Source organism: Phacochoerus africanus, chromosome 16 (assembly GCF_016906955.1).
Source record: "Phacochoerus africanus isolate WHEZ1 chromosome 16, ROS_Pafr_v1, whole genome shotgun sequence".
In the NCBI taxonomy this organism is placed as follows: Eukaryota; Metazoa; Chordata; class Mammalia; order Artiodactyla; family Suidae; genus Phacochoerus; species Phacochoerus africanus.
In genome coordinates, this window is record NC_062559.1 from 27,107,444 (window position 1) to 27,251,622 (window position 144,179).

Here is a 144,179-nt window from a genome sequence, read left to right on the forward strand (position 1 = left end):
CATGTTAGAATCCTAGAGAACCACTACCTCTGAGGAAACAACATTTTAAAACAGTAAAATTGAATACTTGAAAACAGCGGTAAAACATTGCCTAAAAAAAAATAAACCCAGGTCAATGACACTGTACTTCCAAAGAAAAACAGTGAAAAAAAAAAAAAAGCTTCATTATTATCAACTAACACGTTCAAGGAAAATAAAATGATAACTGTTATGAATTTACCACTCAATCACATGTATTTTATAACAGACACTTCTTCCCTAAGAGCATACGGATTGTACATAAATAGCCATAGTTAAAATAGTAATTATCATTATTATAATGTAATGAATGATACCCTTTAAAAAGTATTATATATAATACTAAATAACTAAATATCAGAAAATATAACAACTTAATTTTGTATGACATAACCTGTAAGATGAAATTTTATGTATTCAAAGCTTACAATATATAAATTCTAAAATGTGGAATATAATTAATTGACTTTTAAAATAAATTAAACATTTTACTATTTATTTTTTGTCACCAAAGTATCCATTTGGAAATTTAAGAGAAATACTAAAGCATTCTAGAATTCAGATAGTTTTATTTTGTAAATCAAAACCATTATGAATAAAATTTTCAAAATCTAGGTCATATATTTTATGGGTACTCAGAGCATAATTTTATTTTTAAAATACAGTGAATAGAAATGAGATATTCTTCCTACTTATACCATTTCTATGTATATATCATAGAGTTTATTGCATTTGAACATATATTTTAAAGTTTATTTTGAAATTGTTTGCTTATACATGCTAAATTTTTGCATTATCTATTGTATTCTCCCGAAAAATTTACCTAGTGTCAGTTCACTAGTTCTTTCATTTTATTAACCATTACTTATAGATATGAACATCTGATTCTATATTAGATCCCCTGTAAACTAGGAAAAAATATAGGAAACTAGGAAAAAAATATTAAGTACCTTACTGTTTATAGAAGAGAGAAATGAAAAGGAAGCAAGCAAGCTTTTTAAGGAGTGACGGATGTCCAAATTCAAATATTTGAATAATTTATCATACCTAACCCATTCATCTAAAACAAATTAGAATGCCAGGAATGCCCCAGTGTGTCTCCCAGCCTGCACCAGGGTGCTGTTCCAGCCCCTCCTGCTCTGATGCATCTCTCCACTAGGGCAGGGGCTACTGTTGTCATCAAGTACACATACGTAGAGTCTGGGAGGCTGGGATCTGACCCTGCCTCTGATCAGGGCTGAGGCAATAATATATAGTGCCTCATGTCCCTACCAACATTTAGAAGGAGAAAACTGGCCCCAGGGTGGAGAACAACATCTCTGGCAGGAACTAAACCAGATCAGTAGTGTGGCACTAACCTCTTTAGCCCTTACCCAGCCTCTAACCAAGGTGCAAATACCATGGCAAAAAGTGAAATAAGCACAAAAGTGGAACCCCTGAGCCCTCAGGCCTGGACCACACCCCAAACCAAGGTGGAGACTGACACCACACCTGGGAGAAATCCAGCTCCTGCCCCTTTGGTCCCAAATTGCACCCCCAATAGGGTGGTGAAAGTTACTGAGCATAGGAGAAGCCCCTCCTTTGCAACTGATTCTAGCCTCTCAGACTCCAGCCCTATCTCCTACCAGGGAAATGACTGCCAGCACACCCCAAGGGAAGATGTGATCTGTGCTTACTTTGAATCCATCTCTCCCACCAAAGCCACTGGGCACACATAGACTATGTATGAACTTTTTCACAAAAGGTCACATTTTCAAGACAAGGATAAGAGAATGTTTCACTTAATTTCAAAGAGAGAGAAAGTTAAACAGAATAAGATAGAGGAAAATGTTTCAAACAAAGACAAGGAAAAAAATCAGAAAAAAACTTATAATAAATTAGAGGCATATAATTTATTGGATAAAGAATTCAAATAGTAATAAGAATGCTCACTGAACTCAGGAAAAGACTGAACACAGTGAGAATTATAAGAACTAGAAAATACAACAAAGAACCAGTCAGAGCTAAAAAAAAAAAATAACTGAAATGAAAAACACACTAGGAAGAGTTGACAGCAGATTAGGTGATAGAGAATGCATAAGCAATGTGGAATACAAATTAAGGAAAATCACTCAATCAAAACAGCAAAAAGAAAAATGATTTTTTAAAATGAGCATAATTTAAGGAACCTCCAGGACAACATCAAGCATACTAACATTTACATTATATGGGTCCCAGAAGGAGTAGGAAGAGTAGGAGTAGGAAAGATGTTTGAAATTATGGCTGAAAAATTCCCCAATGAAAAGGAAACAGATAACAAGTATAGGGAGCACAGAGAGTTCTAACCAAGATATGCACACCAAGACATAAGTAAAAGGGCAAAAGTCACAGAAAGAATTCTAAATGCAGGGGAAAAAAAAAAAAAAGGTCCATACAAGGGAACCCAATAAGGCTATGAGCTGATTTTTCAGTAGAAATTTTGCAGGCCAGCAGAAAGTGGCATGATATATTTAAAGTGATAAAGGAAAAATATACAGCCTGGAATACTCTATCCAGTAGAGTTATCATTCAGAATTGAAAGAGATATAAAGGGTTTCTTAGACAAGCAAAAACTCAGGGTTCATCAAAAGGATGTTCTTTAGGTGAAAAAGAAAAGGCTACAAAAGAAATAGGAAATTATAGGAAGGAAAATTTTTACTGGTAAAGGCAAATATATAATAAAGGCTATAGATTAACCATTTAAATAAGCTAGTATAAAGGTTAAAAAACAAAATTTGTCAAATAAATTATAACTACAATAAATAGTTAAGAGATAGACTTGACATAAAATATAACATCAAAAACACAAAATATGAGGGAAAAGTAAAAAAAAAAGTAGAGCTTTTAGAATATGTTCGAACTTAAATACCTATAATTTAAAACAAGTAGGTCTAGTGATAGGTCAACATATATGAATTCCATGTAAACCACAAATCAGAAACATACAATAGATATACAAAAATTAGAGAGAAAGGCACACAAACATAAAACTAAAGAAAATTATCAAATCACAAGGGAAAAGACTAAGAGAAAAATAGCAAAGAACTATAAAAACAACCAGAAAACAAATAGCAAGATGACAATAATTACACCTATCATAATCACTTTAAATGTCAATGGACTAAATGCTCTAATCAAAAGACATAGGATGGCTGATTTGATTAAAAAAGAAGACCCATCTATTTGCTGCCTACAAGAGAATAAGTTCAGCACTAAATACATACAGACTAAAGGTGAAAGATGGAAAAAGATATTCCACACGAATGGAATCAAGAAAGCTGGAGTAGGAATACTCACATCAAATAAAGCAGGCTTTAAAACAAAATCTATAATAGAGGTGAAAGTTGAGCATTATATAATGATAAAGGATCAATATTAAAAGGGGATATAATGTTTATAAACATATATATATGTATTTTAGGAGGACTTAAATATATAAAGCAAATATTAACAGACATAAAGGGAGAAATTGATAATATTACCTTCATAGTAGGGAAATTTTAATCCCACTTACATCAAAGGACAGATTAGTCATCCTAATGACACATTAGACCAGTTAGACTTAATAGGTATCTACAGGACATTCCATCTGATATTAGAATACACATTCTTTTCAAGGACACATGGAAAACTTTCCAGGATAGATCACATGCTTGGCCACAAAATAAGTCTCAAAAAATTTAACAGAGTGAAAATCACAGAAAGCATCTTTATCAATTATGATGGTGTAGAAATCAATTACTGGAAGAAAAATGGGAAAAAACTCCACATATACATGGAGACTACACAAAAAGACACTAAACATCAATGGATCAACAAAGAAATCTGAAAGTATCTTGAGACAAATGAAAATAAAAATCCAACTTTCCAAAATTTATGGAAGGCAGTAAAAGTAGTTCTAACACAGAGCATACTTCAGAAACAAGAAAAATCTAAAATACACAATGTAAACTACCTTCTAAAGAAATTAGAAAAAGAACAAACACAGCCCAAAGTCTGCAGAAGGAAGGAAATAATAAAGATCAGAGAAGAAGTAAACAAAATAGAGACCAGAAAAATAATAAGAAAAATCAATTAATCCAAAGCCTGTTTTTTTTTTTTTTTGAAAAGATAAACAAAGTTGATATGATTTTAGCTGGGCTAATTTTAAAAATAAAAAGTAAGAGTGGGCCCAAATAAATAAAATAAGAAACAAAAGAGGAAAAATATAAACTGCCATCACAGAAATACAATCATAAGAAAATACTATGAACATACACATGCAAACAAATTGGACAGACTAAAAATGGATAAATTCTTAGAATTCTTCAAGATTGAATCAAGATGAAATAAATAATCTGAACATATCAATTAATAGCACTTAAACTGAATCAGTAACCAAAATGCTACAAACATATTTCAAGGACTGGATGGCTTCACAGGGGAATTATAATAAGCACATTAAAAAATAATTAAAACCTATGCTTCTCAAACTATTACAAAAAATTGAAGAGGCAGGAACACTGCTATGTTCATTCTATGAGGCCACCCTTACCCTAATACCAAAACCAGACAGACATTGCAAAAAAAAGAAAAAATTATAAGCCAATATCCCAGATGATAATAGATATAAAATACTCAATAAAATATTAGCAAAATGAATACAACAATATATCTTTTTTAGAGCCTAGTAATATTCCATTAGTTTGCTCTCTGTATCTATGAGTCTATTTCTGCTTTGTTATATTGATTCTTTTTTGTAATATTTCAGTTATAAGTGAAAATATACAATATATACAATATTTGTCTTTGTCTGATAAACTTTACTAAGCATAATACCCTTCAGGTTCATCCATGTTGTTGCAAAGGACAAAATTCATTTTTATGACTAATATTCCATTTATATGTATCATATGATAATATGGAATGGAATGTTACTCAGCCATAGGATAAATATATATGTGTGTGTGTGTGCATGTGCACATGTATGAGATTGTATACCCTGATCAAGTGGGATTTATCCCAGGGGTGTACGAATGGTTATATACCTGCAAATAAATGAATGTTATAAACCAAATTAATTAAACAAGGATACAAATCACATAATCATCTCAATAGATGTAACAAGGGCATTTGACAAAATTCAATACCCATTCATGCTAACAATTCTCAACAAAGCTGGTAGAGAGGGAATATTATTAAAGGCCATCTATGACAAACCCACAGATAACATCTTATTCAATGCTGAAAAACTGAAAGCTCTTCCTTTAAAATCAAGAACAAGACAAGGTTGCCCACTTTTACCATTTCTATTTAGGACAATATTGGAAGTTCTAGTCACAGCAATGGACAAGAAAAAGAAATAAAAGACATTCAAATTGGAAAGGTGGAAGTAAAACTAACACTATTTGTATATTACATGATACCATATATACAAGACCCTAAAGTCCCACCAAAAATATACTAGAATCAATGAAAAAGACTGATAAACATTTCATTCTAACTTGTTAGAGATCATTTTTGCATTTTTAAAATTTTAATCTCAATACAAAATCATATTATGATGTGCCTTGATGTATGTAGGTAGCTGTACATTCTGCCTGGTATTCACTGGGCTTTTTAATTTGATAACTTATCTTTCTTCAGAATTAGCAAATGTTATTCTACTAATTTCTGACATTTACCTCCTTTTTCTTTTATGTTCTCTTGTGACTCTTATTTGATGAATAATGGGTTTTTTGATTATCCTCCATTTTTCCTACTTTTTCTCAAATAAATTTTTATATTTGTAATTTTGTACTGAGTTCAGGAAAGATCCTCTGGCTCAATCTTCTGGATCACTATTTTCTCTTCAGCATTTTCCATTCAGCTATTCAGTCCCTTTATTGTTTTTTATTCTTTTTTCTCCTTTCCTACACCTGGACTTTGATTTCTAAGACATCTAATACTTTTCTTATGGATGGACATACCATTAAAAAAAAAAAAAAAACTTTTAGAAATGCTGAATAAGCAGCTTTCTTAAGAAAATATTATGTGGAAAGACAGACTGTGATGATTAAGAATTGAAAAATTATTCCCATGAGTTTGTCTCAGAACATGAATTTTTTTCTTCCTTTTTTTTTTTGCTTTTTAGGGCCACACCTGTGGCATATGGAAGTTCCCAGGCTAGGGGTCAAATTGGAGCTACAGCTGCTGGCCTACACCACAGCCACAGCAACTTGGGATCAGAGCTGCATTTGCAACCTACACCACAGCTTACAGCAACACCAAATCCTTAACGCATTGAGCAAGGCCAGGGATCGAACATGCATCCTCATGGATCCTAGTCGGGTACATTAACCGCTGAGCCACAAAGGGAACTTTCAGAATGTGAAAAATTTTAATCACACCTTAGCCAATTAATTTTACTTATAACTTCCTTTTAGTATATGTAAGCTACAATGCATTTTTAAATTTATAATATATATTTATATAAAATAATTCATATGACTAATTTTTAAAAAATAAAAATTTAAAGTAAAAGAAATAATTGCGTCATTTAAAAAATCGTGTCTTTGCTTTCAGTGGCATGTAAAATAGTGGTGAATCATAGATTCAGTGAAATACCACCTTCAAAGTTAATGTCACAGGAAAGGACAGCCACTTACTTAAAACTAATGATGTAATATTATAAATTTTGCAATTAGCGTATACTTAATTTATTAATAGTAATTGCTTGGTTTCTATGCAAAACTACTGTTGATATGTCTGACCCTATATCCTTTTAGTGCTATATTCAAGCTATGCCAAAATGGCAAATTTATTTCAAGTGTATTTCATAGAGTTAGCATTAAGCTTTATATAATCTGCTTACTTAAGTAAAATCATTAATCTTTTTATATTACTCAGAAGTCTCTTTTACTAGGCCATGGTCTTAAATAGGTGAATAAGTATACAAAATATTTATTTTATATGGGAGTGATACTTTGAGTGTGTGTGAGGGGAGTCTAAAATCTAGAAGTTCCATGTTTTGCTTCTTATCCTGAATTCCATTTGAGCTTGGCCAGATGAAATATCTACTTCAATTAAATTTCAAGCAAACTCTGTTTACCCTGTAAACAGTAAAACATTTGATTCTAAAGAGTTTTATTTTTTCCTATGTTGTTCAATCATTATCCTGGCCCAGTGTCCACAGAAAGTGAAATCATCACTAGGCTACTTCAGCTTCTTGGCAAAAGAATAAGAGGTCTACTGGAGTTATAAATATTGGGGCAGGGGGAAGAGAAAATGAACACAGATAATTAGTCTTAGGTACAAACTGGAGTTGGTACTGTAAGTGGTAAAGCACCAGTTTTGACACAAGGAAGAATCTTAAAAAGGTTCTCCCTTTTCAACTATTTTCAGGTTGTTGTCTAGGAAATCCTGACTGGTTTCAATCTCCCTGTAGGAGCCTAAATCTGACACTAGGAATCAAATCATGGCAGAAACTTGGTCCTGCTTTACAGTCAATTTTAGGAGTCATTAAATATAGTGAAGTTCAAATGTGTCTAGAAGGTGAGAGTTAATTGTTCAAAAATGGAGTGTGATGGTTAATAATTAACCAAGCTGACAAGTTGGTATACTGTGTTGGATAAACATATTAACAGAAGAAGGTGTTAAATCTAAGAGGCAATCTTCAGATGTCATTCACAAGTAGCTCTCTATGAATTAGGGTGTCTTTCTCAAAAGTCTATCTTCGATGTTTCCTATTATAAGTAAATTTTTCTTAAATCATTGGTTATAGTAAGGACAATCATTGCTTTGCCAGCATCCATACATAAGACAAAGTTTGGAATTTGTGTTTGCTCTTATATGACTCCAGATATGCTAATGGCTTCCATTCTTTGCAAACTGTAAAATGTCTCTCTGCCTTATAACTGGATTTCTGGGGAACTTTCCTAGTTGATGACAGAGCCCTGTTTCTGTTCTGCATCAACTTTCTTTTAGGCAAAAATCCTAGGACCCAGGTGTCTATCATTCCCATTAGCTACCCTTTCACTTCAGAAGCGTATGCCTCCTTCTACTAGCATCCAACATCCTTCCCATACCTATTATGTTCTCAATGCTAGCTTAGCATCAAACCAGATTTGACAAATAACATTGAACATGATCTCATCTTTTTGGCTTCTTCTCAGGGATGATATGTTCTGTCATTGTTTGAGCTACCACTTGAATATTTTTTTTTCACTCTGTATTGCTTTTATTTCACAGAAAAGTTAATTTCAAATTGACATTAAACTAAGCTGAATACAAAATCTTAGTAAAGGAGGGCTGGTGGCCTCATTTACAAAAACATGGCCACTGCCCTTTGCCCTTAAAATTTTAGGACAGGAATTTCAAACAGCTTTATGTTTGATGTTTCGGCGCCAGAGCATTGGAAAAGACGCTGGCATCCTCTGTCAGATGTTCTTTAGTCACTATAGCAGTGAGTCTCTTCAGAAGTTAATTCTCTGGCAAGCCAAAAAAAAAAAAATTACTTCCACAAATTCTCCACTCCCCTGGCTTTGGCCTAGGTTTTGCATTTTCTGTATCATCCCCATTAAGAGTTATTGTCACAATGTATGCAGTACTATTGACAAACTTGGATCCATACCTACAGCTGGAAAACGTTCAGTACCATCACCTTTATAGCCAGTTTCCTCCTCAACTCCCAAGGAACAACTGCTTCTGGGCTTTTATTATCAACTGTGAGACCTAGAAATTCTAGACTGTAGCCTGCCATCAGCAGTCAGAACCGTTTCACCAGAATGATATACTCATAATAAAGAGTTCTTTGCAGCACTGGGATAACTGCCACACCATCAGCCAACTATCCTTCTTGATTATGCGTTTCAATGTTTCCCGAGTTCTAGTTTTACCGGTAGGATCCATATACATTGCTTCCTCATGCTTGACCCCTTTTCCTTCTGAAATAAACTCATTGAAATAACAGACTATTATTTTGAAATAAAGTTGTTGGTTCTTCGTTTCTCGTTGTTAATATAATTAGTTTTTACAGTACTCAGGCAAGAAGTTCATGTCCAAGGTGTGGGGTGAGGAGAAAGATATTCCTTTGGGATGCAGTTGATAAAAGAAAGGACCAGTCTGAGGTAGCGCTCAGGAAATGCCAGTGCTACACAGCCCTGCTGAGCCATTTTAGATTTCTCCAGAACTATAAGGTAATTGGTATTATTTTAAGTCACTAAGTTTGTGTGGTAGTTGGTTAGAGTGGCAATGGGAAACTAATACAGATGGGAAAGGACATTCTAAGAAGAATCTCACAGACTTGAGACCTAACCTATTCAGAGAATGAAGGGAGCTTTGGAGTGTTTTGAGTCCACAGTCTGGTAGAAGAAAGGCTGGGGAAGAGAGATCAATCAAGACAGGTAAGGTTACTGAAAGCCAGGCAAAGGTCTTTTGCATTTTTAAAGCAGATTTCTGTTTTATAAAACAACCCTGGAAGTAATGAGCTGGAAACACTGGAGGTATAAGACCAAGAGGATTTTTCTATTCTATGTGATTTTACTATATTCTAGCCATATTAGCTCTTCACAAATGCTTAAATTAAATGAGTAGAAGAGGATAGGTTTAGTTATGTCTAATAATATTCTCTACCACGCTTTTTTCTTTGCTCATAATGATTCTTCATGTCCTTTTCTTTCATATAAGAATGAGCATGAGAAATCCTTATAATAAAAGTAGCAGTGTACAATTTCTCCCAGAGAGCTTACTATACGGTACCTGTCTCTGTTATTTAATTTAACTTGATCTGCTAAAAATCAGGCTTGTAAGGGCTCATATGTCATATTCATTAAAGTGTCATACACTTTAAAGAATTTCATTCCAAAGAGACATAATCCCTTCGATGAGAAGAAACATTTTTATGCTATAAAATTAACAAGTAGAAACTAACAAATGCACAAGGAACAAAATCAAATGCATTTTAAAACAGCATTACAGATCATTTTTGCCTATTCAACTCTTTAATAACGCATTTGGGGAAAAATGAAACTGGTTTTAGTTGAATGTAAATAGGTATTTATTTATTTAAAAAAGTTTTTTTGTCTTTTTGTCTTTTTAATGCTACACCCTTGGCACATGGAGGTCCCAGGCTAGGGGTCCAGTTTGAGCTTAGTTGCTGGCCTACACCACAGCCACAGCAATGTGGGGTCCAAGCTGTTTCTGCGACCTATGTCACAGCTCACAGCAACACCAGATCCTTAACCCATTGAGCTAGGCCAGGGATCGAACCTGCATCCTCATGGATACTAGTCAGGTTCATTAACCACTGAGCTACAACAGGAACTCACATTTTTACATATTTTAAAGAAATAATTCAACAAACATAAAAAGTATGATATCACAAAGATGTCGCCTTATAGTATATATTAAATAAAATTTAAACATTACAAATAATCTAATATCTAACATTATGGTGCACAAACACTATTTAAAATATTATGCATACACTAAACATAACAATTAAGAAGAACATATAGAACAATAAAAGTGGCTGCTGTAGGAAAAGATGAACATATCAAAATATGATGAGCACTATGATAACAAAACTGTGTTTATATGCAGATTCTGGTATGCCAGAATGAAATGGAATCAGTGTGGCAGAATTTTTTTATTTTCTTTTACATTTTTACGGTGAAGGTTTTTTTTTTGAAGTTATGAAATTGTATTTACAATTAAAGCAGTAAGTATCTTTACAGAAAATGGGAAATGCAGATTTATCTAAAAATTTTTGAAAAATGCAGAAAATTGAGACAAAATTTGCATCTTTAAATATACAACTATTTTTAAATGTGTTTTATTTAGATTTAGTTTTAAATATGGGAGTAGCTATATTTGAAACTATATACTGAAATGTTTTTATATAAAACAAATCACTACTCCTGCTTTTAGGCATAGCATTATTCTGGTCCTATAACCTGCTTCATGACATACAGACATTTCTCCTTCTTTCCGTTAATTTTTTGTATTTAACTAATACTCCTGAAGTCTATAAGAAATCCCTTGGAGAGGTTTAAGTATCCCCAGAATAGTCAACATGGTGGCTGGATTCATAGAGAAATTTGTATGATCTAAAAAGGTTTAATCCTGACCTAGCAACTCTGGTTTTCTAAAAATTCACTCTTCATAATTTCTCTTCTTATATGGTATCTAGACTGCTAATTCCATTTTCTGTTCTAATTAAACTGGCTATAAAATTCACAAAATGCTAAAAATATTGTACGGATAAGAGGCACAATTGTCATATTCCTGGTTTTAATATTCATGACTAGTGTCTTCTTAATTTATTTTTATTTTTTATGGCCACACCTGCAGCCTATGGAAATTCCTGGGCCAGGGAGCCAATCCTAGCCACAGCTCAGCCTAAGATGAAGCTGCAGCAATGCTGGATCCATTTAACCCACTGCACTGGGCCAGGGATCCAACCTGCACCTCAGCAGCAACCTGAACTACTGCTCGGGATACTGTCCACAGTGGGAACTTCCTAGTGTTTTACTTTCATTATGATGTGTGCAATTAAATTTTGGTAAAGATCCTTTACTATATCTAGGCAATTTTCTTTTTTCTTTTTTTAGCCGTGCCTATGGCATGTGTAATTTCTCAGGCCAGAGACTGAACCCACACCACAGCAGCAACCCAAGCCACTGCAGTGACCACACTGGCTCCTTAACCAGTGAGCCAGAAGAAAACTCCTGGGCATTTTTCTTATAGTCCAAATTTTATTTGAAATGTTTTTGCAAATTTATCAAATATTTTTTAGGCACTTAACTATATGTTTATAAAATATGATTTTTATTAATTAGATATCTGGAATTGGAATTTAAAAATGTGCATTTTTGTAATAAACCTTAGTTGATCTTGGTGAATTATTTAAATATTAACTGATTTCAATTTGCTATTACTTTAATATTTTTGTATTTAAATTCATAACTAAAATTTCTATGTATACTTCAGGTACTATATTTGTCAACCTGTGACGTTACTCTAATAATGCCTAAATATTTTTTGGGTGAGCTATAAGGATTTCTAGAGCACTGAATATTTCTAGTCTATGATACTTAATTAAAACTCCCCTCAAATCACATGGGTCTCCTACATTATTTATTAATGGGTATTTTTAAAACCCTCTCTTGTAGAGAATATGGTTATTATTGTAAGTTTAGGTGTTCTACATCTTTTTTGCATCAAATTTAGTCATTTATTGAAAATTATCCACTTTCTCTAAATTTCCAAATGTTACTATGGTTCTTTTAGTACTTGTTCTGTTGTGATTATATAGTCTTTCTTCTCTCAGTCTTACTTTGGTATAATTAATTTTTTCTTTACGCAATAGTTATTTGTCTATTTTACTTATCTATAGATAATATTTTAGTTTAGCTTTAAGCCTTTTTTTGTTTAAAGTTCCATTAATTTTATTCTTTAGCTTAACTCGTTGCATCCTCCTAATCTTATATTTCATATTATTGAGCTTACTTTGTCTTCACCTTTTTAATAATGTAAAATTAGATTCACTTATATTCCATGGATTATGTAAGAAACGTCATTCATTCTTTAATTTCCAGAGATTTGCTAGTTTCAAGTTTACTTTCTTCCTTGACCTAGGTCATTTGACTACTATGAATGAAGACTGCTCCTTCTCAGGGTCTGCATACTTACTTCCTTTTCTCCTGCAAGTCTTTTCTCAACTGTCATTTCCCAGTTAAGCTTTCCTTGACCACACTCCTCCTCCACCTTGTACTTTATAATCTTTTCTTCTACTTTTTCTGGTAAGACTTATCATCAGTCAAAATATTATATATTTTAATTATTTTTAATGGTCCATTCTTACTGACAGAAACTGCTTCAAGAGGGCAGACATATTGCCCAAGTTTTTTTTCTTGCTGTACCCCTTGACTGCAAAACACTTCCTTGCTCAAAGTAAACATATACATTTCTGAGTTGAGTGAATGAATTTTCAGATGGAAAAGGGTTTTGTTTATTTGCATGCTGTTGATCTTCTTACCTCCTGACTACTGCTAAATGGAATTCAATATCAGAATTACCAGTGCCAACTTGTGAGAATCTGCAGAAGAAATTATGTAGAACTAAGTTCTCAGGTCTTAGAGAAAAGTTTGCAGCATAGGACACTATTGTTTGTACTGCTTGGAGAAAATGTGGATGAAAGCAGATAAAAACTCAGTGATCTGGAAACAATTTTGACTCTATAATGGAGCCCATGATGGATATCAGCTTTATGTCCCCTGATTTGCCAGGTCAATAACTTAGGAGACAGTCTATTGTTGCCTACTTATTTCACACAATACTAGAATAAACAATTTCTTTCATTGACTCCACCAATAAAGAGGAAGGTTTGGAGTGCTGGGGTAAGGAAGGAACATCCATCTTTGCCTAACCTTGAGAGTAGAGGCCCCCCCTCAGTACTCTTTATAAGAGATGCCCCAACTTGTCAAAGGAATTGTAGCCAACTTCCTATTTTTCACTATGTTGTCTTTCTTTTTCCCTCTGCCAATCAATCTACCTCACTAAATGAACACTCATATACTGACTTTTTGGTGTGTTATGCTATATTATATGCTTTGAAATGAAGTCCATACAAATTCACAGGCTGGTTAAGGGGCCAGAAAGATAGCTAGATGAACATGCAATTATTGTGCTGCTAAAACTAAGAAAATAAACATAAAATAAACTTGTTTGTAGAACTTAATACCAATTTCTTAATTTTAAAAACATACTTCTGTAATATAAGACTTGGAAAGGAAAATAGAGATAATATTCCATATAAATAATAAAACATGCAATAGAATAAAAGTAACTTATAAAATGTTACTAATTTTTAACTAATAAAATAAGACAAAAAAGTTTCTCAAAATTCAAATGTAATAAAAAGAAACAGATGGTACAGAAGAAGGGAGAGAGGGAGAGAATGGAAAAAGAAAGGAAGAGAGAAGAGAGAGAGAAGAGATCGGGGGAGAAGAGGGAGAGAGAGAATGAATTAGGATAAAATCATAGCAGTAAGAAACATGACCCCATTATTTGCAGTATATTTAACTGCTTTCTCAATCTTAGAATACACAAAAAAGTTTCAAAATTACCAACATGAATTCTACCAAAAAATCCAATTAACCATAGTTTTATATTTGCTTAAAGGGTTGTTTGTATTTAACCTGAGGGCACAGAGTCCAAATACAGTTCTGAAGATTTACTTGAACTTGTTCTTTCTCTCACTTCATGGTGAGGGCAGTTATATCATTTATGTAAATTCAGTTTGGTCCATCTGTTTCTGTTTGAATTCCACTTTATTGTACCTCTGCCAGAATTGCTCATTGCTTTTATTCCTCTGTCTCCCTCTGTCTCTCAACCCCCTCTGGCCATCTAAAATGTTAACATAATTCCAATACTAAGAACCATACAGTAATATATACACACAGAACTGACACACCATGACCTCCTTTGATTCCCTCTATTCTTTCACTATGTTCTCATCCACCTCCCTAGAGGTAACCAATCCTCTACAACTCTGGTTTACCACTCCTACTTTTCTTTTTACGGAAGAGACACAAATATTTTCTTCTCCCCCCTTATTTTTTAATAAAACATGAATAATTTTATAGATTTTTTTGATTTTTCAACTTAAAATATGCTCCATATTTATGCTATATTAATTCAGGAGATATTATTTTCACAGTTGCATAATATATCATTGTGTCTGTTGCCTGCTGATCGATCGATTGATCTACCCATTTTATCTACCTATCTATCTGTCTCACTGATTTAGCTAATCTACTATGTTTGGGCATTGCTCTAATTTCCCACAGCTTATAAATTACAAACAATTCTGAAATGTAATGAGGGTATATTTTCTGGTTAAATTTGTGGAAGTGAGATTACTGGGTGAAAATATAATATGTAGATTTGTTGGGTATTACCAGTTTTTTTCCTTAGGCTTGTGCAAATTGGTATCAGTCAGCAATTAATGGGAGTATCTTTTTCTACACAGCCCCACTACAGAATGAGCTATAATCTCTCTCCTTCCCTCTCTCTCCCATATCATCCATTCATCCATGTAACCTAAATTTTGCCAGTCTTCTAAATGAAAAATGTATCTCAATATTTATTTACATTTCCCTTATTAGACTGAAATTAAATGACTTTTCACATATTTAAAGGCCTTTTATATATATATTTTAAAGTCTCTGTTTATGTGTTGCCTATTTTAGAGTTTTTAAAGCAATTTTTGGTGCATACAAAACTTGAGAAAGATAAATTTTGCTCCATTGTAGTTCCTCTGCTCCTTTGTCAAAGATTAATTGGCTGTATTCATAGCAGTATATTTTTAGGCTCTTAAATTTTTCCTCCATCAATATTATACTCTATTGATTACTGTAGCTTTAGTGTAATTCTTAAGTTCAGGTAATGCTATCCCCCATCTTTAGTCTTCTACTTCAATGTTGCGTTGGCTAGTTAAGTTTTTCTACTTCTACATATAAACTTCAGAACCAGTTTGTTGATATGCACAAAATAATTGCTGAAATTGTGATTGTGGTTGAATTAAATCTATAGATCACATTGGGAAGAAATGATATCTTGACAAACATGAGAATTCCTATCAATGAACATGGACTATATCTCTATTTAGTTCTTTGATTTCTTTAATCAGGGATTTTTGGTTTCCTCATATATATCTTAAAATATTTTGTTAGATTTATTCCTAAGTATATCAATTGTATGTATACTAATGCAGATTGTTTTAAATTTCAATTACAGTGTATAGAAAAGTGATTGGCTTTTGTATGTTAACCTAGAATACTGAAACTTTACTGTAATCTCCTAATAGTTCAAGGAATTTTTTGTCAATTCTTTCAGAATTTATGCAAAGAAAATCACATCACCTGCAAAAATAGTTTTATATCTTCCTTTCTAATCAGGATATATATATTTTTCATTTTCTTTTCTTATTGCATTAGCTAGAAGTACCATATGATGTTGAAAAGTAGTGGTAAAGGGGACATATTTGCCTTTTCCCCTGTGTTAGTGGGAAACTTTCAAGTTTCTCATTATTAAATATGATATTAACTATAGGTTTTGTTGCAGTATTTTTTTAAATCAAGTTGATGAAGTTCCTCTTATATTATTTGCTGAGTTTAGATCACGAGTGTTGTTGGATTTTGTCAAATGCTCCTTCTGTGTTTATTGATATGATAGTATGATTTTTTTTCCTTTTAGCCCATTGATATTATGAATTAGTTTAACTGATATTCAAACCAGTCTTATTTACATCTAATATAAATCTCACCTAGTCATGTTGTATAATTGTTTTTGTACATTGTTGGATTCAATTTGCTAGTATTTTATTGAGGATTTTTGCATGTTTGTTCATAAGAGGTATTGGTCTTTTTTTTTTTTTTTTCCTGAAATGTCTTTACCTGCTTTTGGTATTAGTATACACTGGACTCACAGAGTGACTTAGGAGTGTTTCCTTTATTTCTATCTTATAAATAAGATTGTAGAGGATTAGTTGAATTTCTTCCTTGTATGTTTCATAGAAGTCATGAATCAACCCATCTGGAACTAACGTTTGCTCTTTGGGGTTTCTGAATTGTTAACATTCACTAATTTGTTAAAAATTAATGGAGAGAGTAAAATAGATTTTTTGTTTTGTTTTGCTCTGTTTTTTGTTTGTTTGTTTTGCTTTTGAGGGCCGCACCTGTGGCATATGGAAGTTCCCAAGCTAAGGGGTGAATCCGAGCTGCAGCTGCCTGCCTATGCCATAGCCACAGCAACATGGGATCTGAACTGCATTTCTGATCTAACCCACAGCTGGTGGCAACACTGGATCCTTACTCCATTGAGCAAAGCCAGGGGTCATGGATACTAGTAGATACCTCACAGATACAAGTCAGGTTCACAACTCACTGAGCCACAAAAGGAAATCCTGTAAAGTACCTTTTTCTCTTTTTACTTATTGGAAATAACACTCATGTTTATGCATTACACTAGTTCTAGGGTTAATATTACATAGATTGCAAGTGTTGTGTTAAGAAATTAAATATCAATTACTATTTTCTCAAGGTTTTTTTCTCCCCCTGGAATAAGTTATAAATTATGCAAAGGTATTTCCATCATTTGCGAAGACAAATAGATACTTTTCTCCTTAGATATATTAACATAATGTGAAGAAAAGAATTAACATGGCACACTAATTGCTAGTCTTCAAAAGGCTGGCTTATAAATTTGGTCATTGGCTGGTGTCCAGAACCTGGATTTTGGGGGGATTACCAGCATGCTAATGGATAAGAGTGGCTCACTGTTCCTAAACTGTTTGTAAAAACAATGCAGTTTGCATTGAATTCCCTTCTTTTCTTTTAGGTGTCTGGAATTTTGATACATTCTAGGCAGAGGGTGCCTGTGTGACCAGCCTTCATAAAAATCGTGGACTCTGAGTCTCTAATGAGCTTTCCTGGTAGATATTTTACATGTGTTGTCAAAAGTTGTTGAGAGAACAGGCACAGCATGTGTGACACTACTACGAAAGGACTCTTAGAAAGTTGCACTTGGTTTCATCTAATTTCTTCCTTTTTCTAATTTTACTTCTTTTCTTGTTACTATAATAAATTATAACCATGACTATGACTATATGCTGAGTTATGGGAGTGCTCCTAGAGGATCATCCAAATAGGGTTGGTCTCAGAGAGCTCTGGTACATATATCGTATCAAGACTGTATTCCTAGAATAAATTCTACTTGATCGTGACATGCCAGTTTCTTAATGAGGTGTTGTATTCTGTTTGCTAATAACTGTATAACTTTTAAATCAATACTGGTAGGTGATATTTGTCTATAATTTTCATTTTTAACTATCTTTATTAGGTTGTGGAATAACTGCTATATTTACTTCACAAAAAGTATTAAAAGTTTTTCTTTTATTTTCTATGCACTGGAAAGGTTTGAAAAGCATTTGGACTATCTAACCTTTAGTACTTTGGTAGAATTTTCCATTGAAATCATCTGGGCTTGATGGTTTATTGTGAGAAAGTTTCTTGACAAATTTCTCTATTGTTATATGGAAATTAGCCTCATTAGGCTTTTGATCTATACTAAGGTCAATATTTTGGCATATCCTGTTTCCCTAGGAAACCATCATTTTTTAAATATACTGCAGAAAGATCTTAAGATTTTTTTCAAAAACATATTCAATCTTAATGACTACTTCCCCTTTATCCTTTCTTATTTTTATTATTTATGTTTTCTTGATTTCTTTTTTCAAGTTATCTAGTAATTGGTCTTTTTTGTGGATTTTTCCAAAAAGACATCATTTTCAGCTAGTAATTATATATTAGCTATTTCCCAACAACTACTTTGGGGATTTTTGTTTTTATCTTCATTCTTTACTGTCTTCACTCTTTTGTTTCACCTGTTTTTCTTTTTTCCATCATTTATTTGAGCTTGGAATTTCATTAATTTATATTTTAATCTTTTAATGAAAAGGTTTAAGACTATAAAATTTCTTCTGGTCACTTCCTTTATTTTTGTATATTTTGATAAGGAATACCTCCATCATTATTAATTTTTAGAAAAATCATTAATTTTGGATTATGTTTTACCTTTCATCCAAGAGTTCAAAAAGAAATAGAAAAGTTATAGAAATAGTGGAGATGTAATTTACATATAATTATAATACATTATGAATATTAAGTAGCTTACTTATTTAAAATCTCTATAGTAACCATAAATAGCTGCAATAGTTGTACAGTATAAGAGCTGTAAATAGCCTTAACTTTCCACTAGAAAACTTCATAAAACAGAATATGAAACAGCTTGAAACTAATGGGAAAATAATGTGTTGGAAATAAGAAACAAGAGCTTCTTGACTTTCTTATTTCTACCAGACGGAGGCCAAAGAACTTCAATAGTTCAGAGGCTATGTTGAGACAAATTATAAAAGAAACATAAAATAGAGATATTTGTGTAGAGTACATTGCCCAGGGATGCAACAAATTGGTCTTTCTAAAAATGATTCTGCAATGGAGACAACTAAAAGCTTGTTAGCGATTCCTACAGGTCTCAAGGGATTCAAACCAGAAACAGAACAAAACATCTTTCAGCATATTTTCACAGAGATTCAAAAGTTTTCACAAAACTCACTCTGTAAATCCTTAGGGAAGAACATACTTTGCTAGTGTTTTCTGGTAAATTTTTATATTCTCAGAATAATCCTCAAAACCATTCTGAGTTGGCCCTAATGGCCTATGACTCTGGCAACAGTAGTGGGAGTCATGCCACTCAGACAGCTGGATCTGACTGGAGCCATGTTAGTGGACAAGAGTCTATCAGCTTTAACTATGGTAGGTGGGGTTCCCCAAAGTGACATTTGTTGTGAAGTTTGTTCCACATATTTTTACTTCTCCTTTATAGCGAAATATTTCTTAGTATCCCTTGTCTTATTTTTCCTTTATGATACTTATCTATGTGCAACCATCTAGTATTTTAATGACTCCTATCTTTATATCCTCTCTACTTCTCTATTCACTTTCCCTACATTCTCTCCCACATCGGGTACTTACACAGACCATTACAAAACTTTGCCTTATTGAGTCCATGTAGTTTCCCCTCAATAATTGGTTACTTAATATCGTATGTCTTCCTGGTCAAGGCACCACCCTCTCTCACCTGAATTATTGTAACAGTCTCCTAACCAGCCTTTCTGATTTTTATCTTTCATTCCCAACAATCTCTTTGTAACATCGCAGCTAGTGTGACAATAAATAAATTAACAAATAGTGTTTCTCATTTGTGGAAATGTCTCTAATATAATGGCTTTCAGAGTCTCTAAAAAATAAAGACAAATGACTTAAAATGGCTGCCAATGTCCAACATGTTCTGAGCCTTTCTTTCTTATAGCTCCTTGACTTTATCTCCCAACCGTCTCCTCTTTTGTAACATTTCACACTCCCTGGATGTAGTCTGAAATGTTACACTACATAAAATAATTATATTTCCCTGTAGAAAAAAAAATATATGTCCACTTACAACAATAATGCAAACATTTAATCAATTTTATTGGTTCTTTTCCTTTGAATAAATAACAGAAAATGAAAAATATAGTTCAGAAAAATATTTTATTGAGATTAGAAATCTCTGTTTATGGTTATAGACAGTTACTTAAACATTATATTTAAGTTTCTATTCCTGAACTTACACTTTAAAATTATTACCTTGGAGTCAAAAGCTTCTTAATTATAGTAGTCTAGAAGGATAAAGCACAGGCAGATAAAATAAATTTTATCAATAATTACATTCCATTTGAGCAAACTCTGTGCTGCAAGTGGCTTTTTGGCATAAATAATATATGTTAGTCCATATTTTCAGGCCTTTTTTGAAAACATATGCAAAAATTGCCAAAGCTTACAATCTCATGAAATTTTTAAATTTCTTCAGAAAACAATATTAAAGAAAAGGAAGAAAATCATTTTTAGGAAACTTTCTCATTGAGGTTATAGCATGATCTTGTTTAATTATTGTAATAAATGAAGTAGGTTAGTATTTTAACCTCATTACAAAAAGACAGTTTCAGAAAGGCAGCATGGTTCTTTCAATGATATACAGCAAATATGTGTCAGAACTGGATTTCAATTCATTTCTCTCTAACTGTAAATGTTCTATTTCCCACCATGTTACAACATGGTTTCTTAAACAATGGTGACTATCTTTGATGTAATGACAACAAATTTGTATTCATGGTATTAGAAGCTTTACATATCAGGAAAAATGTTTAATATCTGCTGATGCACTAAATAGAGTTTGCTAAAATTGGAAGGCATTTAAATATAGAATTTTATGATGTATCATGTAGATATTTTAAGTGTAGCTTTTTTTTTTCTTTATGGAAAGTTTTAGCAATTGCTGGGATAGTTTTAGAGAAAAATCATTTTTAAGCCTAATTTCCATACAGTAAAACATTGTATTTGATGTACAGTTCTGTGAGTTTTGAAAAATGTACTCAGAAGTATAGGGGTCACCACAGTTAAGATATAGATTTCCACCTGTCCAGAATGTTACATATACTCTGCCTCTTTGTGTTTCAACCCCTATCCCCACTGCTAACTCCAAATAATCACTGTTTTCTTTTCCTACAGTTTTTTTTTTTTTTTCAGGAATGCCATATAATGGAATCCTGTTGGATGTAGCCTATTGAATCTGTTTTTTTTTTTTTTTTCTTCACTTAGCATAATGTATTAGAGATTCACCCATGTTACATGTTTCAGTAGTTTGTTCCGTGTGTGTGTGTGTGTGTGTGTGTGTGTGTGTGTGTGTGTATGTGTATGTCTTTTCTAGGGCCACACCTGTGGTATATGGAGGTTTCTAGGCTAGGAATCTAATTGGAGTTGTAGCCGCCAGCCTATGCCACAGCCCAAGCAATGCAGGATCCAAGTTGGGTCTGCCACCTACACCACAGGTCACGGCAATGCTGGATCTTTAACCCACTAAGCGAGGCCAGGGATCAAACCCGCAACCTCATGGTTCCTAGCTGGATTCATGAACCACTGAGCCACGATGCGAACTCTAGTAGTTTGTTCCTTTTCGTGGCTAAATACAAATTTCTCTGCATGGATGTATCTCAGTTTGTTTATTTACCTATTGAAGAATTTTTCCAGGTTTTGATGACAGTGAGTCAAGCTACTCTGAAATTTGTGAAACAATTTTTGTTTAAGTTTCATTTCTTTTGGGTAAATATCTAAAAATGAGATTGCTGGGTTTTAAAGTGAATGTTTCTCTTTAAAAATCTATCAAATGTCCCCAGAGTAACTATAAAGGTACATTTAATATTGTATTGAGGCTACATCTGTTAAATGATATAATGCCCTAATATTAATATTTCAGTCTACTATGAAGAACTATGATCTAGAAAATTTCAACTGTTCAGTCTAAACATTTTCCATGTTAGTGATGTTGAATTCAGAGTGTTCAAACTTTTAATAATGGAGACAGTGATAATAACAAATTAGTACTAAGCTGGAATAATTTTTAAAATAAATGTGTTCTCAGTACTTCATTCATTTAAATGATTAACATGTACTTCAAAAATTTAAATTAAGGAGTTCCCATAGTGGCTTAGTGGTTACCGAACCCACCTAGCATCCATGCGGACACAGGTTCGATCCCTGGCCTTGCTCAGTGGGTTAAGGATCCTGTGTTGCCAAGAGCTGAGGTGTAGGTCGCAGACGCAGCTCAGGCCCAGCGTTGCTGTGGCTCTGGTGTAGGCCAGAGGCTACAGCTCCAATTTGACCCCTAGCCTGGGAACCTTCATATGCCACAAGTGTGGCCCTAAAAAGACAAAAAGACCAAAAAAAAAAATCTAACATCAAAGTATCAGAAATGAAACCTAACTCTTTCAAATAATTACAATAATTATATTAAAACTGGAATTTAGGAATAATTTTTAACTGGAAATCAAGTAAGTGCAGAGCTTACTGCGCAAAGCAAATTTAGTAACATTGATTTGACAGTCTTTCAAAACTGCCTTTTGTTTTCAGACACCCATTCTAAAAGTATCTTAACATTTACAGCTGATTTTCTTCTAGAAAACCTCAAAATATGGGACACCAATTAAGGGGCTGAAATGGAAATGCCCCCCCACTTCTTCAGGTAGGGTAACCATTCCCCACATGGATCTAAGTTTGGTGTGTGTTTGTGTCTCTGATAAAGAATCTCATGAGGATCCCCCGAGTGTCAGTCCTTCGCTGCTTGATGTCTTCTCCACATGTTGTTCTCAAGAAGCTATTGCTGAAGTAAAATAGAGCATGAATTTAACAGCCACCTCCAATGGCTTGCCTCCTCCACAACCTCCTCACAGTCTTTGTGAAAGCTGACCAACCACTTTGTCTTAATATAAATAAGCATTTAGTTATTTATCGGAGTATTCCTTCTACTTTGATTCATTCTCTTTACTCACTTCCTAAAATTAATGTACTGTTCTGTTTTAGCTTAGATCATCTTCTTTCCTCTATACTCCTATTTAAAATCTTATATTTCCCATTACTTTATCACTCTCTCCTTTTGAATGAGTCCATATTTCTATCTCTACTGATGCTTCGGTGTTCACATTTCCCATGTCCTTCAGTTTTAAGGTATATCTATTGTTTGCTCATAGGCAGCAGAAGATTACAGCCCAAACTAAACACTTTATCTTATCTCAGAAACTAGTCAAAAATCACAAAGTTTCCCAGGCCTGAAACACGGATCCTTAACATTCCCTTCTTGGTTTTATCTACCCAACCATCATTATTTTCCCTCAGTGATGCTAATCACTTTTAGTTCTTTCCCTCTTCTTTTAAAAATCACATTCTAGTTCAAGCTCTCATGCCTATTTCCTTTATTATTCAGGGTTCTAACTGGCCTCATTTTTTCAGCCTATAGCCACTCTTATTCATTTTATAAAATCCTCTAAGGTAAATGCTCACTTTACTGAGTTATATTTTAGCAACCGAAGTGGTTTCATATTTATAACCAAGTGAGGAACAAATTCCATCATCTGTCATCATGATATTATGTCAGCTTTCTTTCCAGTCTTAACTTCTCTAGCTTTTGAAATCTCTGCGCTCAGGGGAAATTACACTGTTTAATGTGCTTTAAATATTTCTTGTTCCTCTGTGCCTTTCTTATGACTATTCTCTGATTCTACTATATTCTCATTATATGTATATATATTAAATGTTATTTACTCTTCAGTTTGGCACTATTTGTAAATCAAAATTTCTATTCTATATATGTACAGTAATTGAAGATTGACAAATAACTGGGTTATTAAACATACTAAAATAATATGTTTATAATAGGTTTATAATATTAAAATGTAGCTACAAGATTGTTCATATCATTAAATAATAATTGTTTATAATTAATATTGCTTATAATATTAAACATTAAAATCATATGTTCACAGTATGATTTTAATGTCTTATACATCCATACACTTGCATCCCTGGTTAAGTCATGCTGGTATTTTTTGTTTCCTTCTATTTATATTCCATATTTTTTAAGCTCTATAAAGTGGATATCATTTGTCATAAGAAATAAATACATGATTCCTATTGATAAGGAAAATAGGATATTCTAAAGTACAAAAAAATCCTTATCCATCTTAAAAATCAATTTGATTACAATGAATCCTCCCCTAAGCCCTTCAACTTGATACTACATCTCTTCCTCTTTGAAATTCCCAAGATTCATCATTAAAGCATTATTAATGCTGACTCACAGATACATTTCTTTGGCAAGGTTACTAGTCATTAATGACTCCTTCCTGTATGCTCACCATAAATAACTGGTCACTCTCCCTTGCTGATTTTATTTTTAAAGATTTTCAAATCTTCTGATTTCAAACTCCATTGTTGATATATACACATTTAATCTTTCTTTGTCTGGGTGACCATACTAATCTTCTAAATGGCTGTGTTTCCTCTGGTTTATTTTCTCTGCAAAAGCATCCTCTGTATAAAACATGATTTTGCATATATTTCTAACTATATACCACACAGGTTGATTGATAAATAATGAATCAAAATGAATGGAAGAAAATAGAAATAATCAATTGAGTTTGCTTATTCATTGGCCAGACGACTAAATACGAATTCATGAGTACTACACATAAGATTCTTCAAAACAAGCCATTACTCTAAATACCTTTATTCATCGGGCTGAAGTTTTATAAATAGATTTGGGTCAGCAACTTTGCTGGACCATACTGAACCTTATTGATCATCTATAACAGTGTTCTACAACATGTTTTTACATACTGGAGAATACATGAAGACTTTCCAAGAGATATAGACATGGTCAGCTTTAACAGAATAATGTCCACCTCTTCATCTTTTATTTGTACTATTTTTCTATTGTTCTGTTTGAGAATAAACCTGATGTCCTATAAGATGTCTGTTTTCAACATTTTTTTTTCGTATTTCCCCTTCACTCACACAATCTAAATCACCAGGGTCATTTTTCATGGGTGTAGAAACCTACAATACTCAGAAACATTAACGGCCAAGTTAATAAATAGATAAAATAGAGCTATTTGCATAAATATGGATAAACTCCAAATCAATGTCAAGTGAAAAGAAGGTCGATGAGAATTTTTGAAGGATGTTACCACTTACAGATGAATTTAAAGTCAGATAGTACCAGAAATGGTTACAGGCACATGCATATGAACTATACGATAAGACTATGTAAGAGATCATTTAAATATATGATCTCTGGAGTCAAAATGCCAGAGTATTCAAATTCAGTAACATAGCTCTTACTGGCTATAAGAACCAGTATGTAAGATGAGATTACTATAGTTGCTAGTTCAAAGAACTGAAATGATGATGTAAAATATAACAATTTCTGGCACATAGTAAAATAATAAATATTGACTTGATTGTTATTTAAAATGAAACTAAATGTTGAATTAGTGACTTTTAAATTGTGGTTATTTTTCAAGAGGAAAAAAGAATCAATGGTGATAAGGTTTCATTTGTATCTGTAATATTTCATTTCTTTAAAAAAAAACAGTAACATCTGAAGCAAATACCCTACTCCTGTATGACCTAATCTTAACTTAGCTAATTACAACTTCAACGGCTCTATTTCAAAATAAGTCTGCTTCCTCAAGTACTATGGGTTAGGACTTAAACACAGGAATTTTGGGGTGACCCAATTGAAGTCATAACAGAAACACACCTGTAAAGAAGTACAAAGACTTCAAATCCATCCAGATAATTTTAGTGGAGGTGTAAGCTCCTTCCTATCTTCATTAAGGAGTTTGGAAACTTCTCAGATCAACTCCTCTGACTGAACTGAGTTCCCACAGGTTTTGCCCCATCACCTGGGGCCAAAAATGAAACCAGAGGGATGGAAAAGACAAGCTCCTCAATGAGTGTTTCTTATGAGAAAAACCTGGAAAGGAGAAAGCTTACATTGTATTTCCCAGAAGGCTTCTTGGGGAGGGCAGTATGTTGTGCTTTAGGAAACAAAGAAGAGAAAAAGTTTAAATAACGGCAGTGTAAAATGAGCTTTGATTTAATTTTTTTCTCTTCCTGCATGAATTGTTTCTCCATCTTTTTTATCTTACCAACAAAACAAATCCAAAAACACACACATGAAAAAACCTGAGTCCTATGACTAATTTATAAACAGAATTAGAGAAACAGTAGAAAGACCTCTGCCTTTGTATTTTTATTAAATAAAACCATCACAACCTGCCACCAGGGTTGTAGGGCATGGTTGGGAGACAAGAAATTACATTAGCTGAACTTGAAGAGTGTTAATATAAATTATGAATAAATAATTCTTGTTGCTGCTTAGAATGATTTGGGCTAAGGATAAAAAAAATTACCATCAGGAACCAAGTCAGCTAATAGTGTACACATCTAAGACATCCAGGAGAACCGATCAGTCAGAATGATGCTGCTACGGCTCTTTTCCTTGACTCAGCTCTCTGGTTAAAACAGTCATGCAAATGGAACACAGGCTCTCAATTTGGTCAGGAGAGCCTGGAGCCAGAGAGTGTTTAAGACAAGAGTACCTAACATGCCTCCAGGGTAAAAGCATGGTCCATAATGGAGAGAGCTTTGGTCTTTAAGACATTATTTCCTTAAATGTCCCAGAGATTATAATGGGGAGGGTAATGATTCATGTCCAGTCAGAGGACAGTACTAAATCCTATTTTGAAATTTACATTTCTTCAGAAAGTGCCCATTTTCTAGACCCAAGTTACAAAGAAAGACATCCTCCACCTAGAAAATGCATCTGAGTAGAAGTGAATTACATTTTCAGCTAAAGAAGAAGAGAAAGGAAGCTTAGAACTGAAAGTGGACTTGAATAAATGAAAGAGAAGGTGAGAACAGGAGACATGAGATGTGGGAACTACCAAGGAACTACCAAGGTTAAGCAGGGGGATTTACAGGGGAAAAAAGGAAAAGAAAAGAAATCATGAGTTTACAGACCTCTATGTAAGCTGAGCTCCTGATGTTTCCAAGTTTGGGAAGTGAGGGTCTCTGGGGGAAGAGGGGATTTGGGTAGGTAGATTGGGAGGAACAATATATGCGTTCATAAAACTTTCTATGTACTACGGATTTCCATTTGATCAAGAAGTGCAAGTAAAATGTCTTATTTGTAGCTAAATTCCTTTTCCTACCATGCTTTCTTAATGACAGAGCCCTCAAACTAAATACCATAGGTTTTTTGGTTCATATATTTTACATAATTTCAATTCAGTTTCTCCTACTAGATTATTTAGTTCTCAATGTTTTATACCACCTAGTACATATTGTTCCCTAACATCAATAAATTCTATATGTCAACAATTTTCAAAAAATTACAAGTCAGAAAAGGTTAGACTAAATGATGCCTACTTCTAAACAACTTCTGCCCCTCAAATGGTTCTTAAGATATTGGGAGTATATGGTAATATATACTTCCAAAAATCCCAATGTTGTTCTGGTAGGCTTTGTTAGGGGGGGCAAGTGCCTCGCCTTCATTCCCTAGAGTATCACTATGGAAAGTAATTACCTTATTAGGAAACCATAACTTTTAAAAGTTAAATTACTTATCTCTTAAAACATTCTAATCCTCTATTGAAGGAAAAGAGAGTTTACATTGTATTTCCAAGAAAGTCTCTCAGGGAAGGAAGTATGATGTACATGACACATGCCAAAGAAGAAAGAAAATATGTAAAAGACAGTAGTGAGAGAATTTTGATTTATTTTTTTTCTGATGCTGCATGAATGGCTTCTATGTTTTTTTTTTGTCTTAAAGAAAACAGTCATCTTACCAATTTATAAACATCAGCAGCTGACACAGTGAAAAGAGGTCTGCATATGCATTTTTGGATATATTTTGGATGAAAGTAACCAAAAGGTACAAGATAAGTTAGTTATAAGATAAATACTAAAAGTATAATGTACAATATGATTAATATAATTAACACAACTGTATTTTATATGTGAAAGTCATTAAGTGAGTAAATCCTAACCAACTTCTTTTGCATCTATATGACATGATGGATGTTCACTAAACCTTTGTGGTAATCACTTTATAATGTATGTAAGTCAAATCAATATGCTGCACATCTTAACCTTATACAGTGCTGTATGCCACTTATATCTCCATAGAACTAGAAGAAAAAGAAAGAAAACAAAGAATCTAATTAGATAGATTTTTAAAAATTCTAATCCTTGACTGTCCAGTGAACTCCAAAGACTTCATATAAAATTATTTCATAAAAACTGTTTTATATTGATTATGTATTGTATGGTACCATCTTGGATATTTTGGCTTAAATTTTTAAAATAATTTCCTTTTTTGATACTTTTAAACTATGGCTGCTAGAAAATTTAAAACGTCATTGTCCATGTTATATTCCTATTTCTTTTGTAGCCTCATAAGACTCTTATGTGAATGACACCTTATCCACAGTCTATTTGTGAGACTGTAATTCAACTCACTTGAATAGAATCTAAGAAAAAAAATCTTTCCACTTTACTTAATATTGATCAATATCACTGCCAAAATTAGTTTCTAGTTCCAAAGCTCTGTGAATATATAAATGTAAGTTTCTTCATTTTTATGCGGTTGGCTTTATATTTGTTTCCAAGATACATAAAGAAAAACTATAAGGAATTGTGGCTTCCCAAATATTATATAAATAAAGTCGCTTATTGAGGCAGAACAAATAATGCATAATGTATTTTTTCAGGAATTATTATTTCAATGATTTATTGTGCCACTTAAAACCTCCTGAGTAAGCTAAATACAAATCATGTGAGAAATTGACAAGATGAAATTTTCCACTCAGAGGTTTGGATTTCAGTCTTAATGAGAACTGTATTTGGGCTTTGAAGCTGCAGAAACACCCTGAGAGATTTACTCATAGGGATAAAAATATCAATATCTTGAACAACATGAAAATAATACAAAACAGCACAAAACCACAGGCATTTTTAGAGTGATTATTATTTTTCCAAGACGGGCTTACTTAAGAAATATATAGCATTTTAAAGTTATATTTAAATAATTTTATGTGTTTTTAATAACAATTTTACCATAAATGTAAATCACATTGTGTTTGCAAATAGCAATGTATACAAATTAATATAACTGAGGAATATCTGAAAAAGACAATTCCATTCAAATACTGGTAAATGGAAGAACTGATTTAAAGAAAATAAGATTAGTTTAACACACTCCTTCTTATCTTAACAATCTAAGTTGGTAACTAAAGTTTTTATAAGTATTGATATCTCACATAGACCTGGGAATAAATTTAAGAGCTAACTATAGACCGAAAGAAAATAATCAAGTTATTGTCATCTTAGGCAGGCTTGTTGCATTCCCTGCTAAGATTAGATCAGATCGATCCCCAGTGTACTGTGTACTTTTTTGGTGATTTGTTCATCAGATATAATTGCCTCTGGGATGACACAGCTACCATTTCTTTCAAAAGATTATTTCACTCTCTATTTGTTCTCATTCCTGCAAACTTTGCCATTCTAAAAATGAGCCAATGTCAGAGCTTAGAAAAAAATAAATAAGTAAAATAGAAAAAGCAAAAACCCTTGCCATTCTATAATGCGAGCATTTCATTTTCCTCAATTACAACCGGTTGTTAACACTAATAACAAGTTCGATGAATAGGCGTTAATAAAAGACAGCCTTATTTATGATTAGTAACTTGAATATCTATGGGAAAGTATGATGATCTTTTTTGTCACATAAATTTTAACACCCAGATGAATCATTCTTTCCTGAACATCAGGGACTCACAAATCCTCAACATTCTAATTTTAATTCATGCTGACTTCAACTCCTATAAATTATACTGGTATTAATAAAAATGGATGAAGTTCCTATAATCAAAGCATTGTGTCAGGAATTATTGAAAGTGTCACTATATTTTCCTTGCATTAAAATAGATGTAGTGTATAACCCCCAAAATTTCATTTGCTCTTTTACCTTGCAGCTTGCCATATATTCTTATTTATTGTATTCATTTGTACATTTTCCCCTTCTTTCATGCTAGGTCTTTCTTCTCTCAGGAAAAGAATACAGCTGGGATGGAGGCATTTACTGAGAGACAAGAAGAAAATACAAACCGACCCAAAAAACAATATCCCTGCCTACTCAGAGAATCCATATGACCCACAAAGGAAAAGAGACAGAAGATAGAAAAGAGTTCTGATTGCTGTGGAGCTACTCTGATTTGAAAATTGTGGCTTATCCAAAGAAACGTACTCCAAGTGAAAATAAATAAGATTTTATTCATAAATTTTCTCATCTGCTACAATCAGAAGGTCAAAGCTAAGAGTGCCTGAGAGACCAATAATCATGGTCTCCTAAACCCAGTGTATTTGCAAAAAGGTTAAGTGAACCTGCCTTCAAAAATCTCTCTAAGAAATGGGAGTTCCCATGGTGGCACAGTGGTTAACGAACCCGACTAGGAACCATGAGGTTGTAGGTTTGATCCCTGGCCTCGCTCAGTGGGTTAAGGATCCGGCATTGCTGTGAGCTGTGGTGTAGGTTGCAGACGTGGCTCGGATCCTGCATTGCGTGGCTCTGGTGTAGGCCAGTGGCTACAAGCTCTGATTAGACCCCTAGCCTGGGAACCTCCACATGCTGCGGGAGTAGCCCTAGAAAAGGCAAAAAGACAAACAAAACAAAACAAAACAAAAAACTCTCTAAGAAATGATAGACATACATTCGCTACACGGAATGTAACTCTACTTAATTTTTACCATTATATATATTTACATTTACTTTATTCTTACCCTAGGTATTACTATTCTATATCTACTGGTGTGTTTACTATGACTACTTATTATCAACTTTATATTTAATTTCTGGGATGCCTATCCTCTCTTCTAGATCATTGGGAAAGATTCTAAGTAAGCATGGTAACAGACTTTATGGTTATCCCCTAAGCACTTCTGACTATTAAGTTTATAGGAATTTAATTTAGTTAAAACCTGAATATCTTAAGCTAGTAATTAGTGTTTGATATTTGCAACCTAAATTTAGTTCACAACTGATAGTGATTTCTAATATTGGAATTATTTTTATAAAGAGAATTAAAGTTATTTTTATCAACAAATAAACTCTCAACACAAACAAACAACAAAATATTTGGTTCTGCAATTTATTAAGGGACTTCTGTGGGTAATGGACTTAGACAAATTAAAGAACACCAAATTAATTTCCTGTTCCCATGTAGGAACAGTAGTAGCAAGAAAAGAAGTAAAACAATGTGACAAGGAAATTGTACACTATTAGACTAAATGTGGACTACTTATAGTATTCAAAAAGTAAATTTTCACAAGAGTACCAAAGTTACTTCCAACAGGAAAAAGAATACGATGAATATATGGACTACTTATCAGCTATAAAATATTTTGATAGGCCTTGCATTTATTTTTTTTAATTTTTAAAAGTAGCTTAACTGTGAGTATAAAGTATATGCTATATAATCCACCCATTTAAAATGTGCAATTCAATGTATTTTAGTATATTTACAGAATTATGCAAGCTTTACCACATTTTACATTTTCATCATCCCAAAAGGAAAAACCCTGTACTCATCAGCAGTCACTCCCCATTACTTTCCATCCTCCCAGCCTGAGCCAACAGGAATCTACTTTCAAACTCTGGCTATTCCTATTTTGAACCTTTCATATACATGGAATCATTCACTATGCAGTCTTTTTTCATTGTTTTCTTTGAGGCATAAAGTTTTCAAAGTGCATCTGGTGCATTGTGTTTCTAACATCAGTAATTCATTCCTTTTTATGCTGAACACATTTCTGATGTCTGGATATAAACTATATCTATTCAGAAATGGATGGAAAGTTGGGTGGTTTTCCCCTTTGGCTGTTAGGGATAATGTTGCTATGACCATTCATGTATGGGTTTTTAGAAGTTTTCATTTCTCTTAGTTTTCATCTTCTCTTACATAAGAAGTTGAATTGTTAGATCATATATGGCAACTCTGTGCGTAACTTGGAAGAACTATCAGACTGCATCATTTTATAATCCCACAATTAATAATCCTAAACATGGATGTATGAGGATCCCGGTTTCTCTACATCCTCAGTAACACTTTTAATTATCTGTTCTAAGTATAGGCATTTTAACAGATGTGAAATAATATCTCATTGTATTTTTTTGTTCAATTAAGACATTTTAGAGCAGTTTTAGATACATAAAAATTTGAAAGGAAAGTACAGGGAATTCTTACTTATCCCCTACCCACACACATGCAGTCTTCCCTATGGTCAATGTACAGAGTAGTACATTTGTTACAACTGGTGAATCTACACTGACACATCACAATCACCCAACTTTCATAGTTTACCTTACTGTTCACTCTTACTGTTCACTCACTGTATGTTGTACATTCTATGGCTTTGGACAAATATATGATAACACATATCCATTGCTACAGTATCATACAGAATATTTTCAAAGCTCTAAAATTTTTCAGTGCTTTATATATATATCCTCCCCAACCCTAATTCCTGGCAACCACTGATTTTTTTAATCTCTCCATAGTTTTTGCTTTTCTAGATTGTCATAGAGTTATAATCATATGTAGTCTTGTTAGACTGGATTCTTTCATTTGGTAATATATGTTTAAGTTTCTTTCATGTCTTTTCATAGTTTGATAGATCATCTCATTTTAGTGTGGAATAACATTCTATTGTCTGGATATACCACAGTTTGCCCAATCACCTTCTGCAGGTGCTTTCAAGTTTGGCAACTGTGAATAAAGTTACCAAAAACATCTGTGTGCAGGATATTTTGGGGACATAATAAGCTCTCAACTTCTTTGAATAAATATCAAGGAATATAATTGCTGGATTATATGACAAGAATATGTTTAGTTTTGTAAGAAACTATATTTCACACTGTCTTCCAAAGTGACTGTGCTGTTTTGTGTTCCCTCCACTAGTGAAAAAGAGTTCCTCTTTACCTCAGGCTTTTTAATACTCAAAACTCCTAGCAAAGGGGATGTCACTACCCCATTGGCTTAAAACACTGAGCTTCCCCAAATCACATGAACAGTTAAATGAAATTATCAGCTTGATTTAAAAAAAATAGTTCTTGATTGGGTTGGTATTGTTTTGGGTTTCCTAGGAATATCAGAATTCCCTAATTTATCACTTCACACAAATGTAGTAGCTTTCCTCCAATCGTGAGAACCATTGTTGGCTAAATGGGGTAATTCTGTCTATGTCAGATGAGTTGACTGATGCTCTGGGAGAGAAATAAGAAAAACAGAGTAGAAAGAAGGCAGTGGGAAGAAAACACAACAACCCCCGCCCCAAACTAAAAAATGCTAAATTCTGGAGGAAGTGCCACTGTTGGATGTAAGAAGAAGAAGAAGAAAAGCAGTTTCTTAAGGAAATAATAGGGGTACTTTAAAAATATGGGAGATTCTTTCAAGTATATATTAGTTGAGCAAAGGACACAAACAGGAGTCTCTTATTGTTCCAAACACCAGGGGGTGAGAATATAGCAGATACTCAAAAGAAGTTTGCCACAATTATCTATGCTCCAAGGAAGGAGGTCTCAAAACTGACAATGAATGGCAATGGACAAAATTTGACATATCTGAAAAAATTGGTATTGGTCCAAAGTACTGACATTATAACATTTTTTTTTCCAAGTGTTACAGAGAACTTCAATGGATAGTCTTGAAAGGGATGTTCAGGAAAGAGAAACCCATTATTAAAAAACTATCTCAGGGAGTTCACATTGTGGCTCAGAGGGTTACAAACACAACTAGTATCCATGAAGAGGCAGGTTCCATCCCTGGCCTCGCTCAGCGGGTTAGGATCCCGTGTTGCCATGAGCTGTGGTGTAGGTTACAGATACGGCTCTGACCCTGCACTGCTGTGGCTGTGGACTAGGCTGGCAGCTCTGATTCATCCCCTAGCCTGGGAACTTCCACATGTCCCAAGTGTGGCCTTAGAGAGCAAAAAAAGAAAAAAAAAAAAGAAAAAAGAAAGAAAAAAAGAAAAAAAAAACCCTCAGGTTCGCATGGATTGAGTCTTCTAGGAAAACTTAACTTTTCTCATACTTTAGAGAAGGTTTAACAAAACAATATCATTTACATTCAGAATCAGGCTAGTCTGTACCCAATTATACCATAAAACTATATACAATCAATATGATAAAGGATTTGGTGTGAATAATTTTATATTGCCTTATAAAAAAGGGTATCAATAGCTTGTCTTCAATAATCTAACATCAGAGCTAAATATATAATCATGATCTAGTACTATATAAAGACATTCATACATTTCAATGATTTTAATTCAATTTGGCAGGTAGATGTGATAAGATACAGAGTTTTTCATCAAGGAGTTCTTAGTATTGCAAGGAAATATAACCAGATAACTAAACATCTTCAAAAAATGTGATGATTACGTCGAAAAAAGGCATACATGAGTTTTACTAGAAACACATTTAAAGTATGTGAGAGCAACCCAGGCTGCTACTGTGACAATGCCAGAGCCATGACCTACTGCAAAGGGATTTAGAGCACAACATATTAAGAAAGCTATTGAGACAGATTTCAGTTCAGAAGAAGGTGACCATGAGGATTAGGGATTGAAAATAAAACTAAATCAAGAAAGTTATAATACATATTTTTTTGTGCATAAAGAAGAGAATACCAAAGGGAAACATAGCCGAGTTTGCATATGTAACAAGCTATTATTTCAATATTAGAAGAAAATTATACTCTTCCAGAGGGCAAACATATGGCTAAATATGATTAGATAAGAGGAGACACAATATTTAAATAGTGAATATTTACTATTTAAATATTTATAGTTTCCCAATAAAATGAAAGGCTGCCTTTTCAAGTACTTACATCTATTAAGTATATTAATGATCAGTGGAAGTCTTAAGCAGCATAGATAACCACATGAGTATGGTTATAGAAAGGATGCTTTCTAATTGGCTAATTAAACTAAATGATCTTCATTATCACCACCAATTCAAAGACATTGTTAAGACAAACTGAGATTCTCTTTCAATTAAAAAAAAATGGTTCTGTCATTTAAACCCCTTGTTGTTTATTTCCTCAACCTGTAAAATGATGTCCATGAGTCCCTTAACCAATGTCAACTACATGATAAATTTATTGATGGAAATCTCTAAGATTTCATTCATAATACAGTGATTTAATAGACACATTGAATGCTTACATGCTAGGTACTGGAAACAGTAAGAGAAACTCTCTCTCTCAGAACACACAGATTAGGACATAATATGGTAAGCTCCATAGAGTGATTCATGGCAAAGCATGGTAATATATTCCAGGGAGTATTTTTTTAAATTATAGAGTTTCTGATTTCCATAATTATTATCAAAAGGATGCTCCTAGAATTTCCTATGCCAGAACCAATGACACTAGATAGTCTATCAAACCAGCATGAATGGTTTCTAATCTAAAAAATTTGAATAACCTCACAAATATTCATGGACATCAAAAACGTGTTGAATTATCTAAACCTAAATCCATATATTTTAACTCAAATGGACTAATTTTAACTCAAATGGACTATATTATTGTGACTGCTACTTCAGTGTACTTTTGAATATACACTCATCTTTAGCTATAGCTTTTTTTTTTTTTTGTCTTTTTGCCTTTTTCTAGGGCCGCTTCCCACGGCATATGGAGGTTCCCAGGCTAGGGGTCGAATCAGAGCTGTAGCCTCCGGCCTACACCAGGGCCACAGCAACAGGGGATCTGAGCCGCATCTGTAACCTACACCACAGCTCATGGCAACGCCGGATCCTTAACCCACTGAGCAAGGCCAGGGATCGAACCCGCAATCTCTTGGTTCCTAGTCGGATTCATTAACCACTGCGCCACGATGGAAACTCCTATCTATAGCATTTTAAATGGTTAACAGTAGAGTCACAATATTTTTTAAACTGTATTTCTCTATAATAGCAATATATATCTTAAAACAAAAATTTTAATTCATAACATAAAAAATAAAACATACTTAGGATTAAATTTAACAAAAGATGTGCAAAACATACACTGAGAAGTACACAATATTGCTGAGAAAAAATTAAATGTATATAATTTATATTATATATGTAATTTATATTATAAATAAATATATATATATAGGCTGGAAGACTTAATATATGCTAGCATATAGATTAATCCTCAAAAAATTATACTATGTGGATAAAACCTGACTCAGAGGACCGCATATTATATGATTCTATTAATATGAAATCCAGAAAAGACAAATCTATTCAGACATTAAGGATGGGAATGGGGACTGACTGCAAATGAACACACAACATCTTTCACTGATGATAATAATGTTCTCATACTGGGTTGTGGTATTGAACTATACACTTAACTCAAATGAGTGAATTTTATAGCATGTGAATAATACTTCAATAAAGCTGCCAAACCAAATACCCAGATACTCACTCACATGAACACAACATCTGTCAAGTTCATATTTTTTAAGTCTTGGTGTGAATGAAATTTTTTAAGCCCAACCACAAGTCCAGACACTGGAAAGGAAGCAATTGATAATTTTTACAGACTAAAATAACAACCAAAGCAAAAACAAATTCTTCTGAATGAAGAACATGCCATATATGAAGTCAAATGGATGTAAAAAATTGGGAAGTAGGTGAAGCACCTATGAGGTAATGAGATAATATTTTTAATTTAACAATATAATCAGTAAGAAATAGAGTAGCAAAAAATCAGTAGGAAAAATTAATCACAAAAGAGGTTTTTATAACAAAACATGCAAATGGTCAGTAAGAAACTTAAACGGTAATTTACTTCATCAATATAAATCAAAATCCTGGTCTTTTTTCCAGAAACCTAATTGTTAAATACAGTTTTTTGAGGCTTGTTAGTACTCAAGTTGGAAAGCCTGTGGTAAGTAGGCTTTTTTCAGATATCTTTGGCCAAATATTTTTGGAATTATTTTGAAGGGCAATTTGTCAATAGCTGTTAAAATTAAATTCACCCATTTCCCAATTGTTCTCCTCCTAGGAATTCACTCTACAGATATTTCTTAAGGGATCTCTTGCTTAATCTGTCAGCATAGCATTTATGGCTTTTACAAAAATTTTAAAATAATAAAAAAATGGGCTATCAACTTAAAAATTCTAAAATAAGTCTCAGTATGCTCATAAGTGGATTACTCAGCTGTCATCAATGGAATGCGTAAAGCATAATTCTATGTACAAATTATTAAAATTTTTATAATGAGGAAAAAGTGCAAAGGACAAAAGAATATTCTAAATGTTTACTTTTTTCCCTAGAAGCATTCTTAAGAAACTCTTAACAGTGATTTCATACAGGGTCAATTGGAATAAGCAAAAGAAAAAAAAATAGTTGTTCTTCCTTATTTAACATTTGGTTTGAGTCATTAACGTCAAAATACATTTTGCTCTAATTATTTAAATTAAAATAAAGAGTGTAAAACAGTATTTTAGAAATTAAAGTGAGATGTTTGTGGAACTTTTGATATTTTAATACAATCCTTACTTAAAAATACTGAGACTTGCAGAAGTAAAGCCCATAAATGAAATTTTGAAAATAAGATGTTTTAGGAATAGATAAATGCCTAAGTACAATTTAAGGCTTTGAATTCTTTATTCCTTATTCAAATTTTAAAATAAATCATTATCTTGTTAGCCAATAAATGTAAATGTATGGTTTTCAAAGCAATTGTAAACTGCACACTTACGTACATAAAGACATTTTAATGACTACTCATTTCTTTGGTTCTCAGTAAAAATGCAAATACTCTCTTTATCCTGAATGTATTTTGTGTGCTGGAAGGCAGTGTGGTCTAAACAAGAGAGCACAGGACTTGAGACCACAAGACCAAGTGTCTTCTGGGTGTGTAGGCAAATTATTTAATATCTCTGAACCTTAGTTTTAGCAGCATTATACTAGTGATAATGATGACTTTACAAATGCTATCATAAGTACTGAAAAGTGGTATAAAAATATTAGCCACTGAGTCCTGTAACAGAAAAAGGATAATAAAGTGGGGAAACCGGTCAAATTTAAATAAATCATGTAATTTAGTTAATGGTAATGTTGATTTCCTAGTTATGGCAAAGGTACTATAGATATGTAGGATATCAATCTGAGGAGGAAGTATATGAAGGGTAAAGTGGAAGAAAGCACATGTATACCAGAACAGAAAAAGGAGGTAATCCTTACCTAATACTCATATTTCCTCTCCCCTTGCTATTTAGCACACAACATTCCTGAGAAGAATGACTGTAATTGTTTATAAATAATTCCTGATGACAAAGGTCCTGGCTGCTGCCTTGAGGCTCAAGGGTTTTGCTGTATGAATAATGAAAGGAAGAAAAAAAAATGAGCCTCTCTGTGTCCAAAGTAATGCAATAATAGCAGTCCTGTGGACCTCCTGGGTTTGAAGTAAATTCCACAGTGAGCCAGATTGGCAGTCAAACTGACAATTGAGGTGCAAATAGCAAAGAGCAACCTCCCCTGTCCACCACCTGACAGTGCTGCAGGGCCAGTGCTGTTTACAATCAGCATTCTGGAGTCAATTCAGGAGGTGACTCTCTCCCAGAGAGAGTATCCAGGCCACGTCAACCTGCAGTGTTTCTCCTTCCATTTATTCATATTCTACTTCCTCTTTTGCTTCTAATCAGAGCTATTTGGTAAGATTCTTTGTTATTTAATAGTATAGAGAAAAGTCAGTGAATGAAGAATTTTAATAAACCATGATTCAGTTAAACTCAGAAAGATTTATATATATATATATATATATATAATATTCACATGTACATATGTAAGTAATAAAAACATATTTACAAAACATAGGAAAATTGACAGGCTTCAAAATGCTTTTATTCCTGTGTAAAGGAAAATGTGTCTTATTCTAACACTCGCTTTATGATATCACAGACTTGTTTTTATCCCAAAGGTTAAAAAATACCCTCAATAATCATAAGATCATTTAAGCTTAAAATTCTAAATCATGCAGAAAATTAGGGTAACAGTACATAGTTAAGATTTCTTAGATGTTTATCACGTGTCAGGCTTTGTTTTAAGGACTTAACATGTATTATCTCTTGTAATCGTCATAAGGGCATTACAAGGTGGGTACTATTATTTCCCTAGTTTATACAGGAAAAAGGGGAAATACTGATGATAACTTGTGAGAGATTACACAGCTGGGAAGGGATGGAGGAGGGATTGAGCTCAAGTAGCCTGACTCCTGAACTATTCTAACCATTGCTCTACACCAACCACTCCATTTGACGTCAGTGAGAACTTGAGCATTCTCAAAGGAAACTTTGTAAAAAACAGCACACTTATGACTTTTGTTATTACAAAAATATGTATAACTTTGTGTCTTCTTGATCTTACAAGTAAATAAACATTGTCTTTAGCTTCTGTATGAGACCAATTATTTTACTGCAGAAAAATTCTAAATGAAAATAGGACTGTTAAGCAAAAAGTTAAGAAATTTGCAGAGAAATATGTACACATATGTGATTATTAAAACACATCTATTGAACTTTTAAGAAAGAACTTAAAAGAAGAATATCTTTAAAATGTAAATTAACATATCATATGAAGTAACAAACATGTGGTTTTATGTAATGCTCTATTGTTCTGAAAAAAGGAATCAAAATTTCTACAATTACATTAGTTGGAAAGAAATATGAAGGAGCCTTCTAGAACTGCTACATAATTACCCATCTGGTAATTGCAGGTTCACTTTTTTACAATTGTTTTGGGACTTTCATTAGTAAAAAGAAATTGAAAAGATGGCCAAATCACTAAGTGAGTATGAGAAAAAAGAGTTTTTCCATTTGAATGAGTTTCTCCCATTGTTTTGCCCAACTATTGGTCCTTCTATCAATCTATTTATAGTCTAATAATATCATGCAAATTAAACCCAGATATACATACCAACACTGTGAGGCAATTTTAGTGGTTATGGGAGAAGCAATAAGGCATGTACTATTTGGATGCTATGTAGGTGCAGTGTAAAGAACTCCAGCCACCATCTTCTGGCCACAAAAGGCCAGAGCTATATTTTTTCTTCATTTGCAAAGCTCATCCTATAGTATATCCAATCGAACCTGTAGAGTTTTTTTTTATAATTAAAAATCAGAATGCATGTAAAATTATTAGAGCTGCTTTAAATACCACACATTGCCATAAATAGAACAATTATTTTAATTGTTATTTTATAATTCTGTTCTGTATTTTTGTTCCAAAGGAATGACTGTGATAAAAATTCAAAGCCAAAGTAGAAAATTAGGGCTGAAAAGACTGCAGGGTAAACAGAGTTTTATAATAGAACTCATATCACAATAACTTTTTTATTCTGTCCAGTCTTCTAAGCTGAGAATAACTTGTCCCATCTAATATCCTGCATAATAGATAGAAGGTATACTAAGAGGGAGGCTGTCTGTATCATGTGCCTGGTTACATGTACTTAGCAGATCTCCAATAACCAAAATACATCTCGTTCTGATTCACTAATTTAGACACAGTAGGTGCTTTTTTCTAAAAAAGACAGGAAATGCATTAGGTATTAATTATAGCAGAAGCATCCCTGACTTATAAGCTAAAACATGCTTAAAGCAGAAAGATAGGTGCAAAATAAAAATATGATCACAAACAGAAGCTATAGAATTGGAGATTTTGTTCAATTCCAGTTTTAGATTAATGATTAAGACAGTCTGTAGGTCTTGAAAGATTTTTAAGTAACTACTGAACCCTGAGAGAAAAAACATGAAACAATGATGATCAGAAAACATTCTTAAGGACTCATTGGAGGAGTCCAGTGAATTTCCCTAGTTAGTACAAATCTGTGTGTCTCTCTGCTCATTTAATGAAGCTATCCCTATCTGAGCAGTGAGGTAGCTAATGAGAGTTCATCAGAATTCACATGACAAGGACCTTTTATTTACGTCTGATTATAAAGGAATCAGAGTTAGATGTTATTCAACTTAATCTTTACAGAATAAAAATGGCAGCTGGCTCCTATATTTCTGAGAATGAACAAGCCAAAATGTCTATTAAAGAGAACATTTGTAAATTGGTTCCCCAAACATATACGCACAGAAGCCAATATAGACATAATCATTGTTAAAAAAATAGTTTTAACAATAAGTAGCCGAGAGAGCATTTGAAATTCTACAAATCCTTGGACATTAGTGTTCACCATTCTAATGTTAGTCTAGTAACTTGAAATTTTATAATTTACACATGTGCACATGTACCACACACACCCTAAATAATAATTTAGGTTAGATAAGTTCTTCAACCTTTCATGTCTAAAATTATTTCAGGAGTTCCTGTCATGCCTCGGCAGAAATGAATCTGACTAGCACCCATGAGGACACAGGTTCGATCTCTGGCCTTGCTCAGTGGGTTAAGGATCTGGTGTTTCTGGGAGCTGTGGTGTAGGCTCAGATGAGGCTCAGATCGCTGTGGCTGTGGTGTAGGCTGGCAGCCACAGCTCTGATTTGACCCCTAGCCTGGGAACCTCCATATGCCATGGATATGGCCCTAAAAAGGCAAAAATAAAAAATAAATTTAAAAAATAAAAATATTTCACAGAAACTTACATTTTAGGTAAGGAAGGAATAATAAAATATTCAAACAGATAAATTACTGTTATCACTATTTTATAATTAGACAATTGAAATCTAGAGAGTAGAAGGAATGTTAGTGAAATCTCCAAAGATCCAATTAGGTTGAGGACTCCAGATTTTCTCTTTATTGAGGTTGTACTTTTTTCTCTATCAGACATAAATTTCTGGTGTTAATAGCAAGGTTGTCTACATGACTTTGATTCTGTAATTTAACCACAAAATGAGTGCTAGCTCATTCTTTTGTTTCTATAATCATTTTGATTAAGGACACTAAAAAACATCATTACTGAGTATCTTCATATCATTTTTTTTTGCACTTTTCTTATAGATAACCCACAGTAGTTTGATGAGTCAAAGAATGGAATCCTTAGAGATAAATCCAGATTGTTTTGAAGTATGCTTAAAATAAGCCATATGAATCACTTGCTTTTTGATAGGTAGAAATCCAAGATATAGTTTTAGATATTATATTCTTTTCAAACAGAGAATATCATGCTGATGAAAATTTTATGCTTTTGAAATAGCAACAATACAACTTAACTACCTTTAAGTCAGGAGGCTTAATGGTTGTAGGTACAAAGTTGTGAATTACCCCTCTCAAGAATCAAGGATATATTTAAGTATTTTGATGCCAAAATACTATATTTCCTGACATGTCAAATTAATCTACATCTGTCTCATATAGTCTTCTCACTGTTACTTCTGTAAAAAGTTACTAATGCTGATAAAATATATTTTGGGCATGAGGAGCTCAAAAGATATTACAACCAATAAAGTGCATGTTCACAAAGATACAAAAAGGTTAATAACTCATATCATGAATCTTTCTGCAGACAGAGGGACAGGCCCCCAAGCAGGTCCAAAAATGACTAGTGAGACTAGGGAAAGGGGACTAGCTTGGCTTTCATTTTGTTTAGAGGTTCAGGTGAAAGGGAGCCAGGACGAGTGTGGGTTGAATGTCCCACCAGTACCAAAAAGGGGAGCACCTAGGCTTTGCCAGCAGCATGGCCAGATGTGGAGCTAAGGGAAGGGTGCGTTGTCGAGTCTGAAACCCCTTAGCAGTCAAACACTGAAACTCAAGTTGAATGTTTTATTATACTTACTAACTAAACAATACCAGATCTATTGCCCTGGTCTATAAGGAATTTAAAAGATACTTCTTTTAACAAATAACTAAAATATTTCTATTTTTCCATTGTTTTAGATATGCCCATTAAAGACAAGCCTGAAGATAAAAACAGAGTCCTGTTCTGAATGCAGGTATCTGGCAGCATAGGAATGTGCAAGCCAAGACAATTTTCTTTTAATAAGTTTTACATCTTATATTTGGGGATAAAAACAAATCTCTTGAGAGAGAAGCTTCTGAGACAAAGCAAAGAGGGCATCACTAAAACATACTTAATATACAAACACATACACATACGAATTTGCACATTTGGAAAGTAAATTCTTTTCAACTATTTGAAATACTTGTTTCTAGAGTATGTCATTAGAAAACATGTTTGAAAGCCAAAGAAATAACTGTTTGGTAATGTTGATTTAATTTACATATAAATAATTTGAATATTTACCTGGGTCTCTTGAATTTTTGAAATATAATAGGTGAAATTTCTTTTTCAATATTTGTCATGTCTTAAGTCAATAAGGCATTTAAAGGCTATACTGAGTTAAAAGAGTTGCCTGAGTGGGGGGATAACAAATAGGATTATCATTTTATTGATAAGTCTTACAAAAACTTTTTTAGTGTAATTCTAAGAAATTAAGATAGTAAATGGCTCACTATTCACTAGGAATGAATGTAACAAGTATTCTGCAAGTTAAGTAATTTTTAATAGAGTTTAATAAAAGAGAATATAGGAAAGCAATGATTGATAGCTTATTAAAATAACTTTTGGCAATATTAACTTGTGAATTTTGTTCTATAACTCAAAAGAAATTTAAAGAATAGAATAGCATTGCAATAATTGAGTTCCCTCTAGGCAGATTTACTTACTTATAGATAAAAGGCTTATTATGGACTATAACTATGAAAGTTAAAAAAAAGAATAAGGCTGAATCCTATTTATTTCTAGCAAGAATATCATATTCAGCCATGATTTATAATATATTGAAAAAACTTCATTTATGAAATTAAGAGACATTTGGCATAAAATTGTATGTTTTTGTTGTTATACTTAATAGATATTTTAAAAGATTAGTCTTTGTAACCCGGCATCAATTATTAATTCTAAAAGCTTACTTTAAAAAGTAAAAATCATATTTTTAAAATATACTTTTAAAAGTATACTTTTATAATCAGAGAAAAAAACTGAATCAGATTTTGTGGATATCAGTGGCTAAATCACACACTGTCAGAGTCTGGCCCTCGGCCCACCCCAGGGTTTTCTGTGCTTTCATGGACATGCCTCACGCAGTGACATCTTCTTGCCTCAAGACTTGCATCTCTCTGACTTAGAGCTTCCTTTGACTCTAGCAGCTTATTTGACTCAAACTGGGGAAGGAAGGCATGGAAGTGCCCTGGAATTACTGTCTCCAGAAGAAACCTTCCAACAATGAGGGGAGTGGATAAATAAGCCATATTTCTTCCGGTTCAGTGAGATCATTATGGTGGATGAACTAGTTAGTCTCTCCAAACTATTTGAGTAGAATCTGAAAGTTACTGCTGCTACCCACAGCAGTAACCCTTCAAAGGAACACCCTGGATTGTTCCCTTTCCTCTCTTGCCTCACTCTCTCGGTCCCTCACCACCATACTTACCTAAAGATCTCCAAAATAAAATACTTGCCACCACATTAATGTCTCAGGGCATATTGATACCATTATCCAATTTTAAAAACAAATGTGGCAGTTTTATATTTATCATCAATTACAATATACTTGAATTAGAACCTTTTAAATGTCAACAGTTAAATTGACATTATAGAAGTCAATTAAAACATAAAACAACATACATTTTCAAAGTTATTTTAAGAAGGTACATGAGTAAGATCACTGTCAAAAAGAAAAAAATATTTTGTCTATTTGCGTGCAAAGCTAAAATGGGATTAGAAACATACAAACAAAGCAGACACAGGGCAAAGACATACAAAAGCAGTTTACATTGTGGAGAAAAAAATGAATATCCTTGGGTTTGGGCTTTCCATTCTCTATTTCATTTTGGGGAAGTTGATCTTGTAGTGAAGGAAGGAAGAGAACATGGATGAGAAGGAGATGAAGTAAATTCCAGCTGTTCAGTCAGTTTCAGTCAGCACATAACCACCAGTAGGTTATGTAACTTCCTTAAATCTAATCAGAATTTTCAATATGAAAATTTCTAATCTTAGCATATTAGACTTTTATTTCAAGTAAATGCTTATGAAATGTCATTTAATAGTAAGAAGGAAAATCACATAGAGGTAACATCTCATATTATGACCTGGCAAAATATGGCTAATTTCATAGGCTTAAGGTGAGGATTAGATGAGTTAATTTATTTAATGTGCTTGGCCCAGTGCCTGGAATAGGGTAAGTGCTAAAAGTATTATATAAACAAATAAACAGAAGATACTCTAGAGAGTATGTTTAAACTTTGTTTAACTTGTGGAGGTAAATTACCTTGTCTCCCACATGGCAGTGATACTATCAGAGACCCAGTATCAGGATGAGTAAGCTTCAGTTACAAAGGTCATTTCTTGGGTTTCTGTGACATTTTCAAAGTAAAGTATTAAGCTGCATCTAATTCTAAACATCAGAAAATCAGGAAGGGAAATAAATTTTTAAGCAAAAGTTTGTTCCCTATTGTATTTAGACACCATATACTAATAAGTGGCTTTTTTTTTTTTTTTTTTTTGTCTTTTGCCATTTCTAGGGCTGCTCCTGCGGCATATGGAGATTCCCAGGCTAGGGGTCTAATCGGAGCTGTAGCTGCCGGCCTGCACCAGAGCCACAGCAACACAGGATCCGAGCTGCGTCTGCAACCTACACCACAGCTCACAGCAACGCCAGGTCCTTAACCCACTGAGCAAGGCCAGGGATCAAACCCGCAACCTCGTGGTTTCTAGTCAGATTCATTAAACACTGTGCCACAACAGGAACTCCAGTGGCTATTTAATTCTCTTTAACATGCAAAATAGAATTGAATAATTCTGATCAGTTCAAAACCCTTATCTTTTTCTGTCATAAGGCAGCATTTCCACTTCTGTTCCTAACAGATGTTTATACCATTGAGACATGTAATAGTACAAAGAACATATATTACCTTTCACCATAGAATATACTCAAAACCATTTATTATTTTAGAAATGGTATAGTGATATTTCTGTATCAAAATATGTGATATAATTTGGTATCAAAAATATCCATAGAGGAATTCCTATTGTGGCTTAATAGAAAAGAATCTCACTAAAATCCATGATGATGCAGGTTCAATCACTGGCTTTGCTCAGTGGGTTAAGGATCAGGCATTGCCATGAGCTGTGGTGTAGGTTGCAGAGGCGATTTGGATCTGGCATTGTTGTGGCTATGGTGTAGGCTGGCAGCTGCAACTCCAATTCGATGCCTAACCTGGGAATTTCTACATGCCATGGGTGCGGCCCTAAAAAAAAAATAGCAAAAAAAAAATTCATAGACAAAAATATTAATGAATGATTCTTCCTAGTTTCAGTATCTAAAAATATAACTCTGTATATATATATGCATGATTTTTATCCTTAGAACTGATTTTATAGCTGGGTGATATAAACCTTATCTATCAGTTTGAGAGTAAGCATTAATATTTATAAATGCCACAATTTTCTACTCATATTTATTACTACAAAGAAATGAGTTTTAGAAATAAGGAATAGATTCCTTCCTGAACTAGAATGCTACATTTAAAAACCAATGTATTTAAAAGTTGCTATTGTAGACAGAATTAAAAGATGGCCTACAAGAGTCTTACAACTTGGCAAATATACCCTATATAATTTACATCTATAAAATGTGATGTATATAATATATGGATATGTAATATATTAACATGAGATATACAAATATATGGACGTAGACAGATTTTCATTCAGGCTAATAGTTATTTAACATCAGATGGTCCAATCCACTTTAAGTATATATTTTCATGTGATCAAACAAACTGGATTATTCACTGCTAAGAAGAGTGAGCCTTGACTGTATGAAGTGTCCTAAACAAAGTCATATATTACTAGAAGGTAGAGCTGAAATTTGAACCAGATCTGTATGCTTTAATGTCCACATAACTGACCAAACTTTGATGCCACAGACCTACACTCACCTCCAAAATAAAAACCAAAATGGATTTAAGAAAAAAAGTATACTTGTTGCTATTGCTATTATTTTCTAGATTTCTATTTTTAAAATTATGTTATATAATATTACATACAAATTTAATAAAAAAGAAACTTTTTGTTTTATAAAACTAATGCTAAAAATGTCACAAGTTCAGATATATCTTTCAGATATTGGTTAATTATCTATAAACCATTCAGAGTAGAATAATGTCTGAATATTACAATTTAATAACAGTTCTTAGAAAATTAGTCTGATATTGTTTCTGGTAAAATGTAATTTAAATGCTTTTTCTCATTATGAGAAACAACAGGTCAATATTCTCTGCTGTAAACTCCCCAAATAGCATATTTCTGTAATTGCCTTCTAAGCTACTACTCTAATGAAAAGCAAATCCTATGATTGTTATGTCTCATTTTGTTTCAGACTACTACTTAAATTTCTTAGACTTCAATACTGTGTAAGCTAACCTATGATAAACTTATGAAATACCTATGAAAATGAAATACTCTCAAAATCCCAAATTTATCCTATCTCTGGCTCACTACCGAAGAATAAATGGGGGAGTTCCCATTGTGGCTCTGTGGTTACAATCCTGACTAGTATCCATGAGGATAGGGGTTCAATCCCTGGCCCTGCTCAGAAGGTTAAGGATCTGGCATGGCTGTGAACTGTGGTGTAGGTCACAGATGTGGCTTGGATCCTGAGTTGCTGTGTAGACTGGCAGCTGCAGCTCCAATTTGACCCTTTGCCTGGGAAACACCATATGCCCCAGGTGTTGCCCTAAGAAGCAAATAATAATAATAATAATAATAATAATAATAATAATAATAATTGGGATACTAGGGTTTTTTCATTTTTTTTAATTTTACAATTTTATATTTTACATTATAACTTTGTCAACAATACCTCAATAAAACTGGAAACAAAACAAAACAGGAACTACATTATAAATTCGACTCCAGGAGTTCCCATCGTGGTGCAGTGGTTAACGAATCGGACTAGGAACCATGAGGTTGCGGGTTGGGTCCCTGCCCTTGCTCAGTGGGTTAACGATCCGGCGTTGCTGTGAGCTGTGGTGTAGGTTGCAGATGCGGCTCGGATCCCGCGTTGCTGTGGCTCTGGCGTAGGCTGGTGGCTGCAGCTCCGATTCGACCCCTAGCCTGGGAACCTCCATATGCCGCAGGAGCAGCCCAAAGAAATAGCAAAAAGACAAAATAAGTAAATAAATAAATTTGACTCCACTAATTTCTACAATTACTCTTAAAAATTCAAATTATATAAATATCTTGACTGAGTAAGGAAAAATTAGCAAAATGATTGTGATTTTCTGTCTCTTCAATGAAACCAAAAAGTCAATGTACATTGTGTTATCTGTTACTTATATCATCACTAACTTTTGAATTTTCATCCCAAATACCTTTTCTTTCTGTACAACGATCATCACAACCAAATTTATAGCATTTCCATCCCAAACCCCCAGGGCATGCCCCACCCCCCAACTTGTCTCATCTGGATATCCTAAGGATTTTAAAGTCCATGAGTCAGTATCTGTTCTGCAAAGAAGTTCATCATGTCCTTTTTTTAGTTTCCACATGTAAATGATAACATTTGATGTTGGTGTCTCGCTGACTGACTTCACTTAACATGATAATTTCTAGGTCCATCCATGTTGCTGCAAATGCAGTTATTTCTTTCCTTTTAATGGCTGAGTAATATTTCATTGTGTGTATGTACTACATCTTCTTTATCCACTCCTCTGTTGATTGACATTTAGTTTGTTTCCATGTCTTGGCTATCGTATAGAGTGCTGCAATGAACATTGGAGTACATGTGTCTTTGCCAGTCATGGTTTTCTCTGGATAGATACCCAGGAGGAGATTGCTGGATCAAATGGTAGTTCTATTTTTAGTTTTCTGAGGAATCTCCATACTGTTTTCCACAGTAGTTGCACCATTTTACATTCCCACCAACAGCGTAATAGAATTCCCTTTTCTCCACACCCTCTCCAGCACTTATTGCTTGTAGATTTTTTGATGATGGCCAGTCTGGATGGTATAAGGTGGTATCTCAGAGTGGTTCTGATTTGCATTTCTCTAATAATTAGTGATGTTGAACATCTTTTCATGTGCTTCTTGGCTATCTGTATGTCTTCTTTGGAGAATTGTCTGTTTAGACCTTTTGCCCATTTTTCGATGGGGTTTGTTTTTTTGGTATTGAGCTGCAGAAGATGTTTATAAATTTTGGAGATTAATCCCCTGTCAGTCAGTTCATTTGCAAATATTTTCTCCCATTCTGTGGGTTGTCTTTTTGCTTTGTTTAGGGTTCCCTTTGCTGTGCAGAAACTTTTAAGTTTGATTAGGTCCCATTTGTTTATTTTTGTTTTTATTGTCATTACTCTAGGAGGTGGATCTGAGAAGATATTGCTGTGGTTTATGTTAGTGAGTGTTTGGCCTATGTTTTCCTCTAAGAGTTTTATAATATCCAGTCTTATATTTAGGTCTTTAATTCATTTTGAGTTTATTTTTGTGTATGGTGTTAGGAAGTGTTCTAATTTCATTCTTTTACATATGGCTGTCCAGTTTTTCCAGCATCACTTATTGAAGGCGCTGTCTTTCCTCCATTGTATATTCTTGCCTCCTTTGTCATAGATTAGTTGACTGTGGGTGTGTGTGATTAATTCTGGGCTTTCTATCCTGTTTCACTTATCTATATTTCTGTCTTTGTGCCAGTATTATATGGTTTTGATGACTTCGGCTTTGTAGTATATGGTCTGAAGTCAGGGAACCTGATTCCTCTAGCTCCATTTTTCTTTCTCAGGTTGGCTTTGGTTATTCTGGGTCTTTTGTGCTTCAGAACAAACTTTAAAATATTTTGTTTGAGTTCTGTGAAAAATGTCCTTGGTAATTTGATAGGGATTGCATTGAATCTATAGATTGCCTTGGCTAGTATAGTCATTTTGATAATATTGATTCTTCCAATCCAAGAGTATGGTATGTCTTTCCATCTGTTTGCATTATCTTTGATTTCTTTCATCAGTGTCTTATAGTTTTCAGAATACAGGTCTTTTGTCTCTTTAGGTAGGTTTATTTCTAAGTATTTTATTCTTTTTGATGTGATGGTAAGTGGGATCATTTCCATAATTTCTCTTTCTGATCTTTCATTATTAGTATATAGAAATGCAGTTGAATTCTGTGTATTAATTTTGTATCCTGTGACCTTGCCAAACTCATTGATGAGCTCTAACAATTTTCTGTTAGTGTCTTTATGATTTTCTAGGTATAGTATCCTGTCATCTGCAAATAGTGATAGTTTTACTTCTTCCTTTCCAATTTGGATTCCTTTTATTTCTTTTTCTTCTCTGATTGCTGTGACTAGGACTTCCAAAAATATGTTGAGTAGAAGTGGTGACAGCAGACATCCTTGTCTTGTTCCTGGCCTCAGTGAGAATTCTTTCAGCTTTTCACCATTGAGAATGATGTTAGCTCTGGGTTTGTCATATATGGTCTTTATTATGTTGAGGTAGGTTCCCTCTACGCTCACTTTCTGAAGGGTTTTTATCAGAAATGGGTATTGGATTTTGTCAAAGGCTTTGTCTGCATCTATTGAGAGGATCATAAGATTTTTATTCTTCAGTTTGTTATTGTGGTGTATCACACTGATTACAGATATTGAAGAATCCTTGCATCCCTGGGATAAATCCCACTTGATCATGATGTACAATCCTTTTGATATATTGTTGGATTCAGTTTGCTAGTATTTTGTTGAGGATTTTTGCATCTATGTTCATCAGTGAAATTTGCCTGTAATTTTCTTATTTCGTGGCTTCCTTGTCTGGTTTTGGTATCAGGGTGATGGTGGCCTCATAGAATGAGTTTGGAAGTGTTACTTCCTCTGCACTTTTTGGAATAGTTTCAGAAAGATAGACATTAGCTCGTCTCTAAATGTTTGATAGAAATCACCTGTGAAGCCATCTGGTCCTGGACATTTTGTTGTTCGAAGTTTTTTAATCACAGTGTCAATTTCAGTTCTTGTGATTGATCTATTTATCTTTTCTATTTCATCTTGGTTTAGTCTTGGAAGATTGTGTTTTTCTAAGAATTTGTCCATTTCTTCTATGTTTTCCATTTTATTGGCATATAGTTGCATTTAGTAGTCTCTTATGATCCTTTGTATTTCTGCGATGTCCATTGTAACTTCTCCTTTTTCATTTCTAATTTTATTGATTTGAGTCCTCTCTCTTTTTTTCTCGATAAGCCTGGTTAAAGTTTATCAATTTTGTTGATCTTTACAAAGAACCGGCTTTTAGTTTCATTGATCTTTTCTATGGTTTTCTTTCTTTCTATTTAGTGTATTTCTGCTCTAATCCTTATGATTTCTTCCCTTCTGCTAACTTTGTCTTGTCTGTTCTTCTCTCTCTAGCTGTTTTAGATGTAGAGTTAGCTTGTTTATTTGACCTTTTTCTTGTTTCCTAAGGTAGACTTGTATTGCTATAAACTTTCCTCTTAGAATGGCTTTTGCTGCATCCTATAGGTTTTGGAGTGTCATATCTTTGTTGTCATTTGCTTCTAGGTATTTTTTTAATTTCCTCTTTGATTTCTTCAGTGATCCATTGGTGTTTAGTCTCCACATGTTTGTGTTTTTGGCAGTTTTTTTTTTTTTTTTCTGTTGTTGCTTTCCAATTGTATAGCATTGTGGTCAGAAAAGATGCTTGATATGATTTAAATTTTCTTAAAGTTACCAAGGCTTGATTTTAGCCCAGGATGTGATCAATCTTAGGGAATGTTCCATGTGCACTTGAGAAGAATGTGTATTCTGTTGCTTTTGGATGGAATGTCCTATAAATATCTATTAAGTCCATCTAGTCCAATGCTTCATTTAGGGCCTGTGCTTCCTTATTGATTTTCTGTCTGGATGATCTGTCCATTGCTGGAACTGGGGTGTTAAAGTCCCCCACTATTATTGTGCTATTGTCGATTTCTCCTTTTAAGGTTGTTAGCAGTTGCCTTATATATTCAGGTGATCCTATGTTGGGTGCATAGATGTTTACAATTGTTATATCTTCTTCTTGGATTGATCCTTTGATCATTCCGCAGTGTGCTTCCTTGTCTCTTAAAATAGTCTTCATTTTAAGGTCTACTTTGTCTGGTATAAGTATTGCTACTCCAGCTTTCTTTTGATTCCCATTTGCATGGAATATTTGCTTCCATCCACTCATTTTAAATTTGTATGTGTCCCTAGAAGTGAAGTAGGTCTCTTGAAGAAAGCATATATATGGGTCTTGTTTTTGTATCCATTCAACCAGTCTGTCTTTTGTTTGGGGCATTTAGACCATTAACATTTAAGGTAATTATTGATATGTGTGTTCCTATTGCCATTTTATGAACTGTTTTGGATTTGATTTTGTAGCTCTTTTTTCTTCTCTTCTTCTCTTGTTCTATCCTCTTGTGGTTTGATGACTACCTTTAGTGTTGCAGTTGAGTTGATTTTTCTTATTTGTATGTGTATCAATTGTAGATTTTTGGTTTGCAGTTGCCCTGAAGTTTTGATGTAGGAGTCCATATATATATGAGATTGTTTTAAGTTGTTGGTCTCTTAATTGCAAGTGCACCTCTAGTGTCCTGCATTTGTACCCTCCTCTTCTCATGATTTCTGATTTTGGTAACATGATTGTGTGTGGATGATTTCATATCTTTACTGTATATATGCCTTTACTGGTAAGCCTTGTCATTTTGGTATTTTTGTTTCTAGTTGCAATCTTTCTTCTGCCTAGAGAAGTTCCTTTAGTATTTGTTGTAAATCAGGTTTAAAGTTGCTGAATTTTCTTAGCTTTTGCTTATCTGTAAGGCTTTTGATTTCTCCTTCAAATCTGAATGAGAGCCTTGCTCAGTAAATTAATCTTGGTTGGAGGTTTTTTCCTTTCATTGTGTTAAGTGTATCTTGCCACTCCCTTCCAGCCTGCAGAATTTTTGCTGAAAAATCTGCTGATAACCTTATTGGGGTTCCCTTGTATGTTATTTGTTTCTTTCCCCTAGTTGCTTTCAATATTTTCTCTTTAATTTTGGTCAGTTTGATTAATATTTGTCTCAGCATGCTCCTCCTTAGGTTTATTTTATATGGTACTCATTGTGCTTCCTGGATTTGAGTGAGTGGTTTCTTTCCAATGTTAGAGAAGTTTTCAGCTATTATCTCTTTGAATATTTTTTCTGTCCCTTTCTCTTCTTCTGGCATCCCTATAATACAGATGTTGGTGCATTTAACGTTATCCCAGAGTTCTCTTAGAAAAAAGACTGAAAAGAAATGAAGAGAGTCTATTTTCTGTTCTGCATCAGTGATTTCCAAAAGTCTGTCCTCCTTCTTGCATATTTGTTATTCTGCCTTCTATATTCTGCTATTGGTTGCTTCTAATGAGTTTTTTATTTCAGTTATTGTATTTTTCACCTCTGCTTGAGATTAAGTTTTAAATCTTGTATTTCTTTGCTCAATGTTTGCTGTAAATTATCAATCTTGGCCTCCAGTTTATTTCCAATGTCTTGCATCATCTTCAGCATCACCAGTCTAAAGTCTTTTTCCTGGAGGCTGATAATCTTCTGATCACTTAGCTGTTTTTCTGGAGTTTTTTCTTTCTCCCTTATCTGAGTTATGGTTCTACGCCTTTTCATTTTTATAAGTTTTTGGAGTACTCTCTTTTTGCAGACAATGAGTTGTAGCCTCTCTTACTTGTGATGTCTTGCCCCCTTGTGGCTGAAGTTGGTATGGGGGCTTGCTGTAGCCTTCCTGATTAGAAAGACTGGTGCCTGCCCACTGGTAGGTGGGACTGATTCCTCTCCTTCTGGTGAGTGGGGCTTTGTCTCTGGGTGAGATTAAATGTAGCTGTGTGCCTGGGGAGGGGTCTTTAGGCAGCCTGTTTACTGATGGGTGGGGTTGTGATCCCACCTGGATTATTGTCTGGCCTGAGGCTTCTCAGCACTGATGGGTGGGGCCAGGTTTTCCCAAAATGGCCACCTCTAGAGGAACATACGCTGATGAATATTCCTGTGAGCTTTGTCTCCAATGTCCTTCCCCCACAAGGAGCCACAGTCACCCCTGTTTTCCCAGGAGATCTTCAAGAACTGCAATCAGGTCTTACCCAGATTCCTGTGGAGCCTCTGCTTTGCCCTGGAACCCTGTGCACAGGAAATCCTGTGTGCACCTTTCAAGAATGGGGTCTCCATTTCCCCCAGTCCTGTGAAGCTCCTGTGCACAAGCCCCCCCCTGGCCTTCATTGCTGGATGCTCCAGAGGCTCTTTCTCCCAATGCCAGATCCTCAGGCATGGGGACCTGACATGAGGCTCAGAATTCTCACTCCTGTAGGTGAGTCTCTCTGACACAGTTACTTTGCAGTCTGTTGGCTTCTTACCTGGCAGGTATTGGGTTGCTTCTATGACATAATCACCCCTCCTACCTCTTGATGTGGCCTCCTCTTTGTCTTCTGAAGTAGGATATCTTTTTGAAGGTTTCTAGTCCATTTTGTTGAAGGTTGTTCAGCACTTGGTTGTAATTTGTTGTTTTTATAAAAGAAGGTGAGCTCCAGTCCTTCTATTTGACCATCTTAATCCTGCCTCAGGATGCTAAGTTTTTACTGAACTAAAACAAGAAGAAATCCTAAACCTCGTAACTACATAGAAAGAATCTATGGTTAGTGATACCTGATAGACAGTATTAACTATCCATTTAACTGTGGATGACATTGTTTTTCCTACCTTGGTCAAAAATGCCAACATTTACAACTGCATGAGGAAGAGACTATATATGGTGTGATGTGGAAGACATTAAGAGGTAATTACCTTTTCCCTTCTCCAAAAAAAAAAAAATCACATAAGTCAGATAGCTAATTAAATTTACATCATAAGGAATGTATTATTTTATTATAAGGCATCAGTTTTCATGAAAAGTAAGTTAAAGGAGGAAAATAAACATACAAATAAGACTTTTTTAGAATTACATATTAAATGTTTGCTTTATTATTGAAGCAAAATATTTTGCAATATTGACATTAGTTTAATAATCTAGAGAACATAAAGCTAAATTTAATGCAATTGTCTGTAATTTGCTTTTTAAGAACCCTGTTACAGGTGAGAAATTGACAATCTGAAATAGAAAATCCAATCATTAGATTTTTTATTCTACAAGCCATAGATTTTTATAATTACAGCTAAAATAAATACTTTTAAACTTAAGATAATGTATACACTACTTACATTAAATAGTTGAAAGTTAAGGGTTAATTTATAAATATTGCATACTGAAGCATTTATAGAAACAATTGATGCCTTATTATGTTTAAAGGAAGGCATAGCAAACACAGAGTGTTTGCTTAAAGCACATTATGTAAATTTACTTTTCTTAAAAATGTTCAAGGTTTGTTTATTTTAAACTGTAAAATGCAGTCCAATTATCTCTCCACACATTTGCAGAAGCTTTCTGGTTAAATTAGGGAATTCAATATGATTGTTAAGCTATTGATGGAAGTTAAGTGTGGTCCTGGCACAGTTGCACTGGACTCTTTCCTGGTGGCCTTCTTGGAAAGAGATACTTTTTGCCTCCCACCCGTTTGTTGTCCAATCAACTACCAGGCATCTGGTATAACAGATGGGCTTTGTGTATACCTGGAACAGTGACTCAAGTACAATCACTGCTTTCTCCACGTCTGTAAGGATTTACTTGTACTTCACTAGTTAAAGAGCATTTGTCCACCCTGGAAATATGTACTGAGTATCAAATATGTGGTTAGGGAGTTGAATACTGACAGGAATCCTGACCTGAAACTTAAGTTTCATCTAAGATAAATGCTTTGCTCAACTTTATGTTCAATTCATTTTTGATGTTTTTCCTTATCAGATCTACTTTGTGTCTGGTAATTTAGTCATTTTTATATAAGACTACTTTATTTTTCATGTGATTTTCTTCTTTCCTTTTGTTTTTAATATTTTTATGATTTATATCCTCTTTTATGTGCTTGTTCTGTTAACAGAATCCCAATCTCCATGCTTTATTGTACCTTCTAATCCTATTTTCTGCCCTGAGAATATTACTAGCTCTAGGGGCTTCTTAATCATTCTAAAACATCTGAATAACTTCTTTTCAATATGCATATCTTTAACTGCCCCAAGAGTTTCTTTTTTAGGTAGGACTACCATGTGCCTTAGGCATATGTATTCTATCTAATTCTATCTATAATGCTGACAATGATTAATTAATTATAACTCAAAAATGACAATATACCTTGACAATATACCTTTTTCCTTGAATTTTAAGAATCAAGTTTCTAGTCGTGGGAGAAGCAGTAAAAATTCCCATGATTTCCAAAGTAACTTTGCATAACATTTTTATGGAATGCAGGGGTAGAAGAGGGGTGCAAAATTCTAGTGCTCTCTCTCTCTATATATATAAACTGTATAGTCAAGAAAAAAACCATGCTTGTAGGGTAACAGTTTAGTATCCCTAGATACATTCTTTGGAACAGAGCAAGAATTATCTCTGTACTCTCTAGAAGTTTTGGGCTGAAAATATTTAGTAAGTTTCAATATAGTAAAATATTTAGTGAGCAGCAAAATTTTTAAAAAGGACTTATTTGTTTTGCTTTTATGAAATAAGTATAATAAGCACAAAGTAAACTATACCAGAGATCTTGGATATGCAACAATCAGTAGATATTTTAACTGAGAACATAACTTTACAGAGCCAAAATTAAAGAGTACTTCTCTCTTTTATAAATGTCTGCCCAAATCATATCTCGCCATCTCCACTTCTTTCCATGGCTTCCTTTTCTATATGCTTAAATTGGGGAGCACATGGAGTTGCTTTATAGAATTGTACACACTGTTTCCCCTACTCCTGAGTTTAGAGTCCTATGACAATATAGCTAAGTAAATTTGAGGAGAAACTGTCATATTTTATTATTTTTTATTTGTCACAAAATTTAAGAGGATCAAAAAGAAATTATCTCTAGTTAATGAGGAGACAAGAACACATGACTCTTTCCTGAATTGCCTAGAAGCTGTCACACAAATACGAAATCCCCAGGCAGGAAAAAAGTAGATGAGCACCAGAATCATCTCTCTGTTCCTTTTAAAAATAACAATGATATGGATAAGCAATGAGATCCTGCTATATAGCACTGGGAAGTATATCTAGTAACTTATGATGGAGCATGATAATGTGAGAAAAATGAATGTAAATGTGTATGTGTGACTGGGTCACTTTGCTGTACAGTAGAAAATTGAGAAAACATTGTAAACCAGCTATAATGGACAAAAATAAAAATCATTATAAAAATAATAATGGTTTATAGCAATATAATTTCACCTCAGAAAACAAGAAAAGTCCCAAATAAACAACCTAACCTTACACCTAAAGCACTAAAGAAATAAGAACAAATGAAATCCCAAGTTAGCAGAAAGAAAGAAATCAAAGATGAGAGCAGAAATAAATGAGATAGACAAAGAAAACAATAGAAAAGGCCAATGAAACTAAAAGCTGGTTCTTTGAAAAGGTAAAAAAAATTGATAAATCTTTAGGCAGACTTATCAAGAAAAAGGGGGGGAGGTCTCAAATCAGCAAAATTATAAGTGAAAAAGGAGAAATTACAACTGACTCCACGGAAATACAAAGGATCATAAGAGACTACTACAAGAAACTATATGCCAATAAAATAGACAACATAGAAGAAATGGAAAAATTCTTAGAAATGTACAACCTTCAAGACTGAACCAGGTAGAAAGAGAAAATATAAATAGGCAAGTCACAGGTACTAAAATTGATTTAGGATGCTATAACAATCCTAGAAGAAAATATAGGAGGAACACTCTTTGACATAAGTCAGAGCAATATATTGTTTGATCCACCTCCTAGAGTAATGAAAATAAAAATAGACAAATTGGATCTAATCGAACTTAACATTTTGCACAGCAAAGAAAACCCTTAACAAGAGAACTCATAGGTTGGGAAAAAAAATCTTAGCAAATGAAGTGATCAGTACAGGATTACTCTCCAAAATATACAAACGCTTTATACAGCTTTACATTAAAAAAATAATTTTTAAAAAATGATCAGAAAATCTATACCATCAAACTCCTAGAAGAGAACATAGGCAAAACACTCTCTGACATCAACATCATGAATATTTTCTCAGGTCAGTCTCCCAAAGCAACAGAAATAAAAGCAAAAATAAACCCATGGGACCTAATCAAACTGACAAGCTTTTGCACAGCAAAGGAAACCAAAAATAAAAAGACAACTTACAGAATGGGAGAAAATAGTTTCAAATGATGCAAAAGACAAGGGCTTAATCTCTAGAATATATAAGCAACTTATACAACTCAACAGCAAAAAAGCCAGTCAACCAATGGTAAAATGGTAAAAGACCTGAATAGACTGTTTTCCAAGGAAGATATACATATGGCCAACAATCACATGAAAAAATGCTCAACATCGCTGATTATAAGAGAAATGCAAATCAAAACTACCATGAGATACCACCACCTCACACCAGTCAGAATGGCCATCATTAATAAGTCCACGGATAATAAGTGCTGGAGGGGTTGTGGAGAAAAGGGAACCCTCCTGCACTACTGGTGGGAATGTAAACTGGTACAGCCACTATGGAGAACAGAATGGAGGTACCTTAGAAAACTACACATAAAACTCCCATATGACCCAGCCATCCCAATCTTGGGCATATATCCAGACAAAACTCTACTTAAAGAGACACAAGCACCTGCATGTTCATTGCAGCACTATTCACAATAGCCAAGACATGGAAACAACCCAAATGTCCATCAACAGAGGATTGGATTCGGAAGATGTGGTATATATACACAATGGAATACTACTCAGCCATAAAAAAATCGAAATAATGCCATGTGCAGCAACATGGATGGAACTAGAGACTCTCATCCTGAGTGAAATGAGCCAGAAAGACAAAGACAAATACCATATGATATCACTTATAACTGGAATCTAATATCCAGCACAAATGAACATCTCCTCAGAAAAGAAAATCATGGACTTGGAGAATAGATTTGTGGCTGCCCAGTGGGAGAGGGAGGGAATGGGAGGGATCGGGAGCTTGGGATTATCAGATACAACTTGGAATGGATTTACATGGAGATCCTGCTGGGTAGCATTGAGAACTATGTCTAGATACTTACACTGCAACAGAACAAAGGGTGAGGAAAAAATGTATACATGTAAGAGTAACTTGGTTCCCATGCTGTACAGCGGGAAATAAAAATTAAAATAAAAATGGTCAGAAAATCTAAACAGATTTTTCTCCAAAGAAGTCAGACAGATGGCCAAAAAGCATATGAAAAGATGCTCAACGTCACTAATTATTAGAGAAATGCAAATTAAAACTACAATGAGGTATTGTCTCATACCAGTCAGAATGGTCATCATCAAAAAGTCTATAAACAATAAATGCAGGAGAGGATGTGGAGAAAAGGAACACTTCTACACTGCTGTTGGGAATGTAAGCTGGTACAACCACTATGGAGAACATTGTGGAGCTTCCTTAAAAAAACTAAATATAGAACTACACTATAATCCAGCAATCCCACTCCTGGGCATCTATGATGAGAAAACCCCAATTTGAAAAGATACATGCACCCTAATGTTCCCTGTAGTCCTATTTACAATAGCCAATAGATGCAAACTAAATGTCCATCAACAGAGGATTGGATAAAGAAGATGTGGTACATATATACAAGGGTATATTACTTAGCCATAAAAAGAACAAAATAATGCCATTTGTAGCAACATGGATAGACACAGAAATTATCATACTAAGTGAAATAATCAGACAGAGAAAAACAAACATCATATGATAACACTTGTATGTGGAATATAAGAGAAAATGGTACAAATAGAACTTAACAAAACAGAAACAGACTTATGTTTACTAAAGATGAAACATGAATGGAATAAAATAGGGGGGTGGGATTGATATATACACGCTACTGTATATAGAATAGATGGGTAATTGGGACCTACTGTATAGCACATGAAAAATTAACTCAGTATTGCATGGTAACCTATATGAGAAAAGAATCTGAAAAGGAATGGATATATGTGTATGTATAACTGATTTACTTTGCTGTATGCCTGAAATTAATACAACTTTGTAGGTCAACTATATTCCAATAAAATTTTTAAAAATAAATATTTATGAGAAAAGAAGAGAAAAGTAATAGCAATAAAGCTATTTTTAACTTTAGAAATGAAATCAGATGTGGTAAATGAATATGGTTCGACTTAGTACAGAATTGATTTCACTTTCAAAAAAAAGCAATATTACTCTATTCAACAATAAAATTGTTGATAGATAATAGAAAAGAATGAAATATTTTATTTATTACACAAATAAAAATCCCAACTGGCAAGTTGCTATTTGTGAGTGTTCTATATCTCTGAACATCATTGTTAATAAACATTGAATAAATACATCATGCTCTATAAAAAATAATAACTGTTAATAATACATACTGCTGAACATAATATTTACTACTGCTACTTCAGACTACAATTCACAGAGGGCTGAAATGTTTAATAGATATTTTCTTTTTTTTCATACAATTCTGTTTTAAATGCAGTGACACAATATTCTAAAAATCATATTTCTTTACTGTGAATTTGAAGTGATAGTTGTCCATGTTTAGATTTTCAGGTATAATGGCAAAATGTCATTGCCAAAGTAAAGCAAAACTTGAAACATCCAAAACCACGTACACAAATGAATAGTGAGTTTGTCATCCCAAAATCAACAGTTTGATACATTTCAAGAAATTGATACATCTTGCAAGAGTTTATACTCTTCAAGTTATGATTACCAAAGTGAACCAAATTTTACTTATGAAAGGCCCAGGTTTGCTGCCTTTTATGCATCTCCATCAACGCCCCGAACTTCCCTTCCCCAACACACACACACACACAGAGGTCTCTGACAATCTGAACAACCACTAGCCTGTTATTTTGATCTAGCCACAGTCCAAACCCATGACTGCTCAGCACTTTCTCTTTCTCATCAGGGCATCCTCAAAAGGATGTGCTGTCCTTTAAGCTACTTTATCTTGCTGTTCTACCCGCATACCCGCATTGCTTTTCATGATTTGTGACTTTATATATTACACGTTCCTAATAATTTATTACTTATTCACTACTGAATTATGGTAAAGCATATTAGAGAATGTTACCAACCCCATTATATTATGTAATGTCCTACATAACAATTCATAGAAGAAAGAGGTTTATAGACTGATGTCAAAGGAGTCTTTCATCTAAATATCTATTTTGCTTTTTTCCTTGAGCAAGAGAACTGAGGTTCTCCCCATTTTCCTTAGGTTATGAGAAAAGTGTAGAGCCTACTTTGTAGACCTATATTAGAATACTGTATGTTCATATCCATACGCTGCCTTTGTTCACAGTACTGTCTTATGCATATCTCCCCTGCACCAATTATATTCATTTGTATTTTTCAATGTTATTGCACATATTTAATTACTTTTGTGAATGTCCTCTCCTCTTTGGTGTATTAGGGAGAAGATGATGTATAAAGAAACAACCTAAGGATGCCTCTTGATGCTACTCAAAATTGTACTGGAATTTCTAGCCAGAACAATTAGAGAAGAGAAAGAAGTAAAAGGCATCAAAACTGAAAAAGGAAGAAATAAAATAATCTCTATTCACAGATGATCTATCCCCATACATAGAAAATGCAATGAATACAAAAGAAGGTCACTAGAGGTAATAAGGAAATTCAGCAAAATAGCTGGGTACTTAGTCAACACACAAAAATCACTTTATGTTTCTATAAACATGTAATGAACAATCTGAAAAGAAAGTTAGGAAAACAATGTCATTAATACTATCCAAGGGAACAAAATACCTAGGAATAAATTTATCTGAGAGGGTGAATTAATTGTACATTAAAAACTGCAAAATATAGCTATAATAAATTAAAAATCTAAATAAATGAAGACAACTCACATTCATCTATTGAAAAATGTAATATTTTTAGAAAGGTAATACACCCCAAATACACTCAATCTCTATTAAAATTTCAACAATATTTTTGCATAAATGTAAAATCCAACCATCCAATTCATATGGAATTCACAGGGACACCACATAGCCAAAATGAATTTTAGAGCAAATTTGGAGGACTTACACATCTCAGTTGCAAATCTTAATAGGAAACTACAGTGATCAAAATAATGTGATGCTGGTCTGAGTATAGATATGTAAGTAACAGAATTGAGAGTTCCGAAATAATACATCTAGGGTCAATTAACTTCCTAAGAGGGTGCCAAGACCATTCAATGGGGAAAGAATATTCTCCTCAAGGAATGATGCTGGGACAGCTGGATATCAGCATGCAAAAGAATGAATTTGGGACCTCTACCTCACATCATATATAAAAATTAAAGTAGATTAACAACATAAGTGTACTTAAAGCTATAAAATATTATATGAAATACTGGGGATCAGTTATCAGCACCATATTTTGGGCAATGGATTCTCAGTTATGAAACAAAAAAGTACAAGCAACAAATTAGATAAACTGGTCTTAATCAAAATCAAAAGCCTTTGTACATCAAAGGATATTATCAAGAAAATGTAAAGACATCCTACAAAACAGGAGAAAATATTTGTAAAACTAAGGGCCTAATATCCATAATACATGAACTATCTTTTTATCATTTAGTTTTAAAAGCTATCAGCTCAATCTACATCTGGGCAAAGTGACTTTAATATATTCTCCAAATGAGGAATACAGGTTGGCAACATTTGAAAGATGCTCAGTGTTTTAGATATCAGGAAAATGAAAATCAAAATAACAGTGAGATACTATTTTATGTCTACTAGGATGACTAAACAAAATTCTGAAAAAATATCCAGAACATTACAGGAGTTAGCAAGGAAGCGGAGAAATTGGAAACTTAGTACAAAGTTGTTTGGAATGAAAAAATGGTTCAGCCATGAAGAAAGTAGCTTGGAGTCTTTTTCAATAAAGTTAAACATGGAATTATATATTACTCAGCAATTCTGCCCTGAGATATCTATCCAAAAGAATTGAAAGCACATACTCGACCAAATTCAAGAGTACACAAGTTCACAGAAGCACTTACAATAACCAAAAGATGGAATCAACCCAATGTCCATCACCTGATGAGTTGATAAAAAAATTGTCATATATACCTGTGATGAAGTGTTACGCATCTATAAAAAATTTAAGTACTGCTATAACTTGAGGTTCCCTATAGAAAGACAAGTACAGGAATAAGGTTAAATTATGGTGTACTCATGGTAAGACTTCATGAAGAATGTCAAATGAAAAAGAAAATTTAAAGTTCTATGAGAGATATTTTAGTGTTTCTTTCAGTCAAGAGCAATTCAAGCTAAGAGAACGATTAGAACAAGGCTGATGCTTGCCTGGTATGTTTTCCATGTAAGTCAGGGTGGCTTAAAAGGTATGTTTAAAAGGGAGAAAAGTAGGAGAGACTATCACAGTTAATGAGAAGCCAGAACAGGTTGATAACTAGGCCATCTAAAAGACATGAGAGATATATCTTCTGAGGTATCCCAGGAACACTTAGCTCAAAGTCAAAGCTTCATTTAGAATCAGATGTTGGGGAGATGTTTGTAAAAACTATCCACATAAGCAAATTGGCAAAGACAAAGGTAAAAACAGAAAGTTAAATAGTTGTGAACAAAACTTAGCTCATTTAGTACTGAGAAGAAATTTCTCTTAAGTAATTAAAGATCTGATAAAGAAAAAACGAAGCACAGTAAATTATTTTGATAAGACACAAAATCTTTACTCTCCAGGCCAATTACTTAAAAGGTAAAGGAAAACCCCTGTTTATAATTTTTTAAGAGCAGGATAAACAGCCTAAGAAAACTGTCCTTTTAACAGAGAAAAGGAAATTCTAATTTTGCACCAGTGTACTTTAGCTATTAAAACTAATTTTTAAAAAAAAAAAAAAAACTTAAATCCATTCTAATCTTAGCTAGCTTGACCATGGCAAAGATACTTTTTTCCAGAAATCTTCTACAGCTTTTTAATATGCATTCAGATTTTGTCATAACTTTTTCTTCTTTCTGGAACAACCGGTCTTTTTACTTTTCTTAACTGCTTTTAATACACAGTTGTCTCATTTTACCTTTATTATTTCTAACTAGTTTTAATTGCATATATTGATTAAAATTCTTCATTAGAAGAATTCCTTATTCATAGTGAAAACTGAAAAGTAAGCAATTATAGATTATCTGTCACACTAGCATTCTGTGGATTGGCAAATTTATAAATACATTCATACTTTCTAGAAGTATATTCTTCCATCATTGTAAATTTTTCAATGTGGCACAACATACGTTTACTGATTTAACAAAATGTCTTTAGTTCCTCTATAATACTGCTTCAGTATTTTAACTCATTTGGAAATGATCTCAATATTCAATTAATATTCATCATTTAACTTATTTTACCTCTGTAACTTTACAGTTATCAAAAAGATTTGGAAACTTTCTAAATAGACATACCATAAAACATAAATAATTTATAAACTTTTATCTTATTTATATCTATTTGCCCGTTAACAATTATGTTTGGATTGCTCATGAACATTTCATGAGACATTAAAATTTTAACCATCATCTTAACTTTCTTGTTGACAAATTCTGTAACAAAGATAACAAAAGATACCAGAGCCACTCCTAAAGACAGCCAAAAGAAAGACAGACAATTTCTTTAAGAGCTAGCAACAGTTGGTAGGACCCTGCACCAAATAAGGGTAACCTTATTTTACCTGGCCAGGCTGACTGCCTGCAAATATAAGAACCGACAACCTGTGTGCCCCAGGCAGGCAGAAAGCAAAGTCAACTTCTTGGGGTATAAAACAAGACAAACAAGAAAGCAATAACTGTCCCTTGAAAAGACTGATAACCAATGGGAACCCCAAAACCAAATTCACAAAAATCCAGATTAGTAAGGAAGGGATAGTGTGAAATTTTACATTATCCATTCAGATATCCCAGAGAGCTGACTCTGGTAAGAATTCTCATTCTTTGTTGGTTTCTGCTAGTTTTCCCAAGATCCCATCTTCAGGCTCCCAATCAAGTGGGGTTTAAAGTAGAGACGGTAGCCCCAGTATCTACCAGAATTTGGTAACATTTTCTATTATTTTTAATGTTCTCAGACATGAAATAAGCAAATATTCTGGAAGGTGGCACACACAGTTCTCTGAAAGTTGAGGATCTTTGGCCAAGCCTTGGATCTCTTTGAGCCAAATTAATACCTAACCTGGATACGCCAATGAGTTGGGGACTTTGTGGTGTCCCTCACTGCACTAAAATTTTGAGGTTGGTGGGTGACCTAATACAAATTCAATGCATTCCTTGACCAACTTCTTCTGGCATAGGAATCTTAGAATTAAGAGTTTTAACAGCTTTTAAATGTTGATCTGTGCTCACCAAGTTTATGGCTTTGTCTTCTGAGACTCCAGCTAATAAGAGCTCTGTTAATCCTTTCACTGAAAGATTTCTCTGTAGTGGTGGGTTGCCCATATGGCTTTTAATGTTTTGACTTGTGTCCATGTAGATTTTGATTTTGACAGTCAAGACAGTCTGAATATCTTGTCTTTACTTTTCCAAGTCCCCTAGGTATTTATGCTATCGACTGACCTTGATGCTTTATAAGTTGCCTAATGGCCAGCATCTGTTGCACAGCACTGTTGTAGGCTCCCAATATAACTACCCCCGAGCCTTCCGAGGAACAGAGAACCTTTCTGAAAACTTCAACAAACTCTAGAAACATCCTAGGACAAAACTATATATGTTTTTAAAATGAAATTTGTTTGAATCAAAGAGTTGCACACAAAGGAGTGGAGCTCAGATCTGAGCATGACTTACCCACTGTCTTTGGTAATGATGAGAGGAACACTGAATACAAAGTGTTCAATAGCCACCATGCCGTGGATTTCATTGTCCATGGGTCTTTAGTTATCAGCTTTATACCCCATTCTCATTTTCAAAAACTGCTAGAAAATGATTAAAGAAAGCAATTTACAAATTTAACCAAATTATCCATGACATTTTTCACATAATTAGAATAAATAACCCTAAAATTCATATGGAATCATAAAAGACCCAGAATTGTCAAAGCAATTCTGAGGAAAAAGAACAAAGCAGGAGGCATAGCCTCCCAAACTTTAGACAATACTACAAGGTTATACTTTCCAAAACAACTGGTATTGGCACAAAAACTGATATACATATCAATGCAACAGAATAGACAGCCTAGAAATAAGCCCACACACCTATGGTTGACAAAGGAGGCAAGATTATACAATGGGGAAAAGACAGTATCTTCAGCAAGTGGTGATGGGGAAGTTGGAGAGATTCATATAAATCCATGAAGTTAGAACACACCCTTACATCGTACACAAAAATAAACTCAAAATGGCTTAAATACTTAAACATAAGATATGATACTATAAAACTTCTAAAAGAGAACATAGGCAAAACATTCTCTGACATAAGTCAAAGCAATGCTTTCTTATGTCAGTCTCCAAAGGAAATAGAAATCAAAGCATAAATAAATGAGACCTAGTCAAACTTAAAAGCATTTGCACAGCAAGGGAAATCATGAACAAAACATAAGACAACTTGTGGAATAGAAGAAAATATTTGCAATTGATGCAACCAACAAGGGCTTCATTTCCAAAATATACAAACAGTTCAGATTAAAAAAAAAAAAATCGGCAAATGGGCAGAAGACCTAAATAGAAATTTCTCCAAAGAACACATACAGATGGCCAAAAGTCACATGAAAAGACGCTTAAAATCACCAAATGTTAGAGAATTGCAAATCAAAACTACAATAATACCTCACATTTGTCAGAATGGCCATCATTAAAAAGGTCTACAAATAACAAATGCTAGAGAGGGCGTTGGGAAAAGGGGACCCTCCTACACTGTTGATGAGAATGTAAGCTGGTGCAGCCATGATGGAAAACAATATAGAGTTCCTCAGAAAAAAGAAATAGAGAGTTGCCATAGGATTCCACAATCCCAGTCCTGGGCATGTATCTTGGAAAAAACTATAATTCAAAAATATATGTGCACCTTTATGTTCACAGCAGCACTTATTACACAGCAAAGATATAGAAACAACCTAAATGTCCATCAAGAGGATTAGATAAAAGTGATGTAGTACATATGTACTGTGGAATACTACTCATCCATAAAAAGAATGAAATAATGTCATTTGCAGCAACATGGATTAACCTAGAGATTATCATGCTAAGTAACTCAAAAAGAGAAAGACAAAAACCATATAATATCACTTATATGTGGAATCTAAAATATGACACAAATAAACTTACCTATGATAGAGAAACAGACTCAGAGAACAAACTTGTGGTTGCCAGGGGCATGGAGGTGGGGAGGATGAAATGGGAGTATGGGGTTTGCAGATGAAAACAATTATATATAGATTGGATAAACAACAAAGTCCTACCATGTAGCACAGGACCTATACTCAACATTATGTGATAAATCATAATGGAAAAGAGTATAAAAGTAATATGTATATATATATACACACAACTAAAATCACTTTGCTGTACAGCAGAAATTAACACATTGTAAATCAACTATACTTCAATTAAAAATACAAACAAGCAAATAAAAAAAAGTCTCTATTGGGAGTTCCCTGTCGTGGCTCAGTGGAAACAAATCTGACTAGGAACCATGAGGTTGCAGGTTTGATCCCTGGCCTCACTCAGTGGGTAAGGACCCGGCGTTGCCGTGAGCTGTGGTGTAAGTCGCAGGTGAGGCTCGGATCTGGCGTTTCTGTGGCTCTGATGTAGGTCAGCAGCTACAGCTCCAATTTGACCCCTAGCCTGGGAACTTCCATTTGCCATGGGTGTGGCCCTAAAAAGAAAAGAAAGAAAAAAAATCTCTATAAAGCAATTTAGGTAACAGAATGTCAATGCTTGTTTTTTGACAAGAGCCATTCTTACAGATATGAGATGATAGTTCATTGTGGCTTTGATTTTCATTTCCCTGATGATTAATGCTATTGACCATCTGTATATTTTCTTTGGAACAATGTATATTCAAAATCTTCTGTCCTTTTTTTCCTTTTTTTTTTTTTAAGGGCCACATCCACAGCATATGGAAATTTCTAGGCTAGGAGTCAAATCTGAGCCGCCTCTGCAATTTACGCCACAGCTTGCAACAATGCCAGATCCTTAACTCACTGAGTGAGGTCAGGGATTGAACACACATCTTTGTGAGATACTAGTGGGTTCTTAACTCACTGAGCCACAACAGGAACTTCTCTGCCCGTTTTTAATGGAGTTGTTTGCATTTTTGACATTGAGACTGTAAGATCTAACTTACATGTTGAATCTAAAAAGAAAAAACAAATGAACAAACAAAACAGAAACAGTTATAGATACAGAGAACAAAGAGGTAGTTGTTGGGGGTGGGGGTAAGGAGGAAAAATTAGATGAGGGAGATTAAGAGATACAAAATTAAAGTTGCAATATAAATTAGTCACGGTGTTACCAAACCAGGTTTGTTTTGCCTGACCTGCAGAAAGCCAAATGTTGAGATGCCAAGGTTGGTGGCAAAAAGGATTTCTTCACACACAGGTAAGTGAGGAAACTGGAGAACATTCAGATACACTTCTCTTGAGGTAAGGGCCTTAGGTATCTGTGAGATAAAGCTTACAGCAGCAGGGCAATCTGAGGCGTGGCAAGTGTGGGGAGCGTAAGGACCTTGGGGAAAGGTCATTGGAAAAAGGTGAGGTAATTGTCATTGAGAGAATAGGTATAACTGAGCTACATGCCTCTGCATGTTTTGCAATCCCAGTTGGAGGATGGGTCATCCAATCTAGTCTTAACCAGCTCAGCTGCATCCAGACACAGCTGACTCCAGGATCGTGGACTACATCTCTGCAAACATCTTATTGTTAAGGATACGTGCTGGTAGGGGGATACACAAGTCTTTTTCAGCAACAATTAAAATGACCTTGATTAGAGAAGGCAGGTGAAATGGAATTGACTAATGATTATACAAGGTTTCAATGGCTATGAAATGAATAGTGTAGGGAATACAGTCAATAATATATTTTTGTAAAGTGACATATGATAAGTAGACTTATCATGGTGATTATGAAATATTGAATGTTGTGTAACAAGAACTAACAGAGTATTGTAGGCCAATTACACTTCAAAAATAAACAAACAGGTAAACTCATAGAAAAAGAAATTTGATTTGTGGTTACCAAAAATGATGGGTCAGGTGGAGGAAGAACTGGATGAAGGCAGCCAAAAGGTACAAACTTCCAGTTATAAGATAAATACACACTGGAAATGTACAATATAATAAGTATAATCAACACTGCTGTATGTTATATATGAAAGTTAAGAGAATAAATTCTAAGAGTTCTCATCACAAGGAAAAATATTTTTTATATTTCTTTAATTTTGCATCCATATGAGATGATGGATGTTCACTAAACTTGCGATGATTACATCATAGCGTAAGTCAAATCATTACGCTGTATACCTTAAACTTATACAGTGCTATATGTCAATTATATCTTAATAAAACTGGAAGAAAGAAAAGACTGTGGAAGATAAAAACTATGTAAATAGTAAATTTAATCTAATAGGAAAAACCAAAAGAAAGATATCTAAGTTTTTATTTGCTGCCATGGCACCCTGGACAGGAATGGCTCCGTCTTGTGCCAAGAAAATTATTTCTACAAGACTGTGGCAGCTAAAAAAGGGCCTCCTAAAGACATCTACATCCTAATAACTGGAACCTGTGGCATTACCTTATAAGGTAAAGTCTTTGTAGCTGTGATTAAGATGTGATAAAATTGAACACACTGAGGTAGCCAGATAATCTTGGATTATCTAGGTGAGCTCTAATTACTATCACATTTTTTTTCCCCACACCCTTGGCCTATGGAAGTTCCCAGCCAGAGACTGAATCAGAGGCACAGCTGTGACCCAAGCCACTGCAGATACAACAACGCTGAATCCATGTTAACCCACTGTGCCAAATCAAGAATTCCTATCACATTTTTTTTTTTTAAAGAGTAAGGCACAGGGAGCCTAGACAACAAACAGAGGAGGAGGTAATATAAAGATGGAACAGAGATTGAGGATGCTGACTTTGAAGACTGGAGTGGAGCCAAGGAATGCTGGGAACCACCTGAAATTGGATAAGTCAGGGAATGAATTTCCTCTTAAGCTTCTCAAAAGATGGGGTGGGGAGTGGGATGGGCTGGCAGTTTTGAGTTAATAGATGAAAATTACTATATTTAGAATGGATAAACAACAAAGTCCTACTGTATAGCACAGGGAACTATATCCAGTCTCCTGTGATATAAATGTATAAATGAGTCACTTTTCTGTATAGCAGAAATGGCACAATATTGTAAACCAACTATACTTTAATTAAAAAATTAGGAGTTCCCGTCGTGGCACAGTGGTTAACGAATCCGACTAGGAACCATGAGGTTGCGGGTTCGGTCCCTGCCCTTGCTCAGTGGGTTAACGATCCGGCGTTGCCGTGAGCTGTGGTGTAGGTTGCAGACGCGGCTCGGATCCCGCGTTGCTGTGGCTCTGGCGTAGGCCGGTGGCTGCAGCTCCGATTTAACCCCTAGCCTGGGAACCTCCATATGCTGCGGGAGCGGCCCAAGAAATAGCAACAACAACAACAAAAAGACAAAAAAAAAAAAAAGAAAAGAAAATTTCTTTGGTTAAATAATCTGTTAATGGTATCTATGAGAAAATTGATGGAAAGTTATGTCTATATTTATAAATATGAAAAAATACAATTGGTTGTACTCCATAGCACAACATAGAAAATAGATTGCTTATTTAAAAAGGCACTAGTAATTTAATAACGTGATTTTTAGGGAACTGCCTGTTGTATAGTAAACACTCAACAAAATGTTTAAAAAAAAAAAGAGCAGCCTTGATTTCATTTCAGTCCTATGAAACTGATTTTTGACTGGTCTCAAAAACTGTGAGAAGTTTTTTATATGTCTTTTGTCTTTTTAGAGGCACACCCGTGGCATATGGAGGTTCTCAGTCTAGGGGTTGAATCAGAGCTGTAACTGCTGGCCTACACCACAGCCACTGCAACGTGGAATCCAAGACGTGTCTGTGAAAGCTCACAATAACACCGGATCCTTAACCCACTGAGCAAGGCCAAGGATTGAACCTACGTCCTCCTGGATGCTAGTCAGATTCATTTCTGTTGAGCCACGGCAGGAACTCCCCCATTTTTTTTTTTTTTTAATAGCCTCACTTGCAGCATATAGAAGTTCCCAGGCCAGGGGTTGAACTGGAGCTGCATCTAGAGCCTACACCACAGCCATAGGCAACACCAGATCCAAGTCACATCAGGGACCTGTGCTGCAGCTTGTGGTAATTCAGAACCCTTAACCCATTGAGTGAGGCCAGATCAAACCCATATCCTCATGGAGACTATGCCAGGTCTTAACCCTCTGGACCACAACGGAAACTCCATCTTTCTTGTTTCAATTCACCAAGTTTGGTGTGATATGCTGCAGCACCCATAAGGAACTAATACAAGCTCTTATCCAACCAAACCTGGATCTAATTAGATCTGACAATAAACATCCATTGTTCCTAAGAATATAATTAGAAATATGGGTTTATACCCATTATTAATTATAAGAAACCTCATCTTAAGTTTATATTGTACATTGAGATAAGTGCTCATATAATATTAATCAATTACAACCTGAAAACTATTTACATATAAGCATCTAGAAAATGAGGAAACTCTGGCATTTTTTTGGTTCCAGGATTTTAGGATTCATGATATCAAATTTTGTATGTTAAAATCTTTCCTTATTTCTATTCCTCCTAATATTTTCAGCTTAATCATAAAGAAGAAAAGTGAAATTTCTCTTGAGAAGTCCTTGTCCTTTCTGCAAAGTAAAAAATGGCAGCAGTAACCACACACACACAAAATATGTAGACAAATCAAAAAAATTACTTTGTTAGCATATACAATTGGAACTTGAAAAAACAAGGTGTCATAAATTTGAAGATATAAGTTTTAGAATAAAATATGCAGTATGAGAAGTGTCCTATGCAGACTGTTGAAAGTGCAGATATTGCTAACACGTCCTAACTTAGATTGTTACAGGATTTTATTGCCATAATGGAATACTAAAACTTTCTTAGGAAAATTTGCAAATGAGCAAAGTAAAACAAACACATCATAAAACAAACGTGTGTGTCTGTGTGTGTCTGTGTGTGTCTGTGTGTGTGTAAGTGGGACAGATTAGACAGACCTGTAGAGTATGTACATATATATATGCATGTGTAAACTGACAAATCAGTATAAAACATCAAAAATGTAGCACAGAGAGAAGATGCATGAAAAGGAGATTGCAAGGCATGGAGGACTAAGTGAGATGGCATTACACATATCTAATTTATTATTTTAAGTAACTAGAAATAACTGGGTAGAGAAAGTATTTGTAATATTAGTACTTACATTTTTCTAGAAATAAAAGATAACCTGTTCTCATTTTTAAAAAGCCAAGTTACCCCCAATTATTAGGGACAAAAAGAACTACACATCCACCTAATTATAATAAAATAAATGTAATAAAATTCAAGCAAAAAAGTAAAAACTTCTAGAATTAAAAGAATGATTCCCCAATAAAGGATGTATTCTTATAATTTATTTTTAAAACACTTTATTAATTTAAAATTGACCTGTGAATATCTGTGCGTATTTCACTTAAACAACTTGATGAATTTGTAGAGAAGTATACATCCATGAAACTATCACACCCTATCCCATAAACTTATCCGTCACCTCCAGAAATGTTTTCCCACCGTCTTTATTATTATTATATTTTATATCTATTGATGCGCTTTTGTAAGTGAGGGTAAAAATAAGACATTTTCAGACTAATATAAATGGAGAGAATTTAGTGCAATTTTCAAAACAATTTTCTTTTTAGGTAGGTTTATATATCGAAATCAAGAAGTACAAGGAAACTGTCTTGAATAATAACATACAGATCTGGAAAAGCAACTCAAACAAGTAAAAATAAATCAAGAGAAAAAGAAAACAATTAAAAACAAATTTTAAGAACTAAATCCAGGAGTTCCCATCGTGGCGCAGTGGTTAATGAATCCGACTAGGAACCATGAGGTTGCGGGTTCGGTCCCTGCCCTTGCTCAGTGGGTTAAAGATCCGGCGCGTTGCCATGAGCTGTGGTGTGGGTCCCAGACGCGGCTCGGATCCCGCGTTGCTGGTTTCTGAGGTAGGCTGGCAGCTACAGCTCCGATTGGACCCCTAGCCTGGGAACCTCCATATGCTGCAGGAGAGGCCCAAGAAATGGCTAAAAGACACACACACACACAAAAAAAAAAAAAAAAAAAAAAAGAAAGAAAAGAAAGAAATCCAGGAGTTGCCATTGAGACACAGTGGATTAAGAATCTGACTGCAATAGCTCAGGTCACTGTGGAGGCACTGGTTTGATCCCCAGTGGGCACAGTGAGTTAAAGGATCTAGCGTTGACAGCAGCTGTGGATTGGATTTAGTTCGTGGACTGGGAGCGTCCACACACCACAGTGAGGTGGGGGAGGGGGCAGAGAGGAAGGAAGGAAGGAAAGAAGGACAGAAGGAAGGGAGGAAGAAAGGGAGGGAGGGAGGAAGGAAAGAAGCCAGGAATAATTTTTGTAGATAAGTGAAAATAAATGCCAAAAATTGCATGCATATTTTAAAAATCTGCCATATGCCAGGCATTTCTAAAACATAAAGTTCCGATAAATCACTGTAATAAATGGATAGGGATAAAAAGATGTTATTAGGTAAAAATCAGCCATATGGAGGTGAATACATCAAAAGCAGACAAAATAGAGTTAAAGTGTAAAAAATTATACTAGAGGTAAAGGGTAATGATCACTCAAATTTGAGAAGCAATTAAACTGACTGGGAAAATAGAAGATTCCTAAACATGTATGGATCTAAAAACAAAACATCAAGAATTAATAATACCGGAAGATGAAGCATATGTAATGCTTGAATAACAAAAGCATAAACTTGGATCAAGATGCCAAATGCATTATCCAGTTTCGGATGGGATGTCCATTAGATTTAATTCAGACAGACATAAAATATTTACGAATTTGACCAAATTCTTGGCAATAAAGTTAATTTCATAAAAGTAACTTATTAGATAATCTATCTCTGGTTACATTGCCAAAATGGTATTACTTAGGAACAAAGATAACAAAACTGTTAGCCAAAATAAAATCCCTAATCTTTAGGTTAATAGAAAAGTTATAATGGTAATTATAATATTCTTAGGTCTAAAAAATTTTTTTTAATCTTTTGGGGCCTTAAAAATAGTAATATAATGTAATTTTCCAATTACTATAAACAGAGATTGCATTCAAGCACTTTTTATGAAATTCCTTTGTACAATAATACAGTCATTTAAAAAAAACGATGGGTAAACTTATAACAGCATATCTTTTAAAGCACTGCTTCTGACTAGTTTCCTTTATGGCTTTGAATTCATATACATATATGTATGTATATGTTTGGGGATGTGTGTGTGTATATATATACACATTTTTAGTAGCAGTCAAGAGTATCTGCTATTTTCTGGAGTCCCCACTGTGGCTCAGTGGTAATGAACCTGACCAGTATCCATGAAGACTCCTGTTTGCTCCCTGACCTCACTCAGTGGGTTAAGGATCTGGCATTGCCTCCAGGTCGCAATGCGGCTCCACCCTTGAGTTGCTGTAGCTGTGGTGTAGGATGGCAGCTGCAGTGCAGTGTAGCAGCTGTGTTGTAGAACAGCTTTGATGCTGTAGCTCTGAGTTGACCCTTCACCTGGGAACCTGCATATGCTGCAGGTGCTGCCCTAAAAAAACAAAACAAAAAGAGAAAAAGTATCAGCTACTTTCAACCAAAATTTGTACTTCTTTTAAGTAAAGCTTTAGGTTTTGTACAATTGAAAAACCTGTTGTAAATGCCATAATGATTTGCAAATCAATGCGCAATACTTAACGCTACCATTTTCTTTCTTCATGGTTTGTTTCTGAGTAGATTTTAATTAGGCTTAGAATTTTCTTTCAGCACTTCTTTATTTGCTGTGTGACTTCAACATCATTTCCATTTCTTCCTATTTGCTAATATCACCCTCTCCCTCAGGAATTGGTCTACGTACAAGAGCATGACATCAAAGAACAAACTTGGTCTTGAAATATCTCCACAGCTACTATTCAATATCATTTACCACTTCTGAGCCCACTAGAACACTAATGTCGACTTCGATAAAAAATGAATAAACACAGTTGGACTGTTTCAAACATTGTTCATGGTTTTAAATCTTTTTTATATCAAAAACATATTATGTAATGCAGGATTTGAAAAACTAGTATCATGATTCCCAGTTTTTGGTTACAAGTAGGCTAGGTAAAATTACTGGAGGTTCTGGGACAACATTTTTTTTTTTTAGATTTTTAAACTGAACATATATTTTATCAAATCACAGCCTTGTATTTTAAATTGTTTCTGCCATCACTATGTTTAGTCATAAAAATGTACATTCTTATGAATTAATGTCAGCTATAACAATATTTCATGGATTTTTAAAAGCAATCTCATTTCAAGGTTTAGAAATACAACCCAACGTGGTTGTAACTTATTCGTCATTTAAAGAAAAGGTATTTTAGAAATATTTATTTGTGGTGTGGTAGTGATATAATTCTTAAGCTACAATTAGGACTATTTAAGGTTGTAAAATTAAGTAGAAGCTCATTTTAGTGAGCCACCGATTCATGTCATTATACACTGTGTGTGGGGGGGGGAGGTGGAAGGGCTGGGGGACATAATATGGATTATTATTTGTGGTTCTGAATTAAATTTATTTTTACCCAGTCTTTCATATCTGATACATTTTATAATCCATTTTGAAGAGTGTTCAAGGCCAAACTTTCATCAGAGGCAAGCACATGGTGAATAAAACAATTTGTCCTAGTAAAGAGAATCAGGATACATGGGCTGTTTCATTTTGGTTCCTGAATTATTAAATTGAATATCATTAAACACCTTATAATTATGGAATTCTTTCATAGTGCATGTTGTTAAATTTTCTATATGACAATTTACTTTGAAGTAGTTTATACAAATAGTCTGATTATGGGTGTGTATTATGTGTGTATTACTTATTGTTATAAAAGTAGTGTTAAAAGATATTATGAGGCATATCAAACTTATGAAGAGCTTATTTGAACATAAATTAATTGGAAGTGGGCAACAGAAAGCCAGTAGTAATTAGCAGTGCTTTGCCCACAGGAGGTAGAGCAATGATTTATGCAGAGAAAGTGTGGAAACCAAAGAGGACATTATTTGATTGACTGTGGATTAAAGCCTTGTTAGCTGTTTGATATTGGTTGTCCTTAGGTTTCCGTTTCATAACCTTGAGATATTTATAGGTTTCAATTTTGGTATACTTAAGGGGGTCTCCATGGCATTGAGCCATCTCAGTCTAATAGCCTTCTTGTTTACCTAATTTAACAGTACTTAGTATTTGAAACATATTAATCAGGAATCCAAATTTTAGAGATGGCTAATGTCACATTATTAAATTTTTTAAAATATATATTTATATTTATATGAGTTAAATAACTTAATACAGAAATGTAGAAATAATGTATGGGTGATTTTTTTTTAAATATTAATCTTCTTTCCTATGGCGTTCTCCACATAAAATTGTGTTACTTGTGAAGTAAGCCAGTTTTAATTTTTCCTGTTCATATATAGGTGTTTTTTGTTTGGTTGGTTGGTGTTTTTTGTTTTTTACTTTTTGCCATTTTCAACTGGCTAGAAGCTTTAGCACAACATCAAATAAAGACAGTGAGAAAGTGGACCTCCTTGATCTCTTGAAAAATATTCATCTTTACAAGTATGATGCTAGCTCTAGGTTTTGCTGGTTTGATTGTTTTTCCAGATGTTTTTTATCCTGATTAAGAAGTTTCTTTTTCTTTCATAGCTTAAGAACTTTGTCTTTGTCTTGAATAGATTTTGTCAAATGCTTCTTTTTCTTCTTTTGAGATGACCACATGACTTTCTCTTGAGAGAAATACTACTTAGCAGTGGGTAAAAATCTTTTTAACATATTTCTCTATTTGGTTTGCTAATATTTTATATAATTTTTGTATATATTTGTTTCTCCCTGAATATAATTATCAGGGAGATCTGTCCTTATTATTTTCATTTTTCTTGCAATGTCTTGGTTTGAGACTCATATCATGGTAATACTAACTTAGAATAATACAGAAAATATTCCCTCCTCTATTTGCTCTGAGTATTTTTTAAAAATTGAAACTTTTTTCATTAAATGTTTTAAATATTTAAAAAATGAGCTCACTTGGGCCTAAAATATTTTACAAAGATATTTTGAATTAGTAATTCAAACCCTGAGTAACCAAAGCAATTTTGAGAAAGAAAAATGGAGCTGAAAGAATCAGGCTTCATTATTTCAGACTATACAACAAAACTACAGTCATCAAAATAGTATGGTACTAGCACAAAACAGACATACAGATAAGGGGAACAAGACAGAAAGCCTGGAAATAAACCCACACACATATGGTCAACTAATCTATGACAAAGGTGGCAAGAATATATGATGGAGAAAAAGAAAGTCTCTTTATTAAGTGGTGCTGGGAAAACTGGACAGCTATATGTAAAAGAATAAAATCAGAATATTCTCTTAGACCACACACAAAAATAAACTCAAAATGAATTGAAGACCTAAATGTAAGACTGGATACTATAAAACTCTTAGAGGAAAACATAGGCAGAACACTCTTTGACACAAAGAATGCCGTTTCAAGGCAATGTCTTTTTGTATCCACTTCCTCGAGTAATGAAAATAAAAACAAAAATAAACAAATGGGACCTAATTAAACTTCAAAGCTTTTGCACAGCAAAGGTAACCATTAAAAAAAAGACAATTCACAGAATGGGAAAAAAATCTTTGCAAACAAAGTGATGGACAGGGATTAATCTCCAAAATATACAAATATCTCATGCAGCTTTATAAAAAAAAAAAAAAACCAATCATAAGATCATCAGAAGATCTAAAAAGAAACTTATCAAATAAGACAAAGGGCCAAAAAGCACATGAAAAGATGCTCAACATAACTAATTATTGGAGAAATGCAAATCAAAACTACAATGAGGCATCACCTTCCACCAGTCAGAATGACCATCATCAAAAATTCTACAAACAATAAATGCTAGAGAGTATGGAGAAAAAGGAGCCCTCCTACAATGTTGATGAAAATATAAATTGGTGAAACCAATGGAGAACAGTATGGAGGTTCCTTACAAAAACTAAGTATAGAGCTACCATATGACCCTGCAGTCCCACTCCTGGGCATATATCTGGAGAAAACCATAGAAATGATTCACTCTGCTATACACCTGAAACTAACACAAATTGTAAGTCAACTATATACACCAATAGAAAATTTTTAAAAGAAATCAGTAATTCAATTTATTTTCTTGATATTTACATGGTAATAGCTCTTTGTTTATATTCTCTATTATTTTTTTGTTTTCTATTACATTGATTTCCATTCTAATCTTAATATTTCTTTTCTGGCTTGTGTTGGGGTTTAGTTTGTTCTTTTTTTACCAGTATCTCAAGATTACATCTGAGATTTTTTTATTTATTTCTCTGCTTTTACTATAAGCATTTAGACCTTGTTCTGAACTGAAGTATATGTACACAAAAAATGCATATGTTATTTTGAGTTTATTTTCATGCATGGCGTGATGGTGTGTTCTAGTTTCATTGACTTGCATGCAGTTGTCCAGGTTTCCCAGCAATACTTACTGAAAAGACTATTTTTCCCATTTTAAGTTCTTGCGTCTTTTGTCAAAGATTAATTGACCATAGGTGTCAGGGTTTATTTCTGGCTTTTCTATTCTGTTCCATTGGTCTGTATGTCTGTTTTGGTATCAGTACTACACTATCTTGATGACTGTGGCTTTGTAATATTTCCTTAAGTCTGGAAAAGTGATGTCTCCTGCTTGGTGTTTGTTCCTCAGAACTGCTTTGGCAATTCTGGGTCTTTTGTGGTTCCATATAAATTTTTGGATTGTTTATTCTCATTCTGTGGAAAATGTCATAGGTAAGCTGATAGGGATTTCATTGAATCTGTAGCTTGCTTTGGGTAGTATGGCCATTTTTACAATATTGATTTTTCCAATCCAGGAACATGGAATATCTTTCCATTTCTTTACATCTTCTTTAATTTCCTTGATTAATGTTTTATACTTCTAGGCATATAAGTCCTTTACCTCCTTGGTCAGATGTATTCCCAGGTATTTGATTTTTTTGCGGGTGCAACTTTAAAAGGTATTGTATTTTTGTATTCCTTTTCTAATATTTCATTGTTACTATACAGAAATGCGACTGATTTCTGAATACCATCTCACACCAGTCAGAATGGCCATCATTAATAAGTCCACAAATAACAAATGCTGGAGGGGGTGTGGAGAAAAGGGAACCCTCCTGCACTGTTAGTGGGAATGTAAGCTGGTACAACCACTATGGGGAACAGTATGGAGGTACTTAGAAAATTATACATAGAACTACCATATGATCCAGCAATCCTACTCATGGGCATATATCTGGACAAAACTTTCCTTGAAAAAGACACATGCACCCACATGTTCATTGCAGCACTATTCAGAATAGCCAAGACATGGAAACAACCCAAATGTCCATTATAGATGATTGGATTAGGAAGATATGGTGTATATACACAATGGAATACTACTCAGCCATAAAAAAATGAAATAATGCCATTTGTAGCAACATGGATGGAACTAGAGACTCTCATAATAAGTAAAGTAAACCAGAAAGAGAAAGACAAATACCATACAATATCACTTATATTTGGAATCTAATATATGGAATAAATGAAACTTTCCAAAGAAAAGAAAATCATGGACTTGGAGAATAGACTTGTAGTTGCCAAGGGGGAGGGGGAGGGAGTGGGATGGATTGGGAGCTTGGGGTTAATAGATGCAAACTATTGCTTTTGGAATGGATTAGCAAGGAGATCCTGCTGTGTAGCACTGAGAACTATGTCTAGTCACTTATGATGGAGCATGATAATGGGAGAAAAAAGAATGTATACATGTATGTGTAACTGGGTCACCATGCTGTACAGTAGAAAAAAAATTGCATTGGGGAAATAACAATTTAAAAATTTTAAAAATTAAAAAATTAAAAAAACAAAAAAATAAACAAAAGGAAGCCAGAATATTAATGTGCAGCCCCTGCAATTTTAAATATTTTAGTAACTGACTTAAATTTAGAAAAACAACTTGCTGGAGAAACAAAACACTTTTATTGACTCAATGTGGTCCTTCAGGTTACCAGTTTGTAACTTTTGCTTTATGGCCTTGGAATCAGTGTTTCCTAAAATTAATAAAAAGCTTAATGAATTACTCAAAGAAAAAAATGCATTTGTTGAAGACCTAATCCCCACTGTGACTGTATTTTGAGATGAGGCCTTTAAAGAGATATTTAAGGTTAAAAAAGAGTGTAAGAGTGGAGACCTTATTTACAAAAGGACCAGTGGCTCTTTCAGAAGAAAAAAACACACCAGAGATATGACATTGACAGAAGAAATGCCCTGTTAGGACACAGCAAGAAGGCAGCTGTAGGTAAGTCAAAAAAAGAGGCCTCAGGAAAAACCAAACTTCCAACACTTGGCAGTTTTGGATCTCCACTCTCCTGAGCTATGAGAAAATAAACCTGTGGTATTTAAGCCACTCATCCTGTGGTATTTTGTATGGCAGCCCACGAAGACTAATACAGAGCTATACATTTTTTAAAATAAGCATCCCTTTAGCTAAATCCGATAAATTATAATATGCTGTGGTTTTGTTTTCATATAGCTCAAAACATTTTCTAAATTCCCTGTAATTTCCTCCTTAAACTATAAAATATTTTAAGTGTGCTTAAAACACTTTAAGTATTTAAATTTTCAATATTTAAACATGGATTTCCCTAATTTCTTTCTGTTACTGCTTTTCAACTTAAGTCCAGTTTGGCCAGAGAACATACGTTGTGTTACTACTATGATTTTATATTTATTGAGGCTTATTTTATGGCTTATCATGTCATTTACATTGGGGAATGTTCTTTATCAACTTTAAAAGAATATGCTTTCTGCTATTGTTGGGTAGAGTGTTCTACAGAAGTTAGGTTAGTTAAGACTGGTTGATAGTGTTTTTGCCTTTCTTCTATATACTTACTGATTTGTGTGTGTGTGTGTGTGTTTTGTTTGTTTGTTTGTTTTTGTCTACTTGCTTGTACTCATTTTGAGGAGGGAATTATTCATGTATTTTAGTACTTTTGTTAAATTACCTATTACTCCAATCTATTCTACCAGGTTTTATTTCAGATATTTTGGGTCTCTTTTGTTAGGTTCACATAGTTTTATATCTTTCTGATATAAACTGACCCCTTCACATCCTAAAATGTATTTTATCTCCAGAGATATTTTTGTCTTAAAGTTCACTTATTTTTTTCAGATCTCCTACTTCATAGTGTTCATAGTGTTGGTGATAATTTACCATACATCCTCAAAACTGGAACTAATAGGAGTCTTAGATGAATTTATTTTTCTTTATTTTCATTTATTTCCTTTGAGAATGAATCTGTGTTGTGATGATATTTGTATTTAGACTTATGATCTCACTTTCAAGGAATTCTCACTTTCCATGTGTGCAGAATGTTCTGTTATTTCTTTCTAGTTCAGCATATTGCTAATCCACTTGCAGAGATTTATAAAATGCTAAATTTAAACAATTTTGTTCTCATTTTTTTCAAAATGGCAAGAGTTGCATCTACCTAAAAAGTACTGATACTACCATGCAGAATGCTCTCAATTTTTCTATCTTTCAATATTGTCTTTCTGATTTATGTTGAGGTGGACTGATGATTTTTTTTCTTTAAATCAGAAAACAAGTAGCTTTGAGATTATCCATGTCCCATTGAACCAAATCTAAAGTTTCTTTATTTTATATGTATATACATAATTATTTATATATAAATACAATTATATATAATTAATGTATATATGATACATATACAATTAATTACTAGGTATGGCACCCCTACTAGCTACTACACTTCAGAATTTTTCTATGTAACCACTTTATGAACACCTTCCAGATACTGCCAGCCATTCATTTGGATGATTATACACTTTAAATTTTTAATCACTTCTTCTTTTATTCCCCCTGACAGTGTGGGGAAAAAACACTTTAGCATGCATGTTCATTGGCAAACAATTTCTTCATGTATTCATATTTATTTCACTGAGGAATATTATTAAGTATGTTTATGTATCCATCATGGTGCTATGCTAAGAAGGCACATCGACAAGCAACGCTTCCTACTGCCTACATGGCTACAGTAAAAAAAAAAAAAATGTGATATACAAACATCTAATTTCCGGGAACCTGCACTTCCCCTTAAATATACATACTCTATGTTATATAAGTTCTAATGCACATCCATTATAGCCTAAAATTCTTATCTATAATTGGTTATCAGTTTCAACTTTAAGCCAAACTCTAAATGGGAAAATTCTAAATTTTGATGCGGTCCAAGAAACTATTTGTGTGCAGACATAACAGCTATAAAAAATTAACTTTTATTTAATGATAAATAAATCCATATGAGAAAATAACAAGGCCAATTACATTGGATAAGATCTATAAGAAGAACCTAATTTCAGTCTTTGTCCAATAATTTTTCAATGAAATCACTTAAATTCTCTGAGTGTTTGGTTTTTCTGTTGGTAAAACAGCACGATATGTATTATGCTCTTCCAGGAATAATTGTTTTGGGGACTAAGATGAAAAACCTAAAGTGCTAAGTGTGAAAATAGTATATTAATTTAGACTGGTACAAAGAGATTAGTGATATACTAATTTTTCTTGTCATCTAGGTGATTTTAATAACATATACTATTTTAAAAATTTAATATATTAATAAAATTTTAAAAAGTACTCCAATGCTATAAATTGAACCCAACTTTTGTTTTAAAAATGTGTCTTTTCTTTCTTTTAACAAATTATACTCATTTCATTATAGTCAGCTGGTATAAAGCGGACACATTTAAAAGAAAAAAAAAGCCTATGGGAAGCAGAAGAAAGACGTGGACACTGTCATTTCAGGGCAAAATACACAAAACCCCTGGATCTCTCCAAGTTTCAGCTATGGTCTTCTAATTTTGAGCTCTTCACTGTGATGACAGGGTCTATTCTTTCCAAAAGGCTCTGCCTTTGACTGCTGCCACTTCTGTCCATAATCCTCGTTGCTCTGTCATTCCTCCTTTGCTAAATTTAAAACTGAATAATGAGGTCACCCACCATGTCTCCTTCTCCTAGGACTTTTGAAAGCTGAGACTTTTTTTAATGTTCATGCCGTGTCTCAAATTCAGTTCTGATGATGACATTATGACACTTTGAATAAAAGTAACAATGACTTATCTGGAATTTTATATTAAATTTTAATAAGAAGTGTATCTCATTTGATCTTTGTTTTGAGAGAATTTTTGCTAAACAGAATAGGAAGTCTGATTTTTGTTTTTGGGTATACTTCTCTTGAACAGATCATTTAAATGGAGAAGAGATTTTTTAAAATATATATATACTGTATGTGGGGCTATATATTTCTTAAAGAGATGGACATAGGTGCATTATTTCTTGGGGTTTTATTTGAATTTCTGTCCTACTTTGGCAAAGTATTTCATCTTACATTAAAGAAAATCAGATTGTGTTTAAATTTATATGCACAAGAAGACAAAAGACCTTTTCAGGAGTGACACTGACTCACAGAGATATGGGCTTTTCCCTTTAGGTTATATGGGAAGCCAGGATTTACAAACATAATACCTGACACATTTAGCAGAGTGAACATGCAGCTATGCACATTCCAAGCCTGTACATTTAATGGATTCAACAATTGGTTCCATTTGATCAGTCATCCTAGGGAAATATTAATTGCGTTGCCTTTCAGAAAGGCAAGAGGCTTAGGTTAATGGATTTCAGCTTTCAGCTTTATCTCTGACTTCAAAGGATGTAGAAGCCCAACTATTGTCAAGGTTTAATGCTTATAAAATATTGTGAGAAGATGTATGAAACCCCTTTAATTTAAATAGGATACAAATAGAACTATGGCTTATCTCATTTCTAATTTTTTTTTTTTTTTTGGTCTCAACTTCTAACATGACACTCCACTCCAACTGCAGTACTCCAAAGAGCAATATCCAAGTCTTACAATAAAACATTCTGGGATGTAATCAAAGTTAAGAAAAGCATTCTTTGGTGTGTTCCTAAGTATCCAACAGCTATGCCCAACAAACCTGGACCCAAAAGAATTTATATGCTTGAGATTCCCTTAAGAGTATATTTTCATCTTCATGGGAATTGAATCTGCATTCATCTGTGGTGATTCTATCCCTATTTTAGATGATGAAAGCTAAAATAAAGCTCTTTTTACATTTGTGTTTGAGCACATAGTTTTAATAAATTAAACTCAATACTCATTTTGTATTGATTAAATACCGGGTAGAATTATAGGTCATTATAGGTGGAAAGGATCTCAGAGTTTATTACAAGTCACGTATGATGAGGGTATATTTATATCTACAAACTGAGACATGTAGAAGTTTACTGACTTGACCAAGGATACAGATACAAAGGAAAAATGAGGTAATGTAATGTAAATTCCATTTTCCTTCTAACACACATCATTACTTTTTAAGCTCCAACTGCTAATAATGTGATTATTGCATGTTTAGTGTGAACTAGGCATTTCACTATATAACATGATACTAAGTTAGAATTTTAATGTTTTATCTAACAAGAATTTGCTTTTCACCTTTAAGCAAGACATGGTAAAAGATAGACAAATTGGTTAAGAAATCATCACCAAAATCAGTCCATATAAGAGAATACTGAAGAGCTCATAGGAGGCCTTTAATTGATTTATATGAAGAAAGAATGCCAAGCATTTTTCACTCCTGCACTCAGTTCTACTTCCAAGCCAAGTGAGATGGCATCAAGAGATCTCCTTGAGATACTGGGAGTGCTAATCTCCCTGAGGAAGAGCCACAAATTACACCTGGGTCAATGCTTCATAAGCTTCAGAAGGTCTATTTTTGGCTTTGCCTCTGATAATGTAAGTTCCTAGGCCAGGGGCTGAAACAGACACCGCAGTAACCCAAACCACAGCTGGGGCAACACTGAGTCCTTAACTACTTGGCCACTAAGGAACTTCCAGAAACTCTTACATTGACTCCAAGCTGCTCTTTGAATGAGCACAAGAGAATTATTAATAAAAACTGGCACATGTTCTTGAAATTTGGGAGGATTAAAAATGGTTACCTGACTCTCTCCTAGAAGGGATTTTTGTAATCCAGAAGGGATGCATTATCTGTATCAGGGGTATTGGAGGGAAATGAGTCCAAGAACAAGTATGGTTTGCTTTTCCAGATTTTCATATTTTAGGTGAATCATATGCACAATGAATAAGGTATCCAGGCTTAAGTAATCTGGAAAAAAATCCCACCTAACAGGGCTGGCTTATGAAGTAGGGAGCCTAAGGTTATAGAATATGGTCAAAAGCAGAGTGAGAGTTACAAGAGTTCAACTAAGGATATAATGTATACATCAAGAGATAGTTAAGAAAGGAGGGTCTACCTGATTGGGAGGCTAGACTTGGAATGGGGACAGGGTTGCTGGAAGCACTCAGAAAAAATGTGGTTAAAAAAGGCAGCATATGGGTTAACATCACCAAGGTTACTGAAGACCAAATTATACTTTCCCTTGTCATGTAAGACACTGACATTTCCATCTGACATCCTTTTTTTCCTTATCTGCCCCTTGACAGTGAAGATGTCAGAAGCAGTAGAATGTTTGGAGGATAAACTGGATTAAGGATATTAAAAGAAAAGATATAAACTTTCTTCTCTAATAAAGGATTTTAAAACCAAGAGTCAGTTTGAAATTTAGGCTAAAATAAAATGCTTTGAAATGGATACTTTGATTTAAATGACACTAAATTTTTAATACTAAAAATAAATCTGCTATAATATTTCAAAATCAATGAAAAAAAAAGTGTCCAAGATCTCTGTGATACAGTCCAAGACTGTGAAAAGGAGATCTCACATAGGCTGAGTATACCAATGAAAGAAGTATGAAGCAAAATTAATGAAATATGTGCAAGAGGTCCAAGCAAAAATTTACAAAATATACTAAAAACAACACTAAACATATTTGCAAAGATGAAGGATTATACTATATCATTTAATGGAAGATCCAGTATTATAAAGATGTCAATTCTTCCAGAATTTACCACAGATTCAATGAAATCCTTTAGAAATTGTGCAGAGGTTTTTTTGACTTGTTTTTTGTCAATTTGCCTGGTTTTAAAATTTCAAACACCGATCTTAAAATGAATGTGCAAAGTCAAAGACTAAAAATAGCAAGATATTATAACAATGTGCTATTGGTAAAGGGTAGAAGGTAGACCAAAATGACATACTGAATTTATAGCAAAGCATCATTTGAGTGTAATGGAGATTAAAGTATTTTAAATAAAATTGTTTAGTTAAATTACTAATTTAAAAAATAATCTTGACCCTTACTTCATGTTCTGTAAATAAAAATCTATTCTAAATTGATTAAATATTCTATAGCTACCAAAGTAAACCTAATGGTATAACTTGCCCACATTGTGGGGGAGGTATATATAAAGAACAGGAAACAAAGGCATATATCCCATTGAACTTGGGGCAGAGAAATATTATTTAAACAGGGACACACACACACATGTATACTAACCTTAAATAAAAACAGTGATAAAATGATCTAAATAAAAACTAAGAAATTATTTTTATTAAAATATATTATTAAAGAGTGAAAATGTAAGTAATATCAGCTCTTTGAAGAGCTCTTTGAATAATGGTCTAATACCACTATTTTAGATATAATACACTTAGAAGCTGAAAGTAAACTGACTTTTTATTTTATTTTGGCCACACTTACAACATGTAGAAGTCTCTGAGCTAGGGATCGAACCTGTGCCATAGCAGTGACGATGCCAGATCCTTAACCCACTGAGCCACTTGGGAACTCCCTAGGTTAACTGATTTACCAATGTCAACCAGCTAACCATGGCTAACTTTGATCTAGAAACCTGCCTATTGCCTTTCAGTGGTCTATTGCTATCATTATAAAAGTGATGGAGTGGAGAAAGAATCAGACATGTATGTTCCAAAAATGGCTGGCTTGGTGAATAGGTTAGTCATAGCATCACTGATTAAAAAAATATGTGTTGAGGAAGAGGAGTCAACTTGGTATAAGAGATAATGAGTAGCTTTAAACATGAGCTAGAAGTGAGGATAAAAAAATATGAATATAAAATATATTTAGATTTTTCAGAAGGGAATTTGTCATGGAATATAATTTTTAGAATAAATGTAAATATTGAATTTGTAAAGATTGATTATGAAGTGATGCTGTTACTATAGACAAAAGAGAACAGATCTCATGACAATTTTAGTACGTAAAATGAGAGAGGTAAGTGAATAATAAATGGATGAAGTTAGAAAAATAATAGACATAAGAAAGCATAATGCCACAGACAGGAAAAATTCAGTATCAGAAATGAGACGTGACATAATTTGGAAAAATACTGAGTAAACATTTAATAATCATTATGCCCATAAAACACTTAATTTGTCCAAGTTGCCTTCATAAAATTTTGTATGCACAAAGAAATTTCAGGTAAAGGGAACACTGGTAACAAAGGATTACATGATACTTTATCAAAGAAATAATACATACATTTCTTTTCACATTTTCTATTTAATGATTTTTACTTCTTCAATATACTATCTAGACATTCTCTAGTAATTTCTATATGTTTATATAAACTCACTGGTATTTTAGTCTGTTCTATGAGAAATAAATTTGAAAAACAAAGGTAAGAATCTCTGCATGGTTTTCTCGCCTAAAGAACAAACTTTATAAAGAAGATGTGGTACATTTACACAATGGAATATTACTCAGCCATTACAAGGAAAGTAATAGCTGCATTTGCAGCAACATGTATGGACTGAGAAATTATCATGCTAAGTGAAGTCAGTCAGACAGTGAGACACCAACATCAAATGCTATCACCTACATGTGGAATCTAAAAAAGGGACACAATGAAATTCTTTGCGGAACAGATACTGACTCACAAACTTTGAAAACCTTATGGTTTCCAAATGAAACAGTTTGGGGGGGTGGGAGGATGCCCTGGGGGTTTGGGATGGAAATGTTATAAAGTTTGGTTGTGATGATCATTGTACAACTATAAATATAATAAAATTCAAGTAATATAAAAAACAACAGACTTAAGTAGAATTTAATTAAAATATGGGACAAAAATCATTAGTTGCATGTTATTGTTAATAAATGTTTTATTTCCACCTAATTTATTTTGTGATAGAACAAGAAAAAAAAGAAATGGATCATTCTTAACATGCTAAATTTGATATAGGAGTTTTCTCCCCTAGCTTATACAAAAGTTTACATAAATACAGTTTTTCTCAGCAAATTCTAAGACCATTAAAGAACAATTATCCAATGCTGTAGAGGAAGCATGACATTAAATTATTTTAACAAATCAACTGCATTTTGATAATTATCATAAATAATTTTTTTTTCTTAAACCATAATTATTAGTTTAAGGTAGGGATAAAGCAATTTTTTAAAGCAACAAAATAAAGAGTAGAAAAAAAGAGGATGAAGTATATTATGTACAATTCACTGTATAGATATAATTACTCAAAGATATATTTAAAATGTGGATGTTTACACCACAAAAAATAAATAGTAATTATGATGATATGGAGGTATTAGCTAACATCATGTTGAAAATCACATTGAAATATATACATATATACACATATGCATATATAATATGTATCAACACACGAAATTTACACAATGTTCTGTGTCAATTATTTCTCAATAAAGCTGGAAAAAGGTGTATATTTAGTAAAGACAAGTACTCTCAACTAATTTTTATGCCATGGTAGATTGCAATGATTTTTTTGTACAATCCCTCATGATTCCTCTAGTGACAAGAATTTGAAACTCAACACAGCTACTTGACAAAGTTAAACTCTCCGGCCACATAATGTAATACATTTATTTGGCACAAGAACATTAAATTCATCATTTCAGTTTCACTGGTAGAGAGTCAACTTATCTATCTGATTAGAGGAAAATGCTAGAGAAAACCAGGGCCTGTATAAAAATGAAGTTAATGGTACAATCAGGCACACCACTACTGTTTGGATATTTTTTATATCAGTAGGTAGATTTTGTTTCTGTTTTTGTTTTTTTTTTTCTGATGTAAAATCCCTTTAGCTTTCGAAAGCCATGGAACGAGGTACCACGTTAGAAATTATGTAGTTACTTGTAGATTATTTTGCTCCAGATGTCTTCATAAGATCTTATTTTTTTTAACCTAATTTAGTGAATTTATCACTTACTTTTTGCTATGCAATCAAACTTAATTTTAAACAACATCATCTTTTTTATTCAGCCCGCAAGTTGACATCTGGTATGAACTACATCAGCCAATGCGGGGCCCTCTCTTATGTCTACTGTCAAGTGGAAGATGGTGAGTGGTTATATGACATAGGAGGGTCTCATTATTTGGAGTTACCTGATGCTTAGCAGGAATAGGGATCTAAGAAAAGCAAGAAAAGTCAAGCCCCAATGAGCCACCTTTATTTGAACAATGACAAACTCAAATTGTTTGCTATACAGTTGACACCTGAACAACTCAGTTTACAGGCAGCCCTGCATAGCCATGTTCTGCATCCACAGAGTCAACTAACCTCAGAATGCATAGTACTGTAGCATGTATGTTTTGGAAAATATCTGTGTATATGTGGACCCACCCAGTTCAAAGCCATGTTGTTCAAGGGTAAACTATAACATTGAACAAAATGAGGTTTGCTCCTTGGTGTTTATTGCTTATGAAAGAGACAGCTAGTTTAGTAAGTGCTCAAAAAAAAAAAAAAATCCACATTTACATTGGCCTACTACTTAGGTACCTCTAAATGGATGGTACAATGTAATTGTACTGCTTTGTTTCTTTAGAGATAACAGTGTATTTTACATAGGTGCAAAACCAAAACCAAAAGCCAGTGGAAAAAAACCCAACATCTATATGTGGATTATATTTATTTTCCCTCCCCTAATTTACTATAGCATTTCAGATAGTGCAAAGAATTGCTATACCATTTCATTCTTGTCATTACATGTCAGGCAAAGTTGTCATTAGTCTATTTACTAGGAATAGAGAAATGGATAGAAGTTCTTTCTGAAAAGGGTGCTATCCAAACTCCCTTCATGGTTTTCTTACTTCAAGTTACAGGCTCAAATAATTTCTTAAGTTCTTTTTTTTTTTTTTCTATTTACTAACTGTCATTTTCTGAAAGAAAACATATGGCTGAGAAATCAAGTAAAATTTCCATAGCTGGAGAAAAAAAAATCACTTTGTTAAAAATTTAAAAAAGAAAATATTCCTCCTACCAGAGAAAATTTGTTTGCTTCATGAAGTAAAATTAAATGAAGGGGGAGTTCCCACTGTGACTCAGTGGGTTATGAACCCCACTAATATCCCCGAGGACATGGGTTCCATCCCGGGCCTCACTTGGTGGGTAAAGGATCTGGCTTTGCTGTGAGCTGTGGTGTAGGTCACAGACATGGCTTGGATCTCGCATTGCTGTGGCTGTGGCCGGCTGCTGCAGCTCTGATTTGACCACTAGCCTGGGAACTTCCATATGCCTCAGGTATGGCCTTAAATAAAGCAATGAAAAAAAAAAAAAAAAGGAATTGAATTTTCTGTGCTTCTATAAGAATAAACAAGTAGGAGAAAATCTCATAATGGATGTTGTTCTTGTTAAGCACAAACAAACCACATTATAACTCTAAAAGGGTAAATAAAACTTTCTATTACCCAAGCGAAATGTATATAGAGACTTACTAAATTCTGTACAGGTCTAACGCCATGAACTTTAATCAATGTGCAAAACATGTTACAGTTTTACTCAGAAATTTAATTGGCTACTTATATTTATGCTACTTAAAAGAAACAGATTATCAAAATACATTGTCTATACCCTTTGCTGTTTTCTTTTCCAGCTTTATTGGAGTATAATTAACAAATAAAAATCACATATATTTAAAGCAAAAACTTGCTATTTTGATATATGTATATACTCTAAAATGAACACCACAATCAAGCTAATTAACATACCTAAACCTCACACAGTTACTATTTTTTTTCCTATGGTCTCCCTTTTTCTTTCTTTTGAGAACACTTAAGATTTATCCTCTTAGCAAATTTCAAGTACACAATCCAGTATTGGTAAATTGGCACCATGCTGTACTTTAGATCTCCAGAACTTATTCATCTATATAACCACAACTCTGTATCGTTTGTCCAATACCTTTCCTCTTCAACCTACCCTAACCTCTGGCAACTATCACTCTACTTTCTGCCTCTATGAGTTTAACTAGATTCCACATATAAGCAAAATTGTATAGTATTTCTCTATGTTGGACTTATTTCATTCAGTACAATGTTCTCTAGTTTCATGTTGTTGCAAATGGAAGAACTGCCCTATATTTAAAGGCTAATATTCTCTCTGTGTGTATGTGTGTCTGACATTTTCTTCATTCGCTCATCCAGCAACAGACATTTATGTTAGTTTCATATCTAGGCTATTATGAATAATACTACAATGAACATAGGAATGACATCTTTTTAAGATCCTAATTTCACTTCCTTGGGATATATATCCAGAAATGGGATTGCTGGACTATACTGTATTTTTAATTTTGGGGGGGAAGCTCCATATGGTTTTCCACAACTACTAAACTGATCTACAATCCCACAAATACTTTACAAGGTTTTACTTTACGCCACATCTTGGTTAACATTTGTTACTTTTTTCTTCTTGATAATAGCTATTCTAATAGTTGTGAAATAATATCTCATTGTGGTTTTGATTTTTATTCCCATTATGATTAGTAAAGTTAAGTATGTTTTCATATTTCTGTTGGCCACTTGTATATACCTCTTTTAAGAAATGTCTATTCAGGTGTTTTCTTCTTTTTTTAATGAGGCTATTTGATTTTTGCTTTTGAATTATATGAGTTCCGTATATATTTTGGCTATTAACCTCCTATAAGATAGGTGGTTTACAAATATTTTCTCCCATTGCCTTTTCACACTGTCGATTATTGGTTATGCAGATGATTTTGAGTTTGATATAATTACACTTGTCTATTTTTGCTTTTCTTGCCTGTGCTTTTGGTTTCATATCCAAAAAAATCACTGCCAACGCCAGTGTTGAAAAGCTTTTTCCTTTGTCTTCTTCTGGTCCTTTTATGTTCTCAGGTCTTGTGTTTAGGTTTTTAATCCATTTTGAGTTGATTGTTAAATATGGAGTGAGATTAGGATCCAATGTAATCCGCATGTGCATATCCAATTTTCCCAACACTATTCATTGATTCATTCCCCATTGTGTGTCCTTGGCACCCTGTCAAAGACCAGCTGATCTTAAATGTGTAGATTTATTTCTGGGCTCTACTTTGTTCCATTCATCTATATGTTTGTACCATTCATCTATATGTTTGTATTTATATCACTACTTTATTGTTCTGATTACTTTAGATTTGTAGTATATTTTAAATCAGGAAGTGTGATGTCTTCCGCTTTCTTCTTGTTCAAGGTTGCTTTAATTCTTCAGGGTCTTTGGTGGTTCTGTATAAATTTTATGATTGCCTTTTCTCTTTCTGGCAATTGAGATTTGATAGGGATTGCATTGAATTTGTAGGTTACTTTGGGTAGCATGGATATTTTAACAATATTATTCTTCTAATTCATGAACACAATATCTTCCATTTATCTGTCTTCTTTAATTTCCTCCATCAATGTTTTATAATTTCACTATGCAAGTCTTTTACTTCCTTGTTTTTTTATTTCTAATATTTTATTCTTTTTAATGCTACTATAAATGTGATTTTTTTTTCCTTGTGCTTATTAGGGCCTCACTCGCGGCATATGGAAATTCCTAGGCTGGGGTCCAATCGGATCTACAGCTCACAGCCTACACGCCTCAGCTCATGGCAATAGCAGATCCCCCACCCAATGAGGAAGGCCAGGGATTGAACCTACATGGTCATGGATACTAGCCATATTTGTTTCCACTGTGCCACGATGGGAACTCCTAAATGAGATAGTTTTCTTAATCTCAATTTTGAATAGTTTGTTTTTCATGTACACAAATGCCAATGATTTTGTATATTGATTTTGTATCCTGCAACTTTACCGAGTTCATTGATTAGTTCTAACATTATTGTACTCGTTACAAAACGAGTAGTAAAAAATAAAATATAATATAAAAATTAAGCAATGAAACACACAAATGCGCTTTCAAAATGAATCCTCAAACATACTACTTTTTTTCTTGTATTTATTTTTGCTCCTATATTTACTGAATCATCTTCTGAGTCAAAGAGGCAATGATATATGAAAGTCAAAAGTCTTCTTAATAATGACTACAACTTCTACTACTATTACTATAATGCTACAACTATGTTTTTCTTTTGGACTGACCTTACATACTAGTTACTGCACAAGGCACTTTTTTCAAACATGAACAATTCATCCAATGATGCTGTGCACTGCTTATTATTACTCTTCTTCCATTTAAAGATGAAAAAGTGAGATTCACATGAGACTACACAAACAAAGCAGGATCAGAATTTAAACTCAGAAATGTTTTCTGCTCTTAAAGCTTTTTTTGAGCTTGTAGGTTTTAGTTTATTCTTTATTTAACTCTTAAAATACCACTATTAACACACATACACAAACAAGCAGGGAAAATATTATAATTAGAGTCATTCACTCATTCACTACTGCATATAAAAATGGCAGCTGTGTTATCTGCTGGCTCATATTAATTATGCTGATCTGCCTCTCAGGATGTTAAGGTACAGGACAGAAAAAAGTCATTTATAGTTTAAGGCAGTTTGTCCTTTTTCTTTTTTTTAATGTCCCTAGTAAGATTTGTGATCAGCAGAAATTCTCCCTGTTCTTGTCTATGCTGCTAATAACACATCGTCACAAAAGGTCACAACAGGAAAGTGCTATTTGGGTAAAGTCCTTTATAGTTAAACAAGCAAGGTAAATAACAATTAGAGCAAATGTTTCCTTAGGAAGAAACTAATTCAAGGGATTTATCAGGCATTTAAGTCATGTGAAACCACACTCTATTTTAGCAACCATAGATAATCCTCCAGGCACTTCACCCCCAAAATATGCATGCTTATACATTCTAATAATCTGGAGTGTAAATGTAGAGAGTTACTTTTATACTTCCTCATACACAGTAAATTTTCTATATTAGCATATTAGTAGTAATAGATCATTTTGATATTTTAAGTTCACGAGCATGTAGAGTGTAAATTAGTAACATTTGAGTTTTAAAATTACCAATATTTACCATTTTTTTCATGTAGTAGTATGCTTACTAGGATAGCCAGAATATTGATGAACAAAAGAGATGCATTATAGTCATTTAATTATGCCCAATCACAGAAGCATATCTTGCAATATTTCAAATTAATTTTGATGTCTGTTAAATTTTTGTCAATTTTTGTTATCACTTTACGGGAGCTCTGTTCTATTATTGTGGAAATATAATTATCATTAGATGTTGAATCTTATCAAGGATTTGTTCTGCCTCAAGTTATATGCACATTTAATTTTTCAACTTTTCCATGTACTGAACTGTTAACTATTGTTTACACAAAACAATTGTTTTGATCAGCTTAATCGAAATTTTTGTGATTTTCAATATTTTCTCTAATGTACAATAACTTATTTTGCCTTTTCTTGACACTTGCTTTTAAACTCTTTTTTGTTCTTCTACTTTCTTTGGATTTATTTTCATTGGGGATGTTAGTTAGCCTTATTCCAAAAAATCATTTCACAATTAGAAGCAGAAAACCTCTGCAGCCTTGTATCTATATTTTGAGGCAATTGATAAACTGCTGAACTTGGAATAACAGGATGACAAGTTTTAAGACTAAAATGTCCTAACAAGAATGATAATGAACAAAATGTTTCAATTGTGTAAAATCTTATTAGTCATGCCAGAAATGTGACTGTCACTGTAATCATTTCCACACGGAAGGATATTGTCCTTCCCATACTTTATATATATGCATGCTATTGTGTCTATACTTCTACCATCATCATCATCATCCGAGGCAACTTCAAAAGCTATGCTAATTATAATGTAAAATAAAATTATTATGATTGGTATCTTACCAATTTTATCTTCTAATGTTCTTAATTTATATTCTAATTCCACTACTTAATTCCAATACCTCATTTTGAACCTTGGTCATAGTTGAAGGCCACTTCAAAATTATAATGTCCAACACCCTAATATTTGCCCTGAACCACATATGTCTCTTGCTCTTAACTATTTTAACATTTAATTTCAAAAATACCCCTAATTTCTAAGCTCTTATCTATTCCTAGTATACCAACACTTTCTCAAGACTTTTTTATTATCTCTCCGGAGCACGTTACATAGAACATCTTTGCAACTACTCAAAGTCATTGGCAACATTAACATTCCATTATCTTTTTCCCTCTCCTGTCCACAAAAGTGCTGATCATATGCTGAGTCTGTTCCAGCACTCATATCTGTTTACAGCTGCAGGAGAAAACTACAAATTTAAGACTAGTTTCTTAACAAAAAGAAATCAACATTCATATACACAGCTGGTCTCCAGATTCGTCCAGAAGATAGTGAACATGGTCCTGTTCAACTCCCTGTTCAGTTTTCCACAATAAATCTTTTAAACTTTGACCTCTACTCTCGAGTATTTTATCTGGCCTTTTTATCCTGTCTCTTCGGTAGTGAAATTTGCCAGTGAAATGGAGGAAATTAGTGATGAATTCCTTCTTCATCTCCCTCCCACACACAGAATATCACTACATATTCCACCTCTTTCCTACAATTTCAGAAAAAGACATTTTTCTTTAAGGCAAAGGGAGTAATACCTACCACTGTGCCCTTGCACCTGCCATCAATATTCTCATAAAATAATCGATTTCCCATTACCTGTTTTTTATCTAATGCAGAGCTTTTTATTTCAAATTACTCTTTGCTGCATCCTTAAAACATAATCAGATATTACTCAATAAGTTTCTAGCTATAAGAATTATATATAGGCAGAATAGTTAAAATATGATACAGCATAGTGACTGGAATACACAAATGATGATGTTCTTGCTTTGGGGCTTTAGGGGAAAGTAGGGAATTTGTAAAACAGTTTCATTTGATGAACTTTGGGTTACTGTAGTGGTGGCACTTTCTCATTTAAATCCCAGCTGATATTATCTGAAATTATTATACTGGAAATATTATAATTAAGTGAATTTTAAGGAATAGTTGACTAGTAGAAGTTGAGAAATATATGAACTAAAATAAAACTTAAGTAAAAATGGCTAGTTCTTAGAACTAAATTCTCCCATATCTTTTAAAATGTGTTATATAAATATATTTTATTCTTAATTATTATTACTAACAAGTACATAATTAAAGGGTTATTTTGCCTCACATTTGATTTTTCTTGAAAATGCAACTTGTATATTATAGTTTTATTTTTTCCTCGAGTTCATAACCCTACCAGGTGGGAAGCAAAAGACTATAGGTTCCATGATGCATAAAGGCTTTCAATGTTTCTTTCAACTTCTACACAAAAAAGTACATAGTTACAAATCTATGTGTCAATAACAATAGAGTTACAAGTGAATTCTTAAATACTGGCATCTGAGCATCTGGCATTAGATTTTCACGTTTAACTGAAATCAGCAAGTCAGATAAGAGTAAAGTTACTAACTCACTGAAATAAATTCTCTGGCAGTATAACCCAGCTGTCAACAGCAGACAGGGTCACAAGATGGTTGGCTGAGCTGGAACATAAAAATTGAGAAATGAGCAGCTGAGTTGAAAATGAAAATGCTATGTTTTCTTAGAGGCAGAAAGCAAATATGACATGGTGATAGGCTTTGGAAGTGGGATCTGAGGAAGTACTGATTTTCACATTGTGCAACTATGTTTCCTCTCATTCGTGACATGAAGTTATTATTGAAAATGAATGTCTCTTCCAACAAAATAAGCCACAACTTTAAAGGCTCCTTGAAAAGCATCACTAGATGAGAATAGTGGCCAAGGAACAACAACAAATATAGGTGTATTGCAAAGATAAAGGTTCTGGTAGATTGAAATATCCAAAAAGCCATGGAAACTTCTATGGATCAATTGTTCCAACCACGAAAAAAAGAAATGAAAATGAAACACACACCAAAATACTATTGATGCAGTATTGTATGTCATATTTATACTTTATTATGTAAATAATATTTAATATTGTGTTTAGTCTAAATTTTGTTCTGATCTTTGAGATGTTATTTTTAATATATTTGTATTATGAACCATTATTGAAAATCTAAAATTTATCTAAAATATTATTTATCCTTACGCATCAGAAAAACAACTTATTTAACTGAATTCAGCTGTTCAAAAGACTCAAAAGATTTTTGTGTTTGTCTTTAGTCCTACCTAGAGTACCTGATATGTCATAAATTATATTGATAGACAATTATTTCTAGAAGTTTAAAGTAGTTTATTTCAAAATCAGTTAAAGGCCTACCTGGGATTAATTTTGAATAATATTCTTGTAACGTGAACATTCCTAGGCAACTCAAATATTCACTATCATTCTCTATATTGGGGTATTTCATAAAATTGCTGTATACTAAATTATGATGAATTACTATTTAAAAATTAGATTAAACTCCCTATTCTTAACGAATGTATGTTGTGTTGAATTACATTAGGTCCGCTACCTTATAACATATTTTCATTTATAATTCAGAAAGGTGGTTTTAGTACAGTTTTCTCTCCTAGTCTTTTAAATATTAGTGTTATCTTGAAGAACAGGCTACTCTACTAAACAGAAAGTCTAAGTAATATATACATAATAATCTAAAATGACAAGTTAGAACAATGAAAATAATCTGTTTCTAAATTTTATTTTATTATTTATTTATTTATTTTTTTGTCCTTTTAGAGACACACCCACAGCATATAGGGGTCTAATCAGAGGTGTAGCTGCCGGCCTAGAAACTCCTGTTTCTAAATTTTAAATGTTTTGGGAAAAACATAAAATTTTTTAAAAGAAGAAAACATTAGAGGAATTCCCATTGTAGTTCAGCAGAAATGAATTTAACTAGTCTCCAGGAGGATGCAGGTTTGATCCCTGGACTCACTCAGTGGATTGCGGATCCAGCATTGCAGTGAGCTGTGGTGTAGGTCACAGACACAGCTAGATCCTGCTTTGCTGTGGCTGTGGTGTAAGCCAGTAGCTGCAGCTCTGATTCAGTCCCTAGCCTGGGAATCTCCATATGCTGTGGGTGCAGCCATAAAAGGACAAAAAGAAATTAAAACATTAGAATATGGTTAAATCAAAATACGGTTAATTTATATATCAGTATGGATGTCTAAGAAAATTCACTATATTAAAAATATTACTTAAGTGGCACTCTCCATTGTGCTCAATGAAAGGCAAAATCTAGATCGTTGTGAAAATTAAATATATTTTATTTATTTTTCTCAAGTCTTTGGTAGGTATTTACATTTGCATAAATATAACCCAGATCGAGTAATGTATATCAATTTCAAAACATTTGCTATGTTATAAGTAGTTTTCATCTCTCAAGTTAAAACTATGGATGCTTTGCTTTTCCTTTATTCTTTCAGCTGTGACACATAATTTGTCTTCACCATGTATTCATATTTATAATAATGTCAATCAGAGGATTTGAGTTAAATGTGATTTTAAAACAGTCAGTAGCTGGGGAGATGACCTTTGGTTGACGACAGAAGATGCCTGGTCTGTAGGTTATTGGCTAGCTCATTTTGAAGCTCAGCAATCAATTGAAGTTTCCACTTTCCAGGGTTAAGTACTTAAGAGCACTCTTATTTGCATTTGAGGAAGACTACCAGTAACAGGGTAAATAGCCATGAAAAACAAGATTGGCCCCAGTTTCAAACTACAAAAAGTCTTTCACGTTATTATTTATCTGCAAAGACAGCAATTTCAGATACAAATGTCCAACAATGTAGAGTCCAGCACAAGATTTTTAAATCGTCATATCAGACTAAAATACAGGCCCTTAGTTAATTAAATGTTGTGAGGAACTCAGAATAAATGTTGAGAAAGATCATTTATAGAGTTGCAATATATTATGCCTTATGCAATCTGTAATATATGTTTGTCTTGCATAATAGGATTCCTTGTTTAATTCAATCACTATATTTTTCATAATAATTAATATTAATTATTTCACAGATTTAAGTATATCTTCCTCATTTGCCTTAATTGTGTGTATAATCAATGCATCAGCATACATAAAAGTTTGCAGGTTTTATGTATCGTGTGAAGTTTTGATACACAGAATTAACACCTAGAGAAAGATTATTTCATTTGAAAGATTGCCATTGAAATCAATCAATCAATAACAAATTACTTTGCAAGAATTATTTGTGCTTGGCTAATTGTTTAGGGAGTAGAATGATGGGTCTGGAATTTTATCTGGGGCTCTATTTCATTTTCTAAGACATTATTATAATTTGATGTGTTTCTATATTTATTACTTAATATAAATTTAACTGATTTTTAATTCATTTAAATACTATAATCCAACTTATGCATATTGAGCTCCCTCTATATACTCACTAAAGGAGGCATTTAAAGATGCCTAAGGATAAGGACTCAGCTATCAAGGAGTTTAAATGGGAGAAAGAAATAAGGGTACATTATTATCAAAACATGTGCTCTGTGAAAGAGTAAGTTTGAAAAAGGCGGAGAGGTATCTGATCTGCATTTTCAAGAAAATGGAGAATCTAGAATTGGGTAATATCCTCCTGAGGTTTACCCAGAGCCCTGGACAATGGACAATAAAGAAATACAATTTAAACCTCTGGCATGATAGAAAAGAAAATATGAAAAAGTCATAGCAAATGTTCCAGGTAAGTAAATACAGTAAAAAGAGATCCTGAATCAAAGAAAGAAACAGAGAACAGGGTAGAAAGGTCGAGTATTCTGAAAAGTATACGCAGATGAAATGAGATTCAAAGATAGTCTTTGAATAGAGTATAAAAGAAAATAAGACCTTTAGCTGCAATTCCAATAATTTGAATTGAAATTATTTTCTAAAGATTTCACAGTAGTTTGCTACATAAGAATTTTTTTTAAATAGTAGCATGTCTAATAGTTGCAAAAGTTATTTAGCCTATAAAAATGTAATTCCTAGTAGATTTAATTAATACAATAAAATGTAATAAGTTAGTAATATAAAATTAGTTTTATACTATTAGTAAGTATAAGTGTGTTATACATTAACATAACTTGTTTGCACATTTTGTTATGGCATTCAAAATAGTATTGTGTATGGTACATCAGGGTTTTTTTTCACAAAATATTTTCTCACTACACGTTTTGTGAATGCTAATAATACTTGCTAGCCTTAAAGGTATATCTCAAAAATATTTCTATTAAATGGGCCTCAACTTCTATTTTTTACTTAGTTCAATTCAGTTGAATCATATTTATACATTTGATAACATTTGATACATATATTTTTGAATAACATTTAAATAAGATTTGTAAATAACTGGTTTAGTTTCCTCTCCAGAATTTAACCACATGCCTTAGACATGGTAGACCTATGCCATCATGCCAATTCATTGATGGTCTGGATATTTAAACACAAAGACAGTATCCTGTGAAACTCTGTCTAAGTCAATGATTTTTGAAGAGTGATGAGTACATATCTTGAAGAATAAAAGTAAAGTTTAACATCATCTTGGTATTGGGGGACAAATCCTACTGGATAGTTTCACTTTGCTTGAGAGCAAAGGGCATGTTTGAACAGCCAACATATCCTGGAAACTAGAGACAGGTTTTCTTAAAAACAAAGAACTCCAAAACAGTTTGAATAACTGAAGCCCTCTACTCCCTTCTTTGGATGGAGATATCTGCTTACTTTTGACAAGGTATATTTTGCCTCTCTCACTTGGAAGATTTACTTTAATAATCTTTCTTTCTCTCCCTCCCTCCTTTCCTTGCCTCCCTCCTTCCATCCTATCATCTCTTTTCCTTTTTTTCACAGGAAAGGCAGATATGCCAGCAATCTAGAAAAAAGCTGAGACTCTTAAATTTTGCAGTTCCTCTTTTGCGATGTAATTCCACCGCATATACAAGAAATATCCAGACTATATTTCTGCTATTCTGTAGGAATTTGAGAGATAAAATGCTATTTTAGCAGGTGTTTTTCCTATGAGAAATAAAACACTACTATATATATAAGACAGATAACCAAAAAGGACCTACTGTGTAACACAGGGAACTATAACTCAGTATTGTATAATAACCTATAATGGAAGAGAGTGTTAAAAAAGAATATATATATATATATATATATATATACATATATATATGAATAACTAAACCATTTGCTGTTTAGCAAACTAATACAACACTATAAATCAACCACATTTCAAAAAATTACAATAGAAAATAAATAAAATAATAAAAGTCTGTTTCTCTGTATATACGTATATAAAATGGTGTCAAGCTAATTTGCTAGCTAGCATGCCACATAAACTCAGATTCTTCACAGTGTCAGAGTTTTCAGTCTTTTAACAAGGATGAGGTATTATCACACCCATTTAGAAGAAATACGCAATGCACCTGTGCATCCATTGACTCAGGAAGTCAACTGCTGACCAATCTGGGTAGTACATTAGACAATATGTAGTGCTTTACTTTGTTGCCTGCTAATGAAAATGATTTGGGAAAGTGGTTTCAAACAGTACAGTTGAAGCAAATGTCAAACAAGAGTTGCACTGTACAAAAAGTTAAACAGGGAGTTCCCGTCGTGGCGCAGTGGTTAACGAATCCGACTAGGAACCATGAGGCTGAGGGTTCGGTCCCTGCCCTTGCTCAGTGGGTTAAGGATCCGGCGTTGCCGTGAGCTGTGGTGTAGGTTGCAGACGCGGCTCGGATCCCGCGTTGCTGTGGCTCTGGCGTAGGCTGGTGGCTGCAGCTCCGATTCAACCCCTAGCCTGGGAACCTCCATATGCCGAGGGAGCGGCCCAAGAAATAGCAACAACAACAACAACAACAATAACAACAACAAAAAAGACAAAAAAAAAAAGTTAAACAGGCAAGGGAGAATATTCAAGACTATTGCAATATGGGATAGAAATTGGAGCTTTACTGAAGCAAAAGGCAGAAAGCTTTTTAAGCTCTGGGGGAGCAAGTGGAAAAGTACTGGAGGCCATTAAGTTGGAAGTTGGCCAATGTGATTAGGCCTTTTGTGTTTGCCAGTTGGCATTTATTGCAATCCCATAGACACTGGGAGGTAAGGGCACTAAATTCCATGATAATTATATCTCAGAGATGGCTCCCAGATCTTTGAGAAAGAAATTCCTCTGTAGTAAACTGGTAAGATGCTGAGAGAAGATTTATCTACATTTCAAAAGGGCAGAGAGATTTCAGAATTTTAAATTTTCCAAAGAAAATGCTCTAAGGAAAGGGAGATCAGGTGGCTATAGTCAGGAAGAAATCTGACGACAGTTTAGTCAGGCTGAAGTAAATAAGGACATCCTGGTCACAAGCAGTACAAATGGTGAGTTTGTTTGTTTTCCCTCTCCCCTCAAATTAGGAGGCAAAAAAGATTCAAGAGTTTCAGGCAGATCTAAAGGTAAATATGTTCTGCTGACTGTCATGGAGAAACTTTTCTCATGTCCCTCAGATTTCCTATTCTTAACTCTATGCTGAACTTAGCTGCTTTAAGATTAGGGGCAGAATCAAGATTTCCTTATCCTCAAAAAGGACATAAGCTCCTACAAACCATTTGAATATGGGCGGGGGACTTCAAGGAAGGGAGAAACTCATACTTTTATAGCTCTGTTGGATGATATAAAAGGTCTCGTTGGGGGAAGAGATCCTAGACCTAGAAGTGACTGGAAGTACCAAGGAATATAGACTTAAGTCACAGGAAATATGTACAAGGCTATGATAAAAGAATAAATAGTCCAGCCCAGATACTAGTTCAGCTGAGTAAGAAGACCCTAGAAATGTACAATGAAAAAAAAAAAGGTTACAATGACTGTGGGATGACCTTGCTCTTTGCTCAATTTCATGGTTTTACTGTTTCTACATCTGGATATAATGTGTGTGTTGTATGCTGAACCTCCCATCTCATAAATGCCAGAGGGACTCACCATCCTGACTGGGGTGGAACAGCAAATAGAGCAGTATGTTAATGAGACAAATTCATCTGTCATTTTTCCACAGTGATAGTCAGGATTTAGTGTGAATGCTTCTCACCCTGTTGAACACTTTGATAACTGAAGACAGACCAAAACTCTGAAAATAATCATCATTTTCCTAATAAAGCCTCTGGAAAGGGAGGCAGAAACCAAAGGGAAACAGTCTCTACCTGGAAGTACCTCTTTGGAATTTTAGACTTGCAGTTTTGTCATGGCTACTGGATATACCACTTTTGAAAAGAAACTGTTGTTTCCTACTGAGTTCCTAATGAAACTGAATGCCTGCTTCACAGAAGTTTTTTCAGCTTGATAGGCTACTTTTGGAGGCTGGCCAACTTGCATTGTATGAATGACACAATGAGATGAGCCTTAAGAATCTCCTTTGTCAAATAAGTGCATTATATTGAAGAATACAGTCAGCCAGGCCCCATCTGTAGGCTGGCTTTAAATGAAAAAATTGACAGCTATATCTAGGAGGAAAACATGATTTCCCACTATGCTGTCTAAATCAAATTAGAGCCACTGACTTTTTTGGTGTCCCAGATTTACAAAGGCTCCCCTCAATGCCTCAGCCTGGTTTATGGATGGTTCAGCTAAGCTAAAAACTGATGATATCTGTTGTGGCTGTTCATTGTGTATATCAATAGCTGTGCAAAAATGAAGTTGGACATGATTGCTGCACTCACTGGGGAGAACTCAAAAATTTAGACTATTGCAGGTTAAAGACTAAAGACATCTTATTTAAGACCAAAAATTGTGTTAGGAGTTATGGTTGCTGGTCAAATTACCTAGGTTGTTCATCTAGATGCCCATGGTAAGGGCCCACTCTCTGCAATGGAATCAAATCTACGGTACCCAGATTGCCACAACTGCATATGAATTAATCACCATATTGGGCATGGCAGTACATGTCCACCATTATCAAGAACACATAGGAAAGCACTTGGTATTTCTGATGCAAAAAATATACCGCATGCCAATCTTGGTCCTTACCAAAAAAGGACCTGTTTAACATCTGGTGGGGAAATCCATATCACACAGAAGGTGGTCCCTGCTCACTCTGACAGACTGATTATATCAGTCTCTTACCCCCATGGTAAGGCAATCTGAGGTGCTTCAGAAGTGTTAGCTTTTGACTTCTTCAAAATACTGGTCAGTTAATTCTGGCCATACCATTGTCGCCTCTGAGAAAAATCTTTGTGGTATGTTCAATTTGAAGACCATTTGCATTTTGTGGAAAAAGCTTCTCAACAATGGGCCAATGGACTAATCATCCAACACTACCTTCCTTAACCTTTCCAGGGATATGCACCTAAGTAAGGCAGTTTTTTTTTTTTCCCATCTTTTTAGGGCGTCACTTGCAGCATATGGAAGTTCCCAGGCCAGGGGTCGAATCAGAGCTGCAGCTGCTGGACTACACCAGTCACAGCAATGCTGGATCTGAGGCACATCTGTGACCTACATAACAGTTCATGGCAACACCAGATCCTTAACCCACTGAGAGAGGCCAAGGATTGAACCCATATCCAGACTTGTTTTTAAATGCAGGTGTTCCCCACAAGGAATTCTCATTTAAGCTTCTTAATAATGATTAAGACAAAAATTTGAAGCATTAGAGGAGTTATTCATACCAGCGTTAACAATTTGAGGAGTCCTCTCCAGCCATTCCTGAGCATACTTCTTTTTTTAACTTCAACCACACCCAGTAGGTGGCACATACTCTGGATGGAGCCTTGGATAAATGGGGTCCTCATGGATTCCAACTCATTCTAACCTGGCTAGGTTTTATATAGACTTTTTTTTTTCCTTGTTGCACCTGACTCTTCCAAATATATGTCTTGGTGAGGGTAAATTTTTTTTTTTTTTTTTAGGACCGCATCTGCAGCGTATGGAAGTTCCCGGCTAGGGGTCTAATCAGAGCTGTAGCCACTGGCCTACTCCAGAGCCACAGCCATGCCAGCTCTGAGCTGTACATCACAGCTCATGGCAACGCCAGATCCTTAACCCACTGAGCAATACCAGGGATTGAACCCCGCAACCTCATGGTTCCTATTCAGATTCATTAACCACTGCTCCACAATGGAACTCCATAAGATGCCACACTGGAGGTACTGTCAAAATATACCCCTTATTGACATATGTCCCACACAGGGGTCCTGATCAGATAAACAATTGTTTCCAGAGACAATGTTGTGCCCTCTGGATTATACTTATTGTTTAGAGACCAGATATTATGTTGCCTTCCTCTCATAAACATAATGACTTACATCTTAGAAATGGTTGTAAGTGTGTTTAAGAAAACTCTACTGCCAACTTTTATATTACTCAGATAACTACAGAGCTCTCTCCAAAATGAGATTTCCTTCAGTTACTCAGATGATTTTCCCAGACAACTAACTCATTTATTTAGGCATTCTATGAGGATGGTTTTAGCACTATGTCAGTTAGTCAATTAGAAAAGGTAGCATAGGAAGTTCTCATGTGGCACAGCAGATTAAGGATCTGGGATTACTGCAGCTGCATGCATGCCGCAACTGCAGTGTGGGTTCACTCCCTGGCTGGGTCACTTCCATATGCCATGGGTGTAGCAAAAAAAAAAAAAAAAAAAAAGATAAAAGAAAAAGAAAAAAAGAAAAGGCAGAAAGGCAGAATTAAAGGTGTCTGCACCTTTACCTGAAGTGATCAATGATGCAATCTCAGTACCAAAAGGCATTCCAGTTAGCTCCAGCTCACTGGCAAGTGTTTCCACGGATGACAGATTTCCTATAAGCTTTCTTCTGGCAGGCTAAAGCAGAATCTGTGTAATACATGTGTTATACCTGGAATAATTCCTTAAAATAGGTGGTCGACTCAATGTAAAAATGTAAGGAAAAAAACACCTGACTTTAAGGGTTTATGAGATTTCTTCAGATGGCTGAATCCATGACCCTAGGAATCAGGGCTGAGGTCATTACAGGAAGTTAGTTTTAAGTGCTACAGAAACAAACAATAGATTTCACACTAAGTCAGAATTAGAGTAATCAGAGAGGGTGATGGAGTGGTATTTGCATGGAAAAATTCACAAGGAACACTGAACCATGTAGAAATAAGGAGTGAATCTGTTGGGAGACACATGGCTGAAAATTTTCAAGTTTCTTCATGGTCCTGTTCTTTGAAGCAAAAGGACATATGTGGCAATTTCCGTTGTGGCTCAGCTGAGTGGGTTAAGGATCTGGCGTTGCTGTGAGCTGCGGCGTAGATCAAAGACATGGCTCGGATCTTGCATTGCTGTGGCTGTGGTGTAGGCCAGCAGCTACAGCTCCGATTCTACCCCTAGCCTGGGAACTTCCATTTGCTGTGGGCACAGTCCTAAAAAGAAAAAACAACAACAACAACAACAAAAAAACCCCGACATGCTTGAACAGAAAACATGCCTTAGAAGATCGAGATAGTGCTTCTGCAAATATAGATACCTCTGAATTGATTTGTAGTCATAGGAATCTCTCCATCCCCCTTCTGAAGACTTGTGCTTTCAGGCCAAGGTAGTAAAGCAAGAGAAACACTCCCCCTCTCCCCCAGGAAAATGTGCTTAGTGAGTAATCTCTTTTACTCTCTAGTAGGGAGAATGAACATATGTGTTAGCAGCATATAAAATCTCAGATGCTCTTAAAATTTGGAATCACATGGTTAGGCAACATACTGTTTTTATTTGAGGTGCCCTGTGGGGACTGGGATCCAGAGAAGCAGTGCTAAGATACTCCTCTGGTTGCTATGTGTACTGAGAGTAAGAAATGGCTTGTGTCTCTGACCCAGGGAGAGGGGAAATGTTTCTCCTGTCAGTATGAGTATAGAAAACTGTGGCAGCTTAAGTCATTAACTTTCAGGGAAGGTACATTCAGTCACTTCACAGTTTCGGAGCCAACTTTTGGAAATTTAGATTCAGTGTTATTTTGAGACTTTATCTAGAGCTAGTCATTATGTGAATGATTATGGGAAGGGACACTGAACAGCAGACTCTACAGTGCTGAATCATCCAAGGATATGAAAAAATCATAGCGAAATATTTATATAACTTCTCTTAAACCATTATTGAAAGTTGATGTGGATAAGTAATTCATATGGATAAAGCAATTTAAGATAAAAGTAATTGTTATGAAGAAACAAAATGCTAGTTTAAGGGATGACTCACCGGAGGACCCTTTAAAGGATGGGCCTAGGAGAGTGAGTTATCACAGAGACAGAAAAAAGATAATTTCTAACATAAGAAAGTGGCTAATTATGCCACAGTTTCAGAGAATATATACAATTTGAAAGGGGGAAGTTTGCTAGTGACTTTGGGAAATGCCTTTTGAATGATGGGAATAAAAACCTTAATACAGTAGGCGAAAGGAGTATGGGGCTAGAATGAAGAGATGCTACTTTTTAGCAAAGAAAACAATAGCACTGGAGAAGAATATGGGATCAAGGAAATATTATTTAATGATGAGAGATATTGATGCTTTTTTAATTCTGATAAGGGTGTTCAATGTAAAGGTTATGATGAAGAAAGTGAGGCTTAAGGAAAAGAATGAAATTATGTCTATATGGCATGAGACGGTAATTACACAGTTCTTACAATGATGGTGAAAAATTCAGGTTGTTTTTGAATATTTAATAGACAAAAATCACATAAATATTATTGTAAAGAATTAATACTCTATACTATAATGAAACAGTGATGATGAGGGGAAACCAAAGTCCGTAGGAAGTCTACAATGTGTAATGCACTGTTGTGAAGTATCCTATGATGACTCCTCGGTCTAGAACTAAATATAGGCATACAACATGGATTTAGGTAGATATAAAGTTAGAGTGAAAGGCTCTCATCTTGAGGAAGACTGCTAATGAGCCTTATTATTTTAAGAGATACTTTGCTTGTTAACAGCAGTGAGCTATAGAGGACACTACTATTCTATTCCTAAAGACAAAAATTTTTATGATCCAGCAGTTTGATTAAACTCAAGAGTTATGGAGTTTCTAGGGCATTTTCTCACAAAAGTTCCTATAATCAATGGTAGAACATGAGGACGAATATAAAGAATCCCCACTGTGAGGCTCATTCCTATAATCATTCATCCTGTTACATTTACTTTATCAATGAGTACTAAGATTTATCAAAATATTTCTAATGAATATTAAAATTTAACTCAGCAACAAAAATCAAACAACGACATTTAAACATGAGCAAAACATTTAAATCGATACTTTTTCCAAAGAAAATATACACATGGCCATTTTACACATGGAGAAATGCTCAGTATTAGTCATTAGGGAAATGCAAATTAAAACCACGATAATATAGTACTTTATACCCACAAAGATAGTTATGGTGGAAAATGAAATATAAAGCATTGTTGGCAAAGAGTCGTAGAAATTGGAATTCTCATACATTGCTGGTGGGAATGTAAACTGTTGCGACTGCTTTGGAAAATAGTTTATCAGTTTCTTGAGGAGGTATTTGGAGTCACCTTATGGGACACATCATTTCTACCCCTAATTATATACACAAGATAGCAGAAACCATAATTTTCACAAAAACTTGTGACGAATATTCAAAGCAGCAGCATTCATAATCCTCAGAAGGTGGAGATGATCCAAGTGCCCATCATCTGACAAATGGGTAAATTAATGTGGCATGTAGATATAACGGATTATTACTTAGCCACAAAAAAATGAAGTATTGATACATGCTATGGCGTGGATAAAATCATGACAACATGATGTTAAATGAAAGAAGCCAGACACAAAAGGCAGCTTATTATCACGTTTACCTATTCTTTATATGAAACATAAAGAACAGGTAAATCCATAGACACAGAATATAGATTAGGAATTGCTGAGGATTGGAGAAGAAGAAGCTAAGAGTATGAGATTTCCTCTTGGAGTAATGTAAATGTTTTGGATACAGTGGTGATTGATAACTGTAAAATATTGTGAGTATACAATGTCAAATGGTTAAAATGGTGAATCTTATCTTATGTAAATGTTATCTTGATAAAATTATAAAACTATTGAATGTACCATTTTAACACTTTCTCAAAAAAGTTTGGAAAAGATTTCTTTCTTTTTTTTTCTTTTCTTTTTAGGGCCACACCTGTGGCATATGGCAGTTCCCAGTCTAGGAGTCAAAGCAGAGCTGCAACTGCTGGCCTACACCAAAGTCACAGCAACACCAGATCCAAGCTGCACCTGTGACCTATACCACACAGCTCATGGCAACACTGGATTCTTAACCCGCTGAGCAACACCAGGGATCAAACCCACACCCCTCTTGGATACTAATTGGGTTCATTTCCACTGAGCCACAATGGGAAATCCAGCAAAGTTTTATTTCTTAAGAATTAGAGTTTAAAAGAAAAATGATTAAATTTGGATTAATGAGTTGAAAATTTTCAGCATGGGCAATTTTCTGTTCATTGTTCCCCATTATTTCATCTAACTGTAACGTATTTATCTCTGGAAATTTGGTTTAATTAAAAAAATTTCAATATATCTACCTGTGCCAATCACTGTACTTGACTTTGAAAATCAAGGATAAATGGCTAGTGCTTTCCCTTCTGAGTCACTTATAGCCCAGTGACAAAGGCAAAAAATACATGTGGGTGAGGAGAGTGCTATACAGAAGAAAAAGATAAAACAGTTCCTTTGACAGATACTCATGTGGATATTTTCATTCAGATATGGAATATCTCTAAAGATGCAATTCTGATTCAAACTGTGTTCACTTACTAGTGCTTGTTTAGGTTAATTCAAGGGTAGATAGTTCATGAATTACATATATTTCTGTCTTTTGGTAGGTAGGTAGATAGATTCCCAGATTGATAGAGAGGTAGATAGATTAGACAAATAGAGATAAGGGTAGAGATAGACAACACACAGAGTCAATAATTCTGGTTGTGTTTCTGTGAAGCTGATTCCCATCACATTTATAAATTTCCAAAAATGTATTCTCAGTTATGCTACCATTCTCACTTTTTATCAGATCTGCCAGGAAGTACAGAAATAAGTATATATAATTTGTTTTCTCTATAAGGAGAGATGGGAGTGTGTGACTGAGTTTGCAGAGAGGCTACCCACTGAGTATTTTTCCTAATGCTGACGTAATTCACAAAATGAATTAGAAAATAAAAATTAATACATTAATTAAAATTTTTAATTAAAAATAAATGTTATAACTATCAAAACATATTGAACTGATGGTTTAATTCAAAAGGACCATTTGTATTCAAAACAACTGTTGTTTCACAAAATCCAAAGTTCTATCACGAAATCTCCTCTGATCACATAACACCACTACCTCCCAAATAAGTCATCACGCATTTGAATGTGTATGTAAAACCTAGCCTTTGCTCCTGCTTGCCATGTTCATATCCTCCTTCCCCACAACTTTGGCAATATCATGATTACTTGCTCTTCTTAGAGTTTTCCTATTCAACTTCTTTCTTTGTCTTCATAGCCAATTTGTACAAAATATCACAAAATAAATGGTTTCATATTGGTATTCATTACAATAACAAACTTTTTCTTAGTTGAATTTTAGAGAGCTATACATTAGACATAAGTCACGAATATTAAGGCTCAAGTACCGAAACAGGCTGGACTCCAATTTAAATGACAATTCAGAATGGCTTTTCTTGACTGACCCTAGAAATATGATTGGTGTGATTTGATTTTTTTATATTTATAAATAGGGCCTAAGCACTTGTATAGTTACTGTTACATAGGAAAAATAAAAGTTAGTTAGATACTTCATCACTAATGCTAAAATACTGTTTACCGAAAGCATATATTATTAACAGTACAAATCAAGCTATAAATATAGCATTATATATCAGAAATTTATCTTAGAAAATATGTTGTGTCAATAAAATACAGTAGAGACATAAATCTTCCATAGAATAGGGAAATGATTCTAGACTTAGAATATCATTTTATTTCTCATGCCCTTTTTACCTGGTGAAAATAAATTCTGATTATCCAGATGGTTCTCCATGTTTCTCATAAAATGAATATTGAATGAAAAGGCAAAAATCATGTCTGTCAGACTGTAGTCCTGGATATTTAGATCCATGAAATTATTTTGAAGCATCCCAACTGAGTAAGCAAAAATTAAAATTTTTCTGATTGCTAGAGTGATGTTCTGCATTACACCTTTGCTTCACCCTCGATGTCAATAACTATGTTTCTCACTTGATAATAGATTTTCATTACCAATGTACTGTCATATGGTTACAGGAGACAAGTGAGGGAAGAAAAGACACATTATTTACATCTGAACTACCCAAGGCTATAGAAAACTACTGTGTTCCAAGTAGTATACGTGTAATACGAAGCCATTATTAATTACAGGGATTAAAACAGAATGATAAAAAAGAGTGCCAAAGATTTTTGAAATTCTCATGTAGGAAAAGTCCATATTCTAAATAGAGCTGCTATATTAAAAATATTAGTTATCATGATACTTCTCAATTCTTAATTTAAATGTTATCAAATTATATTAAAAACATAATTCTCTTTCTTGGAAAAAATAAGATGTGTAATGTGTATACATTTAATGGAATTCCTCCTAAGTTTAATTTTCCAAGTTCACATGAAATGCTCAAGTTATTTCTAAAACGGAAACTCTGCTAAGAGTGAGTAGAAGTGATAGCTTGCTGGGTTCATTAGAGTACTTAATGCTCTTGTTGTATTTCCTGCGGCATGTACTCCTATGCATATTTATGGGAACAGCAGGTGGGGAGAGATATAGACAGAATGGTTGGTTTATGTTTGGGATTTCTTGTCTTGTTTTTTTGTGTTTCTGCATGCAGTTGCTTTTGCAAATGATTTATGAGTCATGTGCATGATTGCTTAGTGCTGAAATTACCACTGCAAGGATTCAGTCTGGTTTGTTTGCTGATACTGACAGAATTTGTTGATTCAGATCTATCATACAAAGGTTATTAAATATCAGTAACACATTTTTAAATGATTTTTATATTTAAAAAAGATCTTATTGTTGTTGAATTTTATCTTCAGAGTCATTCTTTTGTAGGTGCTAAAAATAATCCCTATTCTTAGTAGTGAAACAATGTGTGGCCGTTGGAGGTTATCTTTAAATATCTTATTAAATTAGGAATTTTTTTGAAATTTCTGTTTAATTGAGGAATCATAAGGAGAGATTCTATATTTCCTGTTAGAGGGAATATTTCCTGAGTTTCTTTCTGGGAAATAAAGATATCTTCCATTGACTTACATTTATTTTTCTCAATGACTAATTTTGACTATATACCTGCTATTCAGCTACATGAATGCTATAATTTTATACTGCATAAAGATATTGTTTTACTATTGAATCTGAAAAAAGTAAAAAATATAAAATATTGGTATTTTCATTTATAATTCACCAGAGAAGTTATACTCTTGGGACCAAAAACTGTTACCTGGGTGGAAAATCTAGATGTGATGGGCACAGAAAATCACTTTCCTTTGTTCTTGACCAAAAGTGTCAAAGCTGTCTAGAAGATATATAATACAGGCTAGCAGTTAAAATGGCAATTTACATCAAGGGAAAGGCCAAGATATAAGAAGTATACATATATAACATGTATTTGCATGGTTAGGCTAGCACACTGGGGAATTGGCTGAAGATGTCCCGGACAACATATGGAAGAAACAGATGTTACAAGCCAGAAAACAGATAAGATATGGTAAAGTAACATATCTGTATTTTTAAAACTCTTTACTGTAGAGTCCAATTTTCCTTTTCATTTATCCATTAAATCTTTAAACACATATTTATTTTATCTTCTTACTTTTAAGACACTATTCTAGAGACTGCAAATGCATCAATAAACAAAATAGATAAAACTACTAGCTTTTATTAATTTGTTCTAATTGTGACTATATTCTAAAATTATGCAAACTCTCCTAGTTATGCTAGTTGAATTAGAGGAAGTTTATCTTGTTCCTCTCCATATTTGGTGGAGATAATGGAAGGATAATTACAGATAAAAACAAAGTAAGAGAAAGGATATATGAGGAGAAATAGGTCATTACTTTTTCTAGCATAGGCAGAATTTTTTTCCCAGTTAAAACCCCTAGAAACTCTAGATATTACTTAATAATGCAGAAACCAACTCTTTGGTTTCTAATTCATGTATCATCCCTTTAAGTATCATCTGTTTTTTTCTCCAAGCATTTACTGTTTTCATACATATCAACATATATAAAGAACTCTAAATAAAATATCTATCTAGTGGTTTTCTAATATACATATGTGTGTATATTATTATTATTATTATTATTATTATTATTATTATTATTATCATTTTAGGTTTTTTATTAAGGCCACACCTGCAGCATATGGAAGTTCCTGGGCTAGGGGCCAAATCAGATCTACAGCTCACAGCCTATGCCACAGCCACAGCAATGAGGGATCCAAGCCGGATCTGCGACATGCACCACAGCTCACAGCAACACCAGATCCCCAACCCACTGAGTGAGGACAGGGGTCAAAATCCCAATCCTCATGGATACTAGTCAGATTCGTTTCTGCTATGCCACAACAGAAACTTTACATATATATATATATATATATATATATATATATATATATATAGTTGTTGTTATCGTTGAACTTGAATCTTCAATTTGGCCTGATTTCATGATATAGTAGTTGATTCCTGAAGATTATATTGTTTGGCTGGTTATTTATTACAGTGAATCCATCTATAACACAGCTCCTCTTGTAAAGACATCCTTATACATTTATATGATTTTATCACTCTTGATCACTCACCTATGCTTTCAGGGATTATTCTAGATGATATGAATAGTCTACATCTGTATTTTACTTCTACTGCTGTGAAATAAATTACCTCAAACTGGGGTGCTTAAACAACAGTTGTCAGTCAAAAGAAGTCTAGGCACATCTCTTCACAGACTCTAACAGGCTAAAATCAAGGCATCAGCCAGGCTGCATACTCATTTACAGTTCGAGGTCTTCCAAGTGTGTTGATTTTGGTCAGCTTCTTGTGGCTGTTGAACTTAAGTCCATGTTTTCTTTCTGGCTGTTAGCCAGGGTTTGCTTTTAACTCTGAAAGGCCATCCACATTTCTTGCCATGTGACTTTTCCATCCTTAAAAGCAGTATTGAAGAATCCTTATGCTAAATTCCTCTGATAACTTGGAATGTCTTTCATCAGGGATAACGCTACCATTTTTAAGGGCTCACCTAGTCAGGTAAGGTCCACCCACAATCACATCTTTAAAAAAAAAACAAAAAAAAAAAACTATGCCATATAATGTAATCTAGTAATGGAATGACCATTGTCTCATATTCACAGATATCAAGAGTTTATACAGGGTATGTATATCAAAGGGCAGGGATCTTGGGCCATCTTAGAATTCTGCTGACTCTCAACATTTCTAATTAAGCTATAAGTAAAATTCATCTCTGTTTTCATAGAGCAACTTTGGATCAAAATACAGAATTTATTTTTGTGTTTATGCATAATCTTTTTATGACTATATATATATGGTAATACACAAACACCATACACATATACAGGAAGTGATACATTCTTGCTTTTGAGAAACTATCATTTTAGTGAAACTTTATTTCATTGAATGGGTTTTGGAATTCAATGTTCAAGGCATAATCAGATAACATTATGTGCATCTTTCACTGAAAATTCCAAGTAAATACCTACCTTCAAAGGTAAAATACCTTTATCTCAGGAAATTGAGCTTAAAAAGTTGTTTAAAAAAATAATTTTCCCGATGTTACCAATTCGATCAGTGGACAAAAAAAAGAGTTACAATCACACAGGACCAAGGGTTCTGAATTTCAGTTCATATTTTCTTTAATACTAGATGCTAAGTTAAATGTCTACATTATTTTCTCTAATTAATAATATAAATTTTAAAACATCAATATTATAAATGCTTGGCATTACTTCTAAACTTATTAAGAATCAATACAATAATTCAAATTCTACTTAGAGATGAAAAATACAACCAGTTCCATAAATCTAAAACACAATTTAGAATTGCATGGTTGCTAAGACCTGGATATCATCCTGAAAGTTATTTATGAATACACACTTGGATAATAATCCACTAAAAGAACTTGTGAATAAAGGAAATTATAAATCTCATATGTATGTCTGAATCAACCTGTTATCGAGGTTTATATTCAATTCGGGGGTTGGGTTTAATTTAGAATCCTAAACAGACTCATTCATTTTTTCCCAGTAAATACATCTTTAAATCTTGGTATCTGCCAAACATGTACCAAGTAAAATGGAGAAAAATGAGAGGGGAGGACAAAGAGAGGAAAATAGAGAGTACTGGTTAGATGAAGAGTAGAGGGGCTCATGGGGGAGAAAGAAAGAAAAGAATATAGAGGAGAAAGAAAGAAAGAACATAGAGGAAATAATTAAGATTCAGATAACTCAATTTTCATTTTGGGGGTCAGCAATGCTTTAGTCTAAGCATACTGCCTTGAGATGACAATATGTCTGGGTCTTCCACATAACATCTCTATACAAGACAGACGAAAGGAGAAGACCAAAATGACATACGAGTAGATGCTACACTTGATAACCATGCAATAACTTTCTCTTGCACACCACTGGCAAAAGAGTCTGATACATTATCACTCCTAACTGTAAGGGAAACTGATGACTATTAGATGGCATGCTGATGTAGTTTCCTTTCTATCTCCAAAATCAAATAAGAAATGCATACTAAGAAAAGAAGATACTAACAAAACATCAGTCTGTAATCCAGAAGAGTGTAGATGCATTCTAGAAATGGTGGTGTAAAGACAGGAATTCTTGTTTTAAACAGGCCTTCATTTATTCCATCTCATAATAAGATCCAATGCTGAGTATGAGAGGAAAGCTGATAAAGTAGAAGTTGAAGACACTGGAGAAGATCTGCTCATGAGGACAGTGGAGAAGGTTTATCTGACCATCACAAGAAACCGTTATGTTTGGAGATCATGAGTCTTTAGTGGCACTAACAAAAATTAAGTGTTTTTCCAATATGTAGCAACCCAGGTGTTAACAAAAGCAGATGTTTGGATTAATGCAGGATTGGTATTAAGGAGATAATGGTTTGAATGATGTTCTATGGAAAGTAAGCATGGTTTCAGGGGAACAAACCCCCAGGAAGTCTGCTCAGGTTGAGTTTTCAAATAATAGTAAAAAAGAACTGTATTATGAGTAACTGAGTTATGAGAACTATAAGGAGAAATAGGTAAGGTCAGAGTTTGAAATACGTAAGTTTCTGATTTCAGTGGGGGTATTAATTTCAATGTTAATATGAGCTAGAGAGACATAATGGTAATGAATAACTCAAGATCTGAGGTCCTGGGGAATGAAGAGATCAACAGTTTAAGAGCTTGAGTGACTGAAGGACTTACATATGGACTCAGAATATTGCAGGATAATTACACTAAATTATTTAGAAGAGAAAAAGGAAGACTGTGAGCCAGTGTCAAAGCCATCACAAAATGGAAAAAAAAAAAAAAGAGAGAGAGAGACAAGTAGCCTGAAAAACAAGTCATTAGCATAACATAATAGCACTTGCTTTCAGACATGATGTCAATGCACAATGGAAGAATTACAGGCTTCCACTTGAGACAGAAAGCAAGATTCTAGCCAAGACTAACTTGAATGTACTGGAAAATGTAAAAATGTCTGTTAACCTCAGAAGAGTCTTCTAAAGAGGACATTAAAAAAAAATGAAAGAAAAGGGAGTCAGATAACATTCTAAAAAATGTAGAGAGCAATAAAATAATAGTTACAGTAAGAAAGAAGCAGAGGCACCAAGATGTAAGATCATGCAAGTTAGGAGGAAATTTCTGACATCTGAGATTTTGTAAATTTAGAGAAGTTCTAAGATGCGGGAAATATGAATGCTGAGATAAAGGCTTATTTGTTGGTGAGATAATGACAAAATCTGTTGATAACTTTTGAACCTAGTTATGGATATAAGGGAGTTTATTATTCTATTAGCTACTACAGAAGGAGAGAAAAAAGTTTTGTAGAGAACTTTGTAATCCAAATTCTTTCTATGTCTATATGAAGTTGACATATTCAATGTTGCCATGAGGATTTTATAATAATATATACTAACATTTTATGAAGTTGACTTCCAGTACTGATGGATTCACTTGTTTACACTAACATACTAACATAAAACCATTAAACATTGTGGAAAAACATTAAATTGAAACTATTCAAAGACACCATTAGAGTAACAAAAAGCAGATAAAAAGGAAATTGGAATCTCACTCTTAAAAAGAACTGAAATACTTTGTGCCTCTTGCTCTCTCCCAATTTGCATAGGACTCAGGGTAAAAAGCTTCAGCCTTTACCCTGTCACCAAAAAAAGAAAAAGAAAAAAAAATCAAAATCAGAGAACCAAAAGTAAATTTAAAGTGATAAATTCTGGAAAAACTTAATATCAACACAGTCAAGGGGCAGGTAAATATTTCTTTAGTAGAACATATTAAAAGTGATCACACACCTACAAAGGCAAATTATATTTCATTAAAATTTGACACCATGAACAAACTTAGTAGGATAGCCACTAACTTACTGGGAGAGAGTATACTCCAAGATGTATATTTTAAGGGGAAGTTATATCTTCCAAAACTCAATAATATAAAGATACACAAACAAATTAAAATGGGAAAAGATATTTTAGAAGGGAAGATATACCAACGGTCAGTAAGCCCATAAAAAGTGATGAAAATCGTGTTATCAGAGAATACAAAGTATATTGGCAATAAGATACTTTTACACATCCACTGGGATGGCTAAAATAAAAATGTAAAAATACTAACAAAAAAGGCTTGGGAGGACTTAGACCAACTGGGATTTTCATATGATTCAGGTGAGAATATAAAACCATGCAATCCTTTTGATAAAAATTATGTATAATAAATATAAATATAATTATAAAATATATATACAATATAAAATATACTATTTATACTTATAAATATTATATATATGGCAGTTTCTTTTACCAATACACATGCAACTACTCTTTGCTCCAGCAGTTTCACTATTATCCTATATCCAAGAAAAGTTAAAAAAGTATATGTTCAAAGATATGTATAATAATGTTCCTGGCAACTTTATTCACAATATCTCAGAAGAGACAAAATATCAGATATCTATTATCAGAATAATGGTTAAATTATGATATATTCATAAAAGAGAATATAGCGTCAATAAGAATGAACAATTGATATACATGACATGGATAAATCTCACAGGCATTTTAATTTAAAAAGGCCAAATATAATAAAATACATACTTGATTCAATTTACATGATGTTTTGAAACAGCAAAAGCAGTGCAACATTACCAAAAAAAATAAATAAAACAGTGGATTTTCTGGGTATGTTGGGGTTGAATAAAATGTAACATATGAGGAGTTCCCATTGTGGCTCAGTGGTTAACGAACCCGACTAGGAACTATGAGGTTGCAGATTCGATCCCTGGCCTTGCTCAGTGGGTTAGGGATCCAGCATTGCCATGAGACGTGGTGTAGGTTGCAGATGCGGCTCAGATCCTGCGTTGCTGTAGCTCTGGCATAGGCCAGCAGCTACAGCTCCAATTGGACCCCTAGTCTGGGAACCTCCATATGCCGTGGGAGTGGCCCTAGAAATGGCAAAAAAAAGACAAAAAAAAAGGTAATATATGAGAAAATTTGGGGAGATGTAAATATTCAATTTTATAATGGAGTATATGTTCCGTAATTATATATTGAGCATAAAAATATATGTCAAATATTTATAGATAAGTTTCATGCACTTGTGGTTTGTATATTAATAAATTATTATTAATAATAACAGTTGAGCAGGGGTATGGGGGTATTGATAGCAAAGAATGGAAGAATGCTTTTATTTGTTGAACCCATAATTACGAATAGAGAGAATATTATTATATTATCCCCTTAAAACTGAATGTTAATTTTTTCCATAACAAAAGTAAAATGTGGGAGGCAGGCTTCCCCCAGAGTAATAAACAATGCTTGACTACCAGCTGGGCATCCTAAAATTTAACTCAATTCTGATAATGTCTACTTGAGGTAGCACTAGATCCCACAGGTAAGGGATCAGTCCTACAAGACTATCCTCAATATCCCGGACTTCAGACACCAGCTGCAAGCCCAGCTTCCCAGGTTGTCATGTGTGCTTCTTACCAACGTAACGTACTCTAGATGGTAGCCACCATGGGTTACAGATACCAATCTCAAGTTCAGGTCGTTACCTATACTGACAAATGGGCTTATAAATCAGAGGTTCTGATAACCCCCTTCTTGGGTTTGGCTGATATGCTCAAGCAGCTCACAGGACTCAGAAATACATTTTACTTCCTAGATCACCAGTTTGCCATACAAGGAAATAACTCAGAAATAGGCAGATAGAAGAAATACATAGGACAAGTTATGGGAAAAAGGCATGGAGCTTGCATACCTCCTCTGAGAGCACAACTCTTCTCCAAACTCCACGTGTTCATCAACCTGGAAGCTTCAGAGTCCTGTCCTTTTGGGTGTTTATTGAGGTCACATTTCACAGGTATGCTGATTAAATCATCACTCATGACAACTAATTCAACCTTCAGACCCTCTGCCCTCACCAGAGATCAGAGGGGTGGGGCTGGATATATCAACCCTTTAATTACTTGGGTAGTTCTCCTGGCAACCAGTGCCCATCCTTTCCCCAAAATCCAATAGTCATGTCATTAACATAACAAAAGACACCTGTATAGCTCTCTACAGAGGAAATTCCAAGAGTTTTAGAAGCTTTCTGGAAAGATCCTAAAGAAGACCAAAACAATATATCTTATTATAAATCACAGTATCACAAAGCTCCCCAAGCAATTCTAATGATGCTAATATTTGATAAACAGTGGATTTCACCAAAAAACTACCTTAGTTTTTGACTGAGTTCAGCCAGTGAGACGAGCCTGCCGAAGACCAGAAGCAAGGAAGTGAGTGAAGGTGGGGTGTTCATTTCCAAGATCCCTCCATGTAGTGTCATCTCAGGCTGGTTGCCCTCCTCTACAGATGGTGATGGCTCCTATCAGATGGCTTATTTATTTATTTATTATTTTTTTTGCTTTTTAGGGCTGAACCTATAGCATATGGAAGTTCCCAGACTAGGGGTTGAATCAGAGCTGCAACTGCCAACCTCAGTCACAGCCACAGCAACATAGGATCTGAGACTGGTCTACAACCTACATCACAGTTCCCAGCCACACCGGATCCTTAACCCACTGAGCAAGGCCAGAGACTGAACGCAAACTCATGGATACTACTCAGGTTCGTTACTGCTGAGCCCCATCCGCAGCTCCCTCAGATGGCTTTTTAAATCATCATTCTTCCTCAAGGTTTTGGCCTCACTTCCCCTCTCACTTCCTTCAGCTATATGAGTGTAAGAACACCCCATTGTTACTTGCTTTGATGTGGTGGATTACCTGTGGCTTTCCTATCATACTGCCTACACCTTTGTAAATAATCCCTTTATAAAATTTCTCGATATTACACAAATTGAATAAGTCAGTTCTTTTTTCCCCCTTCCATTACTCAAACTGATACAAAAACTGATGAAGTGAGGAATCAAAAATTAAACTTGTACTCAGTCAGGGTCAGAACTGAGACCTGAATTTAGGATGTCTCTGATTCTAATATATTATTATAAAGAAAAATTTTAACCCTCATTTCCAGGATATTGATTTAATATTTTATTAAGAATATAATTTATATAGAGTATTTGGTCTGTTTTTTTTTTTTTTTTGCCTTTTGCTGGGGCCCACTCCCGTGGCATATGGAGGTTCCCAGACTAGGGGTCAAATTGGAGCTGTAGCTGCTGGCCTACACCAGAGCCACAGCAACGCCAGATCTGAAACGCTTCTGTGACCTATACCATAGCTCACAGCAACGTTGAATCCTTAACCCACTAAGAAAGGCCAGGGATCAAACCAGCAACCTCAGAGTTCCTAGTCGGATTCATTAACCACTGAGCCACGACAGGAACTCCAGGTCTGATTATTTTTGACAAATGCATGTACCCTTGTAACACAAATACCTACAAAGATGTAGGGCATTTATTTCCAAAAGTCCCCTCCTGCTACCTAGTTAATCCTTCTACCCTGAGGGAATTGCTTTTTGATTGGCTTTGCTCTTCTAGACCTTCTTATAAATTGAATCATACAGAATATACTCTCTTGTGCCTGACTTTCTTCACTCCCTGCAGTGATTCTAAGATTTATCCACATGTTGTGTTTATCAGTAATGTGTTCCTTTTTATTGACAATTATTTCTCCTTGTTATGAATAAACTGTTATTTTAAACTCCATTTTCCTGTTTAGAGGACATTTGGATTTGTTCCATTTTGTCTATTCTGAATAAAGTGATGTGAACCTTCATATAAAATCTTTCTCTAGGACTAAAATTTCTGGATCAGATAGTATATTATGTATAACTTTAAAATAAAGTTGCAAAAATATTTTCCAAAAAAAATAAAATAAAATGGCATCCATTGATGTAATGAGTAGATTTGTATTGCATTTGGTTATATTACCTTGTTTTAAAAATTACATAATTGTTTAAGAAAATAAATCAGGGTCATAGATATGAAAATATCTTATAATAGTTCATATTAGGAATAAGACTGACAGAGATGAGATGACAAAAAAAATGAGGACTGCATAGGAGGAATGGAGGGCAAGAATGTGTCACACAAAATATTTAAGAAGGCTTGTATTTTGAAATCTGGAGCAATTGAAATCAGAAAGAATTCACAGATAAAATGAAAAAAAGAAAACTGTCTTTGATGTCAGCGAAGAAAAAGTTTTATAAAGATAAATAATGGGCTAAAAAGGTGCAGAGACTGAAAAAAAAAGTAAACACTCATAAGAATATTGGATTTTCCTACTTTGAGGTGATTATTTTAAATTCATCTATAGTAAAACGTAGGGGAAAGAAGCCGGATTTCAAAAGTTTAAGCAACCTAGGTTTAAACTTCTAAGAGCTTTAGTGGCAACATGAAAGAGTATAAGTATTGTATGTTAAATAATATATCACACATTGTGACATTTATTTTATGAAAATGAATAGTAGTGAGTTGTTATTGATTTTGTTTTCATTTGATAAAACAACATTGAAAAATTTACTAGTGTTTAAGTCACCATCAACCACTTCCAAGATTTACCTTAATGAGTATGATACTGATTTGTTTATTATTACTATGTGTAGCATTGGAAATTTCTTAGCAACACAAAAATGGATCAGGATTGATATTTCTAGTGACTAGATTTTCAATGAATGAAACAAATCTTCCTACAAGAGAATTAAAGAAAAAAACAAAAAACACTCTTTAAAAGCAGTTCTAAAAAATATTTTGTTAACTTTACTAAGAAAATTGCCATTATGTAAAATACATGTAAAATCTGATATGAAAAATTGGCTATTTTAAAAATTGGGGGGTTTGGGTCCTAAAAAATGAACATCCTGGAGCTCCCGTCGTGGCGCAGTGGTTAACGAATCCGACTAGGAACCATGAGGTTGCGGGTTCGGTCCCTGCCCTTGCTCAGTGGGTTGACGATCCGACGTTGCTGTGAGCTGTAGTGTACGTTGCAGACGCGGCTCGGATCCCACCTTGCTGTGGCTCTGGTGTAGGCCGGTGGCTACAGCTCCGATTGGCCCCCTAGCCTGGGAACCTCCATATGCCGCGGGAGCGGCCCAAGAAATGGCAAAAAGACAAAAAAAAAAAAAGAAAATGAAGATGTGAGCCATAAGCTTGGAGAAATTATTTACAATGCATATATCTGAAAAGGAAGCATATATACGTTATGCATATATAATAGCATATATAATATATATATTATGTAAAAACACAACTGAAAATAAGAAAGATAAAAAATATTAAAATATGCAAAACATTTGAACAGACATTGACAAAAGTAGATATATGAGTGGGCAATAGGTTCCTGAAAATACATTCAAATGGAGTTCCAGATTCTTCTTCAAAATACAACATGCTTGGAGGCTGTCACACCCATCCTTACAACAAATCTAGAGAGGTGAATTCAGAAAGTCATAGCTGAGATATGCTTACCTGGAGCAAAAGCCACTAGAACCATAAAGAAAATGGTAACTTTTATGAATCACCAAGGGCAAAATGTTGAATGTTTGAGAATGAGAAACTCTTAGGGAGCTTATTTTTAGGGAAGGATAACATCAGGAACCAAAACAGGATCTCAAAATGAAAAGCAAAGAGAAAGCTCTTTTTTTTTTTTTTTTTTTTTCCTGGCAGAGGGAGAGGAAATTAACCATTTTAGAATATGCCCAGAATGTTTTCCATAATAGGGCTTCCTCAGGAGTAAAAAAGACTGCCAGAGCCTTAAGACAAGAAAATAAAACTGAATTTATACATATTGAAAAGGAAGGCATAAAATTGTTTTACTTTACAGATTGTATAACTTCCCATGTAAAAAATATAAAAAATAAGACAAAAGTCTTCGGTAACTAATAACTGGTTACAGCCAAGTTTCAGGACACACGATTAAAACACAAAAAGTCAATTGCTATTCTAATATTAGCAACAAAAATTTGGAATTAGAACTTAAAAACATATTACTTATAGCACTAAAAATTTAATACTTAGGTATAACCTAACTCTAATAACACATACGCAGGATCTATTTACAGAAAATTAGAAATGCTAATAAAAGAAATTTTTTTAAAAACAAATTAATTGGAGATATGTTCTGTATCCATTGAGTGGAAGCCTCAATATTATTAACTATTAATTATTCTCAACTCGATATTATACTCAAACAACTCCAACGAAAATCCTAGCAAGCTACCTTGATATTGAGGAACTGATTCTAAATTTGTATAGAAAGGCAAAAGATTCAAAATAATCAACACAATACTAAGGACGAGGAACAAAGGTGGAGGACAGTCTCTTCCCAAATTTAAGATTTACTCTAAACCAACAATAATGAAGGCAGCATGGTATTAGCAAAAAGGTAGACACATAGTTCAATGGAACAGAATCCAGAGTCCAGAAATGGGCCTACACAAATATATTAAACTGATCTTTGACAAAGCAGCAAGGGCCACTTAAGGCAAAAAGGACAATCTTTTTTTTTTTTTTTTTAATAAGCAGAACTAGAATAATTGTACATTTCAATGCCAAAAAATAAATAAATAAACAAAACAATACAGATCTTACATCTTTCATAAAAACTAACTAAAAATGAATCATCAACCTAAATATAAGAGTGCTATAAAACATCTAATAAAATCAAAAGGAAAATCCATGTGACTTTGGATTTGGTGATACATTTTTAGAAACAATCGCAAAAATATGACTCATGAAATAAAGAACTGATAGATTAAACCAGTAAAATTTTAGCAATCTACTGTGTGAAAGACACTTTTAAGAGAATAAAAAGACAAGCCACAGAGTGGAAGAAATATTTGTGAAACACATCTGATAAAGGAATTATATATAAAATATAGAAATAAATTCTTAAAACCCAACAATAAACAAATAAAATAACCCAATTAAAAATGGGCAAAAGGGAGGTCCCGTCATGGCTCAGTGGTTAACAGATGCGACTAAGAACCATGAAGTTGCAAGTTCAATCCCTGGCCTTGCTCAGTGGGCTAAGGGTCCTGCGTTGCCATGAGCTGTGGTGTAGGTGGCAGACACAGCTTGGATCCCTTGTTGCTGCTGTGGCTGTGGCGCAGGCTGGAGGCTATGGCTCGGATTAGACCCCTAGCCTGGGAACCTCTATATGCCATGGGAGCAGCCCAAGAAATGGAAAAAAGACAAAACAAAACAAAACAAAACAAAAAAAAACGGACAAAAGATCTGAGCAGACAACTTACAAAAGAAGATATAAAGATGGCAAATAATTATGTGAAATTATCAATAAAATGTCATTAAGTAATTAGAAATTAAAACAATGAAATATCACTACATATTCCTATTAAAATGGCTAAAATTAAAACAAAAATTTAAACCTTAGAACATTCAAAATGACAGTAAGGATGCTGAACAACGAAACTTTAATTCATTGGTAATGAAAATGCAAATGGATACAATAGCCAAATTAAAAGACCATTTGGCAGTTTCTTATATAGCAAAACATAGTATACAACCCAAGTAATCAAACTTCTAAGTACTTTATGATTTACTTGAAAACATATGTTTAAATAAAACATCTACATGAATATTTATAGAAATTTATTCATAATTGCCAAAAACTGGAGGTAATGAGTATATTCTTAAATAGGTGAATTGATAAATTGTGCTACTCCATACAAAGGAATATTATGCAACAATTAAAAATGTATGAGTTATCAAGCCATGAACAGACTTGTAAGTATATGAAATGTGTATTCCTAAGTGAAAGAAGCCCATTTGAAAATATTTGATTTTAATGCTATACAATTTTGGAAAAATAAGAACTACAGAGGCAGTAAAATAATTTGTGGTCGCCAGGGGCTAAGGTGAGAATAGATGAAGCACAGAATTTTTTTTAGAGTAGTAAAATTATTCTACTGTAATGGTGCATGCATGGAGTTACATATTTGTTCAAACCCACAGAATTTTGCAGCTAGAGTATGTAAAATTTAATGTATGTAAAATTAAATATTAACCCAATTTAGGAAGTTAGGAGACTCCAGGGATGAATTCAGACTATGACAAGAGAATCTGACTATATTACAAATATATGAAACAACTACAATGAAGGTTGTTCCTGAAGTATATACCTTTGCAAATGAGTGAAGTTGTGAGATAAAGGCAAAAGTACCACACATGAGCCCTGTACTCCAATTGATAAAGGTTTTCTCTTGGCTTTATGGGGTTAATGATTATGATACCACTACACAAGTGTACTTAATGAACAAGTATGTAAATGGTTGCAGATGGTAGAATTCAGGTTTCTTAATGTTGTGGTGGAAATCTCCAGATAAAGAAGAAAAAGAGCCTAAAATCCATTTGGTACGGTTTAGAGTTGGAAACAGGAGTATGAGCTCATGTTTAGCTTAATATAGATAGAAGAGTTATGAGATGAAAATCTCGTGAATGATCACTATGCAACTACAGATGTGATAAATTCATGTGAGTAATAATTTAAAAAAGGCAGCATTACATACAGAAATATATGCCCACATTGGTTGGTATAGCACATATATTTCTTCTTTCCTTTAGCTGAAAAAGCCTAAGAGAAAGGACATCCTAGTAGCAATGAGCATATCTATTGTCCCAGTCTGGATTTCTAGTGTCGTTCTCCCACAAAAGCAATCATGGGTTCTTTGGAGATATGGCCGATTCTAGGTAAGGGAAAGGAATTGTACAAGATGAACCTAGTACATGTGTAATGCTAAAAAGTGTACTCAAAGAAAGCTTCCTTAAAATTCATAATGGCCTTAAACTGGGATGGTTGGACATGTCTATTAACAAGGATAAATAGATCTAATTGTGTTATATTCATAAAAGGAATGACACTCAAAAATAAAAAGGAACAAACTACTGGTATAGGTAACAATACAAAAGAATTCTACAGACTTTTACAGAATGAAGTAACAAAACAGGCTTGGAATGTATATTTTGAATGCCTCCATTTACTTGAAAGCTTAGAAATGGCAAAACTATTCAGTAATGATACAAAAAAGGGTTATTTGTTGCCTGGTATTGTTTGTGGGTAGGTAAAGGGTACTCAGTTAACAGAGGCCCAAGGAAATTTTCTGCGGAAATAGAAATGGAGGGATTGGGGTGGTGGTCATATGGGTATGTACTTTTGTCAAAGTCATTGAATCGTCCACTTAAAATGTGTGGAGTTTTAGGAAAATAATTTTGTAATAAAATTAATTTAAAAAATTGGAAGAAGTAGTGGTTTAAAAAAATCACTTGAGTTTCTTGTATTTTGGCATCTTTATTCCTTTCATCCTATAACTTTTATGGAATATTTGTCTCTTTCAGACTACAATGGTATACTGATGTTCTTTCAAGTCTATGCAAGTAGTCATTTGTTCCTTTTACACACCAAATAGTTTATAGTAGGTAGATATATTCACATCTATGACTTAAAACATCATATAGAAGAATGAAAAGAGATATTAAAACCTCCATTTGAGGTTTAATGCACATGACCTCACCATTTTTTTTAATGACTTTTTTTTTTCAGTAAAGGTAATGTATGTGGTTCTAACAAAAGCTGCAAAATAGATTGAAATTAAACTTCTTTCTAATCTTGTCTCTGCAATCCCGACTTGAAATTTTATGTTTGGCTATTGTAGGGAATGTGTTTGGAGACTAAGACAAATCCCATCTCTTAATAAAATAAATGTATGTCTGTCGAAAGTCTGTAATTGGTCACCCCAGTCTGTTTCCCCTGAAATCTAAACCATGTGTTCTGAGTCTAGAAAGCTGGAATTTCAAGGTTAGATCTATGAGCATCAACTTGCAGGTTTATTTTGTTTCTTAAATAGACAATTTAAAATTCACCAAACTGACATATTTTAATAGTAAATCTCATATTACACAATACTTATTATATAACAAAAATATGAGTAACAAATTATGAGAGAAACAAAAATTAAGTATGACACCTAAGATTTTTTTTTTTTTTTGGAAGAGCTGGGAAATGAGGCAATTCAGTAAGATAAGTTTTAAGAAGGAGGGAAGTTTAGAAAGAAGGTTGAAAATCTTTGGATATGACAGATTGATATTCTCATTTTGTATTTGTGGGAATTATGGTCCATGGAGATTGACATATTCTTGTGGTCACACAATTACTCACTGCAAATTTGGAGATTTTTAAAGTTATTAGTCTGTTGCTCTTTCGGCTCTATTGTTAAAGTACAAATGCAATCATAATCATTACTTTATCCAGTCCCCAGATATATCTGATTCAATACTTTTAGGATGAAGTTCAAATATGTGTTTTTCAAAGAAAATAGAAAAAAAAAAAACTTTTAGGCAATTTTTATGTGCTCACCACATTTACAATGACTGTGTTGTACCATGTAAAACTATCCAACATATGGATGTCAAAGTATCTCAATATAAATATATTTAATACTCAACTTTATTTTCATTCTGTATGAAAACATTTTGTTGCTTTTTGTTGTTTCATTTAACACATTTGGCTCTTTTATCCATAGATTTTTTTTTTAGCCATATTCAGCTCTTTTTTCCTTTTAAAAATCTCAAGATTACCATAAAATCACAAATATGATTCTCCTATGTTATATGTTTGTTTTTTTCCTTTTAGGGCCACACCCTCGGCACATTGAGTTCCCAGGCTAGTGGTCGAATTGGAGCTGCAGCTGCTGGCTTATGCCACAGCAGCCACAGCAATGTGAAGATCCGAGCTGCATCTGCGACCTACACCACAGCTAACAGCAATACCGGATCCTTAACCCACTGAGCGAGGCCAGGAATCAAACCTGCATCTTAATGGATGCTAGTCAGATTCATTTCCGCTGAGCCATGACGGGAACCCCTGATTCTCCTATGTTATAAAACAACACTCAATTTTCTCAGTTGCACTACTTTCATTTATGAATAGAAAGAATATGCCTTTCCTAAAGGAGAGTGAAATAAAAAACCTGGTCTGTAATAATCCCTTTATATTGCCCTGCAAATGAAAGTGAAAGAATATTACCAAAAGCAGAAATAATGGAGAAATATAACATTTGAGTTTAAAAATGAAAAATTTTGGTAATAAAAATTAATCCACTGGGAATCTGAGTTTAAGTCAGAAATCTTCTGGTTGCAAGAAAAGAACTTCAATTAAGTTGGCTCATATAAAAAAAGGAGGATGAAATAAAATTGGTCTCAGTGATAAAAGATATTAAAGGTAATAAGATAAATTCTGCCAAGTCCTGTGTTATGCAAACAAGAGTAGGAACTGATGTGTGAAAGTTCCTCTCTCACCAAGGCCACATAATCTCAATCTCTCTCTCCTGCTTCTTTGCAAGCCAATTTGCTATCTACTTCTTTCTTGCCTGTTTGTATTGCTTTCTCAATTCCCTCACTTTGTGAACTCTCAGCCCCAGTTCAACATCACAAATGTTTAGTTCCACTGTGCTCTGCCACCACAGCCCCCTAACTTAATTTGGAAATTTGAGAAAAACCATGGAAAGACGGGAGCTTGAGTGTTTGTGTGAAAGAAATAAAATGGAAAAGGAAAGAAAGAGGGAGAGGGAGGAGACATGAACATGGGAGAGCCAGTCTAACAAGAAAGAAAAAGATTCTGCTTGTTTCCTGACCAGATCATGGAATTTAGGTTGGGGGTGATGGGTGAGTCAATCATATTTTGCCAGAAAGCTAATAGGAATATACAAACTAAAGCTGCCTCTTCCAGAAGCTGAGAGCAGACAGTTAACTGTAAGGGATGGCGTAGAATAAAACTGACTTCAAATAATTAGAACACAGTGCATTACTTTTTTAGTATTTGAGGCTTTCATCTATTCCTGACTTTATATCTATCTAGATCTCCACCTGTGCCTTTATGATATTTTTAAACTGGTTTATTATAGGTGTTCTGACCTTTCCTCTTTTCAAGCTTTCACTGTTGTATTTCTATAATACATAAACTTTACTTATAACCAGAATCAAACCACTATCTAGGAACATGAGATTGTAGCACCAGACTATGGAGGGTTTGTCTACTTGCATTCATAGATGGGAAATCCTCATGTACATCAGTACTTCAATTTTGATATTTTTTCATAAGAATTTAAGTGCAGACTATAGTGTTAATTATTTTTAAAACTTTAGGCTTGTTAAAGTAGATGAGTTAGGCTTGATCCTTATACTCAAGAAACAAAGTACTGGAGAAAAGAGTGAATTATGGAAATAAAACTAGGCAAATGTAAAGAAAGTTCCTTAACAGACCTGCCGAGAAAGACTAGAGAGAACATCAAAGAGGAGAGAAAATTTGATACCAAGGAGATAATCAGATATCTAGAAGGGTGAACCCTTTTAGGAGCTGTCTTCAAGAAGAGTAAAAAGAAAAGAGAAAGATTTTGGCTTTTACCAAATCTACCCAAAATGTTTAAAATAGATTCGTAGCACGCATTTAAGTCATTTAGGTAGCTGAATGGCAGCACCAGATGGTTCTATTACATGACTCATTTCTAGTTTTCTCTCTCCATTTGCTCACATGTTTATGTGTGCTATCATCTAAAGCCTAGTTAAAATTTTAGGGCAATATACAATTAGTGGAGCTTTATGCATGAAAGAAGATCAGACATGAAGTTAATATTTGCCTACAGAAAGGACATACCCTTCTATATTTATCAGCTTGGGTTGTCATAAAAAATACCATAGACCGGGTGGCTTAAGGAACTGAAATTTATTTTCTCACAGTTCTGGATATTAGAATACCCAGATCAAGGACCTACCAAGTCAGTTTCTGGGAGCTCACTTGCTGGCTTGTAGAAAATTGCCTTCTGACTATGTCCTCAAAACAGTCTTTTTCTTCTAAGTATGTGTGTGGAAAGAGAAAAAGTGAGCCCCATGTTTCTTCTTGTTAGGATACTAATCCTTATGAATTTTTTAATAACCATCTCCAGATGTAGTTAACTTGGGGGGTTAGTTATTCAACTAACATGGATATGTCAGTTATAAAACTAACATGAATCCAGCTCACATGAAGTCATTATGTACTCCTTGAAAGACTGAAAGTTTTCACCTCTTCTGAGAAAGATTCCTCCTTTCCTTACCACTCCATCATGGGAGAAAATAATCTTGGGTCTCTTTTCTCCTATGAAGAAATGGGTTTTAAAATTATCATAAGTTATTCAAGTTGTTCTCACTCTTAGGGTGGCCGCAATTGTCTCTTACATCTTTCTGAATTCTAACCCAATAACAGAAGTGGTCTGACCAACTTTGGCAGAATTAACAAACAATTTCTTCAATTTGTATGTTTCAGATAACTTTGAAATATAAATTTAAAGAGAATCTTAAGAACACTAAACCTTTGCTCTATGAACGTCTTTCTGTATATCTGAATATGTTCAAAATTAGCTTACATATTTTAAATAGAATTAAAAGAAAAATAAAATCTTGATATTTTCTCATAACACAATAAAAACATTTTCAATTTCACGTTTTAAAGGAAAATATTTTTTATCTTTTTTAAAGTTTTATTGAAGTATAGTTCATTTACAATGTTGTGATAATTTTGCCTGTACAACAGAGTGATTCTGTTATACATGTACACACATCCATTCTTTTTCAAATTCTTTTCCCATTAGAACATCACAGAATACTTGGTAGAGTTTCCTGTGCTATACAGCAAGTCTCCGTTGGCCAATCTTTCCATATACCAACAGTATACATGTGTGTAGCAAAACATCTGGGTCAAGGATGGCTGGATGAGGTAGACTTGAAAATATCAGAAATATGATGGGACATGATATCAAAGACCTCATAAAAATGCCCACGCCATATTGTGAAATATATGCACCCTGTTACTAGCTCTTCTGCCCTTCAATCTGTCTTTCCTTCTCAGCTTCCTTGGGTTCTCCCAGGTCTGATAATTCACCTTGAAACTATGGTATGTCACTGGATAACTTATCATGGAAAAATGGCTGGGGGAACAGTATGCACTATGCTTTAGAGACAGATTCTCAGGAATAGGTTGATGGAGAACAAATTACTAGAAAATATTAACCAGCATTAATATTAATACTAGAAAATATTACTGCAGAGTAGTAACAACATTAGTTTTCCTACCTTCTCAATAAACCTCATAGCATAAATCATCAATGAATATAACTGGAACTTAGCAGATTAGGAAATGGTAAAAATAATGTTTGATTTCCTTTTTTGAATGTCCACTGCTATAAAACCTCTAGAGGCCATTAGTGACATAATTAAAATAAACACTAAATAAAATGATTCAAATTACTGTCATTTTTGACCAGGCCTAGGAAAACTTAGGAAAGGTAATCATTATAATGATATGAAATATCATGGGATTAGAAGAATAAGATCCATGCTTCCAAGTAAATTATTTTGATAGAATATATTCAAGCCTTTGTGAGAAGCACAAAGAAGTGAAGAAGGAGTTCCCGTCGTGGCGCAGTGGTTAACGAATCCGACTAGGAACCAGGAGGTTGCGGGTTCGGTCCCTGCCCTTGCTCAGTGGGTTAACGATCCGGCATTGCCGTGAGCTGTGGTGTAGGCTGCAGATGCGGCTCGGATCCCAGGTTGCTGTGGCTCTGGCGTAGGCCAGTGGCTACAGCTCCGATTCAACCCCTAGCCTAGGAACCTCCATATGCCGAGGGAGCGGCCCAAGAAATAGCAACAACAATAACAACAACAACAACAAAAAAAAAAAAGTGAAGAAGTATATTTTATATAAAAATAACATATAGGATATATTTCTTATCAGAATATCGGGACTACAGATGTTATGTTATATTAAGGCAAAATTAATATGGCTTCGTAAAAAAATTCACCTTTATTTTTTGTTTGTTTTCATTTGTTTTTTTTTTCTTTTTATGATGGCACTTGCAGCATATGGGAGTTTTCAGGCTAGGAGTTGAATTGGAGGTGCAGCTGCAGGCCTATGACACAGCAACATCAGATCATAGCCGTGTCTGTGACCTATGCTGCAGCTTGATGCAATGCCAGATCCTTAATCTACTAAGCAAGCCCAGGGATCAAACCGGCATCCTCACAAGGACTATGTCGGGCTCTTAACCCATTGACCTGCAATGGGAACTCACAAAATTCACCTTTTTGGATGTGTGTTTGAAATCATAAAATGCTATTAAAATGCATATCAGAAGAATCACTTTGCCTGAGGGTTTACAGGAGATCCTCCTGAGAAAGTGATTTTTCAGGGCAAATTGAAAGACATATTGTGCGCTTTTGTCTTCATTTTTGTTTTTATTTTGGAGCACTTCCTTGCACTCTGGTACTACCAGATGCTCCAGGTTTATTATGTATATTTTCTGCCCCAGTCCTGGAATTAGACATTTCTGCAAGAAACTCTGGTTTCTTTTTTGAGAATGACATTAAATATCCAGCTCTGTGTGCTAGATGTACTTAATCCTACTAGAGTGTTATTGCTCATAGGCCATTTCACCTGGCAGAATATAAACCTATTACGTATTTCTATATATAGCTGCATATACACACACCCACACATACATTAAGCTCAATATGAATTCATACTGATTTCTCAAACTCTAAGCCTTTACCACATAGATCATTCCAGAATCCTTCCCTTGCTTATCTCTAACTCCATGTTCCAACACTGGGAAAACTAGTTCCAACCATCAGCCACCCAGTTGCTTAACTGTTCAAGTATACATTCACTGCTGTGTCAGAATTGTGGACCCACTGTTATTTTCCCTGGGAAATAACTTTATCAACTAAGGCACGATGCTTTTCCATTTTCTTTTGCTTTAGTCTCACCGACTCCACTCATTTCAGTTACTTCAATCAGCAACTTTTCCTCTTCTTCATATCAGGGAGATCATCTCATACACATGCAATACAAATACATTGTTTTGTTACAATGTGTTTGTATACATAGAGGTTCACTTTTTGTTCTGTAAATTTCTGTGGGTTCTGACAAAGGAATAGTATTATATATCTGTAACTACACTATCATACATAATTGTTTCACTACTTCCCCAGATCCTATGTGCTTTATCATTTAATTCTCCCCTCCTCCTCTAAACCTCTGGCAATTACTGATCTTTTTACCATTGCTATAGTTTGGCTTTCCCTGAATGTCATATAGCTGGTTCCTATATGGATTATGTTGCCTTTTCCGACGAGGTTCTGTCACTAAACGATATACATTTGTTTCTTTCATGTCTTTTTGTTGTTGACAGCTCATTTTGTTATATTGTCAAATAATATTCCACTATATGAATATACCACGGTTTATCCATTTACATATTGAAGGACCTTCCTAATACCATTTGTATTAAAACATCAATCTGTCTATTCATTGAAGAGACCATTAGAATGAAGTGAGCCTACACATATCAAGTCCAAAAAGGAAGTTATGGAACTGATTCATATTTAACCATAACAGTTAGGACCACCATCTCCCCTAACCATCAGCTCTTCTTGACTTCATCCCTTCACTATCTCCTTAATGTGTTCACTTCCGCCACATTAGTCTAAGATCCTCTGGCATCTCATGTGAACTATTTTTATAGTTCCTAAGTTATTTCCCAACTACCAATCTTGCAACCCACTAGTGCATTTCTAAAGATGCAACTGAGGGAATCTTTTTTGAACAAATATGGTTAGATTAATTCTTTACTTTCATCTTCCAATGATTTACATCCCAGCCTTTCTTTAACATGGCCTATTAGATCATGCAGGAGCTGGCACCTGCCTTTTTAACTCTTTTAATTTCATGTTGCTCTATACATTCTTCTCTATGCACTTCCCACATTTTTCATTCCTCAGCAGCATAAAGCTCTTTTTAAGCTCAGGGCCTTTCAGCATGTACAGTTTTGTTTTTTTTGTTTTTTTTGTTTTTGTTTTTTGGCCTGGAACACTTCCATACATCTCATGCCCCTTTGCTAATTAATTCTTACTTATTACTCACATTGTTTTGATAATTGAGAAATACTAACTAATTGCTGTTTTCCTTTTTTAGAATAAAATCCCCTGCTTCAATATTCAACTGAAAATAATTATGTATTTTCTTGTTTAAACATAAAAAATTAAGACAAAAAAAGAAATCATGACTCTCTCCTTCACTTCAGTATATGTAGTTCAGTATATGTAGTTTAAAGCATTCACTAAATAGTTACTAAATTGATAGATTAGGACATGAATGAACAGATGAATGGATGGATGAACACGTTTATCCAGTAAAAACAAGTTGCTTGAAGCTAATAGGCCAAGAGTATGATTGTTCAGTTGTATTCAGTGTTATCCTTTTGCTGGTTCATCATGTAATATACCTGTACATCTAACTCTGCACATGTAGGCATATATATCACATATATTGACATAATAGCTCTTTCAATTGTATATGTAGTTTTCCTAAGAATAACAACAGAACAACAATGTTTTACTGAATACCACTGTGTCAAATGCTAAGTGCTTTGTATTACAAGAAAAATGTGAACATAATTTTCAGATACACATGTCCTTAAAATTGAGATTATTTACAATAGTAAAGGAGGAATCACTATTATCTCCCTTTATTCTTTTTTGGACTTAGGTGAATATTATAGTTTCTGTGCAGGTGTACCTTTCCTATAGCTCAGTTAATTATTTCTGCCAGACACTGGGCCATGGAATCACTCTCCCACTTCAGTCATGATGACTACAAAATATCATGTGGGGTTACTTGAAAGGGAGAGAAGAACTGTTGTCTTTAAAAATGAGCATGACATGGCTGGCTTTATAAACCTAGAACTTTCCAAGTCATGCTGACCACTACAACAGAGGCATAAACTTTTATATGTGGGCAATGAGGGTTGTCAAGTAGGGTCTGAAAACTTCTTGGAGGTACAGTGCCTGTCTGTTAAACTGTCTGACGTCAGGCACAGGAAACAAAAATTTTGGATTTGAGAATGTAGGTTGAATATTGCATTATAGTCAAGCAATGGACAAAAGTAAAGCCGGAAAATAAAGTGAACTGTAAATGTGATGGCTGAGCAATAAAATTACTGATGAGTTTAGGTGCAAGTAGGAACTGATTCTGACAATGCAGTCCATCCATCTTCTCTGCCCTCTCTCTTTGGTATTTATCATTGTGAGCCAATGAGTAAGGGAAAAATATCAATTAGAGGCCAACATGTCTATAAATGACACAAAATGTCTCTCACAACTGAGGGAAATTGAGAATCAGCTTCCATGTTTATCATTAAACTGGAATTAGTTTCTACATTTTTAATCGCTTATATTTTTTAATTATTTAAATATGTCTTTAAAAAAAAAAAAAGTTGGAGTTCCCGTTGTGGCGCAGTGGTTAACGAATCCAACTAGGAACCAGGAGGTTGCGGGTTCGGTCCCTGCCCTTGCTCAGTGGGTTAACGATCTGGCGTTGCCGTGAGCTGTAGTGTAGGCTGCACACACGGCTCGGATCCCGCATTGCTGCGGCTCTGGCGTAGGCTGGTGGCTACAGCTCCGATTGGACCCCTAGCCTGGGAACCTCCATTTGCCGTGGGAGCAGCCCAAAGAAATAGCAAAAAGACAAAATAAATAAATAAATAAATAAATAAATATATCATTGTTAAAAGGTAATAATTTTATTATGTATTATATGTCCTAGATATATCTTAGAGATTGCAACAGAGCAGCTCCACAGAACACAAAAATCTCAATGTAAGTAAAGAAAATTGAAAATATAAATCGTTATTTCAGTTCCTGAAGATCATTTAAACCAGGATCCAATAACATTTGTAATTAATCATTTTGGCAAATTAGTTTTGAAAAATTGAAATAATATAGATTAATAATGATGAAGGAGCTGTACCGTGCTGTATTGTGTACTGAACATTAACCTTAGTTCCTCCCTAAATATTTTACCCTTTCATTTTATGTTCTTATGTACAGCTAAATTAAGTGATTTTCTGGTGTGAATAATTTAATATTGATTCTTTGCTCTTATATACAGCAGTATAGGTAAGACTGAAGTAGGATTAAATAAATAATTTAAGTGATTAAAGGTTTATAAAGAGTTAACATGGAAGATTATCATTACCTGGGTTCTGAGTTCTTTACCTTTTAAAACTTGCTAATGAACTAGGAATGTGATTCTTTCAAGAAAATATTATGCATCTTCTATCCTGAGAAGACATGGATACTTTCCTGTTAAATATGGATAGATCTTTAGTCTCTATGACTCACATGCCGGCATACCTGTGTGCTTCTAGCACATAGTATGGCAGCTACTCTTCTATGGATTTTTTTTTCCTGATACTTCCTATGATGATTAATTTTTTGTGTCAATTTGATTGGTCCATGGGATGCCCAGATATTTGGTCAAGCATTATTCTGAGCATGTCTGTAAAAATGGTTCTGGATGAGATTAACATGTAAAGACGGAGTAAAGTGTACAGCTCTTCCTAATGTGGGTGGTTCTCATTCCGTCAGTTGAATGTCTAAGTAGAAATAAAAACTCTTTCCTGGCTGTTTAGAGCTAAGATATCAATTTTTTTTCTATCTTCTGACTCAAACTAAAACATCTCTTCCTGGGTCTCAAGCATGACAGCCTTCAGACTGGAAATATATCATCAGTTCTCTTTGATCTACAGTTTGTCTAGTGAAGATCTCAGGACTTGTCTGTCTCCATAATGATCTTGTGAGCCAATTCCATATAATAAATCTCTCTGTTTCTCTCTTATGTTTCTTATCGCAAATAAGTACCTATTCTTATTTGTATCTGCTCAGGACCACTTGCCAAGTAGAGGTAGTTTTTTGCTTTAAAACTACAAAGTCTCAACTTCTTTACCTCTAGGAAAACTATTTCCTTCCCACTGGATTTTGTCTTATCCTTTAATTCATCCCTTAGCCTCTGTGTGCTATGTTGTTCCTTACAGTATTAGGTCTAGACTGTCACAATAGGGAAACTTCATAAGAAAATTTCAAAGTGAACTGTGGAGTAATGATGACAGTGTCTCCCCATGAGTGTGAGAATGAGCATAAATATTCCTTATGGGAGTCCAGCACATAAACACTACATGAGATTATATCCCAAGAGAGGAGGACATTTACTTCGACAGAAAATTAAACGTAGATATTCTCATCGAGGTCAGAAAAGAAAAAACAAATCCTGGAATGAACATACTTGATAGCCTGCTACCCATGATCTAGATGTACATGAATATGTAGAGCAGGCTTAATTCAAAATCTGTTCCCTGCCCACAATGTCTACATTCAACTTTAACTGTACCAATGGTTCTTAATCTTGCCCATTAGCATGCACAAAATGTAAAAAGAGGCATGCCAAGGCATATGGGGTAGGCTTACTACACAATAGGGTATTTAAGGTGGAACCTGAACATCAGAAATTCTTTCTAGCCCCCCATGTATATTCTCATGTGTCAAAATAATTAAGAACTGTTGGTCTAAATTTAGTTTCTGGGAGCTAAAAAAAATCTTCCAAATACAAATACACAAAACACAAAGAGGGATAGTGACATCATATTGGAAAAACACAGCAATTACAATTTATTACTATGTCAGAGGTAGATGAAAGAGAAGGGGGCATTTTAAAACACCAAAGGCTTTTCTTCCTATCATTCCATTAAATGAGCATATGCCCCAGAGTGAGTGTAAGTTGGAAGAAATGAACATGCTATTCCTTCAGCAGGTTTCCGTTTCCACAGCCTCTCCTAAGTGGGGGTTGGCAGAACACTGACAGTGAATATTTAAATTTAAATTTAAATTTAAATTCATTTTTCTTAGGACATGAGTTCCAATCTTAAACAAACTGTCTTCTGGTGCTTAGCCAATGGAATAACATTTGTTATATTGGATGCATTGAAAAATAGTATGCTGTCCTTTAATGGGCTAATTTTTGAAGCAAACAGTCTACATGCAATAGTATGTGTTTAGTATGTACCGAACTAACCTAACATGGCATAATATGACTCCACTTGACTCTGGGTTAGGCCAGGTTTGCATTCCCAGGCAGAGATTTTATCTCTTCTTTTTTAGATGGAAGTGAGGAAATATATCCTTAATATAGTGTATAAACAAAATTCACAGGGCAAGTGAGGTTACACTTACAATTCATTAGCCAAAATATAATGTCTGATTTTATTTATAGTACAAATACTAACAAATTTAAAGTGGAAAATTACAGAGTTATAATTATTGTCAGTAAGACGTTACCAACAATGTTTTAGCCTAAACGCACATCTTTGGGAAAACTTGTTAAGCCATGCCACAAAGCACAGATGGGTTTGATCTCTTTGATTATCACTGGTGGTGTAAGTTTAGAATTATTAATTGATAGATAATTGTCATTTGTATTAGGCTTGAACTTTTCCTTATTTCTCACGTTATGCAAAAGTGTTATATTCTTAAATTGTGACCAAAACATCTACTTTTCCTTTAATGTCTCACCACAACTAAAGTAAGTGTTGCGAGGAAAAGCCCTCAAACTTGTCACAAAATGCCAGTCTGTCATGTTTTAATATTGCCACTGATCGTATTGACCAAATGCAACCTACTATGCTTGGCATTAATCATTGTTAATCATAGGCTTTAAGTGGTACTTGCAGTGGTTTTATTTCTGATATACAAAATAGTATATGCAGGGTATTCAAAATCAACTTTTCTTAGCTTATATCATTACAACCATAGGGTGACATGGGAAAGACAACTAAGACTCAGTAACTCTCAGAGATTTCTGGCTATTCCACCAAGTAAGCAATTTGTAACAATGGAATTGTAGATAAAGGTGATAAAAATCTGAAATAACTAGCAGAGGAGAGAGAGAATATCAAATATTTATTTAATAATATGTGTCATATATACAGAGTTTTAGTGAATCTTTTGCTTTGTGTCTTTGCAAAGATTGTGGATGGTCATGGCCTTACCCAGGAGTCTATAATGGATTGGATTTAATAGAAGGCCTAAGGAGATCTGAATGATACAACAGATGGAACTAAATTTGAAAAAAAAAAAAAAAGATATCAGGTTGCAAAATAAGTGTGGGTTTGAAGTTCCCCTAAATGTAGCAAGTGGTTCTTATATATAAGATGCCATCCAATGCATAATATATACAGAAATGCCCTTGTAAAGTCCCAAAATGTCTTAAAAGGTAACCAGGACCTGCACATATTATAGTTCTGGGATAGTATTATTTTTTTCTTTAATTTTGATGAAATTACATTATTTTCAGGAAGGAATAAAAGTACATAAAAATAAGATAAATAAAAAATAACAGCATCTGAACATTTATAATAGCTAAGTCTAATGCTAACAACATTTTAAAATCACTATTATAATATGTATGAAAGACGTGAGATTCACCTAGTAAAATTTAACTGGTAGATATAAGGAGTTAAGTTTTCAGATATCAAAATGTATGCCTCTTTGTGATGTATGTGTTTGAATATCTGGATGATATGTTATTATTTAAATAAGACAAATAGTTCTTAGTTGCAGAAGGTATGCATTTGTCACAGAACCCAGGAGTTTACGCTGCAATTCTCATATTAAGGCTTGTAGGAGTCTCCATACAATATTCTTATTCACTACAGGTTACTCTAGACTCAGTGAATTTGTTTGGTCCAAGCAACAGGTCCTCTTATACTTCAGCCTGGTCTTGTAGTGCCCTCCCTTCTTCTGAGACCCACTCAAAATTCTTAGACTTCTGTGTCATCTAGTAAACTGTCAAAGAAATGTTACCAATAGCAGTCATGATACATCTGTAATACCACCGTACTACCAAACACTGTGCCTACTTTGTTTTGGGAAATCTATGATGTTACAACTTGTACTGTACCTTACAGGCATCTTATGAGCCTCAGACTCATAAACTGTTAAAGCCACTAAATATTCATGGGGTATGATAGCTCATATTCTATAAATAATTGTCTTCTTAGAGAATCAAAGTATCTTGGACTCATCTTTGTTATCTACAACTAATTAAGATGAGGACATCAACATGGTGAAACAACTTGATGTTCTGAAGTGTCCAAATGATCAGAATTTCTACATGTTACATTGTTTCAGAAGTCAAGAGAAAACACATAGCATAGTGATAAGAGAGTGAATGGGAACTAAAGCATTTCTCATGTAAAAGTAAATTGTTTTAAACCTTTATTAACAGGGATTGGGAACAATTACTTTGCCAGTTCAATTACCTATACCAAAGATTAGAAGCATATAAACATAACATTGTGCCACATAACATTGTGAAACTGAGATAGCTTCAAGATTAAGTTAATGCTATAATAATAGCTCACTGTCACATTCTATATTCTATCTCTTTCTTTCCTCTAGGGAACAGTAGCTACAGATTCCACTGGTGCAAGATCAGAATAATATCAAATATATGCATATATAGATGTAAATATACTATATATATTATATATAGTAAAGTGTATACTTTATATAATTAATATACTATAGTTACATTATATCTGCAGTTGACCCAAGAACAATATAGGTTTTAATTGTGTGGGTCTACTTATATGTGGATTTTTTTCAATAAATACTTACTACACTACATGATCCTCTGTGGTTGAATCTTTGGACATGGAACTACAGATAGGGAAAGTTGACTCTAAAGATATAGGTGGGTTTTCAACTGTGTGTGGACTGGTGCCTTTAAACTACTACCCCCCATTGTTCAGGGGAGAACCATAGATAATATTCTATAGTACTTAGTTGCAGAATATTGCAGGACTCACCATGTTCGTCATAGGATTAAAGTTATCACACCCAAGTCTATCTATCTAACAAAGAAAGTGTAATTTCTTTCTAGCAGAGGATTTCTCAATCTTGATCTATCATCTAGATAATTCTTTGTTGTAAAGAGCTGTCCTGTACATTGTAGGAAGTTTAGCAACAGCCTTGGACTCTACTAACTAGATACTTATACACATCTTCCAGTTATAACACATCACTTCCTCTCCCCACACACTTGCAGACAGTTGATGATATTTATGAGTCTCCAAATTTTGTTCTGCCTTAGACCAGTCCCTTCCCAATATTTCCTGTTTCACTAGCCAATTAGTCTCCATTCTCACTAATTTTTGTGTTTTTGTCATTTTACATTAAAGAGTCTTACTTTTACAGTGATTGTTCATTCAGCGCCAGAACTTTATAAGCTAAGGGTGATATTTAAGAGAAGGTTTCCAAGAGGAAATATGTATGAAAAACACAGGAATAAAGTACTCTATACAAGAAATCAAACCTAAATGTCAAGGGGGGAAATCTCAATCATAAATAGTAACAGCCCCAAGATGCCAGGCCAAGAACCAAAGACAATGAGATGAATAAAGATAATTATCACTATTTTTATAAAGAACCACCTAAGAGAGGAAGTGGGCTTTTTTCTAGTTGCGCCTCGGTAAAGATTACAACCCCAATCAACATCTTGATTACAGTCTTGCAGAGAACCAGGCTAAAGCCATACTTCAACACTTGACCTGCAGAATCCATAAGATAATAAATGCATGTTACTTTGATATGCTAATTTTGTGGTAAATATTATTTCACAGCTTATACATAACATACATATTTGGTGTAGTGTTGGTATCATATCCTAAAGCTTATACAGATTGTAATATTAGAGAGAACTTATTAAGACCAGCTTACCCACCCGATAGGGGCCAGAGGATACACATTTTGCCATAGCTGTGATGGAACCCCAGCATTCTTGAAGGACTCTATAGTGGCTCTTCAGTGTAGGTCAGAGATTATGAGGGAAAATCTACCATTTAACTCAGGTATCTAAATGTAAAAGGGATTAGAGGACCAGAAAGTGGCAGGGGCTAAGTGAAGGAACTTAAATTGCCAAAGACAAGGTAGGATTACCCTAAGAGCTTGGTTATGGTAATGAAGAGCAGAATCAAAACAGTGGTCAGAATAGTCTGGCTGAAATAGACCTGTGGTGTTGGCCAGTTGATCATGGTGTTCTTAGAAAAGAGACGGTGAGACTATCTATTTCTTATTTGACCTGCACAAACAGAAAAGTTCTTGGTCCAGTTAACAGAATGACATGCAATCTTGTTCTGTCCCCTTGAGAAACAGCTCTGTGATAATGCCAAAAATTATACCTTTAATCTTTCTCATAGCCTTTCTCAGAGGCAACCATGGACATTTACTAGGATCACTGTGCTCAGCTGTTTGGACATTACTGAATTGTGACTCCTGAAGAAGGCCAATTCTTAGAAAACCAAAACATCAATATGGTCCAAAATTCAGAGTAAGGATTTATGCAAGTGAGAAAATCAAGTCCATTTTTAGGTCAAACCCATGTCATAGTGTGCTCAGTGAATCCCCAAAACTAAGTTGTGTTACTTTCCTAGTTCTAGAAAATAGAAGTAGTTTAGACATACTTTTAGCAGAATCCATATCTGTATTAGTTCTCTGTTGCTGTGTAGTGATATTACTACACATTTAGCGGCTTTAAACTAGTCCATAGTTTATCGCCTCACAGTCATAGAGTCTAGACATGGCTTAGCTGGGTTTATTGCAAGATTGCAATCAAAGTATTGTCTAGAGCTGGCTTCTCTTCAGAAGCTTTACTGGAGAAGGATCCCTTTCAAGCTCACAGGGGTGCTGACACCATTCAATTCCTATAGGTGTCCAGACTGAGGACTAAGTTTTCTTGTTGGACATAAACTGGAGGCTGTTGTCAGTCCCTTGCCATGTGGCTCTTTCCACATGGCAGCATATGACATGGTGACTTTCTTCTTTAAAGGCAACAAGGGATTGGGAGGTGAGAAGGATAAAACATTAAGAATTTAAGCCCTGGTA

The 144,179-nt window shown here is 34.1% G+C and overlaps 1 pseudogene; it reads right to left on the reverse strand.

Moving 5' to 3' along the window:
* Window positions 1-8,347: 8,347 nt before the first annotated feature.
* LOC125117320 (ADP-sugar pyrophosphatase-like) lies at window positions 8,348-66,032 on the reverse strand (annotated as a pseudogene).
* Between the last annotated feature and the right edge of the window lie 78,147 nt (window positions 66,033-144,179).